Here is a 144,179-nt window from a genome sequence, read left to right as displayed (position 1 = left end):
TTTAACAAATTCACATAGAGAATCAGTTGGAAATTCATTTGTTTGTCACTGTATTTTCTTACTCAGTTTAAAGAAAGCTGTTTCTTCCAAGTCCTCCTGGAAGTTGATTTTGGATTTACCTCCACATTTAAGAGAAAAATTCAAAATGCTGCCTTTAGCACAATGGCAATAACTGTGGTACTCTCCAGACCCTGGTGATGGGTTTGTGGTAATCCCGCCTCTAGCTCTGCCCCAGCCACATTCAGGCTAGCGTGACAGTCCAGGTGTGGCTATGAACGTGAGAAACCTTCCAGGGAAGGTGGCTCACAATGGTGGCCTCTTTCCTGCCTTCCTGTGCGCCACTGAATGGGCTCACACATCACTGCGGTGCCAAGGGGAAAACCATGGGACCGTATAGCAGAGGAAGGACAGGGTAATGGTCCCTCTCTTAGCTTTACCAAAGCTCTTCTGAAAGCTACAGAGTCCAGGGTCCCATGTCAACCTAGAGAATCCCAACCTCCAGGGATGAGAGCAAGACTCTGTAACTGAAAAGATTCCAGGTGGTTCTGCACGGCAGGTTGGCCCTAGATGATGGACAGTGGGTTGTTGGAAATAGCACCAGACCTGGTGGCGAATTAGTTTCAAATTCTGATTCCAACACAGGAGCTATGCATCTTTGGAAAAGTGATTCAAGTTCTCTGAATAACTTCTCCCGACATAATGCTGTCTATTCCTTAAGCTGTGAGAATCAAAGTTTTAAAATAAAACGTATTGACAGCAAGGAGTAGGGTGTCTGACACATTACAGTGGCACGATGATATAAATCTGAGTTTTTATTTACTCATTCATTCATTCCAGCAACTTTATTGAACGCTAACAATAATAATCTCATCATCACCATCATCGTCAGTAGTAATAGCAGCAGATCCAATAGTGATGCTGATTACTCTGTACCGAACACTGTTCTAAACGTTGATCTTAATCTTCATCCTGCCATTTCATTTTCTAGATGTGGAAACTAAGGCATGGAAGTGTTAAAAATGTCGCTGAATTTCCACGGATAGTGAGTACTGAAGCTCTGGTGTAAGTATTTGGCCCTAAGGTGTGAGACCCTCCTGACTCCCATTGTGCTCAGCTCTGAATGTGCTGCCCAGCGAGAAACGAATCAGACATTGTCAGGAGGAAACCAACAGGAAGTTGGAATGGAGAATAAAGAGGTAGGGGAATGATACTGATGTACGGAGGTAGAAGAAGCCATCCCCAAGGGAATGATAGGTAGACCAAGACCTGAAGGATGAGAGGGAGAGGTCAGGCTGCAAGGTTGGGAGGAGCATTTCAGGCCAAGGGCACGGCAGCGCACACCGAAGCCTTTGGGCTGGACAACACTCAACACGTTTGGGGATCGGTGTGGCCGCACCTTAGTGCCCAAGGGGAAGAATGCCACAAACTGAGATTGAAGAGGCAGACAGAAGTCAGGACACGTAGAGGTCTTGCAGGCCAACGTAGGGAATGCAAGTTTTATTTGGAATGCAGTGAGAGGCTGAGTGGTTTTAAACCAATGTATGCTTTAGGAAGATCACTCTCCCTGCTGTTTGAAGACAGATTGGGTAAAAATGGGGCAAAAGAGAAAGCAATTATGATATTACAGTAGTGGCCATTTGAAAGGTGATGGTGATTTATTCTAAGTGAAACAAAATTAGAAGTCTCCTTTTGAACATTTTAAATATGTGGTGATCACAATAAATTCAAGAAGCAATATCAAGTGGACAAGTGGATATCTAAGAATAAAACTCCAAGAAGGGAATAAATGTAGAAGGCAAGAATGTACAGATAGTATTTACAGCCAGGGGTATGGACGTGGTCTCCTGTAGTGTGGGTTGAGAGAGAGGCTGAAAAAGATGTATTGAGACCTGGAAAGGCTTGAGATTCTCCGACGTTTGAAGGTTAGGCAAAGTTAAAGCCTCCGGGAAAAGAAGGCAGAAGAATCAGCCAAAGAGGTCTGAGGAAAATTGGGAACATGACCGAGAGAGTGAGAGAGAAGGTGTTAATGCCCTAGGAGTTGGCGCTTGTATGGTTCCTGCTGGGAGATGAAGGATGATGGGAACAAGAAAATGTGCATTTAATTTGAAGAGCCCAGTGATCTTGAAAATAGTAGTTTCAATATAATCACAGATAAAATTCAGAATAGAGCTGGTGGAAGAATGAATGGAAGGGGATTGAAAGCTGGTATTCTAGGAATTTGGGGTATAAAAGGGATCAGAGTAATGGGACAATAGCCAGAGGGTATTGTGAAACTGAGATTTTTTTTTTCTTTAAAAAAATTTTTTTTAAATTTTTGTTTATTTTTGAGACAGAGGGAGATAGAGAGCAAGTGGGGGAGGGGCAGAGAGAGAGGGAGACACAGAATCAGAAGCAGGCTCCAGGCTCCGAGCCATCAGCCCAGAGCCTGACGCGGGGCTCGAACCCACGGACCATGAGATCATGACCTGAGCCGAAGATGCTTAACCAACTGAGCCACCCAGGCGCCCTGAGATATTTTTTTCTTTTTTTTTGTTTCTTTACTTCTTTCTTTCTTTCTTTCTTTTTTTTTTCAACGTTTATTTATTTTTGGGACAGAGAGAGACAGACCATGAACGGGGGAGGGGCAGAGAGAGAGAGAGACACAGAATCGGAAACAGGCTCCAGGCTCTGAGCCATCGGCCCAGAGCCCGACGCGGGGCTCGAACTCACGGACCGCGAGATCGTGACCTGGCTGAAGTCGGACGCTTAACCGACTGCGCCACCCAGGCGCCCCTACTTCTTTGTTTCTAAGATGGGAAATACCAAAGCCTATTTGGATACTGGAGAGTATTGTCCAGTAGGGAGGTCAGCAGTATAAGGAAAAAGAGGGAGCAAAGGACATTTTAGACTAGCGGGGTGAGCAGCTCCAGACCCTGAGTGTGAGTTGAGGAAGAGCTCTGATTCCCTAGAAGCTGTGAAGAGACTTGCTAGATATCTAGAGCTGCTCATTGTACAAGGAGAAGATCTCCTTGAAAGAGTTCATGGTTTTTTTTGTTTTTTTTTTTTTTCAGTGAAAAAAGAGGTAAATTTTGCAAGCTGAAAATACAACAGGGAGAGAGAGGTTCAGAGGTTTGAAGAGAAAGAGATGTCAAATAGTCAGTGATGAATAAGCAAGAGGCAGATCAGCACGAACTGAGTAGGGCACTTAGTTAGGGCAGAAAGTCCATCTGGAGCTAGTAATCACCAAAGTGGAGAGGCGCCAGCCTGCCCCATGTGATTTTTCTCCCGTAATACTGGCCTCTTGGGGACAAGTTCAACAGAGATTTTTTTTTTTTTAATTTTTTTTCAACGTTTATTTATTTTTGGGAGAGAGAGAGACAGAGCATGAATGGGGGAGGGGCAGAGAGAGAGGGAGACACAGAATCGGAAACAGGCTCCAGGCTCTGAGCCATCAGCCCAGAGCCCGACGCGGGGCTCGAACTCACGGACCGCGAGATCGTGACCTGGCTGAAGTCGGACGCTTAACCGACTGCGCCACCCAGGCGCCCCCAGAGATGTTTTTTTTAAGCTCATCCAGATTTTTGGATTTGTAAAGGGAAGTGTGATGGGGGACGATGATCAGGGAGTTCAGAGTAGTGTAATCTCACCTGGATATGAAGGAAAATGAGGAGAGGGGATTTTTTGGTAGAAGACAATGATTTAATAATAGACAAGAATAAACTGACAGTTATAAACAAGTCACGGGGATGTAAGGTACAGCATAGGGAATATTGTCAATAATATTGTAATAACTGCATGGTGACAGATGGTAACTGTACTTATCATGGGGATCATTTCATAATGTAGAAAAATATTGAATCACTATGATGTACACCTGAAACTAACAGGATATTGTATGCAAACTATGCTTCAGTAAAAAGAATTAATTTATTAAAAAGAGAATGGCTAAGAGGAATTGCTTTCATACTGTATAAATAGGTCATCCTATATTAAGTGAAAACATTTTGAGTATATATCCTTCATACATGCATGGGTATTTGCTTGTTTAACCCTTATATATACTTACTATGTTCTAATACTGAGCTAAGTGCTTTACAAATCTCAGCTCTCTTGAGTTTCATAACTTTCATGGAAACTCCACAAAGTAGAAGCTGTTACTATATAATTTTACAAATAAGAAAACTAGGCACAGAGTAGCTAGGTAGCTTTCTCAAGGCCACACTCTTAGTGAATGCCACGGGATTTGAATTCATGGAGTTGCTGCAGAGCTCATGCTCTTATTTATGTGCATAAAGGTAATCTAAAGAATTATTCTACTAGTACATCATGTCCATGATAAAACTTATGATAGAGGTTTTAATATTTTCTTTCCATAGTCCAATACATTTTCTTATGCATCTGCCGAGCTAAATATACTTTGGAGCCTGATATTAAGGATGTGGTGAGGACCGTGTGTCCTCCGATTTGAACAACTGAGCCAGAGGCTACGGAATTATAGTTGGAAAGCAAGGTTAAACATTTATGATTTCAACAATGGCTTATTTTGTAGATGACAGGTCCAGAGTGTGCCCTTAGAATTGTGTGGCTAAAGTGAAGCCACAGAAAGTTTTTTGTGATATGTAGGAAGGAGGGAGGAAAGGAATTAAGAAGTCAGGGGATTACCTGGGCCACCCACATTGGCCCTGAGGTCTCTGAGAACAAAAGAAGGTACTGAGATGGAAGATGAGACTGTACCTCATCTCTTAACATCTTTACAAGAGGAAGTGGGGGGGACAGCCAGGAAATCAACTGATGATAGCCATGAGGAGGGTGGAAGAATTATCCGCGATATGCAGACCCAACTGTTGAAATATGAATGATGGCTTATCCTGCAGGGAATTTTAGATGTTAGATGGTGGGGGGTTGACGTGTTGACTGTAAAGTAAAGGGGACTTTAATAGGCAGAAAGACTTAGGAATACTCAAGGTTGTAATCAAAAGACGTGAGCAGGAAGGTACCCCACATTTGTCTGCAGCCATCAAGGAAGGATTCACAGAAAAATTAATACTTGATTTTGGGTTTTGGAAGAAAGACTGTCAGCCAGATAGACATGGGGAAGGAAGGCATTAAAGATGGGAGGCTTGGCATGGGTAGACATTGAGGCAATAGAGAAAATGGTATGGATTCAATATTGCTTGGATAAATTATTAAGGCATGGAGGAAGTGGGAATTGACAAAGCTGAGGAAGTAAGGGTCAGATCAGGAAGAGAATTGTATATCATTTTAAGGAAGCTGAGATTGATGCTGGATCTGATAAGGACCTACAGAAATATTCTGAGTTGTAGGGTATCGTAGTCAGATTTGAATATGGAGGCGGTGTTGAGGTCTCATTGGATAGAGTTAGGCTGGAAGAAAGGAGATGAGCTCGGAAGAGCTGAAATAGTCCTGGCAAGATGAGACTGAAGGTCCAAAGTATGGATTAGGAATATAAGGTGAGAAATTATAGTAATATGTAGGAGGAAAACATGGCAAAACTTATTGCTGGAGTAGCTGTGGGTGAGGAAGAGCAAGTAGCTCATGATAACTAGTATGGTCCAGGGCACCTGGATGATCTGGGTGCTGTTCACAAACACAGGAAACACAGGAGGACAGGCAAGATTGGAAAGTAGTGGCTCCTGATGGGCAGGTGTGGAGTTTGGAGTGTCTAGAAGAGTTTCTGGAGGTTATCTAAAAGGGTTGAAAGTGTTGAGGAAGAGAGCCCATCTTTTTCATTGGCTTTCCCAAAAGATTGAGGAAGATTCTATCCCTTCTAGATGCCACTAACAAATGTCCCCCTATGTCTTGTTGACTTGAATTGGACCACTTGTCCTTCCTGGATCAAACATGGTGTCTTGATATGGAATACAGTATTTAAAACACTGACTACGAAAAAAAGAAAGAAAAAAAGAAAACGCTCCAGCCATCCCCTGAGCTGAGAGTGGGTAGGTCTTCCCCATATGGCTGACTCTAGACAACGAGCCAGTTTCCCAAAAGAAACACCATCAGATATTCACTACACAGACAGTCTACCATTGTCAAGCACAGGAAAAAGTAATAAATGAATCTTTGCTTCAGTCCCCACGGAACACAGGGACCGTCGCAGCACAGATAAGGGATGCATACCTCTGTCTAGTGGGATTGAGAAAGTTTGGAAAGAAGATAACTACATATGAATTCAGTTCTTCAAGACTGTGAAGGAGTTTGCCAGACAGTGAAAGTTCCAGGACAAAAGGAGAGGGCATGCTGACACAGAAAAAAAATATGCAAAAATCCAGAGGCCCAGAGGGCATGGCCTGATTGGGCTTATCGAAGAATTTCCCTGTGATCCAGAGACCATCCTGTTTTGGCAGCAAATATTCTTATTTATTCTTCCTTTTTAAAAAAATATTTATTTATTTTTCACAGACAGAGACAGAGCATGAACAGGGGAGGGGCAGACAGAGAGGGAGACACAGAATCTGAAGCAGGCTCCAGGCCCTGAGCTGTCAGCACAGAGCCTGATGCAGGGCTTGAACTCACAGACCGCGAGATCATGACCTGAGCCAAAGTCAGATGCCTTACTGACTGAGCCACCCAGGCACCCCAAAAGATTCTTATTTCTCTGTAGAGAATTATATAGCATTGCCTTAATCCACTTAATCTAATTTTATTGTAACTTTTACTTTTCTTCCATCTAATTTTGACAGTGGAAAAGGGGAAGGGGTGTGTGTATTGCAATGTTATTGAACATAGCTGCCGTCATCATAGATTTTGCCCAGCATGGCTCATTTTGGGACACAAAGGGGTTATATGACAGCTGTTTGATACTAGCTTTGGGAACTTGAGAAAGTTACTTAACCTCTCTGCACCCCAATTTTCTCATCTAGGAAATGAAAGATAATAATACCTTTACTGCAGGTTCATTGTTAGATTTAAACACTATAACACATGCAAAATACCCTGCAGATAGTATCTCTCCACCCCATTTAGAAAAATTGTTATTATTATCATTATCGTTATTGGTATCGGGAACCACTGGAAAATAAACCCAGAGGAGCAATTTAAGGCCTTTTGAGGAAGCAAGCTTGGAGTGACCAGCTTACAAGCAGATGAAACAGCAGGCAGCAGCCTTCAAAGCAGACTGAGTGCACCGCCGGTCAGTCTCCTGGTTATAAAGGAGATAATCCATCCGTTGATTCCCGCAAGGACAAAAGTGCCATAGCCACGATAGACAGAAGTCAGAAAATTGCCTTCGTCAGTAGCATGAACTGCCTTTGGTGTATGGAACTAATAATAACTGAGTTCCTACTGTGTGCAGAACACTCACTCTAGGCATTTTTGTAAATGACCTCACTTAAGCCTCCAAATAACGCTGATTTTTAAACCTTAGGGATTGGTCTTTGTATAGACAAATTTATTATAGGTGAGGAATCCAAGCCCAGAATGCCCTAAGTCACACCGGCAGCAAGTGGCAGCCCTGGGATCATGCTTCTGAGTGGTAGCCCATGCTTTCCGTGGTACGAGTGAGCCTCTTCCGCGGTCATTGTCCCAGTGCGTTTCCAGAGCAGCAACAGCAGCAATACCTGGGAACTTGTTCGAAATGCAGTTCTGGGGAGTTACCGTAGATCTACTGAATTAGAAACTAGGAGGTGGTCCGGCAATCTGTGTTTTAACAAGCCACCCAGAAACGGGTTGTAGTAAAGGTGGAGTCAGATTGTAACGGGACGGTAGAAGAGGGCGGAGGAAGAATTAATAGAAGTGGATTCTCAACTAGGTGAGCACAGCTGGCTAGGGAAAATACAGTTTGAACCTGGAACATCTAGGGCCAGAAAACAAAGAGACATTCAAAGAATTGTGGAGATGTGTCAAAAGAATGTGGAAGTTAGATTGAATGAGCTCTCACTGGCCAAATCAGGAATAATTAGAATACCAAAACAAATAAAAATAATAAAGGGTTGAACCCCATTTAATAATAATTATAAGAAATCATAAATCCATGTAGATATAAATAAGTGAATAGATTAAAAGTTTGATGAAAATCTCAGAGTGTCTGACCTCAGAGATCCTTAATATCAAAAGGGGGAAAGAATAACATTCCCATGAAGAAGTCTGGCAGACGCAACCTTAAGCAAGGGACCAAAGTGAATGTAATTAGTAATAGGACAAATGGAAATGATTTGCTACTTGATAGAATGCATTGAGAAGAACACAGCATTACTTCTGTGATGATCCTTCCAACATTGTAAAGCTTGAATGTAATCACAAGGCAACATTACTCAAACTTAAATTGAGGGAATCTACAAAATGACTGGCTTATAATGTCAATGTCAAAAAAAAAAGGCAAGGAAAGGCCAAGAAACTTCTCCACATTGAAGAGACAGAACAGAGAAGTGTGATTCTGGACTGGATCCTTCCTCTATAAAAAACATCAGGGGTGCCTGGTGGCTCAGATGGTTAAGCAGCCCACTCTGGATTTCCGGTCAGGTCATGATCTCCTGATTGGTGAGATCGAACCTGCATAAGGCTCTCCACTGACAACAGGGGACCTGCTTGGGATTCTCTCTCTCCCTCTCTCTGTGTCCCTCCCCTTCGCATGCATGTGCTCTTTCCCAAAATAAACAAACATTTAAAAAAACATTATTAGGACAATTGGCAAAACACAAATAGGGTCTGACATTTAGATTGTGGTAGTATGTCAGTGTTAATTGTCCAATTTTTGTGGACATTTTGTGGTATATAAAAAATGCCCTTGTTTGTATGAACTACAAGCTAAAGTATTCAGGGGTGGCGAGGTTTAGTAATTAAGCCCTGGGGTTTGCCTTCATTATTGCCAGTGACGGATATTGTTGCAAAAATTTTTTAAGTACATAAACATAATATAGTTCATTGTTATGTCAAAGAGATCACATGACAAATTAAAGACAAATTCCTAAGGTTTAAAAATGAGTTCTTGTGGCTTGGGATGAAATTTATAGAGGAATCGTTGTACTCAAACTAAAATTCAAAATGGTCTGTATCTCAAGTAATTTATATGGAGTGAAGACAAAGTGTTCTGGAAAACTGTGTCAGATGACTCAAAGAGTGGTTGTTTTTTTAATTTATTTTTGAGACAGAGAGAAACAGCACGAGCAGGGGAGGGGCAGAGAGAGAGGGAGACACAGAATCCAAAGCAGGCTCCAGGCCCTGAGCTGTCAGCACAGAGCCCGACACAGGGCTCGAACTCACGAATCATGAGATAATGATCTGAGCTGAAGTCAGACACCCAACTGACTGAGCCACCCAGGTGCCCCTCAAAAAGTGGTTGTAATGTGATACGGCCCTGGTGTTGAAGATGCAAAGTTTAAACGGAATCATTCTATAGAGTGCGAGAGTGAAAATAACTTTCTAAATTAATACGTGATTTTCTATAGTTACTTAACTATATATGCATATGTATGCATAAGTGAGTTGATGGGCTAAAAATAATGAGACAATTAACTAGTTAATTACATTCCAAAAGTTTGTGTATGTAAAAAACCTAAAAACTAAAAACCCAGGAGGGAATCTTTCTATCAGAAAAAAAAAAAAAAAGCGGAAGTCACCTTCTAATGGATAATCATGCTATGTTTGTGAATATACAGTAATTTTAGAGCATTGTTTAGGATCTTGTAAGCTGACACTTGTGTTCGTTGATCTGAATAAGTACACAGTAATGTAATATTGTAATTACAACCACAGAATACAAGATAACAGGAGACATCTGGGTGAAAATATAGGCTCTGGAGTCAAATGAGCCTGTATTTTAATCTCAGCTCAGACTCTTGCCAGCTCCTTTATATTGAGCAAGTTGCTTCAGTAACCCTGTTTCCTCATCTGCAAAATGGAGCTGATCATAGTCACTACCTACAGCTAAATGAGAAAGTACATGTAAAGCTCGAGGTGGAATCTTGGCACATCATAAACCCAAAGCATATAGTAGTTATTATTACTATTGGCTTAAACTTGCGGGGCAAAGTATTCTTTCTTTGCCCCTTTCTACAGTCTATCTCTGTCATAGTGCAGCAGACAACCTTCAATCTTGTGGTCAAAGAGATTCAGATGCATATCAGAAATGATAGCTATGTGAACATAAATACAAATGTGATCTTTTCCCTTTCTTAATTTTTTTAAAAAGACATGGCACCTTAGAGAAAAATTATGGCATTGCGTGGTGAAATTTAGAACATATTTAGTTATAATTTACATGACAACTGTAGCACAAAGAATGTGGGCAGAAATGGAACTGCACTGTTAAAAAGGAGAGAAGGAGAGGGGCCCTTGGGTGGCTCAGTTGGTTAAGCGTCTGACTTCAGTTCGGGTCATGATCTCGTGGTTCGTGGGTTCGAACCCCACCTTGGGCTCTGTGCTGACAGCTCAGAGTCTGGAGCCTGCTTCAGACTCTGTGTCTCCCTCTCTCTGCCCCACCCCCACTCACTCTCTGTCTTTCAAAAATAAACAAACATTGAAAATTTTTTTAAAAACGAGGAGAGAAGGTGAGATTCCAATCCAAATCCTGGAGGTAACCTTCCCAGCTGTATGACCTGAAAAACACAAATTCACTTTTTTGAGCAATCATTTTGCTTGTTGGTACAGAGGGAATAATTACACAGGACTCTCAAGAACATTAAATATATGTGTCAGTGCCTAGTGGTTCTGGAGAAGAGTAAGTGCTCCATGCATCTGAGGCCTTCTTTCCTTTCTTTCTGCATGTGACCTTGATTTAAGTAGAAAGCTCTTTTGACACCATATGAAAAGATGAGCTATTTCTTTTTTTTTTTATTTTATTTTTAAGTTTATTTATTTTTGAGAGAAAGAGTGTGGGAGGGGCAGAGAGAGACAGATACAGAGAATCCCAAGCAGGCTCTGCACCATCAGCACAGAGCCTGACATGGGGCTTGAACTCACGAACTGTGAGATCATGACCTGAGCTGAAACCGAGTCAGACGCTTAACCGACTGCGCCACCCAGGCGCCCCAAGGTGAGCTATTTCAAAGTAGCTTTAAATTAAAAAATCTGAGGGGCGCCTGGGTGGCGCAGTCGGTTAGGCGTCCGACTTTAGCCAGGTCACGATCTCACAGTCCGTGAGTTCGAGCCCCACGTCGGGCTCTGGGCTGATGGCTCGGAGCCTGGAGCCTGTTTCCGATTCTGTGTCTCCCTCTCTCTCTGCCCCTCCCCTGTTCATGCTCTGTCTCTCTCTGTCCCAAAAATAAATAAACGTTGAAAAAAAATTAAAAAAAAAATTAAAAAATCTGAGACAGTCTATTGTAATTCCCTGTATCTCAGCAACCCGTATCAAATGAATTATCCTATTTTAATATCAGGGACAGAAAAAGGAGTGAGGTCTATTAATGTGTCTAATTAAGATATAAGGGTAAAGTGACAGCAGTTGTCAATAATTGAAGTCTTGATCATCATAATAGCGAATACTAATTGAGCACTTCGTATGTACCATTGTTACTTTACTTGTTACAATTCGGTGAATCACCACACTAACCTCCTAAAAAGAGTTGGAAGTTTTGATGGAGAATGTATGGCACAGCGTGAGTGTGGGCCACTGCGGAAGGCTGGCTGGACACATAGAAAGGCCTTTAAAAGGGAAATTACCTTCATAAATTAGTGAGTGTTGAGGACCTGGCCCTTAGCCACATAGGCTCATAAAAACACTCTCATATGTATCCCCAAGTTAATTGGATTCGGAAAAGCTGATTCAGGCTTAAGGGAGAAAAAAAATATAATTTACAAAAGTCTGATGAGCAAATCATAATCACAGTTTACCCATTTGTGATAAGAAATAACTGTCAAACAAAATAGATATTTGTGTCAGCCTGACCAGTACATCCCCTCCCTGTAGGCAACTCTGTAGAAAAAAAAAAAAAAACAACAAATAAAACTTAGGAGGACTTGGTGAGTTAGGGTAGTTTGGCTGTTAATTAGCCATCAGACCCTGTTAGTCCAACACATCAATTTCCAGAAGGGGCTAGTCCTTCCAGATGGACTTGGGGTCAGGCAGGCATTCAGAGGATTTACTCTGCCAAAATTTGCTTCTGTAAATTTCTATTTGCTTCTGATTATTTGGATATAAAATTAATTGAAGTTAATTCTGTCTCTGGGAGTTCGAATGTTTTTATAATGCCTTTGCATGTTACTGTTCTAATGCAGGGGTGGGCAAACTATGGCCCACAGGCCAAATTCAGGCTGCCATCTGACTTTGTATTGCCAGAGAACTAAGAATAGTATTTATTTATTTATTTATTTATTTATTTATTTATTTACTTATTTATTTACTTATTTACTTATTTACTTACTTATTTGAGAGACAAAGAGAGAGAGAGAGAGAAAGGGAGAGAGACAGAGCACAAGCAGGGGAGGGGCAGAGACAGAGAGGGCGATAGGCAATCTGAAGCAGACTCCAGGCTCTGAGCTGTCATCATAGAGCTCGGACATGGGGCTCGAACCCATGAGTGGCAAGATCATGACCTGAGCCAGAGTTGAATGGATGCTTAACTGACCGAGCCACCCAGGCATCGCACGTTTTTACTTTTTTAAATGGTTGGAAACAACCCCGAAAGAATAATAATATTTTGTGACATGTGAAAATTATATGAAATTCACATTTCAGTGTCCATAAACAAAGTTTTATTGGAACACAACTATGCTCATTCACTTATGTCTTTGTCTGTGGTTGCTTTCACGCTACAAGGGCAAAGTTGGGTAGCTGCAATGCAGACCTCATGGACTGCAAAGCTTAAAGAATGTACTATTTTGCTTCACAGAAAAAGTTTGCTGGCCCCTTGTCTAATTCATTATACTGATTTTATTAATTGGCCTGTCAAAGAGCGATTTCATTTTTCTTCCATTCTTTACACTATGTAGCCCATTTCCACCCAACTTAGTTCAGGTTGCCTGATTTTATTGCCATAAAAACTTGACTCAATCTGGGGCTGGAATATAAAATTGATCATTAATTGATAAACATGTCACTTATTGAGCAGTTGTTATGTGCTAGGAGCTTTGCATTATGCTCTTATTCAATCCCCAGAGTCACTCTGTGTGATAAATTTTATTACACCTATTTTTAAAGATGAGGAAACTGTGGCCAGAATGTGACTTTCCTCCAGCGCCCTCTTGATTATTGCCAAAGCTGGGATTTGAGCCCAGGCTGCCTGACTCCAATACCTGTTTTTCTCTTCCCTATCCCACTAGCATCTCACATTGATCAACCAAAAAGGAAGGTAACAATCCATTTTCGGGCAGAAATACATTAAAAAATAAACTCAGGTTTTATTCACTGGTATGTTCAATACAATCTTGACAAGTTCATGACTAAACATTCTCTATATTAAGAGTGACCAGTTCAAATGTTGCAGCAGAGACTAGGCAGATAATGCAAATAGGTGAAATGGACCACATGTAGGAAAAATTGTGTTCTTTTTTTGTTTAGTTTTTAATCGTTTAGTTTCCTATTTTTATACAGACAAGGATATAAAGGCTATTATTTTTTTTAAATAACCAATCATGGAGAATGGGAGATATAGGCTTCCAGTTATGGGATAAGTAAGTCACCAGAAGAAAAGGCACAGAATAGGGAATATAATTAATGGTGTTGTAACAACATTTTATGGTGCCAGATGGTAGCTATACTTGTGAGCACAGCATAGCATGTAGAGTTGTCAAATCACTATGCTGTATACCTGAAACTAATGTAACATTGTGTGTCAACTGTACTTCAATAATAAGTAAATAAATGAATGAATAAATAAATGTAAAAAATTTTTAAAAAAAGCAATAATGTAAGCACTAGGCTTGTGGTGACCTGTCTAAAGGAGACAGATGCTACTCAGAATCAACCAGCTGCTACTATGAGAGAAATTAGGGCCAGAGCTTCCAGGGCTGTTTTTTATTTTTATTTTTTTTTTATTTTTTTTTTCAACGTTTATTTATTTTTGGGACAGAGAGAGACAGAGCATGAACGGGGGAGGGACAGAGAGAGAGGGAGACACAGAATCGGAAACAGGCTCCAGGCTCTGAGCCGTCAGCACAGAGCCGGACGCGGGGCTCGAACTCACGGACCGCGAGATCGTGACCTGGCTGAAGTCGGACGCTTAACCGACTGCGCCACCCAGGCGCCCCCAGGGCTGTTTTTTAAAGGGAAATCATAGAACTGGACTGTCTTTCCCCCACTACACCATGAGAGTCTTAAACACTATGCAAAAAAACACAAACAAAACAAAACAAAAAACAAACAAAAAAGCAAAAAACAAACAAAAAAGCAAAAACAAAAGAACCCCACAAAAACCCTCAAAACACAAAAGCCCCCACAAAACCCCACCTATCTTCAGGTGGAATATGGTGGACAGGCTGCCAGACTGCTCCGCTCCACTCCTCCAGTGCACCTCTGGGTTATATTCAGTAGCCAACCTCTGGGTTTATATAACCTTTGGGTTATAATTGGTAGCCAACCTGTCACTGGTATCCTTCAAACCTCATTGCTGTCAGGAGGGTAGTCTCCTTACCAGGATTTCTGCTCATATCTCCATCTACATGGGCAGGGTCTTTGTTCTCTCTGGAGGCATCTGAGAGTAGAGGCAATAAAAGTCATATACGAGGCTTTAATTATCCAAATGGCCCTTTTAGCACTAAGTTCCATCATAATGGTTGTATCTAACGGGCTTTTGATCTCCTGCAGGGTATGGTCTCCTGATTAAAGGTCTTTTCTGCCTTTTAAAATTCCTCATCTGGCTTTGACGTTCTGTGCCAGCTAATTTGGCTGGCTTTCTCCACTCCCTTCTCAAGTCCGTGGGGAGCACAGCAAGCCTGAGAAACAATTTGCTCTCTCTCATTTGTGTTCTCCCGTTTCTAGATGTCTGTGTTCCCATCAAGGGGTTGTTGCACCCTATACATAAAAGCCACTTACACTCCTGCCTTGTCTGAAAGCTTCTGAATAAACCCAAGTGTTTGTTTCCTCCTCTCAATTATTTAAAACTTTTTAACAAAAATAGTAAACCAGTTAGAGCTGGAACAAATCTATTTTTATAGCTACTGAATCAGCATTCAAAATATCTCTTGAACTGAACCTAAACCCGGCCAAAATTTCATTCTCTCTGAGACTCTCCCTCAAGCCGTTTTTGAGAAAGGACCTTAAACAGAGTTTCCAGTAGCACCCCCACCTCTAATGTAGAAACTTCCAGGGAGGAGCTCAGAAGGTGCATAGTGTGAACCATGTGCCTATTCCATGGACTTACCCAGGAAGATATTGTCCCGTGGGGAGTTAGAGAGTGGCCGGCCAAAGGAAGGAGATACCCTGTCACCGAGCAAAAAGGAGATGGGAAAGTAAGTGTAGCTGACAAAACCAGTAGTTTTGGCATTCGGTACATTTCCAGAGTAATGTGACAGTGTCAGTACAAATCCACCTGTTCTAATTCAAAAGCTTACTGCTTTGTCCATTATAATTCCCTCTCTCCACATAAAGATGAATTATTCAAAAGCTTACTGGACAGGAAGGTGGGAGTCTGGAGTGGTTTCAGGAAGAAGTTTCACTTAAACTCTGTTAAAAGCGAACATGGTCAAGTCCAATCAGTGTTTTTTCCCCAGCTTTTTCTGGACTGACTCTATCCTTATAACTCCCAGATCTCCCTAACTTCCTTTCATCTCTTTCCCTGATATCACTAGTTTTTTCCCACATATCATCCACGTTGGTTCATTATTGTCTGTCCCTCTATTAAACGATTCCTTCTTAGCTCATCCAAACTGATAGCTCTTGTTAATAATACACCAAGGAAATATAATTATAATACAAAAACAATAATAGGATTGTGTAATTAATTCATTTAACAAACAATTATTGTGAATTATAATGTGCAAAGCATTATGGTAAGCACTATGTGCAATTCATCACATAAACTCTGCCTCTGATAATTTTATAGTTCAGTAGGAGAACAAACACACCTGGAGAGAAAATTATGACCAAATTAGATGTTGGGTAAAGATGTCAGATAGGCACAGATAAAGTACTACAGAAACAAATTAAAAGGTTGTGGATTTTCTAAATGACCTTCCCTCACTGTGGATGTTTACTCCAAACTTCATTTTTGGATGAATCATGTCTTGCCAGGATAAGCATCCAACAACACAATATAAAAAAAGGATACCTCTTACTGATTCTGAACGCCTCCATTTTTCTAACTATAAAAGACACAATGTCTTCTCTAGAGATTGCCCAGCATGCAAGATGGAAAAAAAACATGTATTCGATGTGGCTTTAAAAAATACCCTGGTGCGAATTCTGGGCTTGCCACTGGATAGAATTATGACTAATGGAACCACTCACTGATTTTCTTACCTCACTCCTCCGAAAGCTAGCTCTATGATGAGGATAATAGCAGAGTTGTTGTGATTGAACAGATCCAGCAGAAATGTTTCAAAATGTATAAAGCACCAGGAAATATTAATATAATATTAATTGTTATTAATATAACCAAAGGAAAAATTGGTTTAAGCACAAATGAGGAAATAAAAATCTGAGCCTTAATCAGCAAAAAACTGCAGAACCGTGGGTGGGAGAGTCATCATTCTGCTCTATTTACAATGGCTTCGTTTAGATTTCCTTGCATCTAGCATCAGGACAATTTTGTGTTGCACATATAATTTTCCTTTCTTTGTCAGAGCTACATACAACAGTTACCCTTCTGAGGACACTCAGGGTACATGGTGATTTGTGCGTTTGTAAGCTATCCGTGAAGACTCATTTATCTCAGAAGCAGAGATACTTTTAGGAAAGACATAGGATACAGTGACTAGGGTCTCAAAGAGGTAGTTGGTGGATAGTAACAGAAGTAGTGATAATAATAAGGCTTTGCCCATACACAGTTTTTTTTCTTAAAACCCCTGTTCTGACTACATAATACTCTGTTGGGATCCTGAGTAACTAAACAAGTCTAGTATATAATGTGTCCTATATATTGATCAGTTGAGAGAGGGTAAAAAATAAGACAATAACTATCATAGTAGTCCCGTGTATACTCAGTAACAGTTATGAGTAATTTCCACTATACTACCATCCAAAATCTTATCACAATTTATAGTTTAATATAAGTTACTAGTCTTTTACACCTGGAAATAGTATCAAGTATTCGTCAGATTTATCCTGTTTTGACTTCAGTCCTCCAAGCCAGAAAGCTGTTTCTTCCTATTATTTTTTAAAAATGTTTATTTATTTATTTCTTTAGAGAGAGCAGCAGAGAAGGGACAGAGAGAGAGACAGGAGAGAGAGAATCCCACGCAGGCTCCACACTGTCAACGCAGAGCCCGATGTGGGGTTCGAACTCATGAACTGTGAGATCATAACCTGAGCCAAAATCAGGTGTCAGACGCTCAACTGACTGAGCCACCCAGGTGCCCCATCTTTTTCTACTCTTAACGTCCTAAAGGAAAAGAGAATTGTACGACTTCTCCCTCTGGACTGTTTCAATATTTAGAAAGAAACTTTCCCTTTATTCTTAATTTTACTTTTGGCCAGTTTCTTTTATCTTAGAATCATAACTGAAGAGAAGGAGTAATGGACTGCTATTATCTTTAAAATAACATGTAATACATCCAAAGATAACTAAATTATTCATCATTTTTATTCTTCATATTCTTCTTGACTCTTCTCCCAAGCTCATGATAAAACTCACTCTTGCTACGATTTATCCTTCTCTACTGTCTCAACTCTGACCAGGTGTGTATAAACCTGGAGTCATACCCTGAAAACTCCCAATTCTCTTACTTCCCTAGTCTCAGCCATACTCTTTTCCAAAGTGCTCACAGCCTGGCTAGGTAGATATGGCACTTAGTATCATTTTGGGGCACATGTGTTACCAATTCTTTCCCATTTCACAAAAAACCAGACTAATGGCGTTATTTCTGGTAGTAGTAGCATGGTTGGGTGGGAAGAGGGAGAGATTCTCTGTCTCCATAAAATGAATATAGACTGGGGCGCCTGGGTGGCTCAGTCGGTTGGGCGTCCGACTTCAGCTCAGGTCGCGATCTCGCGGTCTGTGAGTTCGAGCCCCGCGTTAGGCTCTGGGCTGATGGCTCAGAACCTGGAGCCTGCTTCCGATTCTGTGTCTCCCTCTCTCTCTGTCCCTCCCCCATTCATGCTCTGTCTCTCTCTGTCTCAAAAATAAATAAACGTTAAAAAAAAATTTTAAAAAAATGAATATAGACTGGATAACATTAGTAAAGACAAAAAAAAATTCAGGGCACAGGAAACTGGCCAAAGCCAAGCAACAACTTGAAAAGATTTACTCAGGGGTAACTGATGCTTCATTGGTAAATAATGGTGACTTTTTTTTTTGCAATAAGGGGTGGTCATTTCCACCCCTTCCACACTTGGGTGGTTAAAACCTATTACTTTACCCGACAGAAAAAGTAGATTTAGTTTGGATCTGGTTGCAGGGCAGCTTAAGAATTCAGGAAGAATACAGGAAGATGTTGGTAATGAGAGCCAAGAGATCTGTAGAAGAACGGATAATAAATGTTCCATGCATACCCAGAGGACAGGTAGACTACACATGTATATGTGAGACCCCAGGGGACCCAGCAGGCTTGGAGAGATGTGCAAATGTGCTCTGCCTTTGAACGTGTTTCTCACATTTAGGATAGCTAAAACTGAAAAGACCGATGATCTCACGTTTCGGCAAGTCATGGAGCAACGGGGAGCCAACTGCATCGTTAGTTGGCATGTAAACCAGTGCAGCTACTTTGGAAACGTGTTGGCAGTTTCTTAAAAGGTCAAGTATAAACTTACTATGTGACCCAACAATCCCACTACCCGAGAGAAATGAAAACCTGTGTCTGCTGATCAACTATATACGAATGTTTATAGCAGCATTATTCATTACCCCAAACTGTAAAGAGCACACATGTCCACGAACTGCTGAGTGGATAAACAAAATGTGAGATATCCATAAAAAGAACTATTGCTCAGTGATAAAGAAAGAACTACTAAAAACTGCTGAAATGCCAACAAGAGAGATAAATCTAAGAAGCACCATGCTGAGGGAAAGAAGCCAGTCACAGAAGCCTACGTCGTGTATGCATCCGTTTGTATGATATTCTAGAAAAGGAGAAGCAATAGTGACCGGAGGCTGACTAGTGATCCCAGGAGGTCAGTGCTGGAGGCCTTGACTGACTGTCAAAGGGTGACAGGGGGCTTTGGGGAGGTTCTGGAAATGTTATTAAGTTTGATAATGCTGGTAGTTGCATGGCCCTACACATTTGCCAAAAGTCTTCAAACTGTGCATGTAAAATGGGTGAATTTTACTTTATGAAAACTATACTTGTATAAAGCTATAAAATATGGATTGGACATTATTTTCTTATTGCCTAATAATTTCTATTGGTGCAGGGAGATGTCTAGAGACCTCTAATTTTTGGTTTTAAGTACCCCTTTATAATTTCTTTTTTTAAAGTTTATTTACTTATCTTAGAGAGAGAGAGGGAGAGAGCACTTGAAAGAGAGTGTGCACACAAGCAGGGGAAAGGCAGAGAGAGAAGGAGAAAGAGAGAGAGAGAGAGAGAGAGAGAGAGAGAGAGAACCCCAAGCAGGCTCCACACTGTCAGCACAGAGCACGATGTGGGGCTCAGTCTCATGAGAGTGAGATCATGACCTGAGCTGAAATCAAGAGTCGGACGTTCAACCAACTGAGCCACCGAGTGCCCCCACCTCTTTATAATTCCTGTATTACTATTCATTTGGTTCTTTTCAGTTTCTCCTTATGCATCTCAAAATCCCTGTTTCAGTCTCTGAGCAAACCAGAACAATGCTTATACAGCACTGAATTAATACCTGCATCTCAGATATTTTATTTTACTAATATTATATATTGCAAATTTCATTTATTAAATAAAACCATTGTTGACATAATCTATTTATTATCTGCTATGAATCTGTAAACATTTTCTTCTGTATTGTTCAAGCATTATCTACCTTATAAGATCTATGTGTAAAAAATGTCCTGTATTTCTATTGAAATACCTTTTTTTAAACCATCATGTTATATCATTTGGCTAGCTTTCTTTAATTCAGTTTTTCCCAACTCCCAATGGAATACCTGTGGGAACTCGGGAAGTTATTATAATTTGTAACTACATCTAAGACTAAGGCTGACAGTCAACATATTGCCAGACCATAGGGAGCACTTCCATTAATTAAAAACATGTGAAACAGAAATGAGAATTAGAATATGAAAGAGACATTGGCATATGGTTGTCACCTAAGGGAAGCCAAACATTCTTGCCTGATGTATAAAATATAAAATTTCTCACCTGCTATCTTTGCGTGTGGGTCAGAAACCCAGACCTTTATTATCCAAAAGTCAGATATCAACCTCTCTATTATAGTAAATTATTATTTTCAAGTACTGAGATGTGTTCCCATCTTCCCCCAGAATGTCTCTAGTCAAGTAGCTTCGGAGATTGCACCCCTCTGAAAACAATGAGTCAGATAATAATAGGTAAGCATGGTGATGTTTTGCTAGATTGTCCTCTGGAGAGAAATGCCGCAATGCGTCTTGGGCATTAAAGATTTTGTTGTACATCCTATCAATCGTTTATGTTTCCTAAGAAGAAATAAAGATGTTTTTTAATTGCAACTAATTAGGCAATAGGAAAGCCAAGCCACAAAACTTGACGGTTGGCAAACACTAGATCCGGATTATCCTTTTCTCATTACTTGGAACACTTGGAAGAAATCGTATCATAGAGAATGATTCTGTGAATAAAGCCAGCTTTAAAAAGCAGGGACATGAAGCCATTACAAAAGAAGAGATGAAATAAAGGCAGAAATTCAAAGGGAAATGGATGCTACAAAAAAAAAAAACTAGACAAATCTAACACCTGAATTAAAAACCTCCATTAGAAGACAGAATTAGAAATTCAGAATCTTGAATAAGGGACATAAAGCTCAAATTAAAGAAGCTGTCTGATGATACAGAAAATACTACCCCCCCCCAAAAAAAGAAAAGAAAAATGTTGAAGATCATAGTAATGGGAAGATAGCAAATGGAAATCCAACTTAAGAATTATGAATTTCTCGAGAAATAAATCACAACAATTGGAATAGGAGCAGTAATCAGAAGATACAGCTGAAGAACGCTTGGCTTGCATTGAAAATAAAGCTGAGTATACAGATGTTAAAAAGAAAATTGCTAAAATCCATGTGTACCCCAGAAAACATTGACTTTGTGGATAAATATTCTAATGCATTTAAAAGATAAATTAATGGGGCATCTGGGTGGCTCAGTCGGTTGAGCATCTGACTTCGGCTCAGGTCATGATCTCACAGTTCGTGGGTTCGAGTCCCGCATTGGGCTCTGTACTGACAGCTCAGAGCCCGGAGCCCGCTTCGGATTCTGTGTCTCCCTCTCTCACTGCTCCTCCCCTGCTCACACTCTGTCTCTCTCTCAAAAATAAATAAAGATTAAAAAATTTTTTTAAGAATAAATTAAGGCGCTAATAATAAGATAACACTACACACCTAGTAGAGTAGTGAAAATGCACAAAAACTGACAATAGCACAGTTTGGTGAGGATGCTGAGAAATAGGAACTCATTCATTGCTGGTGGGAATGCTAAACTGTATAGCTACTTTGGAGGACAGTTTGCCAGTTTCTTACAAAGCTGAACAGTCTTAACATAGACACATATGATCCAGCAATTGCACTCCTAAGTACTTACCCAACGGATCTGAAAATTTATGTCCACACCAAAGCCTGCACATGAATGCTTATAGCAGGTATATACATAGTTGCCAAAAATATTGATTTATTACTGGTAATAAATATACCATATTAAATGCTAAATATGCCATACCAAGGTAAAACATCAATGGGGTAACTAGGTACAGGACATATGGTCACACTAGTATATTTATAATTTTGCTATAAATCTCAAGTTGTCCTAAATAAAAGTTTTATTAAAAATTAATTCTTGAACTGACAAAATTTAATATTGATTTAAGATTTGGCTTTGTATAAATAAATTGACAAAAAAAAAACAATGAAGCAAAATCAATGCAATTTTGAGGGGGAAAGATTGCAAATTTCACAGCAGATATGATGTTACTTCTATAAAGCAATTATAATTTTTATTTAAATCTAAGAAAATATAATGTTCAAATTCATTTTTTCAAAGTGTTACTCAAACATATACTTTGGTTAATAGAATTAAGAATTAATGTTTATGTGCTGCTGAAGGGAGCACTTAAGAATTAATGTAAATAACTCAAAATTAGAAAAATATCTTTAGAAAGACCTGGAGAGGTTTTGTCATGTAAATTTATTCTTGAGACAAAGTAATTATTGTCAATATAATTATAAAACATGAAAAATGTGAAATATATTCTTGAGAGTATAAGAATGTAATTCAAATAATTCAATGTTAGAAATCTCTGCTTAAATACAAAACTGTAATCACAGAATCTTGTTATGTGTTAAGAGAGTTCTGATTAAAAGTAAATGTGTACTAATTACCTTACCATCCATAACAGTGTTTGCATGGATGATACTTTCTTTGTGATATATATATTTTTTTAATGTTAATTTAAGTTTTGAGAGAGAGAGACAGACAGCATGAGCAGGGGAAGGCAGAGAGAGAGGGAGACACAGAATCTGAAGAAGGCTCCAGGCTCTGAGCTGTTAGCACAGAGCCTGACGTGGGGCTCGAACTCACAAGACTTGGAGCTATGAGATCGTGACCTGAGCCGAAGTTGGTAGCTCAACGGACTGAGCCACCCAAGCGCTCCTCTTTGTGATATTTTTAATCATGAATACTAAACAATGGATTTTTGTTTAGGTAATCTACAAAAGTTATAACTTTCAAAACATTACTGGAAGAAAGAGTGACATTCCACATGGAAGACAAAAAGGAAAGAGAAAGAAAATTAAAACAGGGATATAAATTCACAGAAGCTGTAGTCAAACACATTTTGTGATAATCATTGTAAATAGGTAAAAATTCCCTAATTAAAGATATGTTTCTTAAAAAATATATAAGTACATACAGTCTATTTACCAAATACATGTATCACAAATGGCACAAACGTTTAAAAGAAAGAAGTGTTAAGCAGCCTCAGATAAAACCAAGGACAGCTAACGCAATGTTATACATCAATTTTATCTCAATTAAAAAACAAACCAACACAGAGAGTAATGTCACTATCACTGAAAAGAGAATTCAAGGCAAATTTTACCAACAGACAGAGGTTAATTTACAGAGACAAAGGGAAAGCATAGTAATTATTCATATTTACTCCTCGGGAAATATGTAAATTCATATTTACTCCTCAGGAAATATGTAAAACAGAATCTTAGAATGCAGCAAAATTGGGAAAAATAAATGCATCGGAGGAAACATTATCACATTATCACATCATTCATAGCTTTTGATTGATTAAGGCAGCAACCCGGAAAAAGAATGTTATTATTACTGTTGAGGTCTTGAATAGTGCTGGGTGCTACGCACCAGGCTTTACTTTCGCTATCTCATTGAAATATCTGTGTGTATATATGATTAGTCCCTCTTTGCAAATGATGGTACTGAGACTCTGAGACCCTGAGTGACACACAAGCTTCCATAGCAAGAGAAAGGCAGGGCCTGGGTACAATTGTGGCCAGCTAGCCTTCAGAGCCTGCACATGTGACTCCAACGCTCTGTGTGAATAATAAAAACAATAATGTAAGCATGTGTGTTCCTAACTTTGTGTCCTTCAAAAGAATTTCTGAATCTATGAGTAATTGTAAATTACATAAGGCTTTAATAATAAATAATTATTACAAATAGCAATAAATGAGAAACAACACATAAATAATTAACAATAAGTACATTTGCATAACACAATGGCAAAAACACTCTTAGAGTTTATTCAAAATGAAGTAAATGAAATTAATCCACCAAGAAGAAATACTTTTAGAAATATCCTAGAATTTGGAGGCAAATGTAAAATTGAAAAGAAAAACAGTGAGAACAAGTCATATCAAAAAAATACGATGTGGTCAATTTGTAGTTAAAAGTTAAATTCCTGGTTTTAAATGTTTCCGTTGATATTTAAAAAGAAGCAATATAAATCCATTAGCAATTTAATTCAACATATAAAATAATGATAAGGTAATAGAAATGATAATATATTGAAAAGTATAAAATCAGAATTTATAAACTTAAAGGTGGTTCATTAAAAAAGGACAACAAAAACAAAATTGACATAACTCTTTCAAGTACTGTATATATAAGAAAAAGATCCTCAAATACAGCAAACTGGCAATGAGAAATTAACTACACAGGAGATTGAAAGCATTTATGTGTGCAATTATCAATGTTTTGGTAACATATTCACACAATTTTGATAAGATGTATTATTTTCTAAGAAAATGTGAATTTTAAAAATTGAACTAAAAAGCATGAAGATATCAAGAACTGACAAAGGAATTTAAAACACTTTTTTAAAAAAAGGTATATCCAAATTTCCAAGCTCTTATGTTAATGTATTTAATCTCCTCTGGAGCAAATATCATGAACTGTCCCATATAAAAATGATTAACTGTTTCAAATTCACTTAAAAAGAGACATAAAATTAATTTCAAATCCTGTCTGAAAAAGGGAAAACTATAAAGCTCTTTCATCTCTAAAAGAAAAAAAAAAAAACCTTAAAATAATCACAGAAATATTTTAAAGGACTAGTCATGACTCAGTTGGCTTCATTCCAGAAATACAGGGAAGATGGAATACAGAAAACCTGCAAATTTCTCATGATTCACTCAAAAGATAAAACCATTTTATTGGTTGCATAAGGGCAAAAATAAATATAAACCAACTGAAAAAACCTTAAACTAGTGTCCAACAATCCTATTTAAAAATATGATATGAGTGATTCCATAGAATCTAGAAACAGGACAAGGTTGAATCCATCTCAACATATTCATTCAATGTTCTTGTATTTCCAGCCAAAAATATGTGAAAACAATCAGAAATAAGAGACATATGGTGGCAGAGACAAATTATCATCATTTGCAAGTTAGATGATTATTTACCCCTCTAGAACCCCCCCCAAACTCCCAAAAATCACGTTAAATATGATTAGTTATAAATATAAAAATGGAAAATATTTATCATATTTTATGAAAAATGGAATGAAAATTATAACAAGAAAATCCGATTTACAGTAGCAATAATGTATTTAAAAGCTGGAAATAAATTTTAAAAGGAATATTCTAGACATATATAACTACAAAATTTACTAAGGGACATAAAAGGAAACTTGAATAAATGGAAAGACACATCTTGCTCTTGAGCACTGAAAACACATTATTTTTATGAGTTAATGTGTAGATTTAATGTTGGTTCATTCAGAATCTCAATAAGACTAAAATTGACCTACAAGTAATTGTTAATTTCAAAAAGTAATTAATTCAAAATACAGTCCAACATTTCTTATATGTTTATATTTCTTTAAGTTTTGCTCTAAAATGTATTGCATTAATTCAAATTTTCAAACTGATTCTTAAGCTAGTTGTTTTGCTTGGTACTTAATTTCCTACTTGGAAACTTTCCGTGCTAGACTAAGCATAAATTATTAGAGAAAATCCAGGAACATTTAATTCTGGTCATCAGAAAGAGTCAGTAAGGGGGCATCTGGTTGGCTCAATCGGTTAATCCTCCAACTCTTGATTTCAATTCAGGTCATGATCTCACCGTTCGTGGGATCAAGTCCCGGGTCAGGCTGCATGTTGACAGGGTGGAGCCTGCTTGGGATTCTCTCTCCTTCTCTATCTCTGCCCCTCCTCTGCTCACTCACATGCGCTCTCTCTCTCTCTCTCTCTCAAAATAAATAGCAAATAAACATTAAAAAAAAAGGGGAGGTCAATAAGATCATGTACAATGAAATGGGCACACAGGGGGGAAATGTCCAACTCCTACCTCTATAGCTTGGCAAGTTATTTAATCTTTCCTGTCCTATAAACTGGGGATGATACCTACTAAACTGGATTCATATGATAATTAAATTAGATGGCATCTACAAAAGGTATTCCACAGAGTACAATATAGAATTCATACTTGATAACTTTTAGTCTCTCCTCTCTTCCATTTCAATTTTCCTCTTCCCCTAGCCCAACCAGCAAGTTTTGCTCTCACTTCCTTTATTGTAGAGAAGCTGTAAGATCAGTGGCCCAATAGTAGTGGGAACAATAGCTTAGGCAATTTGAATTATGGATCCAAGAGGAAATACCTTGCAAAGAGTCGGGAGTCTAATTCTAAATACCCACCACTTAGCTGAATATCTGGGTCTGAAGTATCTTATCTTTAAAGTACAGAAATACCAGTTATTTCTGTACAGTCAAGACATTCCACACCAGATGATCTTTTCAGTCTGTTTCAGATTTATGATGGCAGAAAGACGTGGTGATGACCTAACTCTGCCCCTTTTCCTGGATTCCCATACTCTGTCATTGATTTGAATGCTTTGACCCAGGGTAAGACCTACCACAGTCCTTTGGAAAATTGCTCAAAGTCATGACTTCTCTGTCCTGCATAGTAGTCCTGCGGATTCCTTTTTTCCCATTCTGATTCTTTTCCTGACAGTCTCCAATCCTTGGAGACTCCTGAGAACTTGCATTGGATTTCATGAAATGTGATCAAATATCAAGGAAGTGTGTAAAATAAAACTGGTTCTGTTCTCAGAAAAGCACAGAAGCTATCAACTTAAGTTCTCAGTGACAACCGGACACCTGTCTTAACTTACCTGTTTCCAATAGCAGCAGGTAACAAGATTCCTTACAGCTCCAAGACAACTGCTGAAAGCCAAATTTAGAAAGATAAGGCAGCTGCACATATATTGGGGGTAAAACGGTATTGAAAATGAACGAGAGCTTTGCTTAGCAAGAACTAATGCTCTATATTAGTTTGAAATGTGTTTTTCTTAGGTTCTAGTGGAGCCATTAATGAGGGAAAGGGATGAGGAGTCACCAGCTAAGTCAGAGAGCTAGAGCAAGGGGTGGGGCAGCTGGGCAGTTGCCGAGGTCAGTAGAATACACAGAACAATGAAACACTGCAGCACTGGACTGTCTTGGGAAAGTAATGAGGTGGAGCAAAATGACTTGAGCAGACCTCCTTTCGGGAAGATTACTGGGTGAGCTCTAAAGGAACATTTGATAGGCAGCTTGGGATGGGGACAAATGTATCCAGTTCCCAACTGGATGTCAAATAAGCAGCTCGTTGTTAACACGTTCAAAATAGAATATTGTCCTAACTAGCCTTGCTTCTGGTCTTTCCTGCCTTGAAAACTGACCCCCCATTTATTAAGCCCAGAATCTAGTCAATGTCCTTAATTCCTCTTGATGTTATTGGCCCATATCAAATTTGTCAGCAAATCCTTTTTCCTTTGTCTCCAAAGTTGGATCCAATGTAGTTGTGCATGTTCCATGGTCTCAATGCTTACCAGACTAACAATTTATTTTTTAATCTGCATCTGGAAAAGCCTTTTTGTCTTACACACACACACACACATTTTTAAAGCTCTTTGGAACTTACTGAAGTTTTCTTTGAAGTCTACTGATTATATGATCAATTTCACAAATAATTCATATGCAACTGATAAGCTGTATTAATATATACCTATACATCCCATATTGTTAAGTTTTTAGACCACCTCTATGCTCAGGAACGTTTTGTGTGTGATCTATGTCTGTGAGAAAACTGCTAGTTTACTGTTTTTAGTGTTTGTTCTCCTCTTTCCCCCATAGTTTCTGCTTTATGAAAATGGATGCTGTCACTGAATACATAGAAGTTAACAATTATTACATCTTTTTCAGAAACTAGCAGTTACCAGCCTAGTGTCCCTATTTATCTTATTTGATTCTCTTTAATTTGAATTTTACTTAGTCTGCTAGCCAGATTAGGACCTCTACTTTCTTTTCTTTTGAATGCTTCTGGTAAATTTGAACATCCTGTTTTTGTTTTTAAAATTTTCTTTTTAACATTTATTTATTTTTGAGAGAGAGAGAGAGGGAGAGAATGAGCGGGGGAAGGGCAGAGAGAGGGAGACAGAGAATCTGAAGCAGGCTCCAGGCTCTGAGCTGTCAGCACAGAGCCCAGTGTGGGGCTTGAACTCATGAACCACGAGATCATGACCTGGCCAAAGTTAGACGCTTAACTGACTGAGCCACCCAGGTGCCCCTAGACTTTATAATTAAAGGAGAATTTTGTTGAATTTAAAAATCCTACTTAATATTTTTCTTTTGCTGAATACCTTAAACATGCTGCTCCATTGCTTTCTAAATTCAAAAGGAAGTTATCAGGGTATCATCCAAATCTGATTTTCTCTCCTTTATAAATAACATGGCTCTTTGTCTAGATTCTCATATTCTTTGCTTAAAGTCCTTTGATTTAAGTAGGATATGTCTCCCTGTTGAGTGTTCTGGGTTGTGTATTCAAAGTATATGATGTGCCCTTTGAATATGAAAATTCAATTTTTTATTTTAGGAAATGTTTCTTGAATTATGGTTGTTAAATATTTATTCTGTTCCAATTTCTTTGGTGTCTCCAATTATATTAATATTTGAGCTCCTTTCCTTGACTTTTATATGTATCACTTGCCCTTAAATCCATTTAAACTCTTCTTTTTTAAATAAAGTTTCTTTTGGGGTGCCTGGGTGTCCCACTTTTGCTTTCAGCTCAGGTAGATGCTTAAATGACTGTTAATCTCACAGTTTGTGGGTTTGAGTCCTGCTTCGGCTCTGCACTGACAGCACAGAGCCTGCTTGGGATTCTCTGTCTTGCTCTCCACTCTTCCTCTGCTCATGCACATTCTCTCTCTCTCTCTCTCCCTCTCTCTGTCAAAAATAAGTAAATAGGGGCCCCTGGTGCCTCAGTCAATTAAGCATCTGACTTCAGCTCAAGTCATGATCTCGCAGTTGACGAGTTCAAGCCCCACTCCGGGCTCTGTGCTGACAGCTCAGAGCCTGGAGCCTGCTTCAGATTCTGTGCCTCCCTCTCTCTCTGTCCCGCCCCTGCTCGTGCGCTGTCTCTCTCCCTCTCTCAAAAATAAACAACAACATTTTTAAAAATTAAAAATAAATAAACATTAAAAAGTAAATATATTTTCTTTTATCTTTTTTTTTAGCCTTCTCCTTTACCTCCCATATTTCCCTTATTTTGTTTTCCATGGTGTCTAATCTTGCTTGTATACCTTCTCATTTAGTCTTCATTTCAGAATTTTTCTTTTAAAGTCCTTCCACAGAGCACTGGGTGGCTCAGTTGGGTGAACGCCTGTTTCTTGATTTCAGCTCATGTCATGATCCCAAGGTCATGACATGGAGTCCCACGTTGGGCTCTGTGCTGACAGCATGGGGCCTGCTTGGAATTCTCTCTGTCCCTCTGCTCCTCCCCTGCTCGCTTGCCCATGCTATAAATAAATAAATAGCCCTTTCCTGTGTTATGTTAGCTCTCATTTTGTATCTTTTTGTTGCCTAATCATATATCATTTTGTTCATCTAGTTCTGAGTGCCATTTCTTAAAGCTTCAATCTTTTTCTAAAATTTCTTTTAACTTGGTTTGAAATATGGGTACATTTTTTGTGTCCTTTTGGTCATGTTTCTGGAACATTCTCATCATCTATCGGAATGCTATTCAGTACACTTTTATCTATTTTTCTTTTTACAATTAATTCTGTATGGGGTTATGCCATATTCCTTCTTTGTTTTCATGTTTCAATGCGATAGGTTTCCTCCTGAGGGGAAAGGATGGGCCAAAGTGATTTCCCAGCTTCAAACTAGCAAGAAGGGCCAGTGCCTGATCTCAGTGTACCGCCAGCCTCCTCCCTCAGAGTTGGGTCTGGTTCAGGGGGTTTTCTGCCTCCATCGCCGAGTTCATGAGGGATCAAAAGGCCTTACCTTCCAAGGTAGTGTTCTCACCTTTCGATAGGATAATTTTCCATTTCAGTATTTCCTGGGATCTGCTTCCTCTGAGCCCCTTTTTCCCTGAGCCCTTTGTTGTTGTCTTTTGCTCAATTATTTTTTCATAGCTAGTTGCTTAAGGTGAGGCTTAGATTTTGGGGGGAGCAGGCTCAGATTGACAGCGCCAATCTATGTATATCTGCGTGCAGCTCTACCCTTTCCCACCCCATGTAGGCATGCCCAAGTTTTTTTCCTTTTAATGTTTGTTTGTTTGATTGATTGTTTATAGAGAGAGCTCATGACCACGAAATCATGGCCTCAGCCGAAATCAAGAGTCAACTGCTTAACCCACTGAGCCACCCAGGCACCCAGGCATTCCCAACTTTTGCCAGTTATTTTACTAAAGGTTAAGTCTAAGGGATTTTTTTCCCCTTGCTGTGAAAGGCACTCCATTTGGTTGGAGATGATCTTCAGTGATTGAAAGCTACACCTTCATCGTGATTCCACTGCTCCAGTGTGATATTTCAAGACTTGAATGAGGTCCCTTCAACTTCTAGCTTAAAACTCTCCAAAGTTTCCCACCAGCCTCAAAATAGAGCCCCAGTTCTTTACTCCAGTCTACAAATTCTCACGTGATCAGGCTCCCACTAACCTCCCTCACTCCATTTCTGATCACTCCCCTTGCTCCCTACAGCCCAGAGCCACTAGCCTTCCTTCTGCTCCTCAGACACACCAGCTCATTCCCTTTTGAGGTCTGTGCCTGGCACGACGTCACCTCCTTGGAGAGAGTTCTGCCCGAACTCCAACCCAAAGCAACCACCCAACCACCCTCCCTCTTACCGTGCTAGCTTAATGATCTTCCCATCCCATCTTGTGATCTGATACTATTCCTGTTCATACATCTGTTCATGTTCTGTGTCCTCCATTGGACTATACCCTCTGTGAGAGCAGAAATGCTCTGATTTGTTCACTGCTTTATCCTGATGCTTAGAATACTCCCCGGCACCCAGAAAGTCAGGAAGTATTTAATGACTGAAAAAGGGAGAAAACTGGTGGAATGGAGAGCTACAAAAAAGCGTAGTTATAAGAAGAGTATTTTGCTTTGGACTCAGAAAAATATGAATTTACACTGTACCTAAATCACCTGTTTGCCTTATGAATGAAGACTTTATGAATCTCTCAATGAGTCAGATTCCTAAAATATAGAACAAGGAGGAAATATCATCTTTATCACATTATTTAGGAGAATATGAAATGAGATAACATAGAAAAGCATTTAGCAGAAGAATTGGTATAAAGAGAATTTCCCTGTTTTTTTCCCCTCTTCCCTCCTTCCCCTCCCCTTTCCCTAATTTTTCCTTCTCTTATTTATACAAATGCCAAGTTAACTAAGATGCACGTCTTTATGGCCATTCTCAAACATGGAATTTCTTCAAGAAGGCATCAGACTAAAACTTTTGGCACAAAGAATTCCTTGTGTTGATCAGGCATGTGTGGTTCTCCTGAACTCTGCACTTGGACAATGCTCCTGTATCTGTGTTTGACAATGCCTCTGCCTTCTGTAGTTCATAACTTCACTGGGATGGCTTTGATCCGGTTGTCATTTCAATCCTGGATAATTCCACTAGTGTGTGAAAAGGTTCATTCTGATGCATTGCTCTCTTACAAGTATAGGAAAAAAATCTCAGAGGTAAAAAGGCTTCTTTCTGAATCTCTTGAACCATTTCTCCCTTACACCTAAAATTCATCGCAGAGCAGTTCAGTTACAAGCAAATGCCCCCAAACATGTCATCAGTTAGACATTCTTTAATTTGAAAGTTACTCCTTCATTATGCTGTAATAGCATGTGTGAGAATACCTTGCTAGAGGAGGCTGAGAGCCTCAGGGCCATTAGAGAAAATGTTGCTGAGGATGAGCTGCAGCGGTCTCAGGAACAAAAGTATGAAACAGAAGGTACTAGAAGACCAGGTTGCCATTTCAGAACTAGTCCTATTTTTTTCCTCTGATACTACCAAAAATATTCATTTGCATAGTTTAAAGGCAGAGGGGACTATTATGGGAGTTTTCTTGTGCCCTATTTTTATTTGCATTGCTGTTGCCTTCTTCAGGTTTTGAGCTGGGAATTTAGTTCAGTTGTCTTCTTTCGCTTTTATGGACAAATGTGTTTAGGGTAATGAATATTCATTTGATCACCCTTGTAAATGCTTATCATAGGCCCTAATATGTGGTGGCTTTCATTGTCATTTTTAAGAATTATGTAACTTCAGTTTCATCTAGGAGTTTTTAATAGGAAGTGCTAAAAATTCCTAGGTAGAAGGCATTTTCCCTTTGTTTCTGTTTGTTTCATTTTTTAAGTATATTCTAATTTTACTGCATTGTGACCAGGAGTGTTGCTTACGTTATTTATACTTTGTGGGAGTTACTGATACTTTCTTTGTTTCTCAATATTTGATCAGTTTTTGTGACTGTGCCATGAGCAGTTGAGAAAAAATGGGTAGTCTCTATTATTGTGGTGCAGGGTTTGATGTATATTCACACAATCTACTCAATTGATTATATTGTTCAGGTCTTCTATCTCATTAGTTATTTTTGTCCTCTTACTCTTATATTGAAAGAGGACTAGTAAAGTCACGTTTTATTAGTGTGTTTCTAAGTATGTGTCCTTGCACTGCCAGTGGTTTTATTTCATAATGGTGGTTGTTCTTTTACTTACGCATAACTATTCTTGTGTTAAAATTTTTTTAATGTTTATTTATTTTTGAGAGAGAGAGAGGGCGGGGGGCAAGAGTTCGAGCCGGGGAGGGACAGAGAAAGGGAGACAGAATCCAAAGCAGGCTCCAGGCTCTGAGTTGTCAGCCCAGAGCCTGACGCGGGGCTCGAACTCATGAACCTTGAGATCATGACCTGGGCTGAAGTCAGATGCTTAACTGACTGAGCCACCCAGGCACCCCAGTATTCTTGTGTTAGATCTACATTATGGATTATAGCCATTAGCATTAAAAATTATCCTTCTTTGTCAGGTCATAGACTTTGGGCTTGAGTGCTTTGATATTAGCATTGCTACCCTGCTCTTTCTCGATTTCCATTTGCCTGGTATTTGTGTGTCCATTACTTTATTTTGAGCTTTTCTGAATCATTTTGTTTCAAGTGTGTCTCTTGAAAGAGCAAAGAGCTAGGTTACATTTTGTGAACCGAATTGAAATCATTTGTTTAATAGGTATTTTTTTCTGTTATGACCAATTTGTTTCATCTCAACTGTATCACAATGTTTTGATTATATGTATCTTGGTTTATTTTTCTCCTTCTCTAAGAGATGTGTATTTCTTTGCATATACATGCAATACATACATTTTCTTTTTTTATAAATAATATGTGATATATATTTATGTGTATGCGTTGATATGTATTTCCTATTTTGGTAGTCAGGAAAATTTCTGTTTTTGTTCTAGTAATTACCTTTGTAGCTATACCTTTTTAACTGCCCTTAACCCCCTTTTTCTCATTTGGCCTTTACTGTGTGGTGTATCAGAGTTTTTTTGTTTTTGTTTTTGTTTTGTATTAGTTAATATTACCTATTTGCATATAACAATGAATTTTATCTATTTTCCTCTTTTCCTCTCCCAGCTGCTCCCATCCGCCTTGTTTCTGCTTTGTCACAATAAATAACATTTGTGTTTTATCCTTCCACCTCATCTCCACCTTTGCTTTATTCTTTTAAAAATTTTTTTTTCAGTATTTATTTTTGAGAGAGAGAGGGAGAAAGAGAGAGACAGAGTGTGAGTGGGGGAGGAGTAGAGAGAGAGAAGGAGACAGAATCTGAAGCAGATTCCAGGTTCCAAGCTGTCAGCACAGAGCCTCGTGGGGCTCAAACCCACGAACTGTGAGATCATGACCTGAGCTAAAGGACACTTAACGGACAGAGCCACCCAGGTGCCCCCACCTTTGCTTTATTCTTAAATACACATGTGTATATTCTAAAATGCTCACTTCAGTCCTTTTGCTGAGTTCTCCCCGGTCATCATACTGTTGATGAAGTTCACCCCCTAGTAGATTTTTCAGGAAGATGTGATGGGCTCAGCATTCCCCGAGTTCTTGTATGTTAAAAACAGTTCACACATCTGTTGATGGTTGGCTTGGCTGTACCTAAAACATTTCTTTCACTGAGTTTTCTAAAAGTTGTGCTCCATTGTTACTGGATTTCCATGCTGATTTTGAAAGGAAATTGTTAGTCTAATTCATTTTGCCTTTGTAAACATTTTATCTTTTTGCTTGGAGACCTTAAGGAATTTATCTCTTTGAAATCTAATCGCTTTACTAGGCTGTGTCTCAGAGTTCATCATTCTGGCTTAATCTTTCAAAGGGTGCTCAGGGAGTCGTTTCAGTGTGTAGATTCAGATTTTTTTTTCTATTTCTGGAAAGTTTTTGTGAGTTATTATTTTAATTATTAACTCTGTTTCATTGTTTTTCTTCGTTATGTGTTCCAATAATATGAATATTATGGCTTCTCTGCCAGTCTTTCATTTCGATTACTTTCTCTTTGACTTTTAGTTTTTACTTCATTCTTTGTGCCATTTTAATTTTTTGGTTGTTTTCCTACCTTTCTTCAATGCCCTTTATTAAAATTTCATTTGAGTCTATTTTCCCTTGGGCGCCTGCACTTTATTCTTTCATTCATAAGAAGACTGTCTTTTTCTTCCACTTCTTTCCTGATTTCAGTCACCTCTTTAATATTTTTCCTTACATTGTGTCCATTCTGGGTTAGGTTTAGAATTCTTAATTCTAGGTGATTTTTCATTTCCTCAAATGCTTGAGTACATTAAATCCTATTTAGACTAATGTGTAAAGTTATATTCTGCCCCATGGTTGTTGCTTTTAGGATGTTTTCCTTACGTGACATACGTGACTTTTCATTTGATTTGCTTATTTTCTGCAATAGTTCTCTAGGTGATTTTTCCTTCCTTTTGCTACTTTTTACAAGATTCTTAGTTAAATGGCCTCCATTTCTCTCAGCCTAGAAAAGCCCTGGTGTGTGCATTTGTCCTTGCTTGCTTGCTTGCTTTCCTTCTTTCTAGATTGAAAAACAAAAACAAAAACAAAAACATTAAAAAAAAAATATTTTTGAAAGAGAGAGAGAGAGCAGGGGAGGCGCAGAGCAAAAGGGAGAGAGAATCTCAAGGAAGCTCCATGCTTTGCGGGGAGCCCAATACAGGGCTCTATCTCACAAACCTGAGATCATGACCTGAGCCCAAATCAAGGGTCAGAGGCTTAACCAACTGAGCCACCCAGGCGCCCCACTGCCCTCAAAGCCCTGGTGCTTTTGTGGACTGTTTTGTTGGTTTTATTGGTGGAACAGGGGCTGAGAGTCTTCTGATTTTGTAGTTCCCTTTTGAATCGTAAGACCTTATCTTTCCCACATTTTCTTATTTCTCCTTCACTACCGAATTGCCAAAGGGAATATCTTGCCTTTGTTGCATCCCCACATGTATGCATATGAAGGCTGTCTTTTAAATCATGCTTATCCTTTTGAATCACATTTCTCTTTAAATGGTATTTGCCCCTTTAAATTATAGGTGGCATGTGGCCATTCAAGTCACCTGTACTTAGGAATCTCGGCTCTGCAGTCTGTGCCCGGGAATACCTTTAGTATGTTCAGACTTAGGGTGGATGTGGCTGATTCAAATAACTCCCAGTCTTCTCTGCTTGCCCTTTTCCTCTTCCTTACATTTCTCTAGATATGCCTTTGCTCTCTACAGTTTCCCAATGGGACAAGAGAGGGATGCGGCAGCATGCGGGATGATGCTTAGGGATACGTTGATGTTTCTCTTTTTTCTCACACTTTGCAGTGTTGGCATTCTCTGTCTTCAAACAATGCTGAGGATATGGTTGTGTGTAGAGGTTCCATGGGTTTTGAAGTTATTTAGTAGCATCGGAGGAGCAAATTTGGGGAGGCTGATTACTACACAGCTTCCATTGCCTTTAGGCAGAAGTTAGAACATGCATTGTCATCAACAGAATTTACTATAATGTAATCCAATATCAGTTATTTCCTCTGCAGTGAGTGTTTGTTTTTGTGAAGAAAACTTTGCTCATGCTAAGGTTGTGGGGATTTTTTTTTATGTTTATGTTTATAAAGATACTATCTTACGCTTTATGTTATTCACTAAACTTTGTTTTACCGTTCACGTTCTGAATGACAATCATCTGCAATTGATTCTCTCCTATGGTGTGAGCCATATTCCTTTCCTCCTCTTCTTCTCCTGTCCCTTTCCCTCCCTTTATTGTTTTTATGTTAATATGCAGATAATTCAGCACCATTTTTTCCTCACTCCCCTGAAACTCCACCTTTGTCAAATATCAAGCGGCCATATGTGTTTGGGTATTTTTATAAATTTTCTTTTCTTTTCCATTGGTTCCATTTGTCTTTGTGTGTATCACCCTAAGAAGGTAGTACTCACTGATATGTTATGTCCCACTAATTCTTTATTCTGGGAGCAGGGGGAGAGCATGGTAAGAGAAAGCCAACCCCAAAATGTTGCTATGAATTTACCGTTCATTTTTTTAAACTTCCCATTTGGAAATAATTTTAAAATAACAGAAAAAATTTAATAATAAATGTATAAAAGTAGTACAAAAACAACTATACACCTCTTTACTCCTAAATACCCCAGAATGTATTTATTAGGAATAGAGATATACTCTTACATAATAACTAGAATATAGCTATCAATTTCAGTAAATTTAACATAGTGTTTTTATTTAATCTACAATTTGTATTATAATTTTGCCCATTGACCTGATTCTCCTTATAGGATTTGCCTTCCTCTAGTGCAGTATCCAGTCTAGGGCAGGTTTTTCTTTTAACTGTTATGAGTCTTTTTTTTTTAACGTTTATTAATTTTTGAGGCAGAGAGAGACAGAGCATGAATGGGGGAGGGTCACAGAGAGAGGGAGACACAGAATCGGAAGCAGGCTCCAGGCTCTGAGCTGTCAGCACAGAGCCTGATGTGGGGCTCGAACTCACAGACTGTGAAATCATGACCTGAGCCGAAGTCGGACACTTAGCCGACTGAGCCATCCAGGCGCCCTGTTATGTGTCTTCTAATGTGTCATATGTCTTTGTCATGCCTCCTTTAATCCGGAACAATAGCACAGCCTTTCCTTGTCTTTAATGACATCGACAGTTTGAAGATTACAACCTTCCTCCCTCTTTTTTCAAATAGGACTTTCCAGATGTTGAGTTCGTCTCATGTTTTTCATGATTATACTCAGGTTGCACACTCCCGGCCACAGTACCATGTAAGCGTTTCCTTATTAAGGGTATCGTATCCAGAAGCACACAATACTGATCCGTCTTTCATTGGTGATTTAAATTTTGATCATCTGGTCAAGGAGTTGTCTTATTTCTCTCCTCTATAATTCTATGATCCCTCCACCACTTCGCAAATAGTAAGCAGCCTGAGGGTGATGCTGTAAGACCATGCAAATATACCGCTTCTCAGAAAAAATCTCTTCCTGGATTTATCTTCCACGGAGAGTTCTTGATTGATCAAATCTCTATTCTGATAGTTGCAAATGATGATTTTTCAGCCCCAGCACTGCCTTCACATTCATCAGTTGGCACTCAGGATTCTACTGTGAGCAAGAGATCTCCCTTCTCCCCTCCCTTCTCGCCATTTATTTATTTATCTATTTATAATCAACATGGGAAAACACATTCCTGGTTTTTTTTCCCAATGGTTTATAAATTATTAGTGTGCTTTATTATTTTGCTGCCCAAGTTCTAGATTTGGCCAATGAGAATCCTTCAGCCTTGTGACATGTTATGCCCACATCATTTTTATTTTAGTATTTACTTCCTGGCTGAATGTCTCAATCTCATCCTTATGACTGTCCTGGAAGCAATAGTTCGGAGGAGACCTAATTACTTTTAGTGAGAATGCTTCTTGGTTCTTTTAGAGGGTAGAGTTATTTTATATTCTGTATGTATGTGTACATACTTATATATGTACATACCTGTGCATATATACATACGTAATATTTATATTTGTATAGGCACTTTTACAAATATTACCTATCTACATACCAACAAATTCATGTGCACATACAAATGTATGTGCTTATACATATTTTATACCTAATAAGTACAGTGATATTTCCAATTCCAAACCATTTCTGTAGAGTTTTTTTATCCCTCTATCCACTCCATATCTGTACTTCTTTCTTTCGCACTGAGAACCCTGGCTCCCAACAACTTTTTGTGGCTCCCAGCACATTTACTCACTTGCTCAATCCTATAATACATCTATAATATTTCATAATTGCTTCACTCATTCATATGCCTAGACAATAATAATAGCAATACACAAGCCCGCAAAGAAAGATTTCAGGACTTATTTGTACTTCTTACCCTTCACCTTCTTCTCTCATTTTGCCCAGACAGAGGGGGGATATCTGTCTGTCTATGTATGTATATGTATGTATGTATCTATCTATCTATCTATTCTATCATCTATTATCTATCTGGTGTGGGACTTGATCTCACAGCCCTGAGATCATGACCTGAGCTGAGATCAAGAGTCGGATGCTTAACTGACTGAGCCAATGTCATAGGGTGCCCTTGTGATATTTACTTCAAATATGATTGGGTTCACATGTTGCAGGCTGCTTTCAGTTTTAAGAGCCCTTCTTCCCTGTTACTGTTGATTTAGTTTTATTATTTATTTGGCGATGTAAAACATTCCCAAACATTCACACTTCACAAGCTGTATCTTCGGAAAGGTGTCCCTCATTCTCCTATCACCTCCCTTCCATTCTCCTTATCCCTTTGTAGTAACCTGCTTCACTGTGTCCTGATTTAACTTTCATGCATTTCTTTTCATAAAGACAAACAAATGTACATATGATTTCTTACTATTCCTTCTCTCTTCCACAAAAGTTAGCATATTATACGTTCTCTATAGCATTTCACCGTTTTCATTTAAGGATACCATTTGGAAATCATTCTGTATCAGTTCATGGAGATCTCTGTCATTCTTTTATAGAGCCACATAGGACCCCACTGTGTATATGTACCTAAGTTTATGCAACCAGTCTCCTGTTCTTGGACATTTATGTGGTTGACAGTATTTTTTTTTAATTTTTTTTTCAACGTTTATTCATTTTTGGGACAGAGAGAGACAGAGCATGAACGGGGGAGGGGCAGAGAGAGAGGGAGACACAGAATCGGAAACAGGCTCCAGGCTCTGAGCCATCAGCCCAGAGCCTGACGCGGGGCTCGAACTCACGGACCGCGAGATCGTGACCGGCTGAAGTCGGACGCTTAACCGACTGCGCCACCCAGGCGCCCCTTGACAGTATTTTTCAATTATAAATAATGCCACAATGAATAATCTTAAGCCTATATATTTTTGGTTGTTGGAAGTGTATCTTCCAGGTAAAGTTCTAGAAGTGAAACTGATGAATTGAATGCTAAATTTTATTAGATATTGCCAAAATATAGTATTTTGCATTTCTGCCTGTATTGACAAACTGTTGAATATTTGCTTATCTAATGGATTGGAAAATGATTTCAGTGTATTTTTAAGTCTTATTATGGGGGAAATTGAAACTCTTTCCATGTATTTAAGGGCTGAAATTCATTTTTTGGACCATTTTTTTTCTGTAGAATTTTGTGGACTTTTTAAAATTCATTTTTTAGAAGTTATTTATCAAAGAAGGATAATATGTCTTTATCTGTAGTATAGGCTGCAAATGTTTTAGTCCAGTTTGTCATTTGTCTGAGTTTGCTGATGATACTTTCGTCTTGCAGACCATTTTTGTTTTTATGTGGTCAAATTTAAACAATCGTTTCTTTATGTGTCTGTAATTTCAGTCATAATTAGAAAACCTTCCTTATACCCAAGATAGAGAGGGATGCATTTGTGTTTTCTTCTAGTACTTGCATAGGTTTGTGGGGCTCATTCTTATTTTTTTTAATTTTTTTTAACGTTTATTTACTTTTGAGACAGAGAGAGACAGAGCATGAACGGGGGAGGGTCAGAGAGAGGGAGACACAGAATCTGAGACAGGCTCCAGGCTCTGAGCTGTCAGCACAGAGCCCGACGCGGGGCTCGAACTCACGGACCGCGAGATCATGACCTGAGCCGAAGTCGGCCGCTTAACTGACTGAGCCACCCAGGCACCCCTGTGGGGCTCATGCTTAATTTAGATTTCTGCCCCATTTGGAGTTTGTCTGTATGTATATTTAATGGACCTAATTTTATCTTTTTTCAAATGGTTACTCATTTGCTCCACACCATTTTTTTTTTTCAATGCCGAAGTCGCGTCAGAGAGCTTTTTCTGTAAAAAGCTAGACTGTAAATATTTTAGGCTTTGTGAACCCTGTGATCTCTGTTTATAGTGCTCAGTACAACTGCTCTAAGAATATGTAAATACAAGGGCATGGTTGTGTTCCAGTCAGAGGTCATTTACAAAGCCAAGCGGTGCATCTTTTCTGGCCTGTAAGCTGTAGTTTGCTGAACTCTTGTCTGTTTTATTGCATTCGTTTGTCTGCCTATTCATGAAGCAGGGTCATACTGTGTTCATTATAGAAGCTTTGTAGTATGTTTCATGTCTGATGGTGATCATCTCCACTCAGAGCTATCTACCTATCTACTCTTGAATTTATTTTTCTGTATAAAATTTAGCATCAGCCTGATAGGATATAAAAATTAAAAACTCATGGGAAGATTTATTAAAATTACATTAAATTTGAAATCAATTCAGTCTCAATTATGTGCCTTATCTGTTTCCTGTGCTTTGTTTCCGTTGCTTTTGGTACTTAGAGAAATATGGATTTTTAGTGTGAAGGTTCCCATTGAACAAATACTATTTACACCACACTGAATCTCCTTTTTTCTTTCTTATCCTCTTACTCTCTGATATTTCATTTCTAATAGTATCTGTTGACTCTATCTATGACCTATATATCAGTCAATGGTGTTATTCTATTTTCCTTGTTTTCCTCCCCTTCTCCTCACATTTAAAAATTTCTATTCTCCTTACTTTGTCAGAATTAATAATATTCACATATGATTCTTTAACCCATGTTCCATATTGTTTTAGTCCTAGCTGTACGATTTAAAATACATTAAATCCGCATTGGCTCTCTTTGTACTGAATTTCTCCCCATCATCTTTTGTTTGAATGAAGATCGGACTTTATTTTTTTTTAATTTTTTTAATGTTTATTTATTTTTGACCTAGAGAGAGACAGAGCATGAGTGGGGGAGGGGCAGAGAACTCACGGACCGCGAGATCATGACCTGAGCCGAAGTCGGCCGCTTAACTGACTGAGCCACCCAGGCACCCCAAATGAAGATCAGACTTTAATAAATTGCTCAAGAAGAGCACACATGTACAGTACTCACCAAGTGAGTGAAAGAAATTATGAAAAAAATTTTTTTCCAATTCCTATAAATGTAGCTCTTGTTTCCATTCTAAGGTAGAGAAGATGGTTCATTATTCCAAACTGTAATAGAGAAATAATATGCCGTTTCTGGGAACCTTTGCTACATCTGTCTACATCAGCTTCCTGAATTACCCAGTCCTGCATGTCTGGTGGAGCTGGGGCCATTCAGAATTCTATTCCTTGGAATATATTTAGCCTACATTACACAGTTAGTAAGCAAAGGCAAGCAAACCAACTTTTTTAGAATGTGAGCTGATCCGAGGGAAAAACTACAAAACTGTGTCTCAAATCCCAGACAAATATAATGCAACATATGAATGTCCTAGGTAGTGGTTCTCGTATGTGGCAAAATAATGTTAGGCATGATGCAAAGTTCTGATAGTAATTTCCAATAATTTCCTTTTTGTTCACTCCTATGACCATCCATGAGAAGTCTCTGGAATAATGTGTCTTCTGCCAACTAGCCTGGCATAGCGTTGTTCACAGGAAACTTTTCCTTTTTATTAAAAAAAAAATTTAGGGGCGCATAGGTAGTTCAATTGGTTAAGCTTCTGACATCAGCTTAGATCATGATCTCACAGTTTGTGAGTTCAAGCCCTGCATCGGGCTCTCTGCTGTCAGCATGGAGCCTTCTTTGGATCCTCTGTCCCCCTGTCTCTCTGCCCTTCTCCTGCTCTCTCTCTCTCTCTCTCTCTCTCTCTCTCTCCCTCTCTCAAAAATAAATAAAGTAAACATTTAAAAAATTATTAATGTTTGTTTATTTTTGAGAGAGACAGAGTATGAGCAAGGAGAGGGGCAGAGAGAGATGGAGACCCAGAATCCGAAGCAGGTCCAGGCTCTGAGCTGTCAGCACAGAGCCCAACATGAGGCTCGAACCCACAACCGTGAGATCATGACCTGAGCCAAAGTTGGACGCTTAACCCACTGAGCCATCCATGCACCCCTCCACAGGAAACTTTTTACATGCTGGTTCTAGCCATGGATCATGGAGGAGTCTTTCTCTTACATTCCATTCCTTGGGCTGTTATGAGACCAAAAGTAAAAGCCCTGAAGAAATACAGCTTCTGAGAAAGAACCCGATATACAGAGCAGGCATAGTGTGCCTTAGAGACCTGCAGTGAAAGGAAAAAAAGAACTAAGACGGGAAAGTGAAGGATCCTGGTAAAATGAAAGAGGAACAAGACACACAGACCATTCTTCCACCAACCTTCCCCATCCATTAGAGAAACTGCATGGGAAAGAGGATAATAATCTCTCAGAACAGTATGATCTCAAATATTAAACATTATCCAAAATACAGGCAGGGATAGAACAAAAATTAAGATTTCAAATATACAGGGGTGCCTGGGTGGCTCAGTCAGTTAAGCATCTGACTTCAACTCAGGTCATGATCTCACAGTCCAGGAGTTCGAGCCCCGCATCAGGCTCTGTGCTGACAGCTCAGAGCCTGGAGCCTGCTTCAGATTCTGTGTCTCCCTCCCTCTCTACCCCTCCCCCACTCATGCTCTGTCTCTCTCTCAAAAATAAATAAACATTACAAAAAAAAGATTTCCAATATACAAAACTACTGCAAAAAAGTCAGAAAATAGAAGTTTCTGCTGATGCAAAGACTCTTCACAAAAGCATTCATTCCCTATTCTCTTCTAATAATTATCTCCATCCCATATCCTTTTACTACCAGTCGCATCGGAAACCTTAACAACTCAGGTGTGTTTGAATGTGCCTTATGGATAATAAGCAGCACCTCCAGAATCTCTGTCCAATTCTATTAATAAAACATATGAGCGGTTCTCAGAAAGTAGCAAATTTTATGATAGGTTCCACACACTATCTAATCAAATTTTATTTTTTCCGGGTTTGAACAACCACTCTTTTCCTGCAGTTTTAATGAATGTAGCATTGCAGCCAAACCTTGCATTCTGCTGAAGGTATCCTCAGAAGTAATTCGACTTTTGGGGGATAAGGCACTAGTTCTGAGGGCTCTCAGAAATAATTATGTTCGAATGGAATCTTGGGGCCTCCTTCCAGCCAAATCCTACCCACTAGAGAACCAACAAAGTAGGGCGGCCCAGTCAGTGTAGAACAAACACCATCATCCATGAAGACCCAATAACTCCTAAAGTCTAGAGTTCTTTGGGAAACGTTCAAATGGTAACATCCAGGAACATAACTACGTTCTCCTAAATTCATGCCAAATACAGAACTTGGCACAAACTTGCAGGGAGACTTAGATCTGCACAGACTCAGAGTTCACATACCTAGTTAGTTATGCTGAGGAGCACAGTCTGTCCTCAAATCTCAGGCCCCAGCAGAATGGAGAGGGCCAGAAAAAGATGGCTGTCTGTCGTCTTTTCAATGTCAAGAACCAGACCTCATGCAAGCGTGGTCAAATGGATGTTAGGGTCTCATTAATTTCGCCCATCAGGAAAGTCATTCCTACACTGGTAAAAAGTGAGTACGGGGTATCTCGGGGGTTTAGAAACATCACCTTTAATGTTCTCCATGAGAAGATTGAGAAAAATCTCTGCTATAGAACAACATGAAAAAGAAGGGACAAGTATTTCCCACTAATTCATTCCTATTGGTTGCTCTGATGCGTACAAACACGAACACTGAGTGTTCGGAATCACACTTGCAAATTGGGCCTTCCTGAAATAAATCAATTGCTGAGTGGGATCACAGCAAACTCTAGGCCACCAGGAAAGAAAAAAAAAAAAAACAAAAAAAGCGAAATATTCAGCTCTGCCATTGAGAATTCATGGGCTGCTTGAGAGACGGAAGATAACTTTATTTTTATTTTTTTCAGATGATCCCAAACTGCTTATTTCTTTTTCTAAATAGTGACTCTAGAGAGGTTAAAAGTAGGTAGCTTCCCACTACTCATAGCCTGACTTGAAATGCGACCAGGCCAAGATCCATCTTAAACAGATGGAATTGAACATTTAAACATTTGAATATTTAAAGACTGCCTTGCCCCACACTGGGAGCCCTGGGTATGTTACTGACATACTGATTTCCAATTCTGTTGAAGCTCCCTTTCCAGTGAAGAGTTTCAAGGGCTCTGGCAGAACACTGGGGGGCAGTTGTTCTGGTTAGTGTTTGCTCATTTGTTGCCTTTCTCATGTGCCAGAATTGGCTGGAGAAGTGGAGCAAGGGCCCTCAGGATATGAGATGGAGTGGATTGCGGTGGGCTGTGGCTGGATTCTTTTTCTCTGCCCCTCCCCCCCTTACCCCCCCCCCCCCGCAATCCAGGCCAAAAAAAAAAAAAAAAAAGTCAATGAGTTCTCATGGCAACCAGATTTGGAAGAATCTGAAGTGGAGGGCTAAAACATGCCAAAACAAAGAAATAAAATCTGTCCACATAACAGGGTAATTCCAGAAACAGTTGCCTGGGGGCTCAAATGAAATCTGATTCCCATCTTTAGTGAATTTCCATCTTGATTTTATCTTTACTATTTTACTCTGTTCCTGGATTTCCTCTAACAGCACCAAGACCCTGATAAGCTAAGAAAATTGGTCTTGATTCTTGCTTGTGAACCTTTGAGCTGGGGCTCAGACTTTTCTTGGTTGCCCGCTTGTAAAGCACCTGACTCCCTTGGCAAAGCAAGTTACCCACATTGAAATTCAGAGCCAGGTTGACCCTGGCCGGCCTCTCTAAGACCTTTCAAGCATCTCTGCTCAGGGTGTTTCAAGTACTTGTACAGAAATAAAAGGCCAGAGGATTTGATTCAGAAGTATGAGCTTTTAAGCTGCATTTCAGATTAGGAAAGCGTAGGTGGTGACTATGCAAATTTATCTGATTAAAAAATGTTCTATGAAAAATAAAGAACTTACTCATTTAAGACACCAATAATGTCAAACTTTCACCAGCTCTGCTTGCTAACTGGTTAATTAGCAGATACGGCCATCCACTGCAGGGTAAAACTCTTTTTCCTCTACTGCCATGCACTTATATTTCTGCATCTCCGTCTCCTTTCCTTTAAGATGGAAACATCATTGATACCTACTGCTATGAGCCATGTGTGTTCGATAAGTCTGGAATCTAATCACTAAATAAATATTTGCTGATAACTTACTGTCCATAAGACTGACCTTATGTAGGCAGCAGGGGATAGGGAAATGAGTAAAATCAATCTTTGCTATCCTCTAGATGGTATCTCTCACCACCTAGATTTTCCTAAAAGATTTGTCATACTTTTGACTCAAAGATTCTGCAAATAAGTGTAGCAGCAACGCTCTCGTCCACCATCACAACATTCGCCCCAGAGTTTCGGGAATGAGAAAAGACCAGGTGGGACTCAAGGTTGAAGACCATATTCCTTACGCTTAATTGATATCCTGAAAGGATCTGCTCCTTACTTTACTCCCTTGTTTTCTATCTTGCAAAATGAATGTCCTGTGACATCTGAAGTCTTCAATTAGGATTAAAGTTCTTTAGAGCAAACAAAAGAAAACTGACAAATCCTATAAGAACAAAACATTTTTTTTCCTTTCAAATTGGCTGTCAGTGCCTTCACCCCAAAGTTCTGGTGAGTGGAAAGTGGAAAGACGGCTACGTGCAATAAGCTTTTCTTCTGAAACTACACAATCCGGATAAAAGGAAGAAAATTCATCAGGGCCCAGAGAAGTTGCTATGGGAAACTGAGCTGGTCTTTAATGTGGTTCTCCTGTCTTGTATATGATTTAACTGTAGAGAGAAACAATGAGATTGTTTCCTTTTTTGCTCAAGTTATCTTGATAGCTTGTTTTGGCAAGAGATTGTCAAGCATTGGGAAATTGCAAAACTTATATTAATGTGTTGAAAAGCAAAATCTGCCACATCTCATATATATGTATGTGCAAGTGTCTGAGACATGACCCTGAGAGCCTATGGGCTACGCAGCTCACCTTTGGGAGCTGTGCCTGTATTTTATATGAACCAGAGCGGTGCAAACGCCTCCTGAAGGAGACTCAGAATCCTTTCCTTGACAACTTGGATGATGCTCTTTACAATCCTGCCTTTCCACTTCAGTCACAGAGACTTACCACATTTTCTAGTGAGTGGCACAGTCTCTCTACCTGCAGGTACGGGCTAAATGTGCCCCTCTTACCTCAAAAAAACCCATATGTTGGGGCACCTGGGTGGCTCAGTCAGTTAAGCATCCAACTTCAGCTCAGGTCACGATCTCGCGGTCCATGAGTTCGAGCCCCGCATCGGGCTCTGGGCTGATGGCCCAGAGCCTGGAGCCTGTTTCCGATTCTGTGTCTCCCTCTCTCTCTGCTCCTCCCCCGTTCACGCTCTGTCTCTCTCTGTCTCAAAAATAAATAAACTTAAAAAAAAAACCCATATGCTAATGTCTAAACACCCAATACCTCAGGATATGACCGTCTTTGGATATAGGCTCTTTAAAGAGAGAGTTATATTAAAATAAGGCACAGAGGGGGGGCGCCTGGGTGGCTCAGTCAGTTAAGCATCCGACTTCGGCTCGGGTCACGATCTCACGGTTTGTGAGTTTGAGCCCCGCATCGGGCTCTGGGCTGACAGCTCAGAGCCTGGAACCTGCTTTAGAGTCTGTGTCTCCCAGTCTCTCTGCTCCTCCCCTGCTCATGCTCTGTCTCTCTCTCTCTCAAAAGTAAAATAAAAAATTAAAAAAAAAAATAAGGCATAGAAGGGAAAACCATGTAAAGATTCAGAGAGAAGGCCATTTATAAGTCAAGGAGTGAGGTCTCAGAAGAAACCAACCCTGCTGACACTTTGTTCTCAAACTTCTACCCTCCAGAAGAGTTGTTTACGCCACTGAGTCTGTGGTGCTTTGTAATGGTAACTCCAGCAAACTAATATACTGGGCAAACAATAAACTCAATTTTTTATTGTTGTTTTATATTTTTCAGCTCTGTGGTTCTTCATATTGTGATTAACAAATGCTGTTATATACTACACTACAGATATTATAAGAATATAAGACAGGCACTTAGGAAACATTTAGTAGAATTTTGAATAAATTAAAAACATGGGATAAAATATGTGTACTAAAGCTTGATTTGTGGAAAAGTATTAATTTTATAGTGAAAAATAATAAACCAAAAGTAATTATTAATTAGAAACTGACAGACTAGCATGCTACGTGAAGGGAGAAGACTGAGTAAAGTAATAGTAAAAACCATAATTCTACAAGTAAGGCAAGTAACTCTTTTAATAGGGTTGAGAATAATAAACATTGCAATAAAGTTTCCTTTTTAAATTATTCTTTTTTTGGATTATAGCCTAACAAAACAATATTTTTCTTTTTTTTTTTAATTTTTTTTAACGTTTATTTCTGAGACAGAGAGAGACAGAGCATGAACAGGGGAGGGTCAGAGAGAGAGGGAGACAAAGAATCTGAAACAGGCTCCAGGCTCTGAGCTGTCAGCACAGAGCCTGACGCGGGGCTCAAACTCACAGACCGCGAGATCATGACCTGAGCCGAAGTCGGGCGCTTAACCTACTGAACCACCCAGGCGCCCCCAAAACAATATTTTTCAACATATGTATTGTGCTGTGCTGATCACACTTACAACCATGTGGGTATAGGGTGAATGTGAAAATTTGCTCGAGAGGAGAGAAAAAACAAATAATTATACCTTCTCAGAAACAAAATATGTAACATCATAAAAACACACAAAGTAGAAGTCTCTAACCTGGAAATCTTGAATGAGATTTGGTGATTTTATGAAAAATGTATGTATGTATGTGTATATGTTTCTAAGGAAGGGGTCTAATCTTTTTCTCAGTCTCTCAAATAATAGCCACTTCTCAAGAAGACGAAGAACTGTACACCTAAAGCATAATTATGTTTGTTAAAAAAAAAAAAGGCCCCCAAATATTATCAAAGTTCAGTGACACCTTAGAATTGGAAAACCTGGGACTCACCAAATTCCATGGTGCACGAGCATTTGTTAAATATCCTGTCTATGGATTTGGATAGAGATGCGCTGTGGTGTCAGAGATGTGGAGTACATGTTGCGTCCGTGTGTTTACAGGATAAATTCCGTATCTGTCTGCAATAACTGAAGTGTGGCCCCACCCCGTGTCTCCAGGAAGGTATCAAATAACAAAATCCCACAACTTTTAAATATTTTTTTTTCAACGTTTATTTATTTTGGGGACAGAGAGAGACAGAGCATGAACGGGGGAGGGGCAGAGAGAGAGGGAGACACAGAATCGGAAACAGGCTCCAGGCTCCGAGCCATCCGCCCAGAGCCCGACGCGGGGCTCGAACCCACGGACCGCGAGATCGTGACCTGGCTGAAGTCGGACGCTTAACCGACTGCGCCACCCAGGCGCCCCCAAATCCCACAACTTTTAAAACCACAAAACCCTGAGATATCCTCGCATCCTATCATTGTGTTCTATAAAGGAGAAAAGGGGGATTCCAAAAATGGAAATGTTCACGGTGACTGCTGGAGTGAACGGACGTCTACTTCCTTGATGTCCAGCCAAGAGCCCGCCAGCTCATGTCATTAAAGGGCTGGGCATCCTCTTCCTGCCACCACAGAAAGAAGTGTGTTTTTGCTATCTTACTAGCCTTCAAGGTGTCCTAGGTACCAGGTTTTATTCTGTAGTCGTGAAGGGTCCTCTTGACAAGGAGTAAAGTGAAGTAGGACTTTCTTGTTTGCCAAACAGAATAGTGGGAGATTCAGTGGAGTAGAGGGTAAGTGGTTGTCAGCACAGGTTCTGGAGCCAGGACACCTGCCGGCAAGGCCCAGCTCTTGCCATTTGTGAGGTCACAAGCAAGCTTCTTAATTTCCTTGTGGAAACCTGTCCCTTGTCTGCAAAATGAGGATAAAAATAGTGTCTGTCTCCTAAGAGTTGTCCTGAGAATTATGTGAGTTCATAAACACGAGGCCTTTACAAGAGCACTCGGCTCATAGGACGAATGGCTTACGCCAGGCTGAGCTGATTCTCTTCCCCTCCTTTCTTCTTGGGTGAGGTCTTCAATGAAGCCGATTTTGAAGAGAGAAAGAGACTTTAACAATGACTTTACAAGCTGAATTTCATTTGTCCCCTTCCATTAGTTCTGCCTCCTGCCCAACACTGTTCCACAACTACCACATGATCAAGGGGTTCAATGGAAGGACTTTTACTGGTTTGCTGTTTGTCCTGTGAGTTTTCTGAGCTTATCTCTCTTAGCAGTCTTACGTTTTGACATATCATATGGCCCATGATAGGTCTGTCTGGTGTCTTCATACGCATTAGTTATTCTAAACTTCTTAGTTTTTATATACTAGATGGGAAGAAACATATACTCTTTACTTTTCTAGCTTTATCCTTTTTTTTTTTAATCTTAGCAAAATATGTCATCAGACCCAAACAAAGGAAGGACAGTTACTGTAGATTGACCATCCAAAAGCCATTCCAATATTCCTTGCTTTCCTCTACAATCAAAGTGAAAATGAAAATACTCACATCCCCAACCTGCCAGGGGCTTATGGTGATGAATGCTCCATGTCTGGCCAATGAGATCTAAGATGAAGCCTGTGTATTAGATGTCTGAGGAACTTATCCTCTTCCCTTTATTTTTTCCTGAAATGAAATGATTTCTAGAAGTGAATCCATCGTCTTGTGATATCGGCATAAAACCATGTGCTGAGGACAGCAGAGCAAGAAGATAGAAAAAAAAAAAAAAAATTGAATTGATGTCATTGTTCAGCTACAGTATCAGCCCTGAATGCCTTACCCTTGGACTTCTGCTCTTAAATCAGACAAATAAAGCCATTATTCACATTTCATGCTGCTTCTAACCAAATACAATCCTAAATGATATAACAGACATTCTAACTTAATTAGTTGGGAATAAAAGGACCCAAAGACAACAATTATGCAAGATGTGTGCCTTCTTCAAGCCACACTGCTGTGAAAATCCTGGCAGAAATGGGAAAGACTGCAGATGAAAAGTTTTTGGAAAGTTATACGACTTTCTCATGCTGAATATAGGGCACCTGAATAGTTATTAAGGGTATACCTCAATACAAGACACAGCAAAAAAAAGCCCTGTGGGATCCGACATGTGTATGAGGAAAGTTTGAAGTCCAGAGCTGCTTATCCCATTACTCTGGAGTCTGCCTCTTTCCAAACCATGCAAAATTAGATACAGTTATATGCTCTTAGGGGACTATCTGCAAAATGGTTGCTTACAGCTCCTTCTTGGCATCATAGGAAGAAAAATCTTCACAATAACATTTTCCATTTATTTTAAAGTACAAAACATTCATTTATGGCCTACTATGTGCAGTGCATTGGGCTCAGGGCTGAGCGTGCAAAGATGGAAAGACCTAGGACTACCTTGAGGATTCAATTTAAGCGTCATACAGTTCTATATATCACTGTAATGGTAAGTAGGGAAATATATACACATGTATGTATCATATGTACATGTGTGTATATATCAAAAATTTTAGAAAGATACTCTATTAATTCGAGAGGAAAATGTTAATTAAATGTTAATTAAGCTCCTCTTCCCACCCCAGGACTGTATGTCTTCACATCAACTCTTTATGGAAATCTTGGCCCTAATTTCACCAAAAGTCCCAAACTCTAACTTACACTGAATATATATATATATATATATATATATATATATATATATAAAATGCAGTAAGGAAGAGACAATGACTATTGCTGGTGTATAGAAAAGTATCAATATCTTCCGCATTATTTTGTAATCAGTCAAATTATAAAATTTTCTTATCAACTAATGTTTTTGTTTTGTTTTTTCCTTAGGTACTCCTAGTAAACCATTAAGCCATCAGCAAAATTAAAATCAAAACAAAACAAAACAAAAAAAGCCCCCAAACCCTAACAACTTAAATTTATTTTCAGATTTTTTTTTCTATTTCTTTTTTCTTGTCTAATTTCTTTCATTGGGCATTGCTGATAAAATAGGATTTAATGACTGGGATGATAGTGTTATCCTTGTTTGATACTTGCCCTTAAGGGGAATCCACTTGCAGAATCACTAAACAAACAAACACACACACAAACAAACAAATAAATAAATAAGCTTAGTGACAGATGGATCTCTAACTTCAACAGATGCTAAGGGAGAGAGAAGAAGAAGAATGCAGGCCATATGGGTTTGAAATAGCTATAAATCCAAATTTCTTTGTCACTAAAAGGTAGGTGTAATTCAGCAGAGTTCAAGCAATTCTGTCAGAATTGCCCGTTTTAATCTTCTCCAGCAAATCTGAATTGGGTCTTAGAGGGACATGATGTGGTGTGCCTGCCCTTTCCTCAACAAAAGAAAACAAAAATCCTACTGTTGACTTTCTACACAATTTTGGATATGACGCCAGCACAGAGTGCCTATGACATATACAGCCCATGACTTATCCCCATATCTGATTTTTGATGCTAATAACACCTTGTCTCCAATAATGTTACTTGACTAGAGAAATCGGTAACCTTTAATTCCTGACTTTCATTGTTTTTTTTTTAATTTTTTTTATGTTTATTTATTTTTGAGAGAGAAAGAGAGACAGGGTGTGAGCGGGGGAGGGCAGAGAGAGAGGGAGGCACAGACTTGGAAGCAGGCCCCAGGCTCTGAGCCGTCAGCACAGAGCCTGACCCGGGGCTCGAACTCACAAGCCGTGAGATCATGACCTGAGCCGAAGTCAGACACCTAACCGACTGAGCCACCCAGGTGCCCCCTTCATTGCTTTTGCTTAAGAATGTAGTTGATATGTTTTTTCTCTCTGATTTACAAGTTTCCTCTCAAGCAAGTTAGTAACTTATTACCTAGATATATATTAATGAGTTGCTGAGAAGGTGGAAGTTTTGAGGCAGATCAGTTTTTAATAGAAGGTACCATTTGTTTTTCAAGAAATATTTATTTATTTTAAAAGAGAGAGCAATTGAGAGAAAGGGCATGAGCGTGAGTGGGGGTGGGGCAGAGGGAGAGAGAATGAGAATCCCAAGCAGGGTCCACACTCAGTGCAGACCATGACCTGGGGCCTCCATCCTACGACCCCAGGATCATGACCTGGGACGAAATCAAGAGTCGGACACTCAACCAACTGAGCTACCCAGGCGCCCCAAGAGAAGATAGCATTTGTAAAGTGAATTAATTTATAATCTGCTCTACAATTTTATATTTTCACCTCTTTGGGTTACTTAACATGAGAGTATATTACCACAGCTGAAATCACTTGTACATAAACAGTTTAGTGGTGCTTCTTTATCATCCCACCAGGCTTCTAATTTATATGTTGAGTGCAGTATATTCTAGTAAAATGAGTAATTGGAAATGCAGTTACGTGCATTACCTTGCCACTATAATTTTTTAAAATATTGTCAGCTTCCCGAAATGTCAGACAACGCCATTTAAATTCCAGTGTGCAATTTTTACCTTATCTATAGGAGTATCCTGAGACAGTAATTAGGTGGGACCAAAGTCATAATCATTATTTTCTCTAAGTAATGGATAGTGTATAATACATATCACCTTTCCAAGGTGTCAGAGAATTTTGCTTTTACTTTGATAACTGCAAAGTGCAATTAGAAAATCTGTCAAAATTATTTCATTACTTTTTGGAGAAGTCAAATTATCGAGGCATTTGGAAGGAGAAAAAATGAGGGTTATAAAGTGCTGGATACTTGATTATAAAACAGAGAGAGTCTACTACATTTAAATATTTTAAAAACTGCATTTCACACTAGGAACTCAAGTGCAGCCAACAGTTTTATGCATCAATTCTTTGAAAAAAAATGGTTTGCCTAAAAACTAACAACTGACTTTCAAAATTGGATTGTAAAGAGCATTGTTATTCTTTGCTTTGGACCATAAACTAAAAACTGAGATTCATTTACTAGGAGAAAAGGTGAAATTATATATGTGTGTGTGTGTGTGTGTGTATATATACATATATGTGTTTGTGTATGTGTGTGTGTGTGTGTGTATTTGCCTTGCTGAGTAATTACATATATATATTATATGTATATACATAATCAATATGTATATATTTATATAAATATATAAATAAGCATCTCACATATGCAGGGCCCTGTACTAAGTGTTAGGGATACAATGTGAATGAGAACGACATGGTATCTGCTTTCATGGAGGGAGCCCAAAGATAAGCAAGTAAACATATAAACGAAATAATTTCAGCTTATTATACAGGCTAATAAGAAATTAAACAGAGTGAGGATAGATATGGTGACCTACTTAGTTACCATGGTGTGAGGAGGACTTTCTGAAGAGGTGACATTTGTCCTGAAGGAGGAGAAGGGGTGTTGCAAGAATTTGTGCCCATTCCTGGACATCTGATTCAATGATCTGAGGATCTCATTGATCACTGATATCAGATGGTGGGTCCTACATTACAAACATGGGTATAATAAAGAGTCCATCTTGAATATGTAACAACTCCAAAACAAGTATGAACGGTCACTAGAAAGTGAACTCAGATAAAATAGAGGGCAAGATGTATGTCAACTGGTAGCATTAACTGTAGATAAAGAAATCCAAGTTGTTGGAAAATGTTATTTATCTGCATAACTGGACAGAAGAGAAAGATGCCAGGGTAGTGTTAGCCCTCTGCTCTTACCTCCTGGCTATTCAGCAAGGCAATACAGGATGGTTACTTCCTATTACAGTTGAAATACCCAGTTACAACTTTCGTTTGTCTTTTGCTGGTTTTTGCAACTCTGCCTCCCCTCATTTTCATTCTGGTAGTTGCACTGTTTTCCTTTTAGGGAACCTTGTTTTCCCTGTGGTGTCCAATATTAATAAGGTTGTAAATTACCGTTCCTAGCCTGACCTTCCCAAACCAGGCTAAGGCTCTCATTCAGGGACTTTGAATCTTGAGCTGAGTGATAAAGGATGGAAAAATGATGTAGTTAGAATTCATTTATTCTAGCAGCAGCACAGGATTTGACTGTCAGTAATTCCTGGTCTGTGTGTAGCCAGAGAGTAGCCCTCATTTCCATAAACTTCTAAGCCTGATTTTCTCCGTTCAAGATTTTGTCTGTTCTATTAACCATGGAAGATCCTGCCAATAAATTACTTTTTTGCTCAAATTATTAGAATTGGTTTCTATTGTCTGCAACCAAAATTCTAATTCTTATGCTTCCCGGAGGGAAGCTATGATATCATTCCAGAATGAAGTACAACCATAAAAATCAGGCAAATCAGGAAATAGCCATTATTTTATAGAATCCCTTACATTAAAAAATAATAATTAAAATGGAGGGGAAGGGGCGCCTGGGTGGCGCAGTCGGTTAAGCATCCGACTTCAGCCAGGTCACGATCTCGCGGTCCGGGAGTTCAAGCCCCGCATCAGGCTCTGGGCTGCTGGCTCAGAGCCTGGAGCCTGTTTCCGATTCTGTGTCTCCCTCTCTCTCTGCCCCTCCCCCGTTCATGCTCTGTCTCTCTCTGTCCCAAAAATAAATAAACGTTGAAAAAAAAAAAAATTAAAAAAAAAATAAATAAAATGGAGGGGAAAAAACTTCTCTAGCAAGAGCATAATTCTGCATTTCAACAGTGATTTAAGAAAATAAAGACAGCATTTTCTATAATTATTATTAAAAGATGTAATAACACTAATTAAGCATTGATATGCATATCAACTTGAGACAAGGACATAATGAGACACAGAAGAGGAATTAAAAGGGAAGGTCCTGAAAACATCTTCAGAAACATGGTCTGACCCAGGGGAACAGGGGCTTCAAGAGAGAGGCAAACCTGAACTCTTATGAATGGAACACATCACTGACTTCTTATCTCTAAAAACTGGCAGATTGGACTAATCAAAGAAGAGGGGTCTCAAGGAGGACTCCTGCCCTAGGCAGGTATACTACCAGGGAACCATGACCAGAGGAGACTTCAACACAGGGACAGATGCTTGCCAAGAAGACTTAATTGCATAGAAATAAAGCTTCCTATTCTGAGTATCAAGAGCCCAATATCCCCATCTAGTAAGTGAACCCAATGGTTGGAGACAGCGAGGAGCAAAATGGGTATTCTAGGAATCAAATCAATGAAGGAGAAGACAAAAACAAACAAGCAAACAAACAAATGCTCCAACAGCATGGAAAGGACAAAGAGGTTTAAATGAGAATTGATGATAAACACTGAAGATGCTTTCAACAAAACAACCACCAGAAAATAAGAAAGTGATAAGAAATAAAAACACATGAAAATCCTTAACATATATGTGTTTAACAACAATGTCAAAATATGTGAGCCAAAAGCTGATAAAACTTCAAGGAGAAATAGATGAACGCACTACTACAGTTGAAGATTTCATGTCCTTCTATTGGAAATGGACAGACCCAAGAAGCAGAAAATCAGTAAACTTAACAACATCTTCAATCAAGTAGATATAATTGACATCTAGAGACTACTTCATCCAACAATAGCTGAATGCATATTCTTCTCTAAGCTCACATTTATGAAGATAGATCACATTCCGAGCCATAACACATATTTTAACAAATTTTAAAAGATAGAAGTTACACAGTGTCTGCTCTTAGACCACAATGGACTTAAAGTAGAAATCAATATCAGAAAGATAACTGGAAAATCCCGAACTACTTGGATATTAAATAACACATTTATAAATAACACATTGGGTAAAGAAGAAATCTCAAGAGAAAATTTAAAATATTTTGAGCTAAACAAAAATTAAAACAAACTTATCAAACTTTGTGGGATATAATAAAAATAATTAATAAAGGGAAATTTATAGTGTTGAATATGTATATTAGAAAAGAAGAAAGATAAAAAAATCAACCATATAAAGTTCAACCTTAAGAAATTAGAAAAAGTAGATCAAATTAACTCCAAAGTAAGCAGAAGAAAATAAGTAATAAAAATTCAAACCACCACCAATGGCATTAAAAATAGGAAACCAAAAGTTGATCCTTTGAAAAAGATCAGTAAAATTGAGAAGTCTCTAGCCAGGCTAAATAAGAAGAAAAAAGAGATAAAACCCAAATCAATAAAATCAGAAATGAAAGAGGGAATATTACTACATATCCTGTAGACTTTAAAAAGACAATCAAGGAATACTCTTAACAACTCTCTGCCCGTGAATTTATTAATCTAGATGAAATGGACCAAATACTTGAAAGACACAATCTGCTAAAACTCACACGAGAATCATATGATCTGAATAAATCTACATCTATTAAAGAAATTGAATCCATAATTAATTACTTTCCAAAACAGAAAGCACCACTGGTTGATTCTACTAGACATTTAAGGAAGAAATTATACTAATTATCTATGATCTCTACATGAAGATAGAAGCAGGGAGAGTACTTCTTAACTCCTTCTTTGAGGCCAGCATCACCCTAATACCAAAACTAGACAAAGACATTACAGGAAAATAAAACTACACAATAATATCTCTCATGAAATAGATGCAAAAATCCTTAATAAAATTAGATCCAACAATGGTGAAGAGAATTATACACCACAACTAAATGGCATTCATTCTAAGTATGCAAGACTGGTTCAATATTCAAAAATCAATTAAGGTAATCCACTACCTCAGGAAGACAAATTACATGATCATATCAACAGATGCAGAAAAGCATTTGACAAAATCAACATTAATTCATGATTTAAAAAAAACCTCTAAATTAGGAATAGAGAGGAACTTCTTCACCTTGATAAAGAATATCTACAAGAAACCTAATATCATACTTAATGATGAGAAACTGAAAGCTTTCCCACTCAACTCAAGAACAAGGCAAGGATATCTCCTCTCATCCTGATTTTAAACACTACTAGAAGTCCTAGCTAATACAATATGACAAGAAAAGGAAATAAAAGGTATACAGTTGAGAAGGAAGAAATAAAACTTTTTTCACAAATGACACTGTTGTCCATATGGAAAACCCCCAAAAATCAACAAAAAACTCCTGGAACTAGTTCTCAGGTATAGCAGACTAGAAGGATAAAAGATTAATATAACAGGTTAATTTTCTTCCCATATACCAGCAAAGAACAAATGGAATTTGACATTAGAAACATGATACCACTTATTATAGCACCAAAAAAAAAAAAAAAAGAAAAAAGAAAATAAAAGAGAGAGAGAGAGAAAGAAAGACTCAAATATAAATCTAACAAAATATATATTATATAAGGAAAACTACAAAACTATGATGAAAGATATCAAAGAACTTAAAAGCTACAGAAATAGCCCATGGTCACGGATAGGAAAACTCAATATTGTCAAGATGTCAGCTCATCCCAAATGGATCTACAGTTTCAAAGCAATCCCAATAAAAATTCCAGTAAATTATTTTGTGTAAATTGACAAATTTGTTCCAAAGTATGTATAAAAGGACAAAACCTAGAATAGTCAACAGAATATTGAAGAACAGTCAGAACAAACACTATGTATCTTCAAAACTTACTGAAAAGCTGTAGAAACCAAGACATGGTGGCACTGCAAAAGAATAGGCAAATATATCAATGGAACAAAATAGAAAGCCCAGAAATAGACCCACATAAATATAGTCAACTGATCTTTGACAAAGGAGCAAAAGCAATACAATGAAGGAAAGACAGTTGTTTAACAACCAGTGCTGGAATAACTAGACACTCATATGCATGAGAAAATCTATGCACACACCTGACCCCTTCACACATTTTTTGCTGACAAATGAAAGAAAACTCTAAAAATAAAAGTGAGGCTTAAATTGAATACTAATTCTATTATCTGAAGTTCTTGGGCTAAATCCCGGAGATTACATTCTCTCAAGTTAAAGTGAAGTAGGTGGTGAAAGAAACGGAAAAAAATCTGCTACTAGGGCTATTCTGGGATTTTAGATTTTTCAGGATTTTTTTCTGTTGAAATTATCAGAGATTCATACAATTAATGTAGGAAAAACATCCTCATGGCCTAGGTGGGAAGTGATGAGAAGTGTGGCAAACTCGATCATACAAGACCACAAACACAAATTCAATTTTTTTAATGTTGATTTATTTTGACAGAGAGAGAGAGAGAGCTGGCACGTGTGCGTGAGTGGGAGTGGGGCAGAGAGAGAGGGGGACAGAGGATCTGAAATGGGTTCTGTGCTGACAGCAGACCCTGATGTGGGGCTCAAATTCACAGTGAGATGATGACCTGAGCTGAAGTCAAACGCTTAACCCACTGAGCCACCCAGGTGCCCCAACACAAATTCAATTTTTAAAAACAAATGTGCTGTAAGACACACCAAAAGACATTGATGAAAGAAATTGATGAAGACACAAAGAAATGGAAAGATGTTCCATACTCATGGATCAGAAGAACTAATATTGTAAAAAATGTCCATATTACCCAAAGCAATTTACAGATTCATTGCAATTCCTATCAAAATTCCTATGTCATTTTTCACAGAAATGGAACAAACAATCCTAAAATTTGTATGGAGCCACAAATGAAATAAAAATCCAAAGCAATCTTGAAAAAGAACAACTAGGCTGGAGTCATCATACTTATTAATTTCAAACTATATTACAAAACTCTAGCAAACAAAACAGTATGTTACTGGCATAAGAACAGATACATAGCTCAATGGAACAAAACAGAGTCCAGAAATAAACTCATGCCTGTATGGTCAGTTAAATTATGACAAAGGAGTCAAGAATGTACAATGGAAAAGGGACAGTGGAAAAACTGGACAGTCAGGTGCAAAACAATGAAACTGAACTCCTATATTATACCATACACAAACTCCTATATTACACCATACACAAACCATACACTCAAAATGGATTAAAAACTTGACTGTAAAACCTGAAACTCTTGGAAGAAAACATAGAGGGTAAGCTCCTTAACATTGGTCTTGGCAATGACTTTTTTTTTTTTTTTTTACATTTGACAACAAAAGCAGGCAACAGATACAAAAATAAACACATGGTAGTATACATCAGATTAAAAAGGTTTTGCACAGCAAAGGAAACCATCAACAAAATGAAAAGGCAGCATAGCAAATAGGAGAAAATATTTGCAAATCATATATCTTACAAGGGGTTAATATCCAAAATGTGTGAAGAACTCATGCAACTCAATAGCAAACAATAAGAATAATAAGCAATCCAAGAATAAAAAAGAAGAAGAAGAAGAAGAAGAAGAAGAAGCAATCCAGTTTCAAATGAGCAGAAGAGGGGTTCCTGGGTGACTGTCAGTTGAGTGCCCAACTATTAATTTTGGTTCAGGTCATGATCTCATGGTTCATGGGATTGAGCCCTGTGATCACTCCACGCTAACAACTGGGAGCCTGCTTGGGATTTTCTCTTATTCTCTCTCTCTCTGTGTCAAAATAAATAAACTTGAAAATTTCATTTTCCAAAAAAGCATACAAATGGCCAATAGGCACATAAAAAGCTGTTCAACATCACCAATCATCAAGGAAATGCAGACATCACCTCCCATGTTTGAATGGCTATTATCAAAAAAGATAAAAAATAACAAGGCAGGGATGTGGAGAAAAGGGAACCCTTGTGCTCTATTGATGGGAATGTCAATTGGTGCCCCCACTATAAGAAACAGTATAGAGGTTCCTCGAAAACTGAAAAGTATAACTGCCATATGATCCAGTAATACCACTTCTGGGTATATATCCAAAGGTAATGAAATTGCTATCTCAGAGAGATTTCTGCACCTCCACATTCACTACAGCATTATTTACAATAATCAAAACATGTAAACAACTTAAGTGTCTATTGACAGATGAATGGCTAAAGAAAATGTGGCATATATGTGTGTATATGTATATTCAGTCACATAGAAAAGAAGAAAATCCTGCCACTTGCACCAACGTGGAGGGACCTCGAGGGCATTATGTTAAGTGAAATAAGTCAGGCAGAAAAAGACAAATACTGCATAATCTCACTTATATGTAGAAGTGAAAAAAAAAAAACCCCTCATAGTAACAGAGATCAGATTGGTGGTTGCCAAGGGTAAGGGGGTAAGGGATAGGGGAAACAGGTAAAGGTGGTCAAAAGGTACAAACTTCCATTTATAAGATAAATAAGTTCTGGGGATATAATGTATAGCATAATGACTATAATTAGCCACACAATATTCTATGTTTGGAAAGTTACTAAGAGAGCAGATCTTAGAAGTTCTCATCACAATAAAAAAAATCATAACTATGTGAAGTGATGGATGTTAACTAAGTTTATTGTGGTAATCACTTAACAATATGTACATATATCAAATCAAGATGTTGTACATCTTAAACTAATATAGTGGCATTTGTCAATTATATTTCAATAAACCGGGTAAAAAGGGAAAGGAAAAACAGGGGCACCTGGGCGGCTTAGTTGGTTGAGTGTCCAAGTCTTGATTCTGGCTCAGGTCATGATCCCACAGTCATGGGATCAAGCCCAACATAGGGCTCCATGATTGTGGGCCTGCTTGGGATTCTCTCTCTATCCCTCTCTCTTTGCCCCTCCCCTGTGCTCTCTATGTCTCTCAAAATAAGTAAATAAACATTTAAGAAAAAGGGAGAGATAAACAAGTGTGTTGGACATTAAAATTAAAAATATAATACTATTCACTATGATATCTAAAAAAAAGAAATACTTAGGTGTAAATCTAATAAAGCATGTACAGGACTTACATACTAAAATTTATAAAATGTTAGCGAAAGAATTTTTTTAAAAAAGCTAAATAAATGGAGAAATGGAAATGGCCATGGTTAGAAGATTCAATGTAGCAAAGATGTCAATTTCCCTCTAAGTGATACATAGGTTTAATGTCATTCGTATCCAAATCCCAACAAGTCTTTTTGTAGATATGGACAGTATTATTCTAAAATTTATATAGAATGACCAAAGGAGTAGAATAGCTTAAAAATTTTTGAAAAAGAAGAACAGAAGAGGAATTGCCCTACCTAATTCAAGACCTGCTATAGCTGGAACAGTCAAGACAGCACAATGTTGACAAAAGAATGGACACATAGGTCAGCACAACAGAATAGAGAACTTAGAAAATATTTTCAATAGGCTTTTGACAAAGTTGCAAAAGCAATTCGATGGAGGAATGATAATTGTTATTTTTATTTATTTTATTTTTTTCAAGGTTTCAGTTTATTTTATTTTTGAAATTGTAGTCAGTTAACATACAGTGCAATATTGGTTCGGTTTCAGGAGTAGAATTTAGTGATTCATCACTTCCATGCAACACCCAGTGCTCATCACAAGTACTCTCCTTAGAGCTCATCACCCATTTAGACCATCTCCCACCCATCTCCCTCTGTCAACCCATTGCTTGTTCTCTATCATTAAGAGCCTCTTGTGGTTTGTTTCCCTTTCTTCTCTTGATTCTGCCCTTTAACATATGTTCATCTGTTTTGTTTTTTCAATTGCACATATGAGGGAAATCATATGCTGTTTGCCTTTCTCTGCCTGACTTATTTCACTCAGCACAATACATTCTAGCTCCATCCATGTCATTGCAAATGTAAGATTTTATTCTTTTTGATGCTTGAGTAATATTCCATTGTGTATATATACCACATCTCCTTTATCTATTCATCATTCAATGGCCATTTGGGCTCTCTCCCTAGTTTGGCTATTGTTGATAATGCTGCTATAAACATTGGGGTGCGTGTGCCCCTCTGAATCTGTATTTTTGTATCCTTTTGATAAATACAGAATAGCCCAATTGCTGGATTGTAGGGTAGTTCTATTTTTAGTTTCCTGAGGAACCTCCATACTGTTCTCCAGAGAGGCTGCACCAGTTTGCATTCCCACCAATAGTGCAAGAGGGTTGCCCTTTCTCTGCATCCTCATCAACACCTGTTGTTTCTTGTGTTGTTAATTCTAGCCAAGGAATGATAATTTCTAAATAAATATTACGGAGCTGTTGGGACATCCTTAGGTGACAAATTTAGGTTCTATCTACAGCTCACACCTAATACAAAAATTAACTCAAAATGAATCACTGATTTAAGCGTAAAATGTAAAATTTTTATTTACAAGTAGGATAAAATTTTTCATCATGACCTAGGGCTAGGCAAATAATTATTTGACTTGACACCAAAAGCATGATCCATCAGGGGAAAATCCGTAAATTAGGCTTTATTAATATTAACAACTCTCACTCTGTGAAGTTCCCTGCTAAGAGGATAAAAAGATAAGTCACAGAGCAGGATAAAATATTTGCAAGCCATATATTTGAGAAAGGACTAGTATTTAGAATTCTCAAACAACAGCAACAATATGAAAAACAGTGCCATTAGAAAATGGCCAAAAGACATGAAAGGACATCTCAATGAAGAGGATGTGCAGATGGCACAGAAGCACATGAAAAGATGTTCAATGTCATTAGCCATTAGGGAAATTCACATTAAAACCACAATGAGATATTGCTAAACGTCTACCAGAATAGATCAAATAAAAAATAATGACAGCATCAAATGCTGGCAAGGATGTGCAGAAATTAGATCACTCATGCATTGCTGATGAGAATGTAAAATGACACGACTACTATGGAAAATAGTTTGGCAGTTTCTTCGTAAACTAAACATGCAAGTACCATATGACCCCGTGATTGTACTACTGGGCATTTATCCCAGAGAAATAAATCTTATGTTCACCCAAAAACCTGTATACAAATGTTCATAACAGCTTTATTGATAATAGCCAGAAATTGGAAACAACCCAGATGTCCTTCAATGAGTGAATGGTTAATGAACTACGGGACTTCCATACCAAGGAGTACTTCTCAGCAGTAAAAAAGGGACAAATTATTCATGAGCACAACCACTTGGATGAATCTCTGGAGAATTATGCTGAATTAAAACATGCCAGTCCTAATAGGTTATATACCCTTTAATATAATATTCTCAAAGTCACAAAATTACAGCAATGCAGATTAATAGTTCTGGGAGGTTAGGAAGGGAAGTTGCTGTAGTTACAAAGGGCAACATGAGGAATCGTTGCAGTGACAGAAATTTTCTATATCTTGACTGTGTCAGTGACAATATCCCTGTTGTGGTATTATACTTTTGGAATGTGTTACCATTGGGGGAAGCTGGGTAAAAGTGTATTTAGGATTTCTCTCTATTACTTCTTACAAATGCATCTGGATCTGTAATTATCTCAAAATAGTAAGTTGTATTAAAAAATAATTTACTGTGCTCACCTACTCTCAATCCAGCAATTCTCCCAAGTCTATACTCAAAAGAAATGAAGGTAAATCAAACAAGAGACGTGTACAAGAATGTTCATAGCATCTTTTTTCATAAGAGCACCATTTGGAAACAATCTAAATGCCTATCAGCAGTAGGAGAGATAAATAAATTGTGATATATCCATACAAAATATTACACAACGATAAAATAAAAAGAACACACTATTTTTATATGTTCCGACACGGGTGAATCTCCCAGTCGTAATGATGAATTAAAGGAGCCAGACACAAAAGTGGACATGCTATATGAGTCCAATTTCATGAAGTTCAAGATCAGGCAAAAAACTGACAAAGAAAAATGTCAGATCAAAGGTTCCTGCCGAGGAGAGAAGTCTGGGTAGTGATGAAGCTGGTATACCTAAATGTCAAAATCCAAAAAGTTGTGCCCTTAAGGTGTGCACCCTTTGCACAAGCTATACCACAATAAAACAAGTTTAAAAGCTGTCAAATATTTTTAAATAGAACAAACCGAAAATACTGTGCTAATCCAATAACACATCTCTGTAGCCTATGGTGTAACTATTTATAATCTGTGGTCTAGAAGAATTTTTCACCTCATTTTAGAACTACAATAAAACACAAAGACAGCTGGATATCAGGAATTAGACTAGAAACTGGGCCATCAGTCTTCCATCCAGCAGTAGAACCAAGGGCAGTATGCAAGTAGCACGTAAGCAAACAGATGCTAGGGCTAAGAACAATTACCCTCTCTGCAGGAAGCTCCAAGAGGGGATAAGCCTCATATACAAGCATGAGTAAATTAACCACAGAAAAATGGAGCTTACCAGCAAACAAACAAAAAACAAACAAACAAACAAAAAGCAGTAAAAGGAAAAAGCAGAATTCATTCTAAAGACTTAAGAGAAAATCCCTCATGTGATTCCTCACTGGAACCAGAATGGGAACGGGGGAAAGTTTCACCTCCTCAGTATTATCGAAAAACCTTGACTTCGGTGAAAACACAGTCATGAAAAGAGAGGTTAAAAAGCCACACACTAAGATTAAAATGCAATGAAGTATATAGAAAAAATGAGCTGGATCCTATAAAGAATTAATGGCAGAGAAGTAAATATGTAGCAGGAAGCCGTAAAAGCACCATTACAGCTAGTAGAGGGTAGAATTGGTACTGAGGACAAGGTACTCGTTGAAACAGAAGACAGCCGGAACTGTTCTCTAAGAATGCAGGAAGGACAAAGCAAGGAAAGTGGTAAGATCCCAACTGGAAGACAAAACCAATGAAAGTAACCGCAGCCAACAAAAAACACAGATTCGATATAGACTTATAGGTGTTAATTCAGGATCTAACCAGGACATTGCAAAAGAAGCAATAAGCACATAATTAGACAAAATTCATCAAGAAAAAGAACCTCCCCCCCCAAAAATCCAATTCCGTTATATGCAAACAGAAAGTATTAAGCATGTACCAGACTAAACTGAAGAAAATAGATGCACGCCTAAATATATACTAGCCAAGTATTTGAATAAAATAGAGTAATTTTAGAGGCGCCTGGGTGGCTCAGTCGGTTGAGCATCCAACTTCAGCTCAGGTCATGATCTCACGGTTTGTGAGTTCGAGCCCGCATCAGGCTCTGTGCTGACAGACAGCTCAGAGCCTGGAGCCTGCTTCAGATTCTGTGTCCCCCTCTCTCTCTGCCCCACCCCTGCTTGTGTTCTGTCTCTCTCTGTCTTTCAAAAATGAATAAACATAAAATTTTTTTTTAAAGGGAGTAATTTTAAAAACTCTTAGGAGCTTCCAGGCAGAAATTACAGGTTTTCTAAAAACAGAGCCAACCTCACTGGAAGACAATACTACAGCGGCTACAGAACTTTGAAGGAGAAAGGTTGTGTCTGAAGAAGTATTTACATAAGTAAGTTTCTTTTTCTTAGGTGAAGACGACAGGATAGTCTTAGCCATATGCAGGGATTTACCTTCAAAAAATAGTCTTCAAAAGATGCCTCCACAGATAGAGAAATAGATTTAAAGAAAAGAAAAGAAAAGAAAAGAAAAGAAATCCAAAAAAAGGAACTTGTTGCAATCAGAAAACCGGGTGCCTGTCCTGTGAGGAAGTCAAGAGGCCAGCACCGGGCTTACCAGAAAACTCCATAGGAGTCAAGTCACCCCAAACCCATGGGCAGTTGATGGTCTGTGTCTATTTCACTTGAAAGTGGTGAGGATACATCAACCAAGATAGGGCTATAAAATAGATGATTTCATCACGAATTACCACTTCTCATTACCATAATGACTCTACTGTTAAACAAACAAAAAAAAAATAGCCCTTAGATAAAAACCCTCTTTTGGATTCAGAGATCAATTAAATGTGATTTATTAAAATGTCAAAAGCAAAATCTAATCCTATAAATTGGAATAAAACTTGAACAAAATGTTAATCCATTTAAATGTAAGCAACTGAAATCAAAATAAGATTGTTTTCAGAGTATTGCATATTTGTTTAGAAAAAATCAAGAAATACAGATGAATAAGCAAAAGGAAATAATATTCTAACCAGAACTTCAACTCTCAAAGATCCTAATAGTTTCAATGTGGAAGTATTCTTCCAGATATTTGCCAGTGTGTATTAATATTCAAAAATAAATGTTTTAAAATTTATAGTTACACCTACAGACATGTAGACATGAATATAAAACCTGCATTTGTTCTCTGACAATGTAATGCAAACAACTTTCTATATCAGTACATATGCTTCAATAACATCACCTTTGTAACTATGGGAGGAAGTAACGGAGAGGATACGAGCTCTGACTGACCGACTGCAAGCTGGGCCCAGGCAATTGGGGAGATTGCCCTCTGCATCCGGACCAGTTTCAAATTTTTTTTTTTTCAACGTTTGTTTATTTTTGGGACAGAGAGAGACAGAGCATGAACGGGGGAGGGGCAGAGAGAGAGGCAGACACAGAATCGGAAACAGGCTCCAGGCTCTGAGCCATCAGCCCAGAGCCTGACGCGGGGCTCGAACTCACGGACCGCGAGATCGTGACCTGGTTGAAGTCGGACGCCTAACCGACTGCGCCACCCAGGCGCCCCTCCGGACCAGTTTCAGATTGCACCAAAGAACTCCTGAGTGTGCAAACCAACTGTAATAGAGTATTAACATTATGTATCTATAGCATAATTACTTAGCTAAAACCGAAGTTCCCCCCCTTTACACTATTATTAACAATGCCATAATCAATAACTTTGCAACACAATGCATGTCCCTGAAATAGACCTGATACACATTGATAAGAACTTCATATACAGTAAAAAGATTATCATAAGTCACTGAAGAAACAATTGTTTATTTTACAAGTGTGTGAAAAAATACCTACTTGGGGGAAAAAACTCGAGAGATTATCACTCTGCTCTGTAGACCAAACGTACTGCAGATACTTTAAATGATTAAAAATAATACAGATAGATAAAAATCAGCAGATACTACAGCCAAATATTTATGCAATCTCTGAATAAGAAATGCTTACTCCCACAATGTAAAAACTGGAAAATGTCACAAAAAACAGTGCTCATTAATTTGGCATAAACATTTAAAAAGCTGATGGCATAAAATTTTAGCAAAATGTAAAAGGAGACAATAAGCACAATCCTATTTGTTACGTCTGGCCAATCCTCTTCATGTGCAAAGGACGTTTAAGAACCAGTAAAAAGATCTTAGTTTCCAGGTTCTCGTAGGAAAATAGTGGCTGCTTAAATTTTGACCTTTTCTCACATTCTTGAAAAATCAACATTGAGAACAAATAGAGTCACGCAGGGCCCGCTTCTACAGCATGACGAGGATGCTGAAACCACAGGTCAGTTGACGTTGAGACTGGGAAATAAATCCAAAAACAGCACAGACTACTCCAGAGCACTCCCCTCAGTATCCAGTTGGACAGGGACTACATAGAAGGAGGTTGAACGTGTCATACGTATCAACCAGGCATCCCCCAGAAGGAGACGGTCACACCTGGCTAGGAAAACGTTGCAAACAGACTTGAGATCTGGTGGCCCTGAACTCAGGCTAATGGGGCATTGTGATGAAGGACCTTGGAACATTCATGAGAGTAGATAAAGCACATAAGGATAAAATGTTGGCCATTGTTGAATCTAAACAATGGGTATATGACTGATCATTGTATTTGCTTATATGCCAAAAATCTGACCAATAATTTAAAAGAAACATTTATTTGAAATAAATTTTCAATATCCGTCTGAATAAAAAATACTAATTAAAACAAAATTCTTTTTTTTTTTTTTTTTTTGCTAGCAGAGGTACTGGATTTACGAGTTCAAGGGTATTCAACTGTGTGCAGTTGACCCACCAGTGAGGTTGGGAGTATAAATTGACCAAACCTTGTTGGAAAGCAATTTAGTGAATTAGTAATACCTTTCTGAAAAAAAATTTAAATGAGTATTTCAAGAGATTTTTAAAACAGCATGCCTTTGATCCTATAATTTCACCCAAGGTGAAAGCTATAATCATAGACCTGAAAAAAGACCAGTGTACGAAGATGTTCATCCCAGCGATATTTATGATAAATTTCTAGACATTCCTGATGTCCAAGAGTAAGAGAAAGATTTTTTTAATTATGATATTTTCCATAGAGTCGTTTTTATATGATTTCTGGCAATCAACGGCATGTTTTCAAATGGAGTTGACGATGTGACAAAATGCTACTGCTAAAGCATTGAATGAAAAAGAGCAAAATAGAAGGCTAAATATAAAAGATGTGTAGTTCATGTATCTGATCTGAACAGCGGTCTTCTAGGCATGATGGGCTTATGAGTAAATTTAATATAATTTCCTGTATACATAAAATAATCTTCTACAGTAATCATATATTATCATTATAAGATTAAATATATATAATAAATATTTAAAAATACATCTCTCTTAATTTGCATGACTGCTTAATTGCTATAGTAAACTTCATATGAGTCCCACTCTGGCAATTAATCTTTTTGTTCTATTATAAATTCCTAAAGTTAAAGAGTCTCTTCAAGCATTGTTAAAGAGATATTTGTGCAAGACAACCTGTTTGATAACTGCTATGAAGTTCCTTAAGCCCATGTGAGCATTGTATATACTATTATTACCTAAGAAAAAAACAGAACCTGCTTTTAAGGGGAACTCAGACTACATATCAAAATTCCTAAAAATGTGCAAACTCTAGGACTCAATAGTAGCACAGGTAGGAGTTTTAAGAAACTGGGGTTAATTTTAAGAAAAAATGGATGCATGTATTTTTAGATGTATTTATAAACATTTTCCACATAGGATTTTTTAAGAGTATAAAAATAAAAACAACCTACATTTTTATCAGTACGTAAGTAGTGAAATAATCTATGGTGATTATAAATGGTGTATTTATTTCATAAAATGAAATACTATACATCAATTTTAAATGATGATCTTAAAGATTATTTATATAAACACAAGATACTCAGGCAGTCTATCAAATGAAAAGGCTCATTACAAAACGTATATGGTGTGGACCATATGTAGTCATAGTTATTTACATAAAAAAACATGGAAGAACATTTACCAAAATGTTAATAAAATTTATATATTAATATTTTCTTCATTTTCCATTTGCTTATCTGGAAATCCCACAATTCCTGTTGCAAACATGTATTGATAACAAGGAAGAACATAATTTGTTTTGTTTCTAAAAAAATAAAAACAACATTGATAAGTTTCATTGGAACCTACTAGGGAATGAATATTCAGCAAGTGGACAGTAGGGGGTTTCGGGGAGGACTATGGCAAGGTTGTTTTAAAGACCTTTGTATTTCTGTTCAAACTACCACCAGCTTCCCCTTCTTTCGTTCCTTTTCGGCCGGGGAGTTCTGCAGAATCTAGTTTGCTTCCAAGATGGGATGTTTGCACAAGGCTGAGTGACCCGTAGGTGAGAGAGGATGTTGCTGGGGCAAGATACCAAAATAAACACAAGGCAAAAGGGACGTGGGGTGCTGAATGCCAGAGTTTCTGATACTGAGTGCATTTACAGTGCTATGAAAGCTCGAAAACGTGGAAAGCTAACTCATGGACTGACATATTGATGAAACAAATCAGATGCAGATGATTCATGCATAATCAGAATTCTCTGGTTTTATTTATAAAATTTATCAGGCTACTGGCATTAGAAGCCTGTTTACAGTGTGCTAGGGCCCCTTCTCATGCTCTCTCCATGTGTGGGAGAGAAGTAACAGGGGCCAAGCTCACCTGCTAATTCATGTTCTTGGCACGTTCTCGGCACATTCTCTGGACCCCAAGGTGCTGTGATTATGCTTAGATGTGGTGGTAGCTCCTAATACTACAATTCCTCCCCTGTACCCCTTTTTCTACCCCAGGCTGGGCAGAAGCAGCAAAAGGGGCCCATCTGTGTTCATAACCAACCAATCAGAATTGACTCAGGGGGACAGCCAATTTGGTTTAGTCCCTTGAGGGATAAAGAGGAAAGAGCACATCTCTACACCTGGGATATTTTCGGAATTTGTTTTTCTCCCAAATTACGTTTGTAGGCAAGCGGAAGGCAGAGAAAATAGGGAAATATATGGTTTGACTAGAACCCAAGAATCCAGAGTTCTTGGGTGACAGGCACTGGAGCAAAGATGCTTCTGTTAAAAAGGTTTAGACCCTACATCTCACCCCCAAACATGCATACACGTATCATGTATCTGTTTACATTTATTAAGGGCCTGAGAGAAGTCCCCAGGGAGAACTAAAGAAAAAAAAAAAAAAGGTCAAGAACCCTATGAACACATGGAGACCTACATGGTGAATTACAGGGAGGGGAATAGGAAAGTGGGGATGACCAGTTCTAGCAGAATCCAGGAGGGGAGCTGGCCCATGGCAACCCTGGGAGAGAAGGTACCATAAGAAAAAGGGAGATTTATACTTTGTCCCGTAGGTAGCACAATTGTCTGAGCAAAGGGCTGGATTGGGGATCTAGATATGACATGCGGCCAGGCAGGTGCTGGAACTTATCCAATGCCAGCTTCCCTGGCTACCTGAGTGACTCTGCGGTACCTGGCTCTGTGTAGGTGAATAAAATGTATGACAATACTGGGCACTTGGGCAACTTCTCAGTGGGACCCAACTTGTATGAGAATAAAAAATGAGGAATCTTTGTCCTTTGCACTTGGAGAGGGAGGATCATTCTCTCACAGCACCATGGGAATTGAAATGATAGCAATGAATTTCCTTAATAATGTGTCCCAAGATGCCATGGCAGGTGGCGAATGGAGGTGAATAAGAACTGAGACCAGAGACAGAGCAGCAGTAGCCTCTCCTGCAGAATCCTGTTCAGAGGGACAAACCCCAGCTCCTGGCACAAAGATGTGAGCATCAAACATAGGGAAGCAGGCCTGGGGACTCTTAAAATATCTGGGAGGGGGGCGCCTGCGTGACTCAGTTGGGTAAGCGTCCGACTTCAGCTCAGGTCATGATCTCACAGTCCGTGAGTTCGAGCCCCGCATCAGGCTGTGTGCTGACGGCTCAGAGCCTGGAGCCTGCTTCGGATTCTGTGTCTCCCTCTCTCTCTCTGCCCCTCCCCTGCTCATGCTCTGTCTCTCTCTGTCTCAAAAATAAATAAAACCTTAAAACATTAAAAAAATATATCTGGGAGGGAGAAATCTGTAAACAATTGCAAGACGAGTAGGTGGTTAGGAGAATCAAGAACACCTTATTTAATGTTATGAATACATTCTGTCATTTAAACCCAGGTTGGTGAAGCAAGACACATGCCAGTCACACTACAGAGATCAATGATCCCAACCTGTCTCCCCAAGTGATGTTGCAATTTGCATCATCAAATATATGTTCCCCAGGTTGAAAACTACCTCCAGCCCATGTCCTTAATATTTCCTTCAGATTATAATTGTAAAAACATTGTAATGGGGAGTAAGCATGAAAAACAGTGGGGAAATGAGAGAAGTTTGTGTGAGAATTATGCCAGATTAAAGATGGCAATAAACCTTTGTCTCTTTTCCCACGAAGTGGTTAGATCTGTTGAACCACTCCTTGACTTCACTGGCCAAAACTGGACAGCCAAACTAATGCTACGTCAGTTCTGGAGCTAGTCTCGAAGAAAAGGCTAAAACTGCTTTCTAAGTCTTCAGAAGGTGAGTGGGCATGTATAAAACTCAACTACCCTATTGGAGAAATCTCCTAGAGGGCCCCGAAGCTACAGAGAGGCCGAGGTGAGCTAAGCTTTCAAGACACCCTCACCAAAACCCTTCCTGTGTGACTGAAGTCTCTTGACCCTTCCCGACCAGACCAGTTGAATATCACTGGAGCAGCCCCGTCATGACCATGTGAAACAAAAGAATAGCCCAGCAGAATTTTGACTGAATTCTTGACCCATGAAATTGTGAGCTGTAATATGAAGGGTTGTTGTCTTAAAGCCTACTAAGTTTGGGGAATTGTTACATAGCAATAATAACTAGCAAAGTAGTATAGGCTTCACATTCCACCTAGTCTACCCAAGTCTACCGAAGACCCTCCTCTTGCCCCCTGGGTTTTTCCTATGTGAATGTTCATTGTGTAGATTCTCCTGAAAGATAGAAGCTCCATTTCTTGGAGAATGCTATAGGGATGTCACCAGGAAGCCCAGGAACGGCTCCTTCAGTGGTAGACAAGGAAGGCCCTTAGTGGGGCTGCTTTACTGCCTTTCTCTTCTTAGAATGTTCCCTGAGATCTATTCAGTCTGCACTCACCATCTTCACATAGGAAGGTCCAACCTTGGTTTCTCAATGAGCAGCCCCTCATTTCATAGCCTGTCTTAGTCAATTAGAAGAGATGAATCTATCTGATGAGACTGAACAGGTGAATCCCAAAAGCCTCAAGTGCCTGGATTGTTTTTGATGCCTATTATATCACTTTTTGCTCTGCTGAAAATAGCTAATATCTATGTAGGTCACTTTCTTACTCATAAATTGGAAATAATAACATCTACCTTCCCAGTATCTCAGGATTATTGTGAGATTCAAATAAGATGATGTGGGTGGAAGCTCTTTGTAAACTTGAAAATGTTGTGCACTTGCAATTTGTTATCGTCATTATCATTACTATTCAGGAATTAGTAAATTATAGATAGTGTTGGGACATGTGGGCTTAGCATTGTGTGATCTTAAGCAATCCAGTTAACATCTCAGCAATTTTCTCATCCCTAAAATGAGTGTTTACTAAATAATATCTAAGGATCTTTCCAGCTCTCAAAAACTATGGCGGTGATTTTTAAGAGCCCTTGTTCGGCACAGGCACAGTTATGCAGGGTATTCAAAGACAAAGGTGAGCCTTTCCTCACTGACTAAAAATCTGTAATGTAGTTGTTAAGATCAATCAGGCTTAAAAAACAAATAATAATTCAAATGAACCTTTTTTGCTTATTTATTTATTTAGAGAGAGAGAGAGAGAAGAGAGAGAGAGAGAGAGAGAGAGAGTGTGTGTGTGTGTGTGTGTGTGAGCGTGTGAGCGAGCATGGGGGGAGGTCCAGAGAGAGAGGGAGAAAGAAAGAATCCTAAGCAGGCCCCACACTGTCAGTATGGAGCCAGATGCAGGGCTCAAACTTAGCAGGAACTCGGAGCAGGAACCCTGAGATCATGACCTGAGCCGAAATCAAGAGTTGGACACTCAACCCACTGAGCCACCCAGGTGCCCTTCAAGTGAACCTTTTAAATAAAGATTCCCCAGAATGTGAAAGTCCTTGATGGGAAATTTTCCAGCTACTAGAGTATAATGTGACAATATTTGCTATTTACCCATCCAGACGCACTCTCTGCTCTGGCAGGCTGACTTGTATGGACCACATCAATGTGCTCCCTTGCTTCATGGCATCTGATTGGGTTCTGCTAGTCTAGTGGCCCACCAAGAGATGGAAAGAGAGAAAAGGAAGAAGTCAAGGTATTTATTACCTCTGCTTCCTCTCTCTGGGGTCATCTGGAGATGTCTGTTCCGTTGACCCAAGGGCACAGTGTCTCTCAGGTCTGCCCTCTCCACACGACACTATCCTTCCAAGTTATGTAGACTGCTCTCTGCCCTTGCCTCTTTGCCCTGGGGATGAAAACAGTTCATCTGTAACTAACCCTGGAAGACTTCACAATCCATTCATTGGGGTAGGCAGCCTCCAAGATGGTTCCCAGGGATTCTGTTTCCCAGTAATCACACCCTTGTATAATCCCCTCTTCTTAAATGTGGGCTGGATTTATTGACTCACTTCTACCAGAATACACAGGAGAGCTAAGATGACACTTTTGAGATGAAGGTATGAAAAGGCTATGAATTCTATCTTGGCCATTCTCACTTGAATCACATGCCTGGGGGAAGCCAACTGTTATGCCCCAGAACAGCCTTATGCCGTCACGACATGGAAGCAAGGCCTGTCCACAACTATGTGAGTTTGAAAGGAACCTGTTTGTCCCCAGTCAAGTTTTCAGATGAGACCACAGTACTAGCTAATAGCTTGACTATAATCTCACAAGAGACCTTGAGCCGCAGATAACTACCTAAGCTGTGCCTGAGTTCCTGACCACAGAAACTGTGAGGTAATAAATACTTGTTTTGAGCTTCTAGCTTGGGAGGCAATTTGTTATGCAGCAATAAATAACTAATGCACCTTGTAATTTCCCAACATACCGGCTATACCTTTGTAAACAGTCCTTTAATTGTCTTCTTCAAATTATCCTGATTTGACTATGCCAGATGTTTCCTGCTGGGATCATAAATAGAAATAATATTTCCAGGCAAATAAATAAATTAAATACTCTTTTCAGGTTTATTTCCCCTAAGACATGAAAAGAATAGATCATGTTTGAATATAGAAACTTCCCTGAGTCTTTGAGGCTTCTAGATCCCTTGAGAGAATTTGGATTTCTTTTCCAAGGGTGGTAGGTGGGGAAATTTGTGTTTTTAAGGATTTCAAAGAAAAGTAGCTCCTTAGCATTAAGATGAGCAAAGGAGATTACAACTTCTTTTCCATCCAGTCTAACAGACTTTGGACTAAATGGATAGTGAGTGGGTGGGTTCTTCAAGGACTGGGCACTTGGTGTCCCAGACTTGGCTTCCTAAATAAGAAGAATGAGAATGTTCTTAATGGAAACCCATCCTCCTGCGTGGGACCTCACAAGCCTTGGCAGTCAGCCGAGAGACAATGAAAAGTCAGAGGGACAGTGGCATTATATGGTGGTGACAGTGATAACAAACAGGGATCTTTAATTCTTGGGTTTGGAAGTCAGACTGCCAAACCCCTCCCCTCATCTCCTGAACCCTCTACAATGACACCGTGGACTACATAAGGTTTTGAGTTTTGTTTTCTTGACAGTCCAGGGAAGGCAGAAGTGAAAATCAAATCAATTCTTAGTTAAGGACACTTTCACAAAAAGTAACATTACTCGCACTTTGAAAACTGGGAAATAATTACTAACCTATTATAAAGAAAATAAATGTGATTACTGTAGAAAGTTAAATATTAGAAGAAACTTCCCAGGTGCCTCTACCCAGGGAGGCTAAGCCTGAAATGTTACGGAAACGCCAGCAGCATGACTCTTAGCAAACCTCACAGGGCAATCACATCCATTACATCAGCAGATTTCTGTGTGTGGTCCAAGGCTAGGCTTTGAGTCAACTGCTCATCAAGGCGCTTAGTACATACTTGACAAATGAATAAACAGAGGGAGGAATATATCTCCCAGGGCTGGACTGATATGTAAAACCATAGGGTCAGAGTATTAATTTAACATATGCATATATATTTATGTATATACACATACATACCTATTACAGAAGTAGGAACCCAAAGTTGTGAAAAGATTATTCTCTTCTGTGATATTTTATATATGCCAGGATTGATAATTGTCCAGTGGCTTGGGGAGTACAAGAGTAGAAAAATACTGTTCAAATGAGCCAACTGTTTAGTGATCTCCGTTGAGAGAGCTCAGCACTTCTTTCTTTCTTTCTACAACGCTGGCCTTGACAATGGAATCAGAATATAGTAAATCCTGCCTCTTTCTGGGTAGTGCTTGACTGGTCACTGCTCACATGTTCTCCACGCTTCTCCCTTTTCTACACTTCCATGGCTCACTTCTCCCCTCTATGATTCTTTCTTTCTTTAGAGATATTCACATCCGCATTCCATTATCCGCAATTCTGAAATACCAAAATCTCTGAAAAACAAAAGTTGTAGGAAGTTTAGGGAGAATATGACCTGAAATAACATGAAGCTATTTATAATCTTCATTTATGTTCCTAGTGTGAGACTCATACTTCCATTCCACAAATATTGAAAATGTTCATAGTGCATTATGCTAAGGATATTATATAACATGTGGTATCTACCTTGTATCACAAAAAACAATCTGAATTCTGAAGCAAATCCTGCCCCTAGGGTGTCAGATTTATTATAGCCTAATCTTCTAAGCTTGGGAAATATTTTGTTTCCTTAAGATGACTTTGCACTTAGCTGCTTTGATCCTTTATGTGTTGGTTTTGAGGTCTAACTCCCAGAGAATCATTTTTCTTCCCTTGTTTATCAGTTTCAGGGAACCCTTCGCTGTAACCCTTGTGCATTGACAATCATGGGCCTGTAATAGATCCGTGCAGAAGGAGAGAAGGGGTGCTAGTAAGGAGGAGAACGAGGGGAAAGAACATCCTGAGGACTAGCTGAGATTTCAAGGATGAAGTCCGTTCTTGGATAAAGGGACACCAGGGTTCCAGGCAGACCACCCAGGGGCATGGAGAAGCACAGGATGCCTGGAGAACTGGGGGCAGCTGACTTATTGTTGGGGCTGGGATGAGATGACAAGTGGCTGTGTGACACCTGCCTTGGGAGGGTGGAGGAAAGTAATTCAAGGGTTTCTCACAGCAGACAGAGTCCTAATCCAGAAAGCCAAGCAGTCACCAGCATGAAGAGAATAGATTAGAGGGGGTTGTGGAAAGAGCAGTGGCCAGGAAAGACTCTCGTACAGATCTAGGAGACAATCTCAGAACTAAGGCCGTAGGGTGCAGAATGGAAAAAAAGAGAAAGTTTAGAACATAGAATCAAAGGCTGTAATGTTCCATATCATGGTGGTGGGGAGGGGTGGAGTTAAATCAAAATAGTTGACTGATGCTGGTGGAGCAAAGTTCACTAAGAAGAAAGTCAAGTTTGGACAGTCTTAACAGCTGATTGCTCCTTACTTTGAAATGAGAAAAACTGGATTTTATCAGAGTGGCGAGAACCAACACACTCTGATGGGCAGTGCATGGAATTTGAGGTTGGTTGACCTGGGTTCTCATCATAACCTGGAGCAAAAAATTCTCTAAACCTTAGTTTCTTTACCTGAAATGCAGGGACAGTATCATCATCATGACAGAATTTGTGGGAGAATGCATACAGTAAGTAAATGAGGTTATGCACGTAAAAATTTCTGCCATGTACAAAGTGTACAAATGACTACTAATTACCTCTGAATGAGGAAAGTTGGAGCAGAGAGGTTGAGGGTCTCCCCAAGCTTGCAGAGCAGTGACAGATAGGATTCCGATGAAAAATCTCTGTTCCCTCCCCAGTACTTCTGGAAAGAAGGCATTGTGGGCTTGGCCCAATATTATATAGAAGACAGAGAGACTATGCACTGCATTATCCCCACTCTTCTGTTTTCTCTTAACATTATTTACCATTAGTAGTTCATTTCTTTGTCTTATGTAAGCTTTTGTCAACATGAGTCTTAAGTATAGACTTGACCACCAACCTTTAAATGTCAAAGATATTTGGCAGAGGGACATGCTGCAATTAAAAGTCTGCTTGATGGGATAAACAGATGCATTTCGTTCAGGGTGCTTTTTGTCTCATTTTCCTTAGGTAGTTAACTTGCTACAGACACTGAGAGGCAATTACTTGATTCAATAAATGGTTCCCACTCCAAGTTGTGGATGGCTATGCATACAATTTATTTATTTTGGAGTTGGCCAGAAAATCCTAGTTTATGTCTCTAATTGGTTTCAGCTGTTTTGCATGCCCTGTCAAGCTCATGGTACGTCGAGCGCATTTTTTTGTCAGTGTCAGGGCTCAAAAAATGGCTGACCCCAAGTCACTGCTGATGGCCTCACCCTGTCATTGACCAGCTGGATCTAAAAGGCCGTTGCGTATTTGGCAAGCTGGTGTTCACTCTTTCACGCCTACAGAAAAGGCAATCTCATGATGTGAATGTTGGGTAAGCAGGGGTTACAATTCCGCTCTGACTACTTATTGTATTATCTTATCGATCTCTTAAAGATTGCTGACTTAACCTTCTACAGTGTTAAAGATCTCACTTTGGAAATGTATAAAGAGGTCGAAGGGGCGCCTGGGTGGCGCAGTCGGTTAAGCGTCCGACATCAGCCAGGTCACGATCTCACGGTCCGTGAGTTCGAGCCCCGCGTCAGGCTCTGGGCTGATGGCTCGGAGCCTGGAGCCTGTTTCCGATTCTGTGTCTCCCTCTCTCTCTGCCCCTCCCCCGTTCATGCTCTGTCTCTCTCGGTCCCAAAAATAAATAAACATTAAAAAAAAAAAATTTAAAAAAGAGGTCGGCAAGCCGGCACATAGTAGGTACCCAGTGAATTTGATGTTTCTTGCCTCAGACAGACGGAATGTAAGTGTTTCGGTTGTAAGGGCCGTAGAACTTTTATTCCGTTCCAATCCTCTTTCCCATCCCCCTCTGGGATCTTCTTCACATCCTCCTTCATTCTCGAGAACTAAGACTAGACTATTGTTCCTTCTCTGTAGGAGGAGAGCATAGCCTACATATGGCTCCCGATAGCCCTCTATGTCTAATAATGAACTCGAGCCAGGACATTCTTAAGAACGAGTTCTGAAACCCCATATAATCCTCCTTGGATCATATTTTCGTACAAGTCATTCGTTTGGCTAAAGTTATACTGAGACCACTTAGACAAAACATCTACTGATTGATTGATTTTGTTTCATTTGAAACCTAAAACAGGTTTTAGGTTTGGTTCATATACTTTGGTTCATATACATTTGGTTCATATACTTGTTTTATACTTTTTGTGTAAACACAAAGTAGCAGCGTTACTAGGCTGTGAGTTCCTTGTGTTAGGAACTCTCCTACCTAGCTTTGCACGTACTGTCTTAGCGCAGGACTTAGCATGAGTAGGTATGTAGGGAACATCTCTGATTTGTCTTATCCGACACTTTCCCTGTCCTCTGGCCGCATGGATGCAAGTGTGAGCTCCACTCCACTCATCAGGAGTTACTGAACACATGTTTGTCTTTAACAGTTCTTGGATTTTTATTTTAAATGGCTCTGATCCATTCAGTAACTTCCTCGTCTGACTCAGCAATTCTCAAATGACACACAAAATGCTCCCTAAAACACGTTACAAGCTTATCTCTGAACAAAACTTAGGAGAAGCAAAGAACTTAAAAAACAAATAAACAAAAGGCACGCAATTTAAAGTGCTCAGCTTGCGAATATATTGGAGATTGCTTATTGGTGGGAAATGACCCAAGAAAAGAAGGCCAACTAATTCCATCCTATCTTTTCTTCCATCTCCTTCCACATAGTTTTGGTATGCACGTGTAAAAGTAATTAATGCTAACATTTATTAGCTATGACTACTTAAGACGCTAGGAACGACTACTATGAACCAAGCCCAACCTCAGTATTTTCAAGTTCAACTAATTTGTTCACATAATAATCTCATGAAGTAGGTGCTATTATTGTGTCCATCTTACTGGTGAGGAGATTGGAGTACAGAAAAGTTAAACAACCTGCCCAGGGTCACAACTAGTGTGTTGTATAGGCAGAGTTTAAACAGAAGTAGTCAGATTTTAACTCTAAGCAGAAGGAAGAGTCCATATTCAATATCTTAGCCAAAGAATACAGGAAGATAACACCCCCTAGAAAGACACCCTTTGCCATGGACTCCCAATAGGAAGTACACCAGGGGCACCTGGGAGGCTCAGTCCGTCAAACGTCTGACTCTTGGTTTGAAGGCTCAGGTCTTGACCTCATAGTTTGGGAGTTTGAGCCCTGCGTCGGGCTCTGCACTGAGCCGGAGCCTGCTTGCAATTCTCTCTCTCTCCCTCACTGTCCTTCCCTCCCTCCCTCTCTCTCTCTGAAAATAAATAAGTAAACTTAAGATAAAGGAAGTACAGTCATACATTTCAATGTCAAATGGTAATTCTCTTCAAATTAATGAGAGTGACCATACTTCATAGGCAACACAAAGCTGTAGGTAAGAAAAATATTGAAAATTTCTATTATCATTATAAAATATTATGTAAGTATTTAATGTGTGCCTTAATACTTATTTGAATTATATACTTATTAATTATATTTGCAAATGTATATGAGTACATGTGTGTGTGCCATGCATGTACCTATACTTACAGGGGTGTATATTGATAAGTACATAGATACTATGGATGTATAAGACATGCCTCAGACAAATATATATTCATCATATATTTATTTCACATGTATGGGTAATATGACTCAACCTAATTTAAAATTTTTTAATGTTTATTTATTTTTGAGAGAGAGAGAGAGAGAGAGACCGAGTGTGAGCAGGAGAGGGACAGAGAGAGGGGGAGACGCAGAATCGGAAACAGGCTCCAGGCTCTGAGCGGTCAACACAGAGCCCGACGCGGGGCTCGAACTCACGGACCGTGAGATCATGACCTGAGCTGAAGTCGGCCGCTTAACCGACTGAGCCACCCAGGCGCCCCAAATGGCATATTTAAATTAGGTTGAGTTTGGCACCTGGGTGGCTCAATCAGTTAAGCGGCCGACTTCAGCTCAGGTCATGATCTCATGGTCCGTGAGTTCGAGCCCCGTGTCGGGCTCTGTGCTGACCGCTCAGAGCCTGGAGCCTGTTTCCGATTCTGCGTCTCCCTCTCTCTCTGACCCTCCCACGTTCATGCTCTGTCTCAGTCTCAAAAATAAATAAACGTTAAAAAAAAATTAAAAAAAAAAAAAAAACAAGTTCCTTACAGGTGCAGCCTAATATTTTCTTGTTTCAGGCCCCTCTCGGTTCCTATCCTTCAGCATCTCTAGAACAATTACCACTCACAAATGATATTTGGGGAAGCAGACATCTTGTAAAACAACCCTGACTGATGAGACCAGCAGCTAGCACACAAAAGCTTTCCCCTTGCTTATCCAGACCAATGATTCTGGGATACGTTTTATAGGCTTTCTCAAGGACTCATGCTATGAAGTGACTGGTCGTCCATTGGGTGGCCAACTTCTGGTGCAGGCTTGTGTGAGATTTCCCTCCTTCCCCCCATCCCTTCCTCGTCCCTTGCAATCAAATTCTCAGATAAAACTACTCATCCATCATAAACCTTCACCTCAGATTCTCCTTTGGGGAAGACCATGCTAAGACAGGCATTATTTAACGTATATTTTCTCAATCCAATTATTTGTGTTATTGCTAAAGTACAGTAAAAATTAGAACTTCAACAAGTAATGTTGTAAGTTTCATTGCCTGTCGAGGGTCGCCGTTTCAGTTTATAGCTTTTAAAAATAAGAACTTTCCGTACTAAAATGTTTATAGCCTGGGAAACATTTATTGCTGGCCAGCAATGGTCTGGTGATCAGAGCCAGTGAAATAGTGATTTGTGTCACATGTTTCTGGAAAACAAATTGAAGTCATTCTCTAAGCCAGATCCCAGTTTCAAGAAAAATTATATGGTATCATATACAAGTCCTGGTGGGGACATTATGACTTTCAAAGGCCATGCATTTTATTAAATGTATAACATGCCTATGTGAACTAATAGGAGTGCTATTGACACATTCCAAATGTTGAGAAAAAAAAAGAAGAGGAAGACGATGGAAGCCTGTGGAGTGATATATTGTGGTTCCACTATCAAGTGGCAGTTTCTTTTGCTGAATCAACTTCAAAATCAGAACACTTCTCTGCCTAGCAAGCAAACTAAGCCATTTCCAAGTGGCTATTAATAACTTGAGCAGTGGAAGAGGAGAAAAACAGGTCAAAATGTCATCTTGAGGCATCGTGGTTATCAATTGTTTAGGATCCTCTAGGGCAGAGTTTGTCACCCCCAACAATATTGATATTCTTGGCTGGATAATTTTTTGTTGTGAGGAGCCGTCCTGTGCACTGTATAGGATTCTTGCAGCATCTCTGGCCTTGGCTTACTAGATGCCAGTAGTGTCACCCACACCCAAGTTGTGACAACCAAAAATGTTTATGGACATCGTCCCCTGTGGGACAAAATCATCCCCAGCTGAGAACCATCAGCTTAGGGCAATGCAGATGCTGATTGGCTGGTGTGATGGGATGCCTTACAACCCAGAACAGAGCACTCAAAATCTTTGAAGAAGTTCTTCTGAGACAGTTTTGGACAATGAAATGATCAAACCAAAGTTTACTAATACCCAGCATTGTGGAGTAGGCAAAGATGAGTAGCCTAAAACAATGATTCCCCAACTTTGGCAGTGACTGAGTCACCTGGAGAGCGTATTAAAAGAGATTCCTGGACCCCACCCCCAGGGAACATAATTCAGTAAGTCTGATATCTTGATGAACTTGATTCAGTGAGTCTAATAATTTGTGTTTCTCACATGTCCCAAGCAATGTTGCACGTCTGTAAACTACCCTTTAAATAGCCTTGGGCTAAAAGTTAGAAGATCTTGACTTTGGGCAATTCACTTATACTGTATTGGTTTCAGTTTCCAGTAGAATGGGATAGATATGCAGACATAGAAGCAGTAAAGGGAAGAGGAAACAGGATAATAATGTATAAAGGAGACACCGGGGCAACTAGGGAGGTCAAGACATATTCGTGTTGAAAGCGATGCCATGTAGAGTCTCCCACTAGATGTGAACTTCATGTCTTATTCATCTCTAATATGGTAGCAGACACATAGTAGGTGCTTACTTCAGATATTTCAATTATGGTGCTTGCACCCAAGAACACTCTTCAGCCAAAACAGCTCACCTGTGCCATCCTGCTGAATGCACAGTCCGTTCTGAACATGAGATCTTCTCCACATCTTCCATTGCTGAGCAGACTAAAAGTGGTGCATATGACCAAGAGCAGTGAACTCATTGGGTGGTCAGCATATTGAGGAGGCAGGAGCTGGGCCAATCGGGTTATCTCCTTTAGGAGTATGAACTTTAAAAAAAAAATGAACCCAGTAAATGCCATCAGTATGGGAGCTAAATCTAATGTTCCTAAAAAACTGCGAGTCCAGACAACATGTAAGAAAAAGATACAAGGAGGCAGAACAATGAGTGATCCGCTTATATACATATATATTCACACGGAAATGGAGATAGGCTAGGCGGTTGTCCATAGATTCTCCATATCTTTACTTGGGAAACTCTTTTTTGTTTTTCCCATCATGACTCAAACATGCCCCAGGGAAGCGGTCTCCCACTCAGTTTAAGTTGCTCAACCCCCACAAGCCATTCTCCATCGTAGTCTTCCTTTTTAATTTCTTCTGAGACTTATCACTGCTGTGGTGGTTAATGTTTTGTGTCAACTTGACTGGGCTAAGGGATGCTCAGATAGCTGGTAAAACATTACTTTGGGGTGTGTCTATAATAGTGTTTCCAGAAGAGGTTAACATTTGAGTTGGTATGCTGAGTAAAGAAGATCGCCCTCACCAGTGTGAGTGGACATCATCCAACTCACTAAGGGCCTGAATACAAGAAAAGGGCGTACTCATGGATAAACCCCTGAGGGTGGGTAATGGGTTTATAGGTGTTCATATATATACTAAATCCATTTCTATTAACTGAGTCCCCACTTATGTGCACCATATGGGTAGGAAAATGACCCAAACTATTCCAATCACAGTCCCCAATTCCTCTGTTGCACCATTACTTGGACCAAGGGATGATCACGTGTGATGATTAGTTTTATGTGTCCACTTGACTAGCCTATGGTACTCAGTTATTAAATTGTATGTTAAATCTATATGTAGCTATAAAGGTATTTTGTAGACATGATGGATATCTAAAATCAGCTGACCTTAATTAAAGGAGATTATAATGTAGGTGGGCCTCATTGAATCAGTCAAATCAGCCTTTAGAGCAAAACCCGGGGTTTTCCAAAGAAGAAATCCTCTCCCAAGACTGCAATATTAACTCTTCCTTAAATTTCCAGTCTGCCAGCCTGCCCTACAAATCTTAGACTCGTCAGTACCCACAGTTGGGTGAGCCAATTCCTTAAAATAAAACTCTGGAGATACATGCACACACACACACACACACACACGTATATGCATCCTGCTTGTTCTGTCTCTCTGAAGAACTATGACTAAGCTGCATCAATCAGCATCCTTCTCCAGGATTTTTAAAATCTTCTTTCACCTCTGATGGCAAATCTTCAAGGATGCGGTAGAGCCCTGAGCAAACGCTCTAGGTAGGATCGTTCGGTGGGTTTCGGTTTGAAACCCACATGGAGGGATGCAGAGGCCAGAGGTGGAGACTGAGATTCCTGGCAGACAGAGAGCATCGGAGCCCTGTTCCATGGGTTTCTGAGGTCAGCTGTAATCCCTTTCTTTCTGTAATTGGGTTGTGTGGGCAGCAAACCTTCTGGCTTAAGCTGGTTTGAAATGAGATTCTGTCACTTTCAAGCAAGTTTTTGTATTGGCAGGAAGTCAACATTGGTTCCGGTTCTGTTTTTTTTCTGCACGAGTCTCTTGAAACCTCTTGGTAGGAGGATCTTAAGTCTTTGCAGGTCATGAGGAGTGAGTGATGACTACACTTGTCCTGATATCCATGCAGATAGACGATACAGGCACAAAGAAACATTGTTTTCATGCCTAAGCAAATCTCCGGATAAATTTATACTTCAACCTTACCTCCTTGTGATGCACTTTTCCATTTTCAATTTCTCTGCCTAACCAAGTCATGTTCATATTGTATGACACCCCCCCTCCCCCACTACTGTCACAGCTGATTGGAGCAAGGCTCAACCTCTTACCCAGAGAGGTACGTACAAGCTGGCCAGTGGCCAATCACTTGCGAGGTCTGGCTCAGAAAGATGGGCTGGGTGAGTCAGATTCCATTCTTAGGAATTTAGATATAGACAATTTTGAACCTGAGACATAGGGCTAGATGGTAAATGAAACTTCATGATGTTGAGTTGGGGGCACAGCAATTCAAAATACGGTATGTAACACACAAGAAAGAAGAGCAGAGGAAGAAGATGCCAGTTGGTAGAGAGAGAAGCATTTAGCAGATGTGCAGGGAGAAGCAGGTGCCGTGCAGTTGAGTGAGTTCCAGCCCTATTCTCATGAGGTGCAATGATGCTGAGCTTCCTGCCAAGTAAAATAAAGCTTTCTTTATCTGAGTTATTCTGAGATTACCCTCCGTCCCTTACAACCAAACAAGGCCACCTGGAACATGTTCACTGTGATTGGAAAGTGCTTATCACGGGAAGAGCCCCAGACTGCAACACTTTAACTGGAAACAGAACAGGAAATGCTTTTTAGATGGCAAAGCTTCTTAGTAAGAAACATCGACTTGCAAAATGTAAATTCCAATTCATCTGTTAACATTTACAGAGAACAAACAACACTCAGAGACCTTATTTCTTAATTAAATGAATTTATCCCTCTGTGAATACAGAACTGGTATTTTAGATAAATATAATATCTATGTATGTTATTATATAGTCCGTAAATTTCATTTTTGTGGGAGGAGGAAACTTGGGGAGGCAATGGGTATGAGTACAACCTTGATAGTGGTGATAGCTTCCAAGGTGTATACTTACCTAAACCCATCACATTTTATGCAGTAAATATGTATGGCTTTTTATATGTCATAAAGTGGTTAAACAATCTCAATTTTGCTATTGTACATTTTTAAAAGGAAAAAAAAAGAACAGAAATAACCCCATTTTATTTGTTTGTTTGTTTATTTGTTTAAGATCTCCTTTTTTAAAAAGTAAGTTGTACGCCCAACGTGGGGCTTGAACTAATGATTCTGTGATCAAGACTTGCATGCTCTACCGACTATCAAGTGCCCCAATATTCCCATTTTTAAATGACAATAAAATTTAGAGGACAACAGAGATTGATACCCAATTATAACCAGATCTTTTAAAAGAAGAAAAACCAATGTGGCAAAAAAGGCAAAAATTGTCCTAGTCTTAGAGGAAAGTGAAAAGAATGTTGAAACATACTGAGAAAGTTAAAGAAAGTCATGCAAACCCTATAACAGCTTGTGCTGTCATTTTTTCCTTAAATGAAGAATGCCAGTTACAATGTCAGCCCAGAGACATAATCTGGGACTAATCAGAAATCAGCATTAATCTGCACAGCTTGGGAATGGCCTTCTCAACAGTTGCTCAGTATGTGAATGTCCATTTGTGCAAGATGAATGAGTGCAGGGGCCATAATAAGGCCATGGCATTTGGTTATGATGATGGCCTCTGACGACCTGAGCAATCAATAAATTATAATTGAATTCAACTGACGGCAAGCAGCATGTGACACAATTCATTCCTGCCGTCTCATTCTAAATTCAAGCCTAGAACTGTGAATGCAGGAGCTGGAAAGCAGGAGTGAGGAATACCCTCCCCCCCTTCAGCTTCTCTTGTGGTTTCTAATCTGGAGGTCTTAAGGATCAGAGGTTTACAAAATTGCCACTAGATACTAATCTTCCCAGTAGACAGGTTTTCCTAGATTTTAGTAAGGGTCAAGATTGGTAATCAGCAAAAATTGTCCATGCATTCATTGACTTCTTCTATAAACATTTTCTTGTTACTGAACTGTGTATGGGGAGTTGCTACACAGAGACGCATAGTCTCACGAAGGAGCGATCACATACAGATAATCTAGGACAACGGGCAGTAGCTTTAGAAGTATGCTCACAGGGAATTTTCTACGTCAGTTCCTAAGAGGGAATTTTCTACGTCAGTTCCTAAGAGGGATTGTCAAAAACAACCTAAATGGGTCAAGGAAGGCTTCCCAAATTTGACGGGTAGTACCTAAGCCAAGTCTTAAGAGTGAGCCGGCATTAGCCAGGCAAAGGGGGTGTGAGACATTCCAGGCTCAGGTACTAAATGAGTCAAGTGACATAGGTAAGAGGTGGCACGTGCACACAAGACAAAGTCATACCGCCTTTCAAAAGGCACGAGAGTGCTGGCTTGAAGTTAACGTCCAGGGTCAATTACCATTTTAAAAACTGAGCACCTAATATGTACTTGTGAATTGCTAGGGTTTCAAAATCGGATGAGGCGTGAAGCTCACCCTCCATGATTCAGCAAGCTTATAAGTATAATTCTGTAGCAAAATAAATTAACATAAAATATAAAAGGCACCATCATAGAGATATGAAGAAGGGTCTGTGGAAGCCCCAAAGAAGAGGTGAAAACTAAGATTGGTACCGGTTGTTTAAGGAGATGATTTTGACCTGGGTCTTGGCAAGTGAAGAATTTCTCAGGAGAAGTCCTGAATTCCAGGCACAGTGAACCTGGAAGACTCATTTTCTTGAAGGAGATAAAAAAGTGTGGAGCAGTGGATTCTTCAGGGGAGGCTTAGGGATCTTAGTAGAACCACAAACTGACCCTTCAAAGACAACAAGGGAATTTGTATTGAAGTTACGTTTCCATACCACTACTTGTATGTGGATTTTATTTTGTGTGGCTTTCATAAAGGTGCAAATGGAGATTATGGGGGCAGTAAAATCTGCTCTATTCCCTCTCTATGACTTGGCTCACCACAGAACTAGAGTACTCTGGAGTTCTGGAAGCATCCTCCCGCAAGATAGATAATTAGGGTACATGCCACTAAGGATCCTGGTCCCACATCCCCTCATCTGGTTTCACCACTGTTCCTGCTTCACCTTCCACGAAAAAGGTCTTGATAATAAATCCCTACTTAGATGGTAAGGTAAGAGCAGTAAGAACTAAATCCTCAATCCAACAATTTTCTTTTTCAAAGGACCCCAGGAAGTCAAGATGTTGTCATCACTCATGGAGTGCCAGTGCAGGGCATGCTGGGACATCTAAGGGTTTGTCTGGGCAACTTGCAACAAAGAGAGGAAATATGTGTATTTGTGGGCCAGCCAGGAAACCTGATAGGACTGGGACTTGTCCAGTGTCTGAAAATTTTGATGAGCTCAAATATGACCCAGGAAATTCCTATTTGTGAGAAGAATCCTGTGCAGTGGGTGATATAAGGCACAGAAAAGAGTCAGGCAGATAGCCAGATTGTGGTTCCAGGTATTCCTCCTACTTACAAGGCAGCAGTTTGTGAAAGAGGTGATGGGCTGCGGCAACTAGTCCTCAAGGAGAGGAAGCGATTATGGAGAGCCACAGCAACATGGGGACCTTGCATACTTCTTCCTAAATTGTGGGACATGGTGCTAGTCTAAGTAGAGATCAAGAGTGCTTGTTAGAGAAACTGAGGCACAAGCCACATCCTGAGACATAGACTGGCATAGGGCAAGGAGAGAAGAGAAACTGGGATGATACATATTAGTGGCTTCAGGTATGCCCAGAGCCTGCCCATGCAAAACAGATCTCAGAGTTGACAGACTTCATGAACTTGTGGGCTGGAAGCTCTAACAGGATTTCTGTTCTGATTAGGACTATCTTTAGGGATAAGTGGGCCTGAGTCTGGGCATGCCCTGGTGGGAGTGGGCATATCCTGGAAGGGCTAGAAAGAGTCAGAGTAAAGGAGCAATGGTCTCAGACCACTAGCGAGGTACAACTATACAAGAACAGCAGCAAGCAGGCCTGTCTCGGGAACAACCTCTGCCTGGTAAACGGACTCTCTGAGGCACCAGGCAGGAATGTCTGGGGACATGGCACAGGAACACACAAGAAGGAAAAGTGCTAGGGTTGAACTACCATACGCCACACAGATTCCTTAATTCCTTCTTAGTGATTCAGAGTGGATTTTCCAGCCTATAGATTAGTCACAGCTATTGTTTCTCCCTCTTTTGCTGCTTTTTGCTCAGCCTCTGGGTACCGTTGCTTATCCAAATCACAAATGAAGGGAAAGAAGAGGTAAAATATTCTGAAATAGTTTGCATTTTCTATAAAGGTTGGAACAAAGAAGGGATGCTAATCCATATCTGAAATGACTTTTTTCTGGCACTGAACACACAAGCAGAATCACCCCATGAATGGCCCAAGGATTCATGACTTATGAACGGTCATCGGCACTAGCATATCGGGTCAATTAATGGGGACACGTGTGAGCAACTGGTGGGACTGAAATGCACTGAAGTGTTTGGTGTTGCCTGTTTTTGTGCAGCAAATCACCCCAAAACTCAGTGGCTTCAAACAACAGTAATTATTTATTATCTTACGGTTTCTATTTGTCAGGAACTCAGGAGCAGCTTGGCTTGGGAATTCTGGCTCAGAGTCCCTTTTAAAGTTGCAGTCAGAGGTCAGCTAGGACTGCAGTCACCTGAAGCCTTGATGAAGGCTGGATGATCTACTTCCTCCAGGGTGGTCCACCCTCATGGCTGACAAGTTGGTGCTGGCTGTTAGCGAGAAGCCTTACCTCCTTCCCTCATGGCCCTCTCCACAGAGTTCTTACAATATGGCGACTGACTTCTCCCAGAATGAGCAATCCAAAAGACCGAGGTGGAAGACACAATGTCTTTTACTAGACTTGTCAGTCACATGCCATTACATCTATAGTAGTCTACTATACAGTCTACCATACAGGCCAGCCTTGCTCTGGTGTGGGAGGGGACTACACAAGGGCATGAATCATCTCCCCAAGGAGACGAGGATCATGGGAAGCTGGCTACCACAATTTCTGAGTATCCCATAACCTGTTACCTCCTGACCATACCTCTGACGTTGCACGTTCCCTTCGCCTAGAATTTTCTGTTGCTCTTTCTTCATGTTCAAGGGCCAGCACTGTTTCCTTTCTCTAAAAAAGCATTGCCGACACTCGCAGACAGTCCTTCACACATACATCTATTTTAGAGCTTGTCTGTCTGTGGACCTGTTTGTCGGCTGATGGCAGATTAAGTACACTTGGGACTGGCATAGACCTGGCACTCAGTAATGCTGGATGAATGGATGAAGGAATGACATCACATCACATCAAAGGGCATCTGTGGTCTATAATTCTCAGTTGCCTCCTGACACTTCAGGATAGCCCTTGATTGTCATTACAAACCAAATTCTCCCACATGAATAGTTTTGAGGGGAGTAGGAAGCACATGGCATGACTTGGCTCCTTGCAGACTTTGCTACTTACAAGTTTCTTAATTATAACATTCCAAGAGAGGCATGTGATCATAAAATTCAAAAGCTACCCAAATATTAGCTATTCTTAGATATGTCCTTGTCTCACCAAATGTTGTCAAGTAAGCCAGATAAGTAAGAGAAATTGTAAAGCAAGAGAACATCAACGAAATAAAGGAGTGGGGGTGGGGGCATGGCCATGAGACAAAAGCACTCAAATGAAGTAGGTAACTTCTGGGGTACCAAAATTACCAAATTTGAAACAAATTATTTTCAACTTGGTTATTGTTCTTCAAACTATGCTTTATTCAATTAATTCATGAGGGGATCATAATGAATCTGCAACTTAAGAATTGCTTTTTAGATTTTTTTTTCCCCCACAGTGTATGGTAATTTGGGTAGAACCTTGACAACAGTTTCCTGTTTAAACTAAGTGAAAAGGCCTTACTCAGCAAACAGTTGACAAAAATAAGTTTCAAGGTAATGAGACATGCTTGGGGGAAAACAAAGCAGAGAATTGACTGCGGCTGGGCCCAGCACCTGAGGACAAAGAAGCACTCAGTGACACTCGAACCAGAGTGCCTCGTTCTCCACCTAGGTGCCATCTTGGTAGTCAATCCATCGAACCCTGTGCTGAGATTCCTGCTCTTGGGGACTCTGGCTTTCCTAACCTGACAATGCCTGTGGAGTCATGACACAGAAAATCGCTTTAATGCAGGAGCAGCCACACTGAACTCCTTGGGCAAACTTCTTAGTGTCGTGGAGCCTCAATTTCCCTATCTGTAAAATGTAGATAATGCTATCTACTCCATAGGGTTGGCTACAGTAAACACTATCGATTTATTAACTATACCTAAAAAGGCAGCTCATTCAGTTGAGCATCCGATTTCGGCTCAGATCATGATCTCATGGTTTGTGAATTTGAGCCCCATGTCAGGCTCTGCGCTGACAGCGTGGAGCCTGCTTGGGATTCTCTTTCTCTCCTTCTCTCTCTGCCCCTCACTCTGCTCATGTTCTCTCTCTAAATGAACAAACAAACATTTATAAATAAATAAACAAACATAAATAAATAAACTTAAAAAGACATACCCTTAACACTCCATGCCTTCCCTTTCTCTTCCTAGCTCACCATTCCCTCTCTCCTAACTCTGCTCTCCTACCTCGACTTCCTTACACTTGGATAGCATTTTCTAGTAATTATTCCCTTTAGGGAGCTTTTCCTGGTCCCCCTCCCCCTTTTCATGAACAAGTTTGCTGTGCTACGATAAGATTCTTAGCACTGGGTGCTATATATGAACATTCATGGTATAGGACTGTAGTTGCCCGTTCACTTAGCTGTATTTACCCATTAAAATATAGAGTCCAGAGGGCACAAATTACGCCAAACTTGCCCATCATTGTATTTCCAGCAGTGAACCTAGAACATGATCTAGTTTAGGAACTCAATGAATGTGAAAAGAGGAAAAAACAAAAGCAAGAAGGAAAGGGGGAGGGAGGAATGGGGGAAGGGAGAAAGGAAGGAAGGAAGGAACACGAAGAGTTGATTCCAAGCCCTGTTTTCTAGAGACAGCAGTCCTTGGGAACTGTACCCCACACCAACATACCTGTGCTACCCAGATATTGTAGAAACAAAGGTATTAAGCCAAAGGAGAAAGCAACAGAAATCGTCAGCTGGAGATTTATCATGCCCTTAGGATGTACAGTCCTAACTAACAGAAGTAAACACCTCATGGAAGGAAAGAAAGAGTCATCATCACCAGAGTGAAACTCACATACCTACACAGTCCCAGCATGACTCTTGGATCTCTTGTACGGCTTCCTCTTCAGGTGTGTAGAGGGGACCTTGGAGTGTCCAGAAGCAGAATCAAAACAGACAATAAAAATCAATTGCTAATCTGGAAAATGTTATTAGTCTTCCATATGTAGTAGGAATGACAGCTCATAAACTCAGGTGTCCAAAAAAAAAAAAAAAATACTGCATCTCCTTATTTTATAGAAGCCAGCCCGATTTTATTCTAGCACTTCCCTCATACCAGGCCTCTTGCTACTCTTGACCTGAGTAACAAGGTCTTGGTGCTAGGCACACTTGAGTTACACTGGAGACACCAATTATCCCTGTCTGCTTGGACCATTTCTTCCTTTTGTTTATTTAAAAATTTTTAAAAATTTTATGTTTATGTATTTATTTTGAGAGTGGGAGGGAGGCAGAACACAAGTCGGGGAGGGGCAGAGAGAGAGAGAGAGAGAGAGAGAGAATCCCAAGCAGGCTCCACACTGTCAGCTCTGAGCCCCAAGCAGGCTCGATCTCACAACCACGAGATCATGAGTTGAGCCAAAACAAACAGACGCTCAACTGACTGAGCCATCCAGGCGCCCCTGCTTGGACCCTTTCATAGCACCACTTGTGGCTTTATCTGCCAGGACACTGCACATAGTGTTCCTTTCTGGGGTCCTGGCCCCTTGTCAGGATATTTTGGGAAGCCAGGCTGATCGCCACTGTTCTAGGATGCCTGTACTCCACCTTTCTCTTCCCACAGCCAGGTCTTTGTGGACTGTGGGAGGGCACGCGTGAGCCCCTCTCTGCCTTCTACTTCTGCAGATCACTCTGCCTTTGCCACTAAATACCCTTGACCTCTTTATTTTTCCACAAAGTTCTAGACTCTTCATAAGTGCTTGTGAAGTAAAAGCCAGTGGGGCGCCTGGGTGGCTCAGTTGGTTAAGCATCCAACTCTCTCTCTCTCTCTCTCTCTGCCCCTCCATGAATCACCCTGTCTCTGTCTCTCTCAAAATAAATAAATGAACTTAAAAAAAGAAAGAAAGAAAAAGCCAGGTACTCTGGCCAGTGACTCCTGCTTTCTGCTCTGCCACGTCCCTTAACTGTGCCAATGGAGGACAGAGCAAACGGCTTGCACTAAGAAAAAGGGCAATCACACAGTGAAGACAAAACCAATAAAACAAATGAATGCATGGAAATATTGTCCATTCATACAAAGTCCCCAAAGCATGAGGTTAATGTGGGTCTTGACACCCTGTGGAGATAGAGCACGGGGAGAATCATGATTTCCAAAGACACAGCACATCATCTTCATCAGCTGCCTCTAGCCCACCTTTATATTCTAGGGCTAGACCCAACGAGGGGGCCAAGTAGGGTACCCACAACGGCTAAATTAACTCAGTGCCTCACATGCCTTTTTCCAGCAGGCAGCTGCCTTTTGGGAGCACCTTGCTGGGAAAATCTACTTCTTTATGCCAGCCGACCCCATGTGTTTAGGAGGGAGCGAAACTTTCAGCAGCATTGCATAGAAGATGCCAAGTGTTACCAACTTGAGAAATATAGTTATCGATCTCTGTCCTTTACCCAGAGCTGACTGAGGGATGTGTTTTCTTTTCACATCAATGTGCTAGACTGCTCTTGGTGTGAAAAGACAGCAGATGCTGATTCTATTGCCATCTGAGTGTGTGAATAGGCCTGCGGAGCCCGGGAGTGCTTTCTGGAAGGGGTAAGTGTGTGAACACGTGTGTACATGCACCCCCCCCCCCAACACCCACACACATACAGACACAACCACTCACACACAGAATCACGCACACGCTGTCACACACACATATGTGCACACACAGTCACACACAGGCACAGACACAGACACCAGCACATGCAGTTTCACAGGGTTGGTGAAGGTCGAGGCCAGGATCAACCTTACCAAGTCTTGTTAAAATACTTAAAAGTGTATTTTTCTGGCTTCCCTCTCTATAAAATGGTTCCTACTTTTCAGGACCATTTTCTTGTTTGCGTTATGTTGTTGGCTTTCTGAAGAAGGTAGCCCCAATAAAAAGCAATCTATTGCATCTTCATTATGGTTGATCACATCCATATGCTTCATTGTGTGGTTTCTTAGTACATGCTTGCGTCTTTTATCCCCAGCATCAGCCCCAGACCTGGCCACAGTAGGTGCCTGAAACCAGAGGTGCTTTACCAACATCGTGATTTGCATTTAGAACTTCTGTCTTGGAGACCTCTAGTATTAGCCTAGAATTACGTCTGGTCTCGTGTAGTAAACCTGTGTTTGGTTAATGTCTGCTAGGAGCTGGATCCTTTGCCTCAATGTCTTCTGCTCCTCACCAGGAAGTCATGAAATTGAAAACGTTTTCTTTAGGGAAGCTAAAAGACTTGCCCTGATCACCTGCCCAGCCAGCAACAGAGTTGGGATTCAAACACACATCTTCCTGACTCAGAGACTAGGTATCGCACCGGGTCTCCCCACGTGACCCCATGTGTTCATGGACTTGAGAGCTGGAGGGTACCTAAAGGACATCCAACCTCTTCAACTTTTAGATAAGGAAGCCAAGGGCCAAAAACATTAATTGATTTACTCAGTGGAATCCCACAGAGCATTACTGGGGAAGCCTGGGTCATGCTTTTGTACTTATAGCAAATAGTTCTCTCCTGTAGAGGGAGAGCTCCTGTAGAGGAGCTCCACCAGACACCACGGTGCATACAACATGTGGAAGGGGGGCTCTGCTCTTGGGCAGTCATTAAAGAGTTAACAGAAAAAGAAAGAATCAACAGCAATAAAGCACTGTCCCTGAATAAAGTGCCCTCCCAGGAATGGGAGGGAGGAGGGAGATGGCACAGAATGGCTTTTCATCGGAAGTTCATTTCAAGCTCAGTCTGATAAGCAGAAGAAATGAGCTTGTCACCAAGGACTTTGTCTCGGTCATATTCAGGAATCTGCTCCCTCTTGTCAAGGCACAGGCTCAGTGGGCTCTCCTTTGCCATCAAGTCGCTGTTGGAAGAGCCCTGTTGTCCAGGGTTTACAGTCAGGTAAGAAATTCTTAAAGGCTTCCCGAAAGTGGCTGAAACATCCACTGATGAAGGGAGAAGTTTGTTAGGAGTCCATGCCAGGCAGCGACTGTCGAAACACTTCCTTGAAAGGAGGTGGTTCCATTTGGTCACATTTAATTCTGGAAATAGCTCAAGGAAGAGGTTTACACAACAGGAATTTTCCTGTGGATTAAGTTGAATTGTTATAAATAGCGTACCTGACATCTTGATTTAAAGCACAAATAAATTTCTGGCAAACATTCGTCTTGATCATGTGATTCACCATTTACTCACCAACGTGGGGGCTACTTCTATGGGTGACCATATTCCAGACAGGAGGAGTCAGGTTACCATCCTACCTGAAATAAGCCTTCTCCTCACCCTCTAATGTCCAGACCCCTTGGAAAGGACCCAGAGTCCGTGTTTGAATTTCCACCACCCCCTAGAGCCCTCCCCAGCATCTCTCCTACCTCTCTGCACTCCTACGCCGACAGGTGTTCTGCACAAAAATATCAAAATAGAGCCAGGAAGGAGGCGTTGGTCATAGCTTTAAAAATACTGCTTTGTTAATTTCAATAAATAATGTGCGGTGTATACCTGATCAGCTTTTTCTATTTTTAAGATAACTTCTGTAACTTTAGAGCAGTTCTTCATATTGCTGAAGAGAATAGAAATCTGAAAGAATTTTAGATATTGATTTTTACAGACAAAGGAAAAATCCTGAATTGTTCCGTTCAGCACTTGGTGTTACCAAGGGCATGCTACCCAATGATCCTGCTCTACACCGAACACCACACAAGAATACCTGAGCCAGAGACGGGCTAGATGTCACCAGCCCCATTCTCCTTTTTTTCCGGGCATGTAAAAGAAGCATATTTCCCAGTCTCTTTTGCAGTTAAAATATGCCCACGTGACTGGGTCTCAACAGCGGAACGCCGGAGGAAGCAACGTGTGTGACTTGCAGATGAGGTCATGAGGCCCCTTCGCGTGGTCCTCTTTTCTCCTTCTTTTTCTTTTACTGCAACTCTGGATAGGCTGAAGGAGCCTGAATCCCCACATTACCATAAACTGCACAAGCCTCCAAGGTGAGTGCCATGCATAAGAGAAGGCTTTACTATGTCATGAGACTTGAGAGTTTCTGTTACTGCAGCAGAGCCTAGTGTGCTAATTAGTACTTTGTCTTCTCTTGCCCCACCACACATGACACAGCAATGCTGGACTGTGGCTGCCACCGGGGATGGGATGGGTGTGGCCAGATCCCCTCCCTCAGGACTCACTTCCCTAGCTTTCAGGAACGGTATATATTAACTTGGAATGATTCTTTCTGTCTTGAAAGATCTGGAAAGGATGAGAGGTATTTTATCTTGTTTACTATATTGCCGTTACTTTCACTTATCTCGGGTCCACTTAGCAGAACTCAAAGTCTCAGTTTCTGGAGGGCAACCTTTCTTCCTACTATTGAAGAAAAGCTATGGGTGCCTGAGTAGCTCAAACATTTGACTCTTGATTGCGGCTCAGGTCATGATCTCCTGGTCAAGAGATGGAGCCCCACATCGGGTTCCACGCTTTAGCGTGGAAACTGTTTGGGATTCTCTCTCTCTTCCTCTTTCTCTGCATGCTCTTCCTCTCTCTAAATAAGTAAATAAACGAACATTTAAAAAAAAATAAAAGCTAAATGCACTGAAGTTATGCTATGGAGAAAGGGAGAGACGGAGTGCCTTTGAAAGATTCCCAGTGCATGGAAGAGAATGGAAACAGTGATTTTCCCCAAAACCGGAGGCTGGGATTCCATCCCTGGCAGCAGATGGGGAGAGGGCTGCCACGGTAGCTGAGGGGGACTAATGTCCAGCACGTGTTCTCTTGGAGTTGAGGAGAATGCACGGCAATAGAGTTGATATTTTATGTCCTCTTAGTCTAGAATTTTAGAAGTTGCCGAGTGAGATTTCATTTATTTTTAAGGCAATATTGTAATATTTCTTATATAAGAGAGGTTGAGGTTGAGGATTTACCCTTAATACATTCATACGTAAATCAAACTAGAGTGAACTTCTCTGAGGGTGAGAATATATCTTTAACTGTATGACTCTCTCTCTTTGTATCCTAGCTAGAGGTTTCTGAAATGAGCAACACTTTCTCAAAGGCATGACAGCCCTCCTCCACTCCTTTTGTTCTCCTAGGAAAAAAACACTGTTGAATATAAAATGCCGTTCCCCACATCTGGCATATTGTACTGACCTTGGGAACACACATCTGAATATCTTACTTGGAGGTTTGTTTACAGCCTGCCTTATAATTCAAGATAGATAATTCTTTACCCCCTTGCAGCTTGATGAGATGTATGAGATTTAGGCGTTTGGGTGGGTAACAATTGGTTTTGGATGAAGGAGACAATAGATGTGCAGCACGTTCACAAGAGCCACCTGTCTTGGGAGCCCCCATGTCATCCGGTACTATCACCAGCTAGTGATATGGTGCCTACACACGTCACCAACACTTGAGAAAATGATGACAGCCCTAGCCGCTTATGGGACATGAGTACCTAGGATGGAGAATGAGTTAGCCCGAGTTGCGGATAATTCTGCATGATGGAAAGCCTAGCATATTGCAGTGCGGGGAGTTTGCCCCTTTAAGCTCTACAAAGCAGCCCATAAATTCACCCCTGTGATGCCATGATAATCAAAGGTGTCATGAGGTGAATAAAATGGGACCTCCCAAGGTTCTGTGAGGAAGACGAGCTTTGGCCTTCCCCACGTGGTCTTCTCTGGCTCTGTTCCTTCTCCATCTTTCTCGGCCTGCTCTGCAAGATATTGAGCTCTGAGGGCTACCTCATAGGCCTCCATGTCCTCTGGCTTCTGATTGGGAAGAAACTTCTCATGGGAGGACACACCAGCAGGGAATTGGGAGGAGACAGGGCTGGTGGGGGGGTTATGCTCTCTGCTCCTTCCCGGGTCACAGGTTGGCAGTGAGTACATTCCTCCACAGAAGGTGACAGCTCCTGTTGGTGATCCCTCCCTTCACCGTCACAACTCCTTCTGGGTTTTGACGACCTTTCCATTCCCTTGCCTAGTTACTTCTAAGAATAGTCATGGCTCCCAAATGTTAATGGGGCTTCTCTAACCCCACTCACAATTGTATACAGGGTCTCTTCATTAAACTCTCAGTTTACCCCCATTTTAGTGTACCAACACAATATGATATAACATATTATCCTTAGACCCCCCCACACACACACAGGACTGTGTGCCTGCAAAGGTAGGTGGCGATGAAAAGGGAGATCTAGTAATTATAACAACCTTCCTTAGAAAATCCTGACTTTATATCATATCATGTCATATCCTATCACATTATAATATTAAATTATATTACATTAGCAAACCTCAACCTTCCAACAGAATTTGTCTGCTTTTATTTCCGAGGGTGTATATGTGCTTCAAAACTAATTTTTAAGAGCATTGAACCACAGGTGAGTGTTTCTTCAAAGATTAATGCATTCTTCTGGGTTTCAACAACGTTCCAGGCTGTTCTCTGCCCCAATTCAGCCAACCCTGTTACTCACCATGCGTTTCAGGCCTCCATGCAGTTTCTTCCTCGAACATTGCTTCCATCTGAGATCTCCATCTCCCCTCTGAATTCATCTGTTCAGTGAATTTGAATGTCTGCTAAATTGTGTGTCTTCAAAATGCTAGATCCCTCAAAAAAAAAAAAAAAAAAAAAGATGCACCAGAGCCTTTTCTAAAAAACCCACTCTCCTCTCTTTTAGGCTCCAGAACCTCCGCACTTTGCTCTGCTCGGATCACCTTCTACTCTGTACTCCGACTGTTGTTCTTATGCCTGTCTTTGCCATTATATTATGAGCTTCCTGAGGATGGCAAACCCATTTTGACCTTCCCCATCTCTTTAAGCACCACATACATACATATCAAGCACATAATATATTCTTAGTTAATGTCTGAGGAATCAAAACGAATCACCGGGATAGCTTACCCCCATCTGGCAAATGCCCCGAGAAACCGATATGATATGGAAGAATGGTTTGACAGGCTGGAATCTTTGTCAGATGTTCCAGACTTGAGAACCCAGGGGTTCTGGCCAATTTGAGCAATTTATACAGTAGTAGTATAAACCCCATAAAGAGAGCATTTCAGAGAGAGCTAGAACAGAGAGCTTGCCCAATCTGAGATGTCCCAATCGCAAAATACACTCTGTTCCCTCACCTCCTCTGCCCTGCTCTTCCCCAGAGCTCTAAATAACCAGCCTGGACAGTTTTTAGTAACTCTGGAAAATGTATGTAACTGCTGATAAAGTCTAGCCCAAACATCCCTCTCACACTGCGCTGACTCATTTGCCCAAAATATGCCTGACCAGTGAGGCAGAAATAATGATTCTTACTGGCTTTTAACTACCAGGCTCCCCAGCTCTATTTCCTTTAGTCCTAGGGGCACATTCTAATTTGGTACAGAAAAGAAAATGAGAAGTACGCCTGCCAGTTCCCATCCTAGAATGACTGAAGAAAGAAAATGTGTGCAGTTGTGTTAAAGGTCCATGTGTTTATATGAAAGTGTCATTCACAACCTCCGCTCCCGCTTCACACCCAACCATCACTCCCATCGCCATAGATCTGTCTTAACCTCATTTCATCTTGGAGTTCTGCCATTGTCCTATAGTCAAAGAAATGAGAGTAAACATCACTGCAAGAAGGAGATGAAGAATAACATCTTCTTTACAGAAACTTTCAGAAATCCCTTTCTGCTTCACTATGGGGGTTGCTTAGATCGACAAACAATGGATTTGATTTATTTTATGTTAGAAATACTGCAAAAGGTGTCGTCCAAGCAGTGTTCCCCTTCTGTACTGGATCCGAGAAAGGTTACAGCCAGTGTTTGCACTCCATTTACAAGAGTGTAGGTCTCCATGAGACATAGTTTTGTTTAACCCTCATTTCTGGTTCCATTTATATTCGTGTCCCTCTGGCCCTTTTCTTTGTTTTCTGCTTTTAGCTTGTCTTGGTATACCTTCTGTATCTTTGCAGGATGTCAAAATACTTTGTGGAAAAGGAAAGGGCATACCAAAAGTTTAAAGATCACTCTGAACTCAAGGTAGATAAGTCAAATCATCTAAACTTAATGGCAATTACTCTCAAAGTGAGGGCCAAGATATATGAACAAGTATTTTGCATCCTCGTACGCAGAGACCAGAGGAAGAAGGGAAGAATCAATCCACATACAGTCATCACACTCCCTCAATACACAAAATCATATCACCTCTGTTTTCTCTTACACATGACTGGTGTCCAAAAAGAACTGATATTCTTGACCCGCTGTGTGTAGAAATTAAGAAGGGGAACACAGGTGCGCATATTAGTTTGTGTATTAAGGGATACCTGTATCCCTAACTATCCCTATCCCATCTAACCCTTACAAGTATGTTGTAAGGGTTAGATGTTGGCACTGATTCGTGCATTTACATTAATTCTCAAATGAAAACGGGAATCCATTCAATCTGTCTTGATACCTTATCATTTAGAGCTAAGCTATGCTATGCACCCTGTTTTGTATCTTAACAGAATAATTTGGAAAATCTAAGATCATAGAATGCTAAAGCTGAAAAGACCTCTATAGTAATCTATTCCAAGCATAAACATGTGTATGCGTTTTTATGTTTTTTAAACTTAGTTGCAAAATTAGCTTATACTTGATATAAGTATGTCAAATTGCCCTAATGTATAAGAAGTAGAATGTAAGTCTTATCACTTCTACTCATACTTCCCAGAATAAGCACCACTAATAGGAGCTCTTTTATTCATTCATTAATTCACTCATTTATTCAAAAAATATTTATCAAGAACGAATTACATATTAAGCAAGAAAATCAAGACAGGCAGCAAAAAATAAATAGATATAGAAAATAACTTCAGTTAGTCACAAGTGCTGCAAAGAAAAGCAAAGTACAGTGGTCTGAAGTACAGTCCAGGTAGAGTGACGAGTTCAGTCTTTTCAGACAGAATGTGAATGCATGGCAAAGGGAACAGCAGATCTATGTCCAGCAAGCAGGAGTGTGCTAGGTATGTTCTAGAACAGCCAAGTGGCCAATATAGCTAAGGCGTTCTGAGGAAGAGGAAGAATGTACAAGATGAGATTAGAAATGTCAATAGTAGGCAGATTTTATAAGTCCTGCAGACACTGTAAGGAGACTCATTTCTTTTCCAAGTGTCAGGAGAAACAGTTGGCTGGTTTTAAATGGAAGAGTGCAACTTTAATAGCCAAAAAGTTCTTGTGTGGGCAAAGTGATCTAGGGGGATGCCCAAAGATTAATTGTCAAGGAGTCACCCTCCAGAGGGAAGAATTACTCTATATGATGGTTTCTGTAGTATTTACGCTAATAACTGTTTCCTGTTGCCTTAAATCCTACAAGACTATTAATAACAATAAAAAAATCACAAGCTGGCCTAGCAGACTCAGAAAGATCTACCTGATGTCATGCCAATACCTGAGTTCACAGAGTGGCCAAATGAGGCGCAGGGACAATGGTCAGCTGACAATACGCTCAGCAGACTCGCCTGTCGGCACCTGTTCTTTATGCAATAACTAATATCTATGTATGTTCTTTATAACAATTTTATTTTCAAATAGTTTAAGAGTCATAAGAAGTATCAAAAACAGTACAAAGAATTTTCACATACCCTTCACTCAGCTTCTTCCAATAATAATATCTTACATCACCATAAGCCATGTCAAAACCAGGACTTTGGCATTGATCTAATGCTATTAGGTACAGACCTTATTTGGATGCCACGAGTTTTTACAGGCCCTCTTCTTACATTATTTGCTTTAAGGGAATTTACAGTGCTATGAAATTTTATCCCATGTGGAGATCCTAGTAACCATCACCACAATCAGGATACAGACGGACTTATCGCCACAGAGAGACGGCCCCATGTTAGTAGTTCATTGTATCCATTGTTGAAAGCCAGCTTGTGCTTTATGAATACTCAAAACCTGGACAGGAAGAATTCTTCTATTTGTGCTTCTTTATTTAACCTTTAGCTTATTATATTCTATAAATCTACTTAATACCATGTTTCTCGGCCTTTAAACATCACAATATATAAATATTTACACATGTCACAAATTATCTTAAATATTTAAACATTGATTTAAAGTGTAAGTAACAAAGTGTTCCAAAACATTTCAATGAAATCGGTATAATTTGTCAACTTTTTAATTGATTCAATCACCTTGGACTTCAAAATATTTAGAAGTTTATTTTTATAGGTTTATTTACCCTAATACAAAAGCAATGATACTGTGATTGTGATTCACTTTTTCACTTTTTTCTATATTTATATTATACCTCCCCAAGGTTATAGTGATTCTGCCAGACTCAAAAGAAAACACCATCTCCACAAATCTGGTAGGATGATGAGTTCTGGAGTATTAAATAACTAACTGATTCTTGGTCATAACATGAGATCTGGTCGTGTCTAGGATCTTTCAAACTAGAAGGGTATTCATAAGACCCCCCTTTCTTTTTTTTTTTTTATGATCAGTGCTCCCTTGCAAATGGAACTTTTCAAGTTCATACCTTTAAACAAAACAAATCACACCTTCCTCCAAAAAAAAAGAGGAATGTTTCACTTTATTGCACCCTGGCCTACATGGCAAAACCCATTGTCTTCTGAAATTTATTCACAATTTTGATATAGTCCGTTAGCATTTTTGAAAATCTGGGTATAACTTTATTCGAATATTATTATAATTAAAAGCCTTATCCATGGTTTTGTGATTCAAGAGATGAGAACCTAGTCTGTGCAATCTACTTTCCCCTTGGGTCCATCAACTTGATGCATTCTTTGGAACTCTCTTTCCACCTGAGCTCTGGGTTCCCATCCTTCCTATCTTTAGTAAAATCCTTTCTTCTCCCAGAAATAACTTGTTTGCTCATAATTCCCAAAATGTACCTGTTCCTGCCTACACAGAGAAAAATTCAATATATACTTCATGTAAATAACTTACCCACCTGTATCAACTATCCCATATACATTACAATGAACACAAATAAGCATATACTGTTATAAGCACTATTTTTATTTTACAGCTATCTTTTAATACATCTTATTAAATGCAATCTGCTTTCATTCAGGCTTTTTGATGATGAACCTGCCACACCTCGGCAAATATGTGCCCTATAAGCAACACTAGGGCATTTTCTCATAGCATATTTGTGTTCTGGCCAAAACAAGATGTTCTACTCCCAACTTGATTTTTTTTTTTTTTCAAGCCCAAGACATGGAGTTAGGCACTCGCCAAGGATCTTTGTTTCCTTTAGTGACAAATAGCATTAAAGACCAAATCTTGTTTACTTAACAATGTACTATGGGTTCTGTATAACATCAGAGCATATAGATTTAAATCCTCTTCTTTTTAAATATGCTTACTTTCAGTAATTTATGATTATAATGAATTTTAAGATGTAGGAAAATGCCAATTAAACCTAAAATTTAACTGCTTAGAAAAAACTGTCAGTTACCATCTCTTTCTCTCTCTCTGCATATATGCAAATGGAGGCATACATTACATTTTTTGAACAAAAAATGGAAAGTCAAGGAAAAAAATAGTTTAAGGGATTCAAATAAAAACCAGAGTCTTTATTAGTTGATGTACATCAGCGAGAACCTAAAACCAGGTTAATCCCCAGACCAAAGCATGACTAAAGTTCTACAGGAGAGGGAAAAGGTGGGGATATCTGTCCCTGTGGTGTGGCCTGGATTGCTTTCTTTTCTTTTCTTTTCTTTTCTTTTTAAATCTCTAACTCCTGCAAAAATTGTGGTTGCAAGAGGTAAAGAATGTTCTAGTTTCTCATGCTTTTTGCTCAGGATCACTGGTACAATCCCATTCGAGCAACTGTCATAACAATTCTTTCAAGAGCTATTTTTGCAAGCTTTGTGGTTTGTCAAGTTTGGAGGTAGGGAAAGAAACACAGGGAAATAGTAGAAGGTAAAAAGAAGGAAAGGAGGCTAGGGTCAAAGCAAGGAAAACGGAGGTCTGTTGTAATTCATCTATAGAGTTCATCCTAAGTTATTCAATTATTAAATGTAATTTTACCTGAATTTAATAGAAGACAAAGGGATGAGCAAAACTGAAACAATTAATAAACTTTATATCATTATTTCTTCACAACAGAAATATTTCCTGAAAGATCCCTAAAGCTAAGGGAATCTGCCTTTGTAAAAAGTGGTAAAAGTCAAAAAACCAAAATTTTCTATTTGGATTCATTTTGGAGAACACTGATTACATTCCCACTAAAGATGAGGAAATTAGCATTCTCACATCCCCTCCCACAGTCTTCCTGCCCACATTCATACTGCCATTACATCATTAATTCTCACAATAATGTCACCCAGGTCTATATGCAAGTGGATCCGAATTTTCATGAGCAGAGCTTTTACTGTGAGTTCTCCATTTTGGAATTTTTTATTTTTACTAATCCAGTAATAAAATAACATTGAGATTTAAAAAAAATTTAATGTTTATTTATTTTTGAGAGACAGAGAGAGAGTGTGTGATTGGGGAGGGGTTGAAAGGGAGGGTGACACAGAATCCCAAGTAGGCTCCAGGCTCTGAGCTGTCAGCACAGGGCCTGACTGGGGGCTCAAACTCACGAAAGGTGAGATCATGGCTTGAGCCAAAGTCGGCTGCTTAATCGACTGAGCCACCCAGGTGCCCCTAGAAATTTTTTTTAATAAAGATTCACGAGTTCATTTTTGTTTTTGTTTTGTTTTTATCTAAAGTGTCATATAATTAATTATCATTTTATGTGGGGATAATATCCTAGAACCGTATAAGGCAAAACAAAATGGCACTCTAGAACATATTTGACCGGCAGAACTCTCTACAATGATGGAAATGTTCTATATCTGTGGCTATTGAGTCCTTAAAAACATGACCAGAATGAACAAAGAACTCAACTTTCCATTTTAAAAAAAATTTTTCAATTAGTTACATTTCAATGGCCACACGTGGTTAGTTGCTACTGTAATGGACGGCCCAATTCTAAAAGATAATATACAAGACTATTTTCATGACCTGGGAGGGAAAAGATTTCTTAAACAAGACACAAAAAGCATGAAGCATAAAAGAAAATGTTGATAATTTCTATTATATTAAAATTAAGAACATCTTTTTATGACAAGATACCATTAAAAGAGTAGAAAGGAAGCCACAGAACAGAAGGAATTTGCAACACCTTTCTGGGAAAGGGCTTCTATACAAAACATTGAGAGAATTTCTAAAATTCAGTCAGAAAAGCACAGACAAGGCAAAAGAGGCAAGGTACTTGAACTATAGGTGCTTGTTTATAAGGCTTATTCAAATGGCTCATAAGTACATGAAAAGCTGCTGGACTTGGTCATCAGGAATATGAAAATGAAAGCTGTGCATACACCAGAATAGCTAAAGTTAAAGAGACTGACATTACTATGTGTGAGTAAGAATAAGGAGCAACTTGAACCCTTATACATTGCTGGTAAATTGGTAAAACTTTGGGAAAGGTTCTGGCATTATCTATGCAAGCTGAACATACACGTTCTCTTTGAGAAAGCATTTCCAATCCTAGGTGTAAAAAGGATAGGAATGTTTGAACATATACACAAAAAGACACATACAGGAATAATCACAGAATCATGATTCATAATGGCCCCAAACTAGAAACACCTTGAATGTTAAGGGTAAAAGGAAAAATTGTGCATATTCATACCGTGAAATTTTGTGAAGCATTTTACAAATAGAATTATAATTACAGGAAATAACAAAGATAAATCTCACAAATATAATATTGAGCAAAACAAGGTAGACTTAGGAGGATGATTCCACCTTTGTGAAGTTCAAAGATGGGTGAAATTAAACTAGAGTATTAGACATCAGAATACTATTACCTTGGAATAGAAGGGAAGGGGTAGTAATTGGGGCTGCCATGAAATGTGCTTTTGAGATGTTACTAAAGTTTTATTTGTTGATCTGATGCTGATTACACAGATGTTTATCTCATACTTTTCTATGAAGAGTTACATTTAGGTTTTGAATACTCTTCACTATGTTTATTATTCTTCAATAAAAAATATTTTTAAGAAAGAGATCTTGAACCCCAGAGAACAATTAGAGAGTGACCATTTCTTAATTAAATGCTCTCATTCTTTAAATTGTTGACCAACATTGGCATACATGCATAAATAAATAAATACATAAATAAAATCTCATTTTTATTTGTTTTTAGTTCGTAGTGATTTTACTGGATATTTTTATTCACCTTCTGTGAAATGTTTATTCATAGCCTTTTCTCACTTTTTATGGGGTACTTCTCATTTTCATAATGATTTATGAGAACATTATCCAGTATGGATATTGTCCATCTATCTGTCCATTAGGTTGCAAACATTTACGTTGGTTTGTCATTTAATTTTGTTTAGAGTAAAATTTCACCATGCCAAGTTTTAAATTTTATTTCTATTAAGCTAATCTCATCATATCATTTCATTTTTTGGTTTCTGAGCTTTTTTGATTGCTTATAATAGATTCAGGGTGAAAGTGACTGATCAAGGGGGTGCATATCAGGAGATGTGTCCATTGGGCGGTATCTTCACAGACTATCTACCTCAATGGACATCTTCGTCTTGGTTTTGGTCTTGTCCACAATAAGAACGTCTTGGGTTTTCCATAGATATTCATTGTTGGTTTCTAGCTTTTATCAAGATAAGGAGGGATCTACCATACACAGAGGTTTATGAGAATGGATGCTTAATAGTGTCAAATGTAATTTGCAATTTATAAAGATGATCCCGTGGTTTTCTCCTTTAAAATATTTATGTAATGACTTCCGTTAATTGACACAATGCCTAACCTTGAACACTTCTTCCATGTCTGAGGTAAACCTTCTATCAGTCTGTTTGGTCTGCTATAATGAAAGACCAGAGACTGGTATCTTCTATACTGAAGAAATTTATTTCCCCCAATTCTAGAGTCTGAATAGTCCAAGACCAAGCCACTGGCAAATTCAGCATCTAGTCAGGGCCTACTTTCTGGTTCCTAGATGGTGCCTCCCTGCTGTGGCCTCACATGGTGGAAGGAACTAGGGAGGTCTGTGGGGTCTCTTTTATAAGGGCATTAGTCTCTTTCATGGGCGTTCTACACTCAAGACCTATGCAGCTCCTGAAGTCCCACATTCTAATATCTTTGGGGGTTAGGATTTCCAAATAGGAATTTTAGGGGGATACGGACATTCAGGCCATAGCGCTCCCCACCATGGTCAAAGAGCACCATTCTTTAATACGCTAGCAGATTCATTTGTTAGAATTTTACTGGAGAATTTTCCATTTATGGTCATGCATGAGACTGACATATAGTTTCTTTAATTTTGTAGCACATTTCCTAACTGCTTCATTTTATGAATAAAGGATATGAGACCAGAGAGGTGAAATGAATGAATGTCTCAAATTAGTAAGAGAACTCCTAGAAATAATGCCCTCTGACTCCAACTCAATGACTTTCCTACCATGTGATGCTGCCAGTGTCTCAAAATATTCTAGGATTATATGTTTGTTTGTTTGTTTGTTTGTTTGTTTTGGTGTTAGGACAGTCCCCAAATCTTTATAATCCTAGAAATTGAAGAAAGTGTCCAACATCATCCAGTTAACATTTATTAACTGTAAGTTATTCAAATAGTGTTTATGTGTAACTCATCTTCTGCCAGATCCCATTAGCCTCTGTGTATAAATGGATATAATTAACTCCCTTAATAATAGCTTTAATAGGAGCTTAAATAGCTCCTTTCCCCCTGGTTATTAACTCACAGGGATTCCCAGGTCATGCGCCCTCTCTAGGTCTCATCCAATTAAACTACAGAGTTCCTAGATTGGTCTCACCCAAGTTATTGGGGTGCTCTCCACTACCAGGTGGCCTGTTCTTTCTCCCATTCCGCCACACTCATGATTGCATCCAAGGCCAACTGAAGGATGGCACATCACATGAGCCTCTCAGGAAAGTTATGCCTATGCCAAGGATGCTATTTCTAGACTTACTCCAGCAGCAGTGTTGAAGTTCTAAAGCCTTTCCGTCATTCTGGCAGTACTGTTTGGGCCCACGTACTGCATGTGTAATACCTTTGGAAAACTTATCCCGCCTACTCTCCAAAATCAGGGGAAGAGTCCAGGCTACCTGTGCCATCCCTTCAGGGAATGCTCCCCGCCTCCAGCCTCACTCTGCTATAGTCTGCAGTCCCCGCAGGTCAGTGACTAGTCACCCATCCCACTTGTGGATCAGGTACTTTGGGGGCACACTGGAACCTAACCTTTGGCTCAGAATCGGTCCTCTACTACGAATGTGTTATATTTGTGTATATTTTTTCCCTAAGCTTTAGGAGAAAGGAGAGAAGGAAGTCCATGGAAATAAATTGATGCAAACCTAACACTGAGCATAAAGTAAGAGGCCCAACCATCTCCAAATGCTCCTAAGAATGCCTCTGTATGTAGAGAAGTAGGTAATTATCAGGTGATTTTGCTCCACAGATTAAATTCCACAGATTCAGACTAACCCCCATGCTTTTAAGGAACTAGAGATATTTTGAAATCATCCAAAGGGTTATGAAGGTACACACCCTCCTGAGGTTGTGTAAAGAAATACATCTAAACAAAACACCAGCAGAAACGGCAACTATCTGTGAGATTTAGCCTCAAGTCTTTGACGTGAGATTTTTATCTAAAGCCAAAGGTAAAGAGAATGTGATGAAATTGATGATTGATTCGGCTAAAAATTTGAAGCAATTTTGTCTTAGAGTGTTTTAAATATCAAAAGTAGTTTTGACATCTTAAAATATCAAAAGAGAGCTAATGTTCCTTTAAGGAAACATTAGACTTATAACAACTTAGAGAAAAATTGCTTGACAAAGAAGCTTTGAGAGTAGATTAGCTTATTAGACATTTGAAGCCATTAAAAAGAAACAATACTTTTTTTTTTAATTTTTTTTTTCAACGTTTATTTATTTTTGGGACAGAGAGAGACAGAGCATGAACGGGCGAGGGGCAGAGAGAGAGAGGGAGACACAGAATCGGAAACAGGCTCCAGGCTCTGAGCCATCAGCCCAGAGCCCGACGCGGGGCTCGAACTCACGGACTGCAAGATCGTGACCTGGCTGAAGTCGGACGCTTAACCGACTGCGCCACCCAGGCGCCCCAAAAACAAACAAACAAACAAACAAACAAAAAAACAAAAACAATACTTTAAGGAATGTGGCCCTTCCAAAAGATGGCTCAATCCTTGGAACTGCATGGAGACACTGGATGTAGACCAAGAAACACCAGAAACCGAATGATCAAGCAAGCTTTTCAGTAGAACTCTATACTCGAGAAGAGACTTATTGAGTAATTTCCAATAATTCAGTAACCGTTTTGAAAAGAAAAGAAAGCATTCGCACCTTTTACAAGACTGAAATAAACCCCCGGGTCTTTGCACGGCTGTTCCATCCACCTGGGTGCCCTCCCCCTGCTGGTCTGCCTAGCAAACTCCCACACGCCCTCCATAAGCATCTCACATTAACACTTCCTGTGTGGTTTCTTCCTAATTTCCTTAAAAAAAAAAACAAAACCCACACAGATATGTGTTATTCTCTACTCCCACTTCATATGGGTTACTGTCTTGTCACAAATACAGTACTGCCTTGTAATCATCTGCACTCCCCTAAGCAGAGTATTTACTTCTTTTAACTTTAGCAACTCCGCAGCACCTCAACCAGCACCAGACACAGAGTGGGCACTCAGAGTCTCTGATGAACGAATGGCACGTCAACGCAGGGAATAACGTTGTACACATTTAAATTCCAAGCATGACTTCACAGAACGTTTGTGAGGAGTACGTTGTGAAAAAATAGATTGCAAACATGTCTGTACAATTAGATTACAGCTATAAAAGAACCACGGCTTTATAGACTCGAAAGTAAAACCATCAAAGTATGTGTTCATGTTAGAGCGATTAAAATATTTTCCCTTGTTGCGTTATCTTTCCAAATTTTCTTTTGTTTTGAGGGTTTTTGTTTTGCTGTTTGTTTTTTTGTAACAGCATGTCACCCATGGGTTTAACGTGACTGTCACAGGATGGTAGAAGAAGACTCTTCCTGTAATTGGTTTCAACTGAAGCATCGACACAATAAATATTAGATTCTAGTAACAGAGGCATAAACCTGTCCATCACTCTCAAACACAGAATTTATAAAGTTAATAAAATCTCTCAAATTTTGGATGGTTCAATGAGATCAAGGTATATAAAGCATTAGAGAAAAGCTTTGGAGAAGAGTTCAGTGAAACATTTTTTTGTTTTCTTTTTGGACAGACCTGTTGCCTTGCTCTGCTTCCTCATACCCGTCTTTTGGGAGCAGGTGGGACTGTCAGAGGGCAAAAAATGGGCCATCTACTTAAAGGCCTGCAGGGCAGCAGCCCTTGGGCTAGATTGCCTCTAAGGTGTCCACTCAGAAAGTACTGAAATTATGTCCCCTGACATTAGGATACACAGAAAACTAGCTCCTGATTTACAAGTGAGCAAGTAAGGCCAAGTGTGGGATGTCATCTGAGCCTGACACAGAAATCTTGAGGAAAAGAGAAGGTCCAAACAGTTGCTTTGTTGAGGTTAGACTGGTCTCCCAGGGTTTAGAGAGGCAAAGGATACATGAGTTTCCCCACAGTGGAGACAGAAATGGTGGACATTAAGTTGGAATGGGATTGTTGAGGATCCTGTCCTACAGGGCCAACTGGAGCGGTCGGAGGGGGGGGGGGGGGGCGGGTGGTAAGGAGAGAACCCGGAGGGATGATGGGAGTTGGAGGGCGTAACACCAAGTGATGGAAGTCTGAGAAAGGAGTCTCACTTGGCAACACAGGTTAAATTTTCTTCTGCTTGAGTCAAAGAAACTGCAAGAGAGAGGGTCTGGACACAAAACCTCCAGAGAGTCCTCCAAAGCACTTTATGGGAGAAACAGAAGATGGCTTTCACCAACTCTGGGGCCTGGCCCATAAAACATGATTTCTCCATTCTAGAGAGAATTGTCCTCTTCCTCCTCTAGGCCTTTCCCACTAGGGCCTTTCTGAGGAGTAATATAGGCAGTAGGAAGTCCAAGGCCATGCTCCCTGTTCTGAGAAGCAGGTCCACATTAGAGGAGGGAAGAAAATGTTATACTAAATTAATTTGGGCATTTTGGTGATTAAAAAGAGCTGAACTTCATATATTCTGAATGGAAGGTGTTTGTCACTTAAAGTAAATGTTGCATTAGCTCCTAAGAATGAAGAGAAAGTCAGGAGTTTGCAGGAAAAAGCTTACCACAGGCAAAAGATTACCACCACGGGATAACATTTTAAAGGATGGGGAGAGGGGAGGGGGCTAAAAATTAAACTGTGTTTTGATTCCAATGCACACATCAAGCTTGTTTGATATGCCAGTTGCATAAGGAATATCAGTCAGTCTCCTTTCTTTTTTTAAAATGTTTTGTTATTTATTTTGGGAGGAGAGAGACAGATACAGCATGATCAGGGCAGGGGTAGAAAGAGAGAGAGAGACACAGAATCCAAAGCAGGCTCCAGGCTCTGAACTGTCAGCACAGAGCCTGACATGGGTCTCAGACTCATGAACCATGGGATCATGACCTGAGCCAAAGTCAGACGCTTAACCAACTGAGCCACCCAGGAACCCCAGTCAGTCTCCTTTCTTAATGCTCCAGTAAGTCATGAAAAGAAGTTGTCCAGGTCAAAAAGGTTATTTGGCTTTGGTTTTTATTTCAAATGTTATTTAAACCCCCACGAGCCGTGGGACATTCTACAATATTTCATATGCCTTTGGATGAGAAAGCTTGGATCATTGAACATAAGGTGTGGAGGGAAACTCACAAGTCGTGTCTTATCCCTCACTTTACCGATAAGGAAATCCGTGGCATAGGGCATTTAAATGACTTGCCCCAACACCACTGCTGGTTAATAGCAAAGCAACTTCTGACACATCACACTTCCTTTCCTGATCTGCTCCCAAATTTCCACAGCCTGCTGTAGCTACACCCCCAGTCTGAAAGGAGTCTGAAAATAGAAAAGAAGTGGGCAATTTTCCTAACAATGCTAATCAGAAGTTACAGTCTCCGCTAAAAGAGTGTCAGAGGGTCTCACAAAGCAAGCTTTTAGGGAATGTAGGAAGTTAATTACCTTTCTTTGTAATTCATTAGTCACCGTCCTTATAACCTGAGGCCCTTTGAAATACAACTTGTATTTAGTAGCATGGATTCGGAAGACTTTAGATATTAATATGTCCAAGAGAGCCTCTTTCATCTAGTTTATTAAATTTTCCTTTGACAGGCTTAAATGATTTTTAGAACTTATCTTCATGTTTTGTTACAAACAACAAAACAGCTAGGATCACAGAGAAAGAATGTTTTGATTGGAATTAATGATTACTTAGTATATCTCCTTTAAATGAACGTGAAAATGGAGCTTACATATTTAAGTGGCTTCCTGAGATGAAATTGACTAGGCTTTCAAATCCAGGATTGAAGAAAGGATTGTTTGTCCCCAAATAACTCCCTTAGCAATCTGCTACAGCATCATTATATGTACCCGTTGCTTTAGGGTAAAACTTTATGTCATCTAAGAATTCTGGGAAAATGCAGATATGTTACCTGGAATGTGACATCAACATTTACCAGTATTCCTTAAAGAGATGGCATGATGAACAGAAATGGCAAATAAGACAGAGACCTTTGGCTGGGGTTGGGTGGGGGTGGAGGTGGAGGAGATGAGAAATATTCTGGGCAGCAGATTGTCCCAGGACAGACAGATAAGGCATCCAGAGAAGGAACCAGAGAAAAGGGAACTAGAAAGAATGCATTGTTTCTTAATGTGCTCGATATAATTAATCATTAGGAAAATGCAAATCAAAGTCACAATAAGATATCACTTCACACCCACTAGAATGGTTATAATAAAAAAGATGGGCAGTAGGTGTTGGTAAGAATGCGAAGAAAATGGAACTCTCACACATTGCTGAGGGGAATGCAAAATCGTGCAGCTGCACTCGAAAACATTTCAGCAGTTCCTAAAAGTTACAGAGCTACAATAAGGCCAGCATTTCCACTCCTAGCTATATATACCCAAGGTAATTGAAAACATATATGTGCACAAAAACTTGTACATGAACATTCATAGGAGAGTTATTTATAGTACCGATAAGTGGAAACCACCAATTGTTCATCAGTTGACGATTAGTTAAACAAATGTGGTATATCCATACAGTGGAATATTACCCTGCCAAAAAAGGAATGAAGTACTGATTCATACTACATTATGGATGGACCTAGAAGTCATTATGGTTAAGTGAAAGAAACCAGTCACAAAAGATCACATGTTGTATGATTTCCTTTATATTAAGGACCCATAATAGGAAAATCCATAGACACAGAAAGTAGGTTAGTGGTTTCTAGGGACTGGGGGATGGAGGGATGGGGTAACAGGTAAAGGGCTTCTTTGGGCATGAAGAAAATATTCTAGAATTACATAGTAGTAATGTTTGCACAGTTTTGTAAATTAAAAGCAATTGAACTGTAGACTTTAAATTTTTTTTAATGTTTATTTATTTTTGAGAGAGAGAGGGAGACAGAGCATGAGCAGGGGAGGGGCAGAGAAAGAGAGGGAGACACAGAATTGAAAGCAGGCTCCAGGCCCTGAGCTGTTAGCACAGAGCCCGACGCAGGGCTCGAACTCAAGAACCATGAGATCATGACTTGAGCCAAAGTCAGATGCTCAACCGACTGAGCCACCTAGGTGCCCCAAACTGTAGACTTTAAAGAAGTGCATTTTATGGTATTTTAATTATATCTCAACAAAAAAAATTATAGAGTTAAATGATGCAGAACAGAGAAGGGATGACTGCAGGGGCAAATTCCATGGACAACGGAGAGATCATGGATCTCAGGCAGAGGGGATTTCCTTAGAATTTAACCATTTTAACAAGGAGGCAGTGCAGAGTTTCAGAGGCAGGAGTATGGAAATCCTTTTCCAAATTATTCTATTTTCTCAATAGAATAAAACTGAAGTCATCATCTAAGAATGAGGTGGAAGAAGAAATTTGGGGAGGTTTCAGAAGGGAAGTGTGAATGGTACAGCATCCTTGGGAGAATGACAACATGACAGGACAAGAGCCTACCTGAGGTTGGTGGTCATACATTTAAAGTGAAATATTTTATGTTTTTCATTCAGCCCACTGATGCAGGTGCAGAGCAGGTGGAGACTGAACCACACCTGGCATTTTCCAAGTGAACGTAATATACTCTTGAGATAGTGCACAAGAGTGAGTGTAATGAGCTATGGAATCTAAGTGGAGTAATGAGGGAAACGAGGCTATGAGGACGTTAACCGAGAAAATGTGTTCAGGTTAATGGATTGAGTGCTTTGAAGGGTTGAAAAATGGTGAAGGTGGGAGTAGTAGAAGAAGTGGGCTGGAAACTTAGGAAGTAGAGATTGTCAGAATTGGGATGATGGAAATTGAGATCATACAGTTGTTATTAAGGACAATGTCTAAGGTTGATCTTCAGATATGAGTGGTTGAGATAGGGTGGCGAACAAGACCATCAAACCATGGAATCAACAAGAGGTGATTTAAAGTATTGCTGAGCCATCAGGTGTCTCACCTTGGACGATGTGTGCTTGGAGTAGAAAGAGCTGCACGTGACTGAGCAGAAAGGTGTCCATTGACGAACACAGATCTGGGGCTTAGCAAAGCAGGTCACTGAAGTTTGGACATCAAGGGATGTCAGGATGGTGGTAGGACAGTTCTGGTGATGTCCACTAGTTCTAAACTAGCCTCGTCTTCAGCCGTAGGAAGAGGTGCTGATGGACTGAGCAAAATGAGGTCAGCCAGAGCTGCAGAGTTGTAAAGATTTAGGTGTGTGTGTGGAGTCCTTACTCTTTCTAGAAGCGGGTTCTGACTATGATTTCTTTCCTCCTACCCAGACACCACATTTCACCCATTCATTCCATTTCACATTGTTTTTATCTACTGTCATAGTTGGAATTGACACACTGGTTCAGCTGAAATGTTTTGAGGTTTAAAAAATTAACTTCTGTAAATTGGAGCACAAACGTTGTCAGATTTAGGCCAAAGTTGTAGACCTGGTGGGCTTCAATGTCTCACATCTGGCACAGATGTGAGGACCCGGCCCACTAGTTCAGGAGCAATAAGGGAAGCCAAGAGATTCATTCTTTCTTTTAGCAAATAAAAGGGAGTACTTTATAACATTCAAACTCTGATGAATCAAAACTAAGGACAAAGGGGGAGAGACAGAAAAAGAAAACATTTTGAAACATTCTTAAAATGCTCAGTCACCATAGAGCGTTTAATCACTAGGTTTAAATCAAGGTTTTCCCACGTCTGTCTGTGTGACCTTGGACCATTTTCTTTATCACTTGGGGCTTCACTTTCTTTTTGAAATGTGTTGGAGTTCATAAGACAAATGTACTATTGGCTTTATACTTAAATATTTTATTATTTACAGTTTCATATTTTAAAAATAAGGCAGAGGGGTGCCTGGCTGGCTCCGTCAGTAGAGCATGCAGCTCTTGATCTTGGGGTTGTGAGTTTGAGCCCCATGTTGGGAGTAGAGATTACTTTTAAAAAATTAGAGAAAGATGAGCACTCCGTTATTTTGCAAAGTAAATGTATTACATTGTTGCTTTCTTTGCAAATTAAATAATCTGCCTCCAAACTATAACTAAAGTCTCCAAATCTGAATGCTGGTTTATTAGATCTTTATCTCATTAGCCACCTGTTCTTATCTCCTACATTAAGTTTTGGGATCCTTCACTCCAGCATGTGGGTGAACAAGAATGTGGTAGAAAAGGATGGCTTAAAAGGCAAAGGGAGGGATGTTTTGTACCTCAACAGATTTCCTTTGTTTGGATATTTGGGGTAAACATTGGTAATGCTGTAGTGGGTTCAGGCTGTGTGGTGGCAGGGAATAAAACTAGATAATACTTTAAGATTCCTTGTTTTGATTTTGGAATAATGAGTAAGAATTTTCATTCATGCACATTATTTCTGGTGGGGTCTGTCTTCTCCTTAGAGCCTTTTTGTTGATGAATTGCACACATCATGTAGTGACATTCAATTTGCCACTGTTCTTCTGGATTCACAGGGGCAATGTCTTAAATGAGGTGTTTATTGTTGCCGTTTCAGGCACAGGAACATGGGAGGGGATGGAACTGTGTGCTCAGCCAGATGGACTGCTATCTAGTCAAATAGGACTGACTCTAACAGTCCATGTGAGGCTCATTTCCCCAGCTGGCTGAACATGGCAACCAGACCCTCAATAGGAAATTTGCCTCAGTGCTTCAAGCCATTCTTGGAAAAAGGTGGCTTATAAGTGTCCATTTGTGTGTTAAGTTAATATGTATGGATCTCCTAAATGGTGCCTAGCTATGGATACTTTTCCCAGTTAAGAGAAGGTAGTACCTGCATTATCAAATGGGCCAATATTTCCTAGTTCATTCAGTGCCTGGTATTTAGATAGCATCTTCCTTGAAAGAATTAAAATTTTCACGTATATCTCATTTACTCCTAAAGTCAATGTTTTCCAAGTTCTTGAATTGGCTAGTCCCTTAATGAGGCAAACTATCCAACAAGATCGCCATGCCAAGATTGCATATAAATTAATAAAAATAACCACTACAGAATATAATTTATTAAAAGAGCTTTGGTTGTCTTTTCTCTACTTTCTCCTCTTAATTCTTTTCACAGAGGTATCCAGGTCCTTTGGGATATCCCCATGTTAGGAATTTTGGTAGAGCTGAAAGCAAACAGACTCCCAAGTAATGGTTTTTCCCGAACTTGTAAAAGCCAAAGCCCTTTGAGAAAAATAACACTAAGTGTTCCAGAAGGAGAGTATAGTGATTGAAGGATTTTTATTTTTGTTTTTGTTTTTGTTTTCGTTTTGAGGGCAAGGAAAGAGAAGAAAAATCGCCCAAGGGTGAGGAGGAAAAGAGGCCCCTTCCCTCAAGTAGGCCTGGGATTTCTCCCTTGTAGGAGTCTCTCTGCAAGGATGGCTCCATAGTCCATCTGCGAAGGCTGACCTCACCAAGTTTGCCATAGACGATGCTGGGCTTGATGGAGTCATGTGGTGTCTCTGTAGTAACCGGCGGGGGCTATCTACCAAAGCAATGTTGTGGTGTTATGGGAAACACCAAGAACCTTGAATATTAGGAGATAGTAGGAGGACATGGCAGTTGAATAATGTCAAAGTTGAATTTTGAGCACTTTCAGGGGTGGGTGGAGCTCAGATTCAGACTTGAAGTGATGCAAGGAATATACACAATGGAGTATTACTCAGCCAAAAAATAATGAAATCTTGCCATTCGCAACAACATGGATGGAGCTAGAGAGTATAATGCTAAGTGAAATAAGTCAGAGAAAGGCAAATACCATAGGATTGCACTCATCTGTGGAATTTAAGAGACAAAACAAATGAACAAAAGAAGAAAAGACACCCCCAAAAACCGACTCTTAACTATAGAGAACAAACTGGTTACCACAGGGAAGGTGGGTGAGGGGATGGGCAAAATAGGTTAAGAGGATTAAGAGTACACTTATCATGATGAGCACTAAGTAACATACAGAATTGCTGAATCGCTGTATTGTACACTCAAAACTAACAACACTGTATGTTAAATACACTGGAATTAAAATAAAATAAAATATAAATTTTTTTAAACTTAAACAAATGATATAAAGGAAAATTATGAAACACAATATTCCTTACACATCTATATTTGTGGACTAGTATTCATTGCAACTATGTTGCACATAGTTTTGCAATTTTCAAAATTGTTTCCTTACCTTAATTAGTTATGCCTTAGAATAAAGATATGAATAAGCACTATTATCAGCCTTGCTTTATAGATCGGAGAACTGAAATTCAGAGAAGTGGCACAATTTGCTCAAGAACACATGGCCAAATAGTGGCAAGGTCAAGAATCAAGGTTAGATACATCTGCCCCTAAATTTCATTTTTTTTTTTTTCAATATGACATGCTGCCTTTCTAATAGGGAAACGAATACCATTCATTAGGTGCTCCTGAGGAGATTGCTGGAGTTATTTAAATATAACTGAGTTAATTGAATCCACATTTAACAATAACAAAATCAGACCTCCATCACAGGTTCTCAGGTTCCTTGTGGGAGAAGTTTACTTGGAATTTTCCACCCAACTGCTTTGAGACCCAGGATCCTTCTCAGGCCCTGGGCATTCCTCTCTTCCTCAAGGAATCTGCCCACCCCACCTTGGTCTATCCCTTAGGGCTTCACCACTGTTATGCAGTGGGACATTCTCCCCAGGTTTCCCCTTCCATGCGGTCCCAAATACAAACACAGGGCTCTCTTCTTCCCTGAAGCTGTGAGTAACTTACAGAGAAAGAGTCAGCTCATGACCACTTCTAACAGGAGGTTGTTAAAAGCTTATAAATTTCTTACAGCAGTGGTCCCTGTTCTCTTAGCATGGCAATGTGACCTCTTAAACCTGAAATCTCCAGCTTTCATTTTGCTTCCTAGGCGGCAGATATTACCCAACTAGAATAATAAGTTCCATCATTTCCTCACTGTTCTTTAGCCACTGCTTTGGCTTTATTTCCCACAATGTCCAACCTAGAATCTGTGGCTCATCATTTCCAACCTTATCCCATTCCTTCATTCTCCTTCCTTTTTATCTACCTAATAAAACACCAATCCTACCTGAACCCCACATCCTCCTTTCCCGTGTCTACACCAGAACAGCTGAACAAAACAGCTGAAAAAATTAGATACTACGCCTGCACGAAATCTTACAGACTAGACAACTGGTTTCACCATAAATTCACGGCCCATATCTCACACGAGCCTTCAACAGTGCTGATCAATATGCTTCATTTCTCCAGGCTTGGATTTTGCGAAAGAAAGAAAGAGAGAGAGAGTGAGAGAGAGAGAGAAAGAAAGAAAGACAGACTTCCTACCTTGTCCTCTTTGCTGAGGTGTTCCAGGTTCCCTTCTCCCCTCCTCTCTCAGATAACAGCCATGGTCCTTCATTCATCCTACCAGGTGCTGGCCATGGTCCTTAATTCGTCCTACCAGGTGCCGGCCATGGTCCTTAATTCATCCTACCAGGTGCCACATCAGAAGCACGGGCATCCATCTTCTCCTTTCCTTCGGCTCCAGTGGAGGAAATGTTTCCCTTCCTGCCGCAGGTGCATTCCCCAAGTTCATGCCCTCTGCCTCCTTCGGGCATCGTCTTTTCACTCTCCTGCACCACCGGTGCCACCTACTAGGAATCATTCTTTTCACATATAATTGTAATTATAATTAATATCTCCCATCTTGTTAAACCCCATATTCTCCCTCCCAGCTCCCTCTGCCCTCAGAGGACATGCCATTGCTCGACCCCACAGCAAAACTTCCAACGAAGTTGTCCATATGCACAATATTTCCGCTTCCCTGCTTCCCAGTTTCTGAAGTCCCACCCATGACCCTTCCATCAAAACTTGTCAAGGTCAACAGTTGCTTTCCTATTCCCAAAACTAGTGCCCAGTTTCTTCCCCTTATTTCTTTTATTCCCTCAACAGAGCTCCATCCCACAGATGACTCCCCTATTCTTAAAGCACTACTCTCCACTTCCTTTCCAGCACATTTCCTGGGGTTTCTTTATCTCACTGTCCCCAGTATTCTTGGTCTCCTCTTTCTTCTTCACTTGAATGAAATGTTGTCTTTCCTCCACGTTCTGTCTGGGGCTCTTCTTCTCTCACACTTTCTTCCCAGGTAATCTCAGCAATTCCCATACCTTTAAATATTAGTGATATTGAAATCCCCAAATAGTAGTTCAGCTTTGTTGAGCTCCAGGCACCAATACTGAACCAGTCTTTCCTGTTTAATTAAATGTCAAAAACCCTTACCACATCATTCAAGGCAGAAATCTGCAAATCAGCCTGTTTTCTCCCTTCACCTCTACTCCTTAGTCACAATCCATTAACAGGGCCTGCTTGCGTCTCCAAAAGTGCAACTATCTTCTTATCTGCCTCTCATCTTATTTCCATTCTCACTATCTTCTCTCACCTAGACTTTTGCAAGCTGTATCCTGCTGTTCTCCTTTCTCCCCATCCTGTCTCACTGCAAAACGCTGTCCTATAGCAGCAAAAATAATCCTTTTAAAACATGAATCGGATCATCTGACCCCCATGTTCTCGGAACCCTCCAAAAGCGTCCCCTTTCACTAAAGGAAACCCAAACTTCTTATCATGCCCACAAGCTGCAGTTGATCTGACATTTCCTCTGACCCTGTCCTGTGTCCCTCACCTGCTTGCTTACCCTGTTCCGGTTACCCTGAATCTCTGTTAGGGCCTCTACACATGCTGCTCCTTCTGTCAGTAACTTCTTTCCCCAAACTCATCCCCCTGCCGTATTTTCTCAAAACTCTTAGAGAAGACTTCCTTTTCACCCATCTAGAATGCTCTGAACCTCAGCTCCTTATTTACTTCCTTCTTTGGACTTATCTCAATTAATAATTTTTTAGTTCTTTGTCCAATTACTTGCTTGTACTTGTTTACCTGTTTCCACAATAGACGATGGAAAATAGGTCAACTTTGGTATTGAGCTTCTAAGGCATTCAAATCTTGTTCCAGATCCTACCATCTATTTTTTAAAAAAAAATTTTTTTTAAAGCCTTCATCCTATGTCATGAATTTCATAGATGAGGAGGGAGAGATTTTAGTCATAGCAGACTGAGGTCCATTAAATCCAGATGGGCTGGCCCAACTGGACCAGACCAGATCATAGACTTTCAACTTGACTTCTTGAGCATGGGTCCTAGGGAGTTTTGCTATGTCAGATCAAGTGGATAGAAGTCACACTTCCTTTTTATGCAGAGTGATTGACACCTACTCCAAAACACACAAGTCTGTCATTTCTGACCATCTGTCATGTCTGACTATTAGTGTTATACCTTTTAGCATTCTTCATGACTACTTCGGGAGTCCAACCTTTTCCTGATCTGATTTTGTGGCTTAGCCATTAGCCATTATGAAAATCAGAGTTAACGGAGTCTAGCCTAAAATAGTTCGTTGTGCCATATGGCCAATAAAAAGATTATGATAACTGATGCTTTTAAAATACACCTTGGCTTTGACTCTACGTGGCCGATGAAATCATTTATTTTTTTTCAAGGCCAAATACCTGTGCAGGCATTGGGGGAGTGTACTTCATAACTGACTTCTCATTGAGTTATGTCTAGGAGGGCTTTCTAGTCTTTTTAATTTGATTTGCATGCCTATAAAATTTCAAACTTTGATAATGTGTGATTTAGAACAATGTAGGAGGCGTACCTCTCCCATCCACAAAACTTATTTAGAATCATGGTACTTCCATACAAGAGAATATACTCAGCAATAAAAAGAAACAATCTACTGATACATGCACTAACGTGGATGAATCTCATATACATCATATTAAGCAGAAAAAGCAAATTTCAAAAGGTCACATATTGAGTGATTGCATTTACGTGATATTCCGGAGAAGACAAAAGTTCAGGGACAGAAAGCAGATCAGGGCTTTGACAGGGCTGGGGGCATGGTCAGGGGGTGATGGTGGTATTGACCACAAAGAGGCATGAAGGAATTCTCTGGGATAATTGAACTATTCTGTATCTTCATTAAGGTTGTGATTATAGAGCTGTATGCCTCCTATGGTACTTTTTATGTGTGGGCTTGGCTAGGCTATAGTATCCAGACATTGGGTCAAACACTAATTTAGGTGTTATTGTGAAGGTATTTTGTAGATATGGTTAACACCTACAACCATTTGACTTTAAGTAGAGGAGATTATCCCTGATAGTGTGGGTGGGCCTCATCCAATCAGTTGAAATGCCTTAGGAGCAGAACAGGGATTTTCCTGAGGAAGAAGAAATTCTGCCTCAAGACTGCAGCATTGATTTCTGCCAAGATTTCTAGGCTGCTGGCCTTCTTCTGTGGACTTTGGACTTGTCAGCCCCCACAATCGTGTGAGCCAATGTCTTGAAATAAATTTCTCTATCCATCTCTCTCTCTCGATGTGATTTCCTACTGATTCTATTTCTCTTAAGAACCTAACTCGTACAATGTGTTTATCCAAATGCATAGAAATAGTCACCTAAATGATGTGTTCTACTGTATGCAAATTATATCACATTGAATCTGGCTTTCAAAAAACTGATTCACAATATTTATCAGGATTCAGTTGGTAGGAGGTAAAGAGAAAGTGTACACGTGCGGGTGTGCAAATGAACGTGCCTGTGTCCATGGCACTTGCCATTCTGTGTTTTTCTGCAGAGGCTATGAGGAAGGCGGTCGCATTTGAAAAAAAAAGTCTTTAAACATGAAAGTGAAGTGATGAAAAGAAGAAGCCGTCTGTTTGTAGTCTGGGCTGATTAGGAGGTTTTTCTACAGCTAAAAGAGGCAGCACCAGTGCAACAGGGCACCAGTTGGTTTCTGTCCGTGTACTAATGAGTCCTAACACTTGGGGAGGGAAGTCAAATTAAAATGTAACTATGATTTGTTGAATACTCCCTATTCACCAGAGGCTGTGCCGGGCGGCTCAATGTGAACAAGGTGAATAAAATATGGTTACTGTCCTCAATGTGCTCACAGTCTAGTGGGGAACATAATTCCACAAATAACCATCACCCTGGACACAGAATGTTAAGAGACATCAGCCAGATAAAGAAAATTCCACAGGAGGAAAGGGGGCAGGGATATCATAGTTGAGCGAGAAAGTCAAAGAGGACTTGGCAAAGTTGCATGTTAGCTGGATCAGGAAACAGGAATAAGTTTCCAAGAAGCAGAAAAGGGAGAGGGGGAAGAGGGTATTGGGGGAGGAAAGAACAGTACAAAGATGCATAAACGAAAGTGCAGATCTAGGAAAACATGGACTGCAGGAACTGGGAGCTCCAGCAGGGACAGGGAGAGTAAGTCCAATTTTGTTATTAATTCAATAAATACTTGTTGAGGGCCTCCTATGGGCCAATTTGGCAAGAACACAAGGTATGCATATAAAAGAGTAAAAGACAAAACTGCAAAAGGGAAGGCTAAGGTGAAAACACTGGTTAGACAAACCTTTCGTTAGAAATAGCTTTAAAATATTCCACCTCTGTTTGAGAAATGAATAAACCCTCTATTCGAGAAATGATGTGAAACAGATCACCCTGTGCCTTAAGACCTAGTGAAGATTTGCTCAAGCCATCATTCCACACCTTATTAAATGTCCCATGTCTTTCTCGAGGGATTTGCTAATTCCCGGGTGCTTAGTCATCTTCACTTCTGGCTCTGATTTTCCACCACCCTTGAATCCTTGTTTTCACATTGCACCTTCCAGCTATTCTGTGTATTCCACCCCCCTCCCCCAGCCTTTCTCGTGTCCCCAAGAAGCCGGCTCCTGTAAGTTTCCACTCATTCCTGCATCATCAATCTCGCCCTCCCTGCTGCCTTATTCCAACCATACTACAGACCCTTCATACTTGAAAACCCTTCACCTAATGTCTTGCTCCAGCTACTGGCTTATTCTGTGCTCCTCTCCGTGGAAAAAATATTCAGTATTTGTCTGTCCTCGATGTCTCCACTTCCTTACATCCCTTCTTCCTATTTAACAGATGTGTATAGTGTAAAGAAATTGTCGGGGCTGGTCTTCTCACTGGGGACCCCTCAGACGTCAGTATCGAATGCTCAGGTTTTTAGAGAACATGATAACCCCTCACATGGCCTAGTGTCTCTTATTCTAGAGTCTCTTTGGTCTTATTTTTTAGAAACAAAAAATTTCCCTTCTCCTATGGAATATGTTGGAGGAGGCTAGAATTGTCATCTGGCTGTGTGGAAAAGTGAAGAGGAACCTGCTGTCTACAGAATTTCAAGCCAGTCTGGCACCTCTGGGTGGAGGCACCTAGAGATTAAGAACAAGAAGCTGCTATCACCCATCCGATGAAGAAGCCAAGGTAAACAGCCTCTGCGGTTTTTTGCACATGTTATGCCTGAGCAGGAACTGAGGACTGCTGTCTACAAAGCCGCAGCCACCGCCAATGTCTCCAGCAAACGCAGGAGAAGGCATTTCTTCTCCCTGTCCCTCCCTTCCTATCTCTTCCTTGCCTCCCATGGACAGAATCTTCCCTTTGCTCCTCCAGTCCTTCCAATAAATGTAGAATAAATGCTCTGTATCGAAGTTTCCTTGCTTCAGTACCCTGGAGTGGTTTCCAATTTCCTGACTGGGTAGGGACATGCACATTCTTCCCTGCCCCAGTTACTCTGTAACCAGTACCACTGTGTGAGTCTTGGCAGGACTGAGCGCTCTCTGAAATGATCTTGCTTACTTTTGTTCACTTGTTTGTTGTCTCTCTTCCTCCCTCTGAAGGCGAGGACTGAGACAGGAGGAATCTACTGCCAGCTTCACCCTTGTATCACCAGCACCTGGAATAAAATCTGCCTCATAGTAGATGTTCAAGAACTATTTGTGGAAAGAATGAATACACGCAAAAATGAGACTTGGGGACGCCTGGGTGGCTGTCGGTTGAGCGTCCGACTTCGGCTCAGGTCAGGATCTCACAGTTCGTGGGTTCGAGCCCCGCATCAGGCTCTGTGCTGACCTCTTGCTCAGAGCCTGGAGCCTGTGTGTTTCCTTCTCTCTTTGCCCGTCCCCCGCTCACGCTTTGTCTCACTCTGTTTCTCAAAAATAAATAAATGTAAAAAAAAATTTTTTTTTAAAAAGAAAATGAGACTTGGACATTTTCTTGGTCCACACTTAAAAAATTATCAACAGAATTCTTTTGGACCTATGGACTTTACTGATGGTGTGGGAGAGACGGAGGAGGTTTGAAGCTTAGAGACCATATCTTCTTTATGTCCTTCAGACGCTGTGTTATTCACTCTCCATTCCCTCCTCTTCCAGCCCCCTCCACAGCACCTCCCTTCAGAGCACACCTACCCAAATTCATCCTGTGGAGGAACAGTCTCCTCTCCTCCCTGCCCCCCACATCCACACTCAGCTCAGGGCTTACCTTTGTATACCCACACTTACCAGTGCTCCTATTTTCCTAGAACTGTCCCTTATCAACCTCCCCTCTCTTCTGCAATGGAAAAGTAGCAGCAGACAGGGTTTGTTTCCCCCAACAATATACACTATACTTCTTTTCTTAGAAGGCAAAATACCTACCATTGGTTTCAGTTTAAAACATTTTAAAAAATTAGTTTATTGCTTTTAGGTAGATATTAAATTAGGAAGGTGTCCCCAGATATGGAGAATAGTGGCAGGTAAGGATGGTCGCCCCACTTCTGAATCAAATAGTACGTGTTAAGGGTAATAAAAGAAAATAAAGATCTATAGCTGAGCTCCCTGGCTATTCTTCAACTGCATAGGCCCACTACAAATTCAAATTCAAGGAGGAGTAAGAAGGGTGGGCACGTTATGTGACACTCAGGCCCTCCACCTTCCAGTTTAACAAAGAAAACTCTTCTGATTCAAACGATTTCCAAAGTCAGAAAAATGAAACTCAGCGAAGGGTGTGTGTGTTTATGAGTGTTGCAAATCTTGTTAGAAGACACACAATTCCATACCTATTTTGAATGCACATCGCTGAGAAAATGCACGAACTTGAGAAGTAACCTTCACACAAGGTCGGAGTCAGTAGCTCCTTCACCGCTGGGAACCAATCGCAGAACTGGCCATTGCCAAGGCGGCTCCGAGGCCCGGAGGCGGAGGCGTAAGTTGGCAGAGGTGATGGAGAGGGACGGAAGCTGGGAGAGAAAAATAGAAAAGAAAATAGGGATATTTGAATACCATCAGACGTCGCTTCAGGTACATTTTGCTGTCTTAGCTGTGTGAGTCAGCCTGGCCGCAAACAAGCTATAAAAGGCACCGGTAGGGCCGGCTGCAGAGTGCGTATTTTGGGTCCGCAGCCCTGCCCACGTAGGAGCTCCCGGTGCGGCAGCTGCGCTTTCCCTAAATAAGGCACGGGCTGCGGGCACCCCCAGGGTCCAGTTAGAGCCACTCATCTCCGAGCGCCCACCCCCACCTCCCCGCCTCCAGGGAGGGGCAGGGGTGTCACTAGCTTATTTGCATAATAGTTCTTACTCCCGTCCTCAGCGCTTCGGAAAATGAGAGTTGAACGTCAAGTAGAAAATCTTGTTAATCAAACTCAAATGCCTCGCTCAGCCAAGGAAACGGAGTAAATGAGCTGCTGCGGTAATCAAGTTCCAATTCTTATCTAAAGCCAGGGGCAGGCCGCCCCAAGGAGTGGAGGTTATAAATGTGGGCAAGTCTCCCCCTAGTGGACGAACGGCATCACCTTTCCCTCGCAAGCCGGCCTGGTCCGGGTGAAACAAAAATTCACAAACATCCGGAAGAGAAGCAGCAAAGGAAGCAGCAAATGTGTTATTGTGACATACATTTCAGTCTTGATTTCCAAGGGGTTCTCTTCGGTGGGAAAACACAACTGAGTTGGAGTTTTTACCCACCATTTGAGAATTTTTACCCTTCGTGTGCTAGTTATTCAACAGCTCGATTTGACTGCCTGCCTCGCCATGAGGAAGGGTAAGCAGAGAGAATGCGCTTTTCTAGAATTGGTTTTGAAAGGCCTACATCACTTCCAAGGGGGTGCTATATTCCGGGACAAGCCAAGGAGGTCTCTGGCGAATAAAGAGTGATTGGGGAAAGATGATCCTGCTGTCATGGACGGTATGAGTCCTGATGTCCTTGCCCCTTGTACAATGGTATGTCAGTAACCTCACCAGACTGACAATCTGTCATGGGGCATCCTTGTATGGGCCTCTTCTGCCAACTCTACCTCTGTTTGAACCAACAGCCATGCCCTCTACTCTTCCAAAAAGATAGACAAGGTGAGTCATCTATGTCCTTGACTGATCTTGACCAGCCCTTCCATAGTCTGCTCCAGCCATTCTTGACTTTCAGTAGGGAAACCTGAATCTACGGATGGCCCTCAAAAGAGTTTCTGGGATTCTGAATATATCTACAAGTGCACTTTTGTAAGTGTGTGTGTGTGGATGTGTTTGTCTTTTTGGATGAAACCTTACACCCTGGGAATTCATGAGATTTTCACAGTATCTGTGACCTGAGACACATTATAAAACACTGATGAAAAATCTCACTTCACTGGAAATCTCACTCCACTAGCCACAGCAGCCATAGGGTACTTAAGCTGTAAGAGTCAGAATGTCTAAATTCAGATCCAACTGAGATTCATTAGGAAAGTAACTTTATCTCTCCAAGCCTCAGTTTCTGCATCTGTAAAATGGGAATGGTAACCATAGCATTTAATCCACTGACTTAATGCAAAGATTAAATGATACAGTGTATATAATGCACTTAGCAACTTTCCTGACACATAATTGACTCAGTAAAGGTTGGACTTTATTACTCTGAGGAACCCCTTTAAACATGTGTAAAATGTTAGGTTCTTTAAAATCCCAGTGTGTGTATCATGCACTTTCCAACAATTTTATGATTTTTTGGATGAGGAAAAAGGGTTATATTTGTGTCTTTTGTTAGGAAAATGTGTAATTTCTTTAAAATAACCTAAGTATCCAGAGTGATGAACTAGGTCATAGAATTATGTAGTGATATAATTTTAAAGTAAATGGAGATGTGAATTATCATCTAATCATATGTCCTTCAATGCTATTTTATAGATACCGTCATCAAGATGCATCTTGAAGAAGGACTTGTACAGGTCACTCCAATTTTGTGGCCACAATCCAGGACCTAATTCTGAGCTAGTTTTACCACAGTTCTCAGAGAACTTTTTAGCCTTTTTTTCTCCCATTTCACGAGATTCTCAAAGGTCTATAAAAGAGAAGATTGAGAATGCCTGTCCTGTAGGAAACATCACCATCTATCAGAACTCTGTTCAAATCCCTGACTTCCTAGACCCTTTGGATCAAAACCAGTATTTTTTTTCCTCTGAGCATTGTGTATCACAGTCTCCTCACTGTTTATCTTACTTTTATGATGCATATCACATTATATTTCTCTTTTTGTCCCAGTAGAGCATAAACTTCTTGAAGACAGGAGATATGACCTTGAATCTAATAGAATCTGACAAAATAATGTTTCACGAAGGAAAGGAGAGAAGGTACAAAGGTATTGAAGGGCACCTATTTCATTGATGAACTTGAACCTGAAAAACTCCAGAGGACCTAAGAAAGGCCCATCACTCATTGCTGACACTTTCTCCTGGAGTCATCTGGAAATAATATGAACTATAATCAGCCTGTAATCACAGCCAACGGCACAGAAAGGTTAGAGCTGGGCTGTGAGAAAAAAATCCAAGGCCCATTCACATCTTGGGGACAGGACTCTAGAAACTCAGAAGGGCAAAAGATGATCCAAGCCTGAAAATAGAATATATAGCAAGGATTGTTTCATAAGAGCATGGCAAAAGCCTGGCTTCTTGATCTAGACCCGCAAGTGAAAGAACAGAGCTGAAAAAATACCAGGCTTGGTCCATACATCTGAGATTGGACAGGACCAAAGGAGGGGCTGAGATCTCCAGCTTTGAAGATGAGTAGCCATGTGGGAAGAAATCAGCTAGGATCCGATGCTCCCTGCTCTATCTTCTGCTGTTTCTCAGCCTTTCCTCTTGCTGCACCTCAGATTCTGCCACGATGGGAGAGGCATGGCCACACTTTCTGCCAGGACAACAATTGTCTTCTTGGAGTAAAGGCTGTTAACCTAAGCTTAAATCCTTCTTTGCCTCCCCTGAATGAATACACGCATAAAAAGGGGCTGCAGAGCACTGTGTGTCTGAATAGAGGATCTGTAGGTTTCATGAGCTTCTCGGAGAGGTCTGTGATTGAAAAGGAATGAATAGTAGCTGCTCTAGTCTCTCAAGTCCTCACCGCTCCCCCAAGCCCTCCCAGAGGGATCGTATTCCTTTCAGACGTCTAAGAGTGACAATTTTTTTTATCGACTCCCTGGACAGTCTTCCCTTTTGTCAGACCAGGAACTGCAGACACCAGTGTCTCAGGGAAGATTCCCCAAGTTGCTGCACATCCAGTGTTCTGCGAAGAGGATTCTGGATGTCTGAAAAGGCAGTCTGCCAGAGAATCCTAAAGGAGCCTAAATCATCACTAACCCAAGAGAAACTCATGAAACACAGTGCAAACTTGTTGACCCCAAAGTGTTCCTTTGACACAACAGATAGAATAGCTCACAGAAAGTTTGGGGTAATGTGCTGAGAGTCATTAGGAATGAATCGTAATTCATTCATCTTCAAGTCAGCTTTTGATCTTGACAAAAGGCAAAAGCTACTTACTTCATTGTATCTTTAAATTATCTGGAGACCTGCTTTTCAATCGCTGGACAAAAGGGGTGATGTGTTTGTGTCTTTTTCACCAAAGAAACTCACATTCCAGAACAAAAGGACATTGTCAAGATTCCACTGCTCAGAGACAGAGAATTTACAGAGTGTTGTTTGAGGTTCTGGGGTTAATTAAGCACTGAAATTTATCAGAGAGTAGCATGAGATGGAAACATTTATTTTCTGTGGGATTTAGATCTATTCCAGCCTTTAGTAAATTGCAGATGTTACCGCAGTGCCCAGGTCCCAAGAGTAAGAATAAAAGAGAGTAATCTAAATGCTACAGCGGATTCACTTACCCAAATTAGTAGCTTTTGAAACAGCATTTGGGTCTCCTCTGGTGTTAGATGCCCAAATCAGTAAGGTCACCCTTCCATCCACCGTCTCCTGAATAAAATCTGCTGTGAAGAAGGAAGGTAAATATCAGTGGAAATCAGGATGATTCCTAGGGATTTGAGGAGAAACTGTGTCTCCAAGGACGCTGGTGTGGACAGTTGACATCTGTGAGAGACACAGCCGGGTGCCTGATGAAAGCCATCGTCTCTTCTGTAGTACACACAGCCATTTTGCTCTGAGATGTTAAAGAACACAAAATTACATTGTCAAACTTTGTTCAAGCTAAGAATGATGGTAGGACACAATCCAGGCTGCTGAGACATAAGCAGAAGTTGGGAAATTTTTTCCAAAAGGTGCAGCTAATCTGTGCCTTTTGACCTCTGCTCTTCCTCTTCTTTCCTTCTGGAATGGAAACAAGATGCTGAAGGTGAAGGAGCTACCTGGCACTGACCAGGAGACATGCATGGAGACAAAATTCACAATGCTAGGAAAAAGGTACAAAGTGCTAGGGTCCTTGCTAGGGCCACAGAACCACCCTATCAACCCTGGACTTCTACTCCCAGTCTTTCTTTGTCATACAAGGCATTGTCTCCTACTTGCAACCAAATGCAGTCCCTACAAGATGCAGTGTCTCTACTGTCCTGATGCCTTGAGGCTCCAAACCCCCTCTGAAACTTAGATGCCAATCAGGAGTGAGAGAGAGAGACAGTGGGAGAGGGATGGAGAGATATGATGAAACTATGTTTTTTTCTCTCTCGATTATCAAATTGAATTAGACAACATTTCTGGACCTCAGTGAGAGGGAAGCTCAAAAAAACAAGTTAATTTTTATTTTAGAAAAAATTAAAGGATTTATTTTGCACATTTGCTTTACAACTTCTAAAATTCATACATGCTACAAAAGCGCAGCATAACGAAGAGCTTAACTACAATGCACATTTACAAAGAGACCCTTACTGGTGGCATCTTCTTCCTAAGGCCCCAGCTGTCCCTCTTTGCTGTTTGGGGGCCCACTTTTCCTCTCTCTGCTGAGATCTTTCTACTATCTTCCTTTCTCTCCGTGTCCCAGGGTCTTGAAGCCCTGTCATGTCAGCTGCCCAGAGGAAACATTCAAAATTCCTATTAATTTATTTGGTAGCAACTTAGCCTCCTATGTTGTATCACCTCCTATCTCTTCCATTTCATAGTGAACGAATTGGTAATACACTTTCCGTGACCAAATGAGCAGTCTTTAGCTTTGCCTTGACAACTTCCCAAGCCTCTAAGTTTTTAGGCTGGGCTTAGGGTCAAAGTAGGAGGGCTTTCCTCCTCCCAACCGTGACTAGAAGCACAGAGCAGCGTGCAAGGGCAGGGCAGTCATGTGGAACCTTTCTACTCTTAACATTCCAAAGTAACTGCATGTAGGTTAGGGGTTTTGTCCCCTCTTTTATTTTTTTAACTTTTTTAAAAAGTTTATTTATTTATTTTGAGAGAGAGACAGAGAAAGACAGAGAGGAGCAGAAAGAAAGGGAGAGCGAATCCCAAGCAGGCTCTACACTGTCAGCATAGAACCTGATGCAGGGCTCGAACTCAGGAACTGTGAGATCATGACCTGAGCTGAAACCGAGAGTTGGACCTTAACCAACTGAGCCACCCAGGCACCCCTATTTTCCCCTCTTTTAAAGTTTATTTTGAGAGACAGTGTGAGTGAGGGAGGGGCAGAGAGAAAGGGAGAGAGAGAATCCCAAGCAGGCTCTGTGCTGTCAGTGCAGAGCCCGATGTGGGGCTCAATCTCATGAACCATGAGATCATGGCCTGAGCTAAAATCAAGAGTCAGATGCTTAATGCACCCAGGCACCCCAAAATTAGGGGTTTTTCCCCTCTTTTAATAGACATATTCGTCTAAACCCTGGCAGTGCTAGAGACCCAATAATCAAGGATTAAAGCACACTTTCAATGGTAAGAATAACACAGAACTAGCTATTTGAGCTCAACTCACTAACTCAGTGGCAAGAACCAGAAATCCTTTCTCTTTGGGAGCTTCCTGGGAACTGTAGCCCTTTCCCTGCCTCAGTTTCCACACTCTCAGTGGCTCCTGACTCAGGCATGAGCTAGCACTTCCCTGGGCGACACTCCAATCTCTCTTGCCTTCACAGCCAGAACTTCTCTTCCAACTAAAGTTGCCAACTGCTTGACAGCCATCCTCATTGGACTGGAGCCAGCTGAAGCCCACACTGAATCCCACTGAATCTCGCTAGCCAGTCTTCAAGTGTCTCCTGGGCCATGTCCTCAAGAGGGGGGTGTGTTCCTTGATAAAGTGTCAGGGCAGAGCAGCCCCAGGGACTCTTCCACCTGCCTTCCCCCTAATACACACACACACACACACACACTTGCTACTACTGTGAAGAGGAGGGGTGTCCAGCTCCAGGCTGATTACTGCCTCTCTTGGATCAGGTCACTGCCCTCTCTGCCTCTTCTCAGCAAGTATTGCCAAACCTCTGCACCCCCGTCTCCACTGGGAGGCAGTGCAATGAAATGGTTAAATCATGGGCTTAAAAGCTCATAAAATTGGCCTTACTTCCCAACTTGCTGCTTTTTAGCCAAGTGACTATGAAGAAGTTACTTAACCTTTCTGAGCCTCAGTCACCTCATCTTTAAAATGGGATTAATGATTATCCATGTGATTTTTAAAAAGATTATGTAAGATGATATGGGTGAAGTACTTAGTAATAGGGCTGACTCCTCATAGGTGTTGATAAATTGATGCTTCCAGTGATGGATTTCTTCCTTTTGCAGTTAATGTGGAGGCTGGAAAGCCAGCACACACACACACACACACACACACACACACACACACATGCCACTTGCTGGTCTCTCTTTAGTGGGGACTAGTCCCTCTCCAGCAAAGTAGGGCCTGAGTCTCCTTCTATTCACCCCCCTCAGTCATTTTTTTCTTGGTTCCTCTCACCAGGATCTGATACAACATTTAAAAAAGAGAAGGTAAACTCTGAAATATGGAGGCTTGGTTCCCCCTAGTTAGGCTGGTGATGCTCTTTGGGGCAGAGTGAAGGCCAAGCAAACAGAGAAACCACTGGAACCAGACAGTTTGAAATAAGTCCTCTAAAAGAATTACAAAGAAAAGTCATGGGATTCAGACCAGAAAAAAGGTGACCACGTGGATGGGTGACTTGAGATGGGCTTTGAAAGAAAGGATTTTCACGCGCAAAAGGTAGATGGGAAAGTCAGTGTGTGCAGAAAGGGAAGCAAGAGCAAAACATCAGAGTTTGGAAATTATGGAGTCTAGTCAATGTGGCTAAATCAAGAGCTAAATTTCTGGCTTTTCAAAGCAAAGTTTGGCCTCTGTTGATGTCTGGCTAAGCTTTTGTCCTTTCTGCCCATTCATTACAATGGAGGCCAGGAAAAGGTCCTTCTGGGAAAATGTAGACAAGTTGAAGAAAAACTGAAAAATCAGCTTGGTGACCTTGCTGGGTTTCTCTATGGAATCTGTACCTCCTGTAAATGAGAAGCCATTATAATGTTCCCATTTGACCCCATGTTGATATATACATGTGATCTTGCCTATACATATGTGTATGGTATGTGTGTCTTTATTAATATATATTATATATTATTATATTATTAATTATATATTATTATATTATATATTAATATACATGTATACTATACATGTATATTATTAATGTATTAATGTACATGTATACATATATTATTAATGTATTAATGTACATGTATACATATACATGTATATTAATATATACATATATTATATGTACAAATATGTGACTGGAATTATATACGCCCATGTGTTTATCCCTGGTTGGTAAGATTGTGGGAAATTTAAGTAAAGATCCCTGTTTCCTAACTTTCTTTTTTCCATCTTTTCTCACTTAACAAATATTCAGTGAGGTGAGCTTGTTTGGACAAGAAGCCCACGTATGAAATAAACGGAGCTTTAGAAAACAAAAACAAAATGCACCTTGTTCATGTTACTAGTTGGCTTGCAAATGTCAGGGAACTTGTGGAAACAGAAGTAACATTAGTTAAATAAGATTCTACCCATAGCAGAAAGATTTTATTAATAAGCCCCCCTCCAGGCTACGTTTTCAGAGCAGACCCATGAAATCTTTAAAAGCTTATTTTAGCAATCCCCCTGAGATTTCCCAGCAGCTCCAGAGGAGTAAATTGAGAATAACGATTTCAAGGGAATTGGCCTCTGCTCCTCTTCCTCTGCCCCCATCCCAGCCCCACTGCACGTCACCACTGACTCCTAGGTGACATAGAAGAGGAACTGAGTGAGCTGCTATCTAGTTGTCTGACATTTTTGCCCATCTCTGACTTAACCCACCTGAAGAACATGCACCTGCGGCTTGCAACTTTACTCAGATTATGAGAGCAGTTTTGCCCAAAGGTTATTCATTGTTCATATAGAAACAGAGACAGTGAGTTAGAGTTGAGAACAGAAGGACAGAAAGGAGACATACCACACATGGCCCTGAAGGTATTGGGAATGAGTTTAGCTTTATTCTAAATGTAGAAAGAATGCATTAGAGATTTGGAGCAAGGCAGTGCCATGATCTAGTTAAGAAGGTCCTCTTACTGCTTTGTAGAGAATTAACTGGTGTGAAATGGAAGCAGGAGGACGAGTTTAGGGAGTGGTCTAGGAAAAAGATGATGTGTTAAGCTCACACACATACATGAATAAATATATACATATACATGCATATATACATATATACATACTCAGAAATATCTATAGACACATGTATTTCTGTTTACTTGAAATCAATGGCTACTATACTATGCCCTTATGTAGTTCTATTTCTTGTAACAATTATTTTTTCATCTTCTCTGAAAAATTCTTTTTGACAGGCATGTAGTGTTTCATTGAATGGATGTGGCATAGGTTATTGAACTAAATTTTTGGTGTTTGTTATTTCTTTCCAGTTCTTATTGTAACGGATTATACTTTCACTAATGTGTTTGCCAAAAGATTGTTGAGCATGTCTCTGGTTATTTCCGTCTCTGGTTATTTCTTTTTGTTTAAAGTTTATTTATTTATTTTGAGAGAAAGAGAGACAGAGAGAGAGGCAGAAGGGCAGAGAGAGAGGGGGAGAATCCCAAGCAGGCTCTGCAATGTCAGCACAGAGCCCAATGCAGGGCTCAGACCCACAAATCGAGAGATCATGACCTGAGCTGAAATCAAGAGTTGGATGCTCAACCGACTGAGCCATCCAGGTACCCCTCTGGTTATTTCTTTAGAGTTAATTATTGAAGTGCACTGGGTCAAAAGTTTTCTTTTTATGGGTTTTGACACAGAATGCCAAACTGCTCTCCACAATGGCTGCCCTAATTTATACCTATACCAGAAGTTTATGATGGTGCCCAACTTCATATACTCTCCCATATAATTTAAATTTGCCAAGTTAAGGGGCACCTGGGTGGTTCAGTCGGTTAAGCATCAGATCTCGTGGCTCAGGTCATGATCCTGTGGTTTATGAGTTGGAGCCCTGCGTCAGGCTCTGTGTTGACACCTCAGAGCCCGGAGCCTGCTACATATTCTGTGTCTCCCTCTCTCTGGCCCTCCCTTGCTCATGTTGTGTCTCTCTGTCTCTCTCAAAAATAATTAAACATTAAAAAAAATAATAAAATACCCTTGCCAAGTTAATGGACAGAAATCTTGCAGTTATTTTTTTTAATTTTTTTTTTTACTCTTTATTTTTGAGAGACAGGGAGAGACAGAGAGATACAGAGTGCGAGTCGGGGAGGGGCAGAGAGAGAGGGAGACAGAGAATCCGAAGCAGGCTCCAGACTCTGAGCTGTCAGCACAGAGCCCGATGTGGGGCTTGAACTCACGGACCATGAGATCATGAGCTGAGCTGAAGTTGGACGCTCAACCGACTGAGCCACCCAGATGCCCCTCTTGCAATTATTTTAAGTGGTATTTCTTTGATTATTAGTGAGGCTAAATATATAGTGTCCTTTTTAATTTATTTTTTCTGTGCATTGTCTTAAAGTAGAGCAGAGAGGGGCACCTGGGTGGCTCAGTCGGTTAAGCGTCCGACTTCGGCTCAGGTCATGATCTCACAGTTCATGGTTTCGAGCCACGCGTCAGGCTCTGTGCTGACAGCTCAGAGCCTGGAGCCTGCTTCGGATTCTGTGTCTCCCTCTCTCTCTGCTCCTCCCCTGCTCATGCTCTGTCTCTGTCTCAAAAATAAAATAAAAACATAAAAAAAAATTTTTTTTTAAAAAGTAGAGCAGAGCATTCCTTAAATTATGGACCTAAGACCATAAATCATGCACAAAAACTTGTGCCAGTTAGTAAATTCTCTGTGACTTATTGAGCTATTTCTTGCATCTATCTGACATCTAGGTTGCCTCATGCCATCTCACTTGCTGAGCAAGCCTGGAATGAGTGTAAATAAAAATAAATGCTTTGAAAGTTGGTTCAAGTTGCTATCTTGTATGTGAAACGTGGTGCTTAACAAATGATCCTACAACACTCTTGTGAATGCCATGCTGGTCTCGCTGTAAAATTAATTGAACAATTAGAGTTTGTGGCTCTCTAGTGAAGCAAGGAAACTCAAAGTTTCAGGCAAGCTGTGTGAGCAAGGAAGCAGCATCGCCAAGAGACATATTATAGAAAACGGCTCTCAAAGGCCATCCTTCATGATGGTACCAGGATTGCCTGAATTCAGCCGTGGAGCCGTGCCGTCTGAAGCCTCACTTAAATGTAGCCGTGGCTTGCTACCTGTAGGAAGAAAGAAGTCATGCTCACTTTTTATTGGCAAAACGTTAAAAATGTGAGAACTTAGAAAGGGCTTATAAGTTAGGGGATATAAAAGCGGAGAGACTGGTAGTAAAATAAGTGAACAATTTTGTGGTTTTCATTTCTGAGGTCTAGTCCTGAGCTTTTATTGACTCAGAAACAAATAGGTAAATCATTCACTGAAGTTCTAAGGCTCAGTCTGAATAGCTTTTGACTTTAATCCTGTACTGCCTAAATTGCAGCAGGATTGGGGTTGATGGGCATGCGTTTCTTTCAATAAATATGAAAAAGGTAGAAATCCCTTTCCTCATCTTGTTTTCTTTATTGAATCCTGTAACCTTGGAAATAAGACCGCTGGAATTAACGTAACTTTTATTTCTTCAAACGCTAGGGAATCATGGCTCTCAAGACCCTACCACATCCCTGGGTTAGGAGTCAGGATTAAATCTCAGCTGTTGACACTTCACACCAAATCACTGTGCTCCCAAGGACATCATTCAAGCGACGTTACCCCTCAAACCATGTCATGGGAAAACACAGTATACCAGGATTTTTGATCTTTTTCTTCCTGGGGGAATGTAACACAGTCCTAGAAGGATGGAGCCTTTGAGCAGAAGAAGAAAAGAGGAAATAACATTTACTAAGCACCTTCTATGTACCAGGCCCTCTAGCTGTGCCTCATATGTTTTACTGCAGTTAATTCTCATAACAATCCTCCGAGATAGGTACAGATAGCCCCATTTTCCTAATGAGGAAACTGGGGATCAGAGTAGTCAAGGAGCAGGTCCGTGGCCCCACAGCCAGAAGTAAATTTGGACCTGTGTGACTTGAAAGCCTATGAACCTTCTACTGCCCATTGAACATTCTGGATTTCAGGATCTGGGGAAAACTCCCCCTTCACTCAGGATGGAAGATAGAGGAGAGCAGGAGAAACCGGTGTGCCCAAGCCCAGCCTGAAAGGCCTTGACGCACAATTTGGCTGCACCTCTGTCATGTGCAGGTGAGGACATGGAAGCCCGGGGACGCAGGCCCAGTTTCCGAGAAGCAGGGACCAAAGTGAGGATTGGTGAAGGGATGCAGGCTGGCGGGGGGGAAGAAACTAAGCAGAGATGTGGTTTGGGGCTCCCGGCTGACAGCCAGCACTAGCTGCCCGACTTGTGAGAGGCCGTTGTGGATGTCCCCAGCCCCAGCGCAGCCTCTGCTGCTGACACCATGTGGAGCAGAGACAGGGCATCCTCCCTGAGCCCTGCCCAAAGTCCTGCCCCTGAGAGTCGTGGGCAATGTCATGGTTTTGTCTTCAGCCAGCCACTAAGTTTTGAGGTAGTTTTTTGTTTTTTTTTTTTTCTGCGATGATAGATTGCTAAAACATCTGCAAAGCCTGTATCTGATGGGGGGGAGAACATTCCCTAAAGCAAAGTCTAATTACTGTTTCCAACAAAGGGGAATGTTAACAAAGGGCATGTTAATCCCCTTTATCTGTTTCAGCCATCCCAACCCCCAACCTGCCCTCTGATCACACCAGTGTGTGCTCTGTCTTTAGGAGTCTGGGTTTTTGTTGTTGTTTGTCTCTGTTTCTTCGTGTATCTGTTTTGTTTCTTATATTTCATGTACGAGTGATGTCATGTTGTAGCTTTGTCTTTCTCTGTCTGACTTACTTCACTCGGCATTATATCCTCTGTATTTGTGTGTCTGTGTACTCTGTGTGTCTGTGTGTGCCCAGCACGTCTCCATGGGAGGGTTCATATTCTATGTATATATCCATGTGTGTCGAGTGTTCCCAGAACTGTGCACCTGAGGGGCGGCGGTGGGGGGGCGGGGGGTGGGGGGTGGGAGGTATGTTGGCTCTATGTCTCCCCCTGTATGTCTGCGTAGCTGGTGTCCCTGGACTGTCTGTGTGCATGGTGTGCCCTATGGACATCCTTGTGAGTCTATGTCACTATTTTCTGTGTGCCTCTGGACTCTTCTCTCTCTCTCTATTTCCGTTCTGAGGATGTTCCTCCCGTCCTGTGGTGTGTCCAAAACAAACAAACAAACACACACACAGACAAACAAACAAACAAGAAAAGGAAAGGAAAGAGAAAAGAAAAGGAAAGGAAAGGAAAGGAAAGAAAAGAAAAGAAAAGAAAAGAAAAGAAAAGAAAAGAAAAGAAAAGAAGACATGTTACATAGTCTCTTAGAGACAAGACCTTGGACCTCTGCTCCTTAAAATCTGCAGTCTGATTCCCCTGAGAGCATATCTTACTACCTTTGGATTCTGTCAGTCATTTTCCCTGAAATTCTACTTGTAGGAAGAGAGCATTGGCTAGGCCTGGCCAGGCTTGGAGGCCCATCCCTGACCTGGGAATGAGTATCAGACAATCAAATGCTTGGATATAGGAAGCTGAATCTCAGGTGGTACAACGTGCATCTTGTGTCCTGTGGAAGCATCCTGAGGGGATGCTGGGTTGTTACGTCCTGCTTCTCTCAACCTTGACCTTTCCTACTCTTCTCCTTTCTGAGGCCTGCTTATGCATTTCTTTTTAGACTCGAATTCTGTGAACTCTTTGGATGCTTGCAACCAGAGAGCCTTACCTAATACACAAATTTTGAGAGGAAGTAGCCTCGGAGCATAGTTCTAATTTAGCACAGGAGGAAACTGAGGCCACGGGAGGTCGAGATTCACTGTTCCAGGTGGGTAGCCAGAATCAGAGTCCAGGCTTTCTGATGTTCAGCCCAGTGCATGTCCTCTATTCCAAAAGGGAAGCAAGTCTTGGGATGGAATTTTCATTTTGCAGATGGGGAGAATGAAGTCGAGCCCATATAGGGGGAGTGCTTCTATGGTCAGAAGAGACCCAGACCCTGAAGACGGGCCAGCCTCAACACTGCAGCTACTCAACGTCCAGTCTTCTCTAAAGAGACACTCCAACTGTGACCAAAAAATCTAAACTACTCGCCAAGGTAAGTAGTTACCTTATGTTTTGAATCATTAGTAAAGAAATACATTTGTCTCTCCCAATTCAATTCTAAAAACTAATGGGAATTTAGGTTGTAATAAATGAGTTAATTGGGAAAGTAATGTGCCTACTTAGTAGAAGGTCTCAGAAGCGTGACAAAGGCCCTGGAGTACATTCATGAGATGCTCTTAAAACCCACATAACAAAAGGATTTACACTTTTAAACCATGAATTAAAAACTATGAATCTATTATTCATGAAATGACTTACATTAGTCAAGCAATTTCTACTTTCTTTCTCTTTCTCATCCTTAAGTTACCGATGTGTTTCTCAATTTTCTCTGCTGAAAATCATTTTTTCTTTATGTCTCCTCTCTTTATTTGTCGAGAAGATATGTCCTTCAAACTAAAGACATATCTTATTTTCTACAACATCTGTTGGTGTTGAATCTATCCACACTGCTTAGATGTTTATAGACTCTGGCTATATTAGTTTTTCATTTCTGAACTTTTACAGCGCTCATATTCTGGCAATTAAATACAGTTTCTTACTTTGCTACTTCCCACCTGTGCTTTCAGCTTCAAGATTACATTTTCATGGATGGTAATAAATCTTTTTCCATCTTTTACATGCCTCATTGTTCACACAGAGTTGTAAGACAAGAGATTTTTTTTTCATTGATTCATTTCTTCAACAAATATTTATGGAGAACCTTCTAGGTCCTAGGAATGGTTCTCACCTTACTGCTCCCCACGTGAAGATGATGGCATTCTGGCTTCACAAAGTGAATGAATCAATCAGTGCCTCTCTCAAGTCTTTACTCATTCAAGTGTCCCATCACCAAAAAGGGGAATTAGTCAGCTAAGGCATTATGGAGCCTGAGGCATATCCAGGTGACACATTCTAAGAAGAAAATTCACAGAACTTGACAATAACAAGTTAAAATACTCAGGGTCGGGGCGCCTGGGTGGCGCAGTCGGTTAAGTGTCCGACTTCAGCCAGGTCACGATCTCCCGGTCCGTGAGTTCGAGCCCCGCGTCGGGCTCTGGGCTGATGGCTCAGAGCCTGGAGCCTGTTTCCGATTCTGTGTCTCCCTCTCTCTCTGCCCCTCCCCCGTTCATGCTCTGTCTCTCTCTGTCCCAAAAATAAATAAAATAAAAAAACGTTGAAAAAAAAATAAATAAAATAAAATACTCAGGGTCTTTGAATACAGAGAGGTTGAAAGATCCAGGCTAGGAATCTGAAGACATGAGCTTTGCTTCCAGTTCTGCTAAGACCAATTTTGTGACAGCAGTCTACTCAGCCACCCTGAACTTTGGTATCTGAAAAATTGGGAAGATGGACTAGACATTCTCTAAGTTTCTCTTCAGGTCTAATATTCTATGAACAAAGAGCAAGGTAAAGTTCCTCTGTTTGCTAACCAGAAACAACAGGATAAAATTAGGAACATTAAAATTAAGGGTAGTTGCGGGAGATAGTTCCCCTAGTTCCCCTTAGTAAGACCTTCAAGGAATATCGAGTTGTTCTCAAAGAGGAGAGTCCTCCCTGATTAAAGGAATTTAACAATAAATCCTGACAAATATCATGACACATACTGCCAGTGTCCTAAGAAAGCCTTTGGAAAAAGTAAAGAGAATAAAGGAAGGAAACAATGATAAATGGGCTTTTTTCTTTCTGGAATATCTATTACTGTATAAAAGAATTTTACTAGTCCCCAGAAATATACCATTCTTTGCTTCTTAAACAGAATCAAAAGAAATGAGATGATGGTAGACTAGATTTGCAAAGTGTTCAATTAGAGTGACAAATTTACAAATAAACCCTTTTTCTACACAGGACTGCAGCTCCAAGACATCAAGTATGTTTGCTATTTTGTACAGCACATCAGAATGTTAAGTTAACGAGACACAGGAGTGAATAATATGTCAACATAACGATAAGCCTGAGTGACAAAGTAATCGAATATGAGGAAAACATTTTTGGAGCAAAGTGGTAACAGCTGCAATAAGGCATGAGATAAATTGTGCAGGATCCATTTAGCTCAGGAGACCCAAGTGAGAGGGGGAAAAAAAAAAAAGTAGCAGCCGGAGTTGAACACGAGCTTACATCGTGTCAATGTTCAAGGACTGAGGAAAACCCTCTAGACAGCGGAGGAAGCATACAAAGGAACCAAACTCAACTCAAGAAAGCAGAGCCTGTTTGAAGGCATGTAGATGATTTGGATCATCGAGGTATCACACAGAGAGAATTAATGAGTCAGAACAGAGTTGGAACATAAGATTTCCATAATGTTATTTTACTCCCTTTTCAAAATTCAGCGCTCTTCCTTGGAAAAATGTATGGTGCCCCCGAAGCGAGTCCCCATATAGCTTTGGAGGAGAACTTGAATGGATTCCAAAGAGGCAGAAGGCAGGAAAATTAAAAGTCGATGTCCAAAAACGTGGCCTCAAGTGTAGACAGCTGTGAAATAAAGCAGAGGTCCGAAAGCCTCTGACTGTAAGAAAATATATTCTCAAATGTACAAAGCTCTGTTAACATATAAGTGAGACAACGGGAACGTTACACCTTAATGGAATTGAATTCAAGTTTAAACAAATATCAAGGTGGTTAGGCTTTTAAAGTGAAGTCAGAAAATTCAAACAGATGACTCCCCTGGTAACAATATCTCAGACACCTTATCCATGCGTGTATTTCATGTCTGTTGGCTATGTTAACTTTTAGACTTCTCTATTTTTAAAATGGCCAGCCTGAATTGGGGTGAGAGCAGTAAATTTTAACAAAGATGTACAAATCACGTTGGGACCTGTGGTTGAATTGAAACAGCATACAAAAAATAAAATCTTGTGGAAAGATAGGACGTTCTCCCTGTGCTCTCCTCTGATGGGGATATTTTAAAGTAGCATACGTTGAAACCAAAGATTCTTTTTTTCCGTTTGAAACCGAAATTCTTTTTTTTTTTTTTTCAACGTTTATTTATTTTTGGGACAGAGAGAGACAGAGCATGAATGGGGGAGGGGCAGAGAGAGAGGGAGACACAGAATCGGAAACAGGCTCCAGGCTCTGAGCCATCAGCCCAGAGCCCGACGCAGGGCTCAAACTCACGGACCGCGAGACCGTGACCTGGCTGAAGTCGGACGCTTCACCGACTGCGCCACCCAGGCGCCCCTGAAACCGAAATTCTTAACATGAGCAAAGAAAGACGGTGTGAGTCCAGAGGCACGAGTGGATAACCCAGTCATAGCATTGCTCTTATATACTCGACACAGCTCTTCCCTGATCCTGGACATATAGAAAAATGGGGCAGGCAAAAAATAATAATAATAATAATAATAAAGTATCCTTACTGAAATACCTCATATTTGAGCTAGGTTTTGCATTTCACAAAGTTTTCTGTGGAAGATATTACCAACATTTTCCATACAAGTAAACTGAGGTCTGGAGAGATCTAATCTGGCCAATACCACAGCAGCTAAGAAAGGAGACCTTCACGCAGGTCTTCTGACACCTAGTCTAGTGCCTTCCTTCTATCTTGATCCAATGGAGTCTGTGGTGGAGAAGGATTGGGACATTATTCAAGGGGTTCACTTACCAAAGTAGCCAGTTACTTGCTAGAGAGCCTATATAACCATAACTGAAGAAGTCTCTTTCCCTATTTCCAGAAATGTACTGAGACAGGCAGGGACGCAAAAAAGAATCGTCTCTGTGCTGCACCTAGGGGGCATTGCGCGGGTGGGAAAGGGGAAGGAGGAGAACTAACACTTATTGGGCACGAACTGTGTGCCAGACACAGAGCTAAGGGCTTCGCATGCAATTTCTCTCAATCTCACCCTGAAGACTAGGTCTTGGAGGCCCCATTTTAGAGCCGAGAAGACCGAAGAGCAGAGAAGTCAAGGAATATTCCCAACATTACCTAGCTAGAAGGGAGTACAGATGGGATTTGAAAAGATGTGGGTCTGATGTCAAAACCTCCAATGCCATGTTGCCTCACAATGTGCGTGTCTGAGAGTTACGCGTTACAAAAGGCTTGCGCCTACCTAATGTGACTTGATCAGAAGCACAGGGCCCTCTACTCAGAGTCGGGCTGCAGAGTTGGTAGACAGGGCAGAGGCCCTCACCTTTCTCTCTCCCTTTAACCAGGGATGAGAGGAAAATCTCGTCTGGAGAGAAGGCTCTGGTGGACTCTCCTGAAACCAGGATCTGAGTGCCGATGTGGAAGAGAGAAGCAGATTGTGTCATTTAAAGGACTCACCTGCCCCATCAGGCCACAGCAGTACGATTGTACTTCATGCCGTGGTGTTTCTTGTGTAAGCAGCATCTGCTGGGCACACGTTTCAGAGTTTATTACAAACAGCAGGCTGGAACCTGAGGGAAAGAGAGAACATTCTTCAGTGTAGGGTGTACCATTCTCTTTTCGGACCATGAGAACTGCTGCACTGAGCCCAATGACAGAAGAGTATCCCAGGAGGCAAATGTTCACCAGTGGGCAACTGGAGATTTATTTCCTCCTGGGTGGGGGTTTGCCAGGGGAAACCATCACATTGAGCTTTATGGCTCAGTAAAGAAATGTTAATTTACTCAATACCTCTGATTAAGCACAGATAGAAACTGCCTGTTCCCTCACTCCAAATTTCCCCACCCACATCCCCACATCTCCTACCCACATACTATATGGTGCCAATTAATGAAAAAAAAAAATGGAGAAATGAGTCAGTGATCTTCATAGATCAGATAAACAAATATATGTTTTTCTAAACTGTTAGGCTAATTAATACTAGCTACTGTTACAATCTCAGCCTTAGTGGCCTAACACAATAAAAACTTCTTTATTTATGTCACAGTCAAATAAAGACCCATAAGGCAGTAGCAAAGAGGGAAACTGCTTTCCTCTACTAGTCTGGTGTCAGAAGAGGCATGCTGAAGTAGAAGATTTAATAATTTAAATAAGATGCAGAGTTCCAAAACATAATGCCCAAGATACAATCAGAAATCACTTGTCACACTAAAAACAGGAAAAGACTCAATTTGAATGAGAAAAGACAATCAACACATAACACCAAGATCTCACAGATGTTAGAATTATCTCACCAGGATTTTCAAGCAGCCATCAAAAAAAAAAAATGCTTTAGTAAGTAATTACAAACAGACTTGGGACAAATGAAAAAGAAAAAAATCTCAGCAAATAAATGGAAGATGTAAAAAAGAACCAACTGGAAAATT

The 144,179-nt window shown here is 40.2% G+C and overlaps 1 long non-coding RNA gene across 3 annotated transcripts; it reads right to left on the bottom strand.

Moving 5' to 3' along the window:
* Nucleotides 1-73,094: 73,094 nt before the first annotated feature.
* LOC122488087 lies at nucleotides 73,095-125,819 on the bottom strand. 3 transcript variants are annotated; one of them, XR_006298566.1, is made up of 8 exons: nucleotides 125,684-125,819; nucleotides 125,167-125,346; nucleotides 118,561-124,023; nucleotides 98,074-98,207; nucleotides 91,472-91,537; nucleotides 82,466-82,642; nucleotides 75,295-75,683; nucleotides 73,095-73,575 (listed from the first exon to the last, which is right to left on the bottom strand). It is a non-coding gene; the product is annotated as an uncharacterized LOC122488087 (long non-coding RNA). The 3 variants fall into 3 exon arrangements; XR_006298568.1 differs by lacking the exon at nucleotides 82,466-82,642; XR_006298567.1 differs by lacking the exon at nucleotides 118,561-124,023 and having other exon boundaries at nucleotides 73,100-73,575; nucleotides 125,684-125,818.
* Nucleotides 125,820-144,179: the final 18,360 nt, after the last annotated feature.

The sequence above is a fragment of the Prionailurus bengalensis genome, chromosome A2 (genome assembly GCF_016509475.1).
Source record: "Prionailurus bengalensis isolate Pbe53 chromosome A2, Fcat_Pben_1.1_paternal_pri, whole genome shotgun sequence".
NCBI lineage: Eukaryota > Metazoa > Chordata > Mammalia > Carnivora > Felidae > Prionailurus > Prionailurus bengalensis.
This window is presented reverse-complemented; position numbering and strand designations above follow the sequence as displayed.